This window comes from Tursiops truncatus, chromosome 2 (assembly GCF_011762595.2).
Source record: "Tursiops truncatus isolate mTurTru1 chromosome 2, mTurTru1.mat.Y, whole genome shotgun sequence".
Taxonomy (NCBI): Eukaryota; Metazoa; Chordata; class Mammalia; order Artiodactyla; family Delphinidae; genus Tursiops; species Tursiops truncatus.
In genome coordinates, this window is record NC_047035.1 from 89,970,979 (window position 1) to 90,115,157 (window position 144,179).

The following is a 144,179-nucleotide window of genomic DNA, read 5'->3' on the forward strand; positions in this document are numbered from 1 at the left end:
ATCCAATCTAATTGGTGTTCTTAGAAGAAGAGAAAATTTGGGCATATAGACACCAGGGCATGCAGACACAGAGAAAAGACTACATGAGAACGTGGTAGGAAGGTGGCCATTTGCAAGCCAAGGAGAGAGGCCTCAGAAGAAACCAAACCTGCCAACACCTTGATCTTGGACTCCAGCCTCCAGAGCTGTGGAAAAATAGATTTCTGTCGTTTAAGCCCCCCAGTTTGTGGTATTTTATTATGGTAGCCATAGAAAACTAATACACTCCCCTCCCTAAGAGGAATTAACATCAATTAGCATTGTGTTTTGCTGTATCTAAGAAAAATTCCAAAGTAACAACTTACAGGCAATCAATATGTATCTTGTGTGGCAGTTCCATGGTCATCAGGGGCTCAGCCTCCTTCTATCTTTCTTTGCCTGATCCCAGCACTGGCTTCTATGGTGGTTCCGGGCTCATTTGCTGTTAGAGCCATACCTACCCCTTTCCCTAATCTTCCCTGTGCTGTAGGGAAGCTGGCCCCTGCAGCTTCTATTGCTTGGTTCCTGGAATCATTGGCTTCTGACTGCATTTAACCAATGGAAGGCATTGGCTAGAGTTTGGGGCACGGGAGGAAGGAAGAAACTTTTCTGCCTTTGTCTGCCCCTCTGGAGCAGCTGTGTCTCTCTGGGGCTCCAGCTCCAGCAGGAGAGGTCCACTGTGTTACAGTTTGTGTGGGGTGACTCTGCACTCTGTGCTCCAGCAACACTGCCTCCTTCCTTTGCCTTCTATTGTGGCACTGGTAGTGACTACCTGCTCTTGCTAATCTCTAGGTCTTCTCACCATTCAGTTTAGCTTCTGAGCTTTTGCAATACCTGTTCAAGCGATTCCGTGCTTTGAATTCAATCAGTGTTAAATGCAGAGTGTGGTTTTGTTTTCCTGGTTAGACCCTGCCTAAAGCAACTTTTGTCCTTCATATCACCTCATTGTCCAAGCTAGTTGCTGGAGCTCCACCCATCCTGTCTAGTTCTAGGACAGAAGAAGAGGGAAATTGAGGAAGAATGAAAACATCTTACCTCTCGTCCAAGGCAGCTCTTTTAAGCAACCTTTCTGAAAATTACAGAAATGCCCTTCTACCCACGTAGGAAAACTGGCAGGCATAGCATATAAAGGTCTCTGTGGGAGAAGTAATGCAGTACTTCCATTACACCTAAATTTTGGCCAAAATTTAGTCACATGACTACTTCTAGCAGCCGAAGAAGCTGAGAAATGTACTATTAGCTGATTTTACTTACACTCTGAGTAAATTAGGGTTCTGTCACCAAAGAAAATGGGGAAAGTGGATATTGGGGGGCAAATAGCTGTTTCTGCCACTGCATCTTTAAAAAGTACTTCTGCATCTCCGTACTTGATTCCTTTCTTATTAAATTCTATGAGGTCTGATACTTTTAGGGACAGATAGCCCAATATTGGCAAGTTTTCCATACAAGCAAAAGGTGGGAAGTTACAATTTGTGCAACTTCAGAAATTCTGACATTAGGTTGTTCCTCCAGTCAAACTCAGATTGGCTCTCACTTTCAATTCTGTGCAACAGTGGAGGGCTAATTCTATTACCCTGCTAATCCCAAATAGCTGTTCTCAAACAAGCTATTAGTGTGGAATCTGAGAACCAATGAAGGGTAGAGTACTATTCAGATTACTGAATCACATTTTGCAGCATTACACTTTCAATTGCTCTATTACAAACCACCCCCAAACTTTTATCTTGAAACAAATATTCATTTGCAGGTAGGCTGGACCCAGACGGGGAGTTTCTCTCTTAGGGTGTGACTCACTGAGTCACAGATGGTGGCTGGGGCTTCAGACGTGTGAAGTTTTGCTCAGCTGGACATCCAACTCACACTCTCGGCTAGGAGTAGGTGCTGGTTATAGGCTGGGAGCTGAGCTGGAGCTGTTGACTATATTGTCTAGGCATAGCCTCTCCGTGTGGCTTGGGCTTCTCACAACACTAAAGCTGGGCCCTAGAGGCCCACTAAAGCATCCCTAGAGGCCCAGGCAGAAGGTGCTAAGGTCCCTCATAACCTAGCCTTGCCATTTTCCCACGTCACTGCTACATTCAGTTGGTCAAGCAGATTCAAGGGGAGAAGAATTAACCTCCATATCTTAATGGGAAAGTGACAAAAATCACACTAGAGACAGACACGTGGGAATGGGTAATAATGTTATGACCACCTTTAGAAAATGCAATTTGTCGTAGTTACTAAGAACCAGGAGTTTGGGGTCCATTACTCCGTGACTTTGGTTTAGATGCCTTCCCTCTCTGAGCCCCAGGAGCTTCAATTCTTAAACGAGAGAACTGAACAAGATACTTTTTACAGTTTATTCACACTAAAGACATCCAGCGTTTGGCTCCTTGTGAAAAACGACATCTGTATCTCTCTGAAAACCAAGAAATAGTATAAAAGGAGAAGCTTAAATTGCCAGCAATTCTCATAATGTAGCTTTTAGACAGAGAATGTAAGAAATTAGATGATTAAAGACTTTTCACAAAAGCACACCATGTTTGAAAGCTGTAGAGCAGCAAAGAAGCATTACAATTCTAAATTAAAAGCTTCAGTAGAAAAAAGGAGTGTGAAAATGGGGAGGATCCTTTCTCAGCGAGGACCGCCCTGTGAACATTAATTTTCTCCTGCAAATCTCAAAGCATTTGACACATTCACCAGCCTAAGGTTTTACTATTTTCTTTTTATTGGAGAGGCACCACTGGCACAAAGAATGTAGTTTTATCATAGAAAATTAGAGCTGAAGGGGACCTCAAGGTCATCTTATCCAGTGCAGTGATAAAGGGCAGAAGAGTACAAATTATATACACCCACTGAGATCGTAATCTAGAGATTAAATGATTTTCTCAGCATCAAACAGAGTCAGTGGCTGAGCTGCGGCAAGAAGGTAAAGTTCCCAGCTTTCCAGCCACAGATGAGCACAGTTCCCTTTCTCAACCCCTGACATTCAAAAAGTGCTTTATGGTTTTCAGATGTTTTCATTCTGTCCCTCCCTCCCTTCTTTCTTCCTTCCTTCCTTCCTCCTTCCCATCCTTCCTGTCTTTCTCAATCCTTTCTTAGGGATATGTTATATATCAGAAAGTGCTATCTAAATTATTTCATTTGATCCTTACACGAGCTATAATACTGCTAAATACTATTGTCCTCATTTTACATCCGAGGAAAATGGAGCCTTTGTTACGTGAAGAGACTTGCCAAAACCACATAGCTAGTAACCTAGAAGCGTTGAGGATGGGAGTGGTGAAGTACTGATTTCTATCCCAGCCCACTTTCTCTTTCCCTTTAGTCATAATTATTGTTTTAATGGCTAAGGTTTACTAAGTCTTTTCTATGTATTGGGCACTGTATTAGATACTTTATTTTTAATATTTTATTTAATCCTACACCTAATTGTATATCTTGTATAGGACTTTCTGTCCTTACCCTCAAAGAAATGAGGTCAATGGCATAAATATAGTTACCTGGACACATCAAAAGTTACGTGGTGGGCTTCCCTGGTGGCGCAGTGGTTGAGAGTCCGCCTGCCGATGCAGGGGACACGGGTTCGTGCCCCAGTCCAGGAGGATCCCACATGCCACGGAGCGGCTGGGCCCGTGAGCCACGGCCGCTGAGCCTGCGCGTCCGGAGCCTGTGCTCCGCAACGGGAGAGGCCACAACAGTGAGAGGCCCGCGTACCGCAAAAAAAAAAAAAAAAAAGTTACATGGTTATTGGCAAGGTGGAGCCTTGCCCACTGCTCAAACGAATCAGTATAGACAGTTGCTAGATGGTATAATAGAAAGAGAAAATATATGCAAAACCTACATCTGACAAAGGTTTACTATCTAAAGTATATAAGGAACTCCTAGGACTCAGTAGCAAAAAGCAAATAACCTGATTTTAAAATGGGCAAAGAACTTGAATAGACATTTCTCCAAAGAAGATATACAAATGGCCAACAGATACATGAAAAAAAATTTCTCAGCATCACTGATCATCAGGGAAATGCAAATCAAAACCACAAGGAGATATTACCTCACATCTGTTAGGATGGCCATTATCAAAACAAAAAGAAAACAAAGCAAAAACAGAAAACAAGTGGGGGCAAGAATATGGAAAACTAGAGCCCTTGTATACTGTTGGTGGGAATGTTAAATGGTATGTTATCTATGGAAAATAGTATGGAAGTTGCCGAAAAAATTTAAAATAGAGCAATCATACGATCCAGCAATCCCACTTCTGGGTATTTATCTAAAAGAATTGAAGTCAGGTAATAGAGATTTTTGCATTCCCATCTCTATTGCAGCATTATTTACCTAGCTAAGAGGTGAAAACAACCTAAGTGCCCATTGAGAGATGAATGGCTAAAAAAATGTGGTATATACATACAATGAAATATTATTCAACCTTATATTACTCAGCCATAAAAAGAAAGGAAATTGAGTTATTTGTAGTGAGGTGGATGGACCTAGAGTCTGTCATACAGAGTGAAGTAAGTCAGAAAGAGAAAAACAAATACCGTATGCTAATGCATATATATGGAATCTAAAAAAAAAAATGGTACTGATGAACCTAGTGGAGGGGCAGGAATAAAGACGTAGACATAGAGAATGGACTTGAGGACACGGGGTGGGGAGGGGGAAGCTGGGGCAAAGTGAGAGTAGCATGGACATATATACACTACCAAATGTAAAATAGCTAGTGGGAAGCAGCCGCATAGCACAGGGAGATCAGCTCGGTGCTTTGTGACCACCTAGAGGGGTGGGATAGGGAGGGTGGGAGGGACACACAAGAGGGAGGGGATATGGGGATATATGTATTCACTTTGTTTTACAACAGAAACAAACACAGTATTGTGAAGCAATTATACTCCAATAAATATCTATTTTTTAAAAAAGGAAGGACAATCTGACACATGCTACAACATTGATGAACCTTGAGGACATTAAACTAAGTGACATAAGCCAGTCACAGAAGGATAAATACTGCATGATTCCACTTATATGAAGTATCTAAAGCAACCAAACTCATAGAAACAGAAAGTAGAATGGTGGTTGTCAGGGGCTGGGGGGAGATGAAAACAGGCAGCTGTTGATCAATGGGTAGAGTTTCAGTCATGCAAGATGAAAAAGTTCTAAAGATCTACCATACAACGTTGTGCTTATAGTTAACAGTACTGTACTTAAAGATTTGTTGAGAGGGTAGATCTCATGCTATGTTATTTATCACGATAAAGAAGAAAAACATTTCAATGAATGAATGAATGGATAAATGAATGCCTGCTTCAGACCAGCCTTTGTCACTCAATCACTGTCTGTCATTGGACATGATATTTCACCCCTCCAATCCTTAGATAGTAATATCTTTTAAAAAGTGGTGATAGATAGAGATCAGACTTGTGGTTGCCAAGGGGGAGTGGGGAGGGAGAGGGATGGACTGGGAATTTGGGGTTGGTAGATGCAAGCTATTACATTTAGAATGGATAAACAACAGGGTCCTACTGTATAGCACAGGGAACTGCATCCAGTCTCCTGGGATAAACCGTAATGGAAAAGAGTATTAAAAAACGAATGTCTATATGTGTAAAACTGAGTCACTTTGCTGTACAGCAGAAATTAGCACAAATTGTAAATCAACTATACTTCAATTAAAAAATAAAAATAAATTTTAAAAAGTGATGTGAGATTCAAATGAAATGATTATTAATTGTAAAGGATTATAAAATGAAAGGTCGGTTATCATAAATTATATTAGTATTTCTCCACCTGAAGAAGAGATTGTCATGGGGGTGTGGTTGATGTTAGCAAAGGTTTTCAAACGTAATTGGGTCATAAAAGTATTTATCATAAAAAATACTCTCTAAGAAAAAGCTTTTAGGTCTAATGGCCTACTTGTTTCAAATAATATTCCATTTTTATAGAAGCCAAATTTCAGCTCCATAACAGTAGTCTTACTAAATGTCACTAAGTAAGGTGTGATTTAGGGGGCATATATAAACCCTGAAAAGGTAAAGTTAGCTCTTAGGTTTCTTCTCAACCAGTTAATATGTCAGGAGGCAAAGGTGCCACAGCCCATCCCCAAAGGTGCCATTTTTGTGTCAGTTATGTCTGTAGCACTCACATCACTTTCAATCATATCTTTGAACCAGAAAAGAAAATATGTGAAGAACTGGTGACCTCAGTGACTTGATTCCCTCTTCATTCCCCCATTTCCGGGACTTGGTTTACTTATCCCGCATGGCTTAGCCGTATCATCCTGTGCAAACAAAAGACCAATAAAACTATTGCAGATCAATTGGTATTGTACTCTAAGAATAATGCAGTGCTACCAGTAATAATATCCTAGTTAAACTGAAAATTAAATCATTTTTGATATGAGTTCACATGGCCTGAGCGGTACATAAAACTCTCCTCATGAATGTCCACTGAGAGAAATGAAGATGAAAACCCCAGACATGACACAAATACCATTTGAGAGGAGGAGGGGAGATTTCCCCAGCAAAAGATCATGCTCAACACTAATGCTAAGCATATAAATGCTGTTGATTGTTTTCCTGAGCACCGTGAACACACTCAGGTTTAATTCCCACGGCTGCATTGAGACTCCAAACAGCAGACCACAAAGAGAAATGATTAGTCTGTGCACATACTTTTATGAGAAGATCTCCACCTAAAAGCGGTGATGTCTAACTTCTGAAAGTAGAAAGCTAGTAGTTTACAAAAATTTCAAAATTCTCAAATTTGCATTGTATTATAAACTCTACATTTGGAAAGCACAGCGCTTTGGTGTTTAGGACCTACCGGAAGGCGATATTAGTTGTACATCTTCTCTTCATTCTTTTCAGAAAAAACCAACTTTGAACATTTTATTTGGTTTGTATTGATATTTGCTTTGTTTTTATAAACAGACATCGTACATCTGAAGTATACTAGTGTTAGCATCACACACCAGTATTAGTATAGCTGCAGTAGCACATGAACGACTCATTCTTCTCTGTGAGTAGAGGCACTGGGGCCATGGCTGAGTGAAATATTGACGGCACAGAAGAAAGGCATTGTGTCTTCACTGAGTTCAGTTCTGATCATGTGTAACTAATCTCGCTTTTTTCTAGCAACATGCCTTTAGTGACCCTCCTATTAATACCTAATGATAGCAAAACCCAAGAGATGCTGAGGACAGATGACAAAGAGGCAGAATTCCTTAAAGGAATGGATATGTTTTGTATTAATTCATACGGAGTCAACTTCAGGAAGAGAGACTCCATGTTCTTCACACCAAAGCAGTTTTAGCAGAAAGAAATGCATTATAGGCCCCATTCCCCTCTCCCTAAAAGATGCTGATACCTTCCTACTGCCACATCAAATACTGCCTGCACTAAGGGGATAGTCATGCTTGCATTAGCTTCATGTGGGCTATGCAATTTTATGGAGTATTCCCAGACTAATAATAAAAACAACAGCAATAATAACAGCTACTAGCATTTATTCAGTGTTGACTATATGTTTGTAACTTTCTTAAAAATTATGGGTATGTGTGTGTGTGTATGTGTATATATATATATATATAGAGAGAGAGAGAGAGAGAGAGAGAGAGAGAGACCATATATATATATATTTATGACCATATATTCCCATTTTTTTCATTTAAAAAATGTGAGCTAAGGACTATACCCATTTAACAACCAGTATTGAAGCACATAGACATGAAATAGAATGTAAGCTCCATGAATGCAGGTGTTTTTGACTAGTTTGCTGTTTCCTAGAGTCTGATGTCTGCCACATACCAAGGTTTCAGTAATTTTTTTTAACATCTTTATTGCAGTATAATTGCTTTACAATGGTGTGTTAGTTTCTGCTTTATAACAAAGTGAATCAGCTGTACATATACATATATCCCCATATCTCTTCCCTCTTGCGTCTCCCTCCCTCCCACCCTCCCTATCCCACCCCTCTAGGTGGACACAAAACACTGAGCTGATCTCCCTGTGCTACGTGGATGCTTCCCACTAGCTATCTATTTTACATATGGTAGTATATATAAGTCCATGCCACTCTCTCACTTCGTCCCAGCTTACCCTTCCCCCTACCCATGTCCTTAAGTCCATTCTCTATGTCTGTATCTTTATTCCTCTTCTGCCCCTAGGTTCTTCAGAACCACTTTTTTTTTTTTTAAGATTCCAAATATTTGTGTTAGCATATGTTATTTGTTTGTCTCTTTCTGACTTGCTTCACTCTGTATGACAGACTCTAGATCCATCCACCTCACTACAAAAATAACTCAATTTCGTTTCTTTTTATGGCTGAGTAATATTCCATTGTATATACGTGCCACATCTTCTTTATCCATTCACCTGACAATGGACACTTAGGTTGCTTCCATGTCCTGGCTATTGCAAATAAAGCTGCAGTGAACATTGTGGCACATGAGTCTTTTTGAATTATGGTTTTCTCAGGGTATATGCCCAGTAGTGGCATTGCTGGGTCGTATGGTAGTTCTATTTTCAGTTTTCTAAGGAACCTCCATACTGTTCTCCACAGTGGCTGTATCAATTTACATTCTCATAAACAGAGCAGGAGGGTTCCCTTTTCTCCACACCCTCTCCAGAATTTACTGTTTGTAGATTATTTGATGATGGCCATTCTGACTGGTGTGAGGTGATACCTCATTGTAGTTTTGATTTGCATTTCTCTAATGATTAGTGATGTTGAGCATCCTCTCGTGTGTTTGTTGACAATCTGTATATCTTCTTTGGAGAAATGTCTATTTAGGTCTTCTGCCCATTTTTGGATTGGGTTGTTTGTTTTTTTTTTTGATACTGAGCTGCACGAGCTGCTTGTAAATTTTGGAGATTTTGGAGATTAATCCTTTGTCAGTTTCTTCATCTGCAAATATTTTCTCCCACTGTGCGGGTTGTCTCCTCCTCTTGTTTATGGTTTCCTTTGCTGTGCAAAAGCATTTAAGTTTCATTAGGTCCCATTTGTTAATTTTTTATTTCCATTTCTCTAGGAGGTGGGTCAAAAAGGATCTTGCTGTGATTTATCTCAGAGTGTTCTGCCTATGTTTTCCTCTAAGAGTTTTATAGTGTCTGGACTTCCATTTAGGTCTTTAATCCATTTTGAATTTATTTTTGTGTATGGTGTTAGGGAGTGTTCTAATTTCATTCTTTTACATGAAGCTGTCCGGTTTTCCTGGCACCACTTATTGAAGAGGCTGTCTATTCTCCATTGTATATTCTCACCTCCTTTATCAAACATAAGGTGACCATATGTGTGTGGGTTTATCTGTGGGCTTTCTATCCTGTTCCATTGATCTGTTTCTGTTTTTGTGCCAGTACCATACTGTCTTGATTACTATAGCTTTGTAGCTTTGTAGTATAGTCTGAAGTCCGGGAGCCTGATACCTCCGTTTTTCTTTCTCAAGATTGCTTTGGCTATTCGGGGTCTTTTGTGTTTCCATACAAATTGTGAAATTTTTTGTTCTAGTTCTGTGAAAAATGCCATTGGTAGTTTGATAGGGATTGCATTGAATCTGTAGATTGCTTTGGGTAGTATAGTCATTTTCACAATGTTGATTCTTCCAATCCAAGAACATGGTATATCTCTCCATCTGATTGTATCATCTTTAATTTCGTTCATCAGTGTCTTATACTTTTCTGCATACAGGTCTTTTGTCTCCTTAGGTAGGTTTATTCCTGGGTATTTTATTTTTTTTGTTGCAGTGGTAAATGGGAGTGTTTCCTTCATTTCTCTTTCAGATTTTTCATCATTAGTGTATAGGAATGGCAGAGATTTCTGTGCATTAATTTTGTATAATGCTACTTTACCAAATTCATTGATTAGCTCTAGTAGTTTTCTGGTAGCATCTTTAGGATACTCTATGTATAGTATCATGTCATTTGCAAACAGCTTTACTTCTTCTTTTCTGATTTGGATTCCTTTTATTTCTTTTTATTTTCTGGTTGCTGTGGCTAAAACTTCCAAAATGTATGTTGAATAATAGTGGTGAGAGTTGACAACCTTGTCTTGTTCCTGATCTTGGAGGAAATGGTTTCAGTTTTTCATCATTGAGAACGACGTTGACTCTGGTTTGTCATATATAGCCTTTTTTATGTTGAGGTAATATCCCTCTATGCCTACTTTCTGTTGGGTTTTTATCATAAATAGGTGCTGAATTTTGTCAAAAGCTATCCCTGCATCTATTGAGATGATCATATGGTTCTTCTCCTTCAATTAGTTAATATGGTTTATCCCATTGATTGATTTGCATATATTGAAGAGTCCTTTCATTCCTGGGATAAACCCCACTTGATCATGGTGTATGATCCTTTTGATGTGCTGTTGGATTCTATTTGCTAGTATTTTGTTGAGGATTTTTGCATCTGTGTTCATCAGTGATATTGGCCTGTAGTTTTCTTTCTTTGTGACATATTTGTCTGGTTTTGGTATGAGGGTGATGGTGGCCTCATAGAATGCGTTTGGGAGTGTTCCTCCCTCTGCTATATTTTGGAAGAGTTTGAGAAGGATACGTGTTAGCTCTTCTCAAAATGTTTGATAGAATTCGCCTGTGAAGCCATCTGGTCCTGGGCTTTTGTTTATTGGAACATATTTAGTCACAGTCTCAATTTCAGTGCTTGTGCTTGGTCTATTTATATTTTCTATTTCTTCCTGGTTCAGTCTCGGAAGGTTGTGCTTTTCTAAGAATTTGTCCATTTCTTCCAGGTTCTCCATTTTATTGGCATACATTTTCTTGTGGTAATCTCTCATGATCCTTTGTATTTCTGCAGGGTCAGTTGTTACTTCTTTTTCATTTCTAATTCTTTTGATTTGAGTCTTCTCCCTTTTTTTCTTGCTGAGTCTGGCTAATGATTTATCAATTTTGTTTATCTTCTCAAAGAACCAGCTTTTTTTGTTTTGTTTTGTTTGTTTTTTAAAGAACCAGCTTTTTGATTTATTGATCTTTGTTATTATTTCCTTCTTTCTTTTTCATTTCTTTCTGATCTTATCTTTATGATTTCTTTCCTTCTGGTGACTTTAGGGGTTTTTTTGTTCTTCTTTCTCTAATTGCTTTAGGTGTAAGGTTAGGTTGTTTACTTGGGGTATTGTTTCTTGAGGTAGGATTGTATTGCTGTAAACTTCCCTCTTAGAATTGCTTTTGCTGCATCCCATAGGTTTGGGGTTGTTGTGTTTTCATTGTCAGTTGTTACTAGGTATTTTTTTATTTCCTCTTTGATTTCTTCAGTGCTCTTGGTTATTAAGTAGTGTATTGTTTAGCCTCCATGTGTTTGTATTTTTTACAAATTTTCTCCTGTAATTGATATCTAGTCTCATAGCATTGTGGTTAGAAAAGATACTTGATATGATTTCAATATTCTTAATCTTACCAAGTCTTGATTGGTGACCCAAGATATGATCTATCCTGGAGAATGTTCCATGAGCACTGAGAAGAAAGTGTATTTTGTTGTTTTTGGAGGGAATGTCCTATAAATATCAATTAAGTCCATTTTGTTTAATGTATCATTTAAAGCTTGTGTCCTTTTTTATTTTCATTTTGGATGATCTGTCCATTGGTGGAAGTGGGCTGTTAAAGTCCCCTACCATGATTGTGTTACTGTCGATTTCCCCTTTTATGGCTGTTAGCATTTGCCTTATATATTAAGGTGCTCCTATTTTGGGTGCATAAATATTTACAATTGTTGTATCTTCTTCTTGGATTGATCCCTTGATCATTATGTAGTGTCTTGCTTTGTCTCTTGTAATAGTCTTTATTTTAAAGTCTGTTTTGTGTGATATGAGAATTGCTACTCCAGCTTTGTTTTGATTTCCATTTGAATGGAATATCATTTTCCATCCCCTCACTTTCAGTCTGTATGTGTCCCTAGGTCTGAAGTGGGTCTCTTGTAGACAGCATAATACGGGTCTTGTTTTTGTATCCATTCAGCCAGTCTATGTCTTTTGGATGGAGCATTTAATCCATTTATATTTAAGGTAATTATTGATATGTATGTTCCTATTACCATTTTCTTAATTGTTTGAGGTTTGCTTTTGTAGGTCTTTTCCTTCTCTCTTGTGTTTCTGGCCTAGAGAAGTTCCTTTAGCATTTGTTGTAAAGCTGGTTTGGTGGTGCTGAATTCTCTTAACTTTTGCTTGTCTGTAAATGTTTTAGTTTCTCTGTTGAATCTGAATGAGATCCTTGCTGGAGAGAGTAATCTTGGTTGTAGGTTTTTCCCTTTCATCACTTTAAATATGTCCTGTCACTCCCTTCTGGCTTGCAGAGTTTCTGCTGAAAGATCAGCTGTTAACCTTATGGGTATTCCTTGTATGTTATTTGTTGTTTTTCCCTGCTACTTTTAATATTTTCTCTTTGTATTTAATTTTTGATAGTTTGATTAATATGTGTCTTGGCATGCTTCTCCTTGGATTTGTCCTGTATAGGACTCTCTGTGCTTCCTGGACTTCATTAACTATTTCCTTTCCCATATTAGGGAAATTTTCAACTATAATCTCTTCAAATATTTTCTCAGTCCCTTTTTTTTTCTCTTCTTCTTCTGGGACCTCTGTAATTCGAATGTTGGTGTGTTTAATGTTGTCTCAGAGGTCTCTGAGACTGTCCTCAATCCTTTTCATTCTTTTTTCTTTATTCTGCTCTGTGGTAATTATTTCCACTATTTTATCTTCCAGGTCACTTATCTGTTCTTCCTCCTCAGTTATTCTGCTATTGATTCCTTCTAGAGAAGTTTAATTTCTTTTATTGTGTTGTTCATCATTGTTTGTTTGCTCTTTAGTTCTTCTAGGTCCTTGTTAAACGTTTCTTGTATTTTCTCCATTCTACTTCCCAGATTTTGGATCATGTTTACTATCATTACTCTGAATTCTTTTTCAGGTAGACTGCCTATTTCCTCTTCATTTGTTTGGTCTGGTGGGTTTTTACCCTCCTCTTTCATCTGCTGTGTGTTTCTCTGTCTTCTTATTTTGCTTAACTTACTGTGTTTGGGTCTCCTTTTTGCAGGCTGCTTGTTGATACTTTCTGTTGATTTTGGTGTCTGCCCCCAGTGGCTAAGGTTGGTTCAGTGGCTTGTGTAGGCTTCCTGGTGGAGGGGACTGGTGCCTGTGTTCTGGTGGATGAGCCTGGATCTTGTATTTCTGGTGGGCAGGAGTGCATCCAGTGGTGTGTTTTGGGGTGTCTGTGACCTTATTATGATTTTAGGCAGCCTCTCTGCTAATGGGTGGGGTTGTGCTCCTGTCTTGCTAGTTGTTTGGCATAGGGTGTCCAGCACTGTAGCTTGCTGGTTGTTGAGTCTAGCTGGGTCTTAGCATTGAGATAGAGATCTCTGGGAGAACTTTCACCGTTTGCTATCACAGGGAGCCCGGAGGTCTCTGGTGGACCACTGTCCTGAACTCGGCTCTCCCACCTCAGAGGCACGGACCTGACACCCGGACAGAGCACCAAGACCCTGTCAGCCACACGGCTCAGAAGAAAAGGGAGAAAAAATAAAGAAAGAAAGAAAAAAATAAAATAAAATATAGTTACTAAAATAAAAATTATTAAAAATTTTAAAAAATTAAAAAGAAAAACAAAAGAAAGAAGGAAAGAAGAAGCAACCAAACCAAAAAACATATCCACCAATGGTAACAAGCACTAAAACTATACTAAAAAAAACCCAAAGAAAATGGCTAGACAGGACCCTAGGACAAATGTTTAGCTATGCAAACAACATCACACAAAGAAGCATACACGTACACACTCACAAAAAGAAAAAAAGGAAAAAATATCTATATCTAAAATGACAAAAAAGGAAGAGAGCAACCAAATCAATAAACAAATCTACCAATGATAATAAACTTTAAATACTAAACTAAGATAAACATAAACCAGACACAAATTAGATTCAGAAAGCCAACCCCAAGTCTACAGTTGCTCCCAAATTCCACCACCTCAATTTTGGGATGATTCATTGTCTATTCAGGTATTCCACAGATGCAGGGTACGTCAGGTTGATTGTGGAGATTTAATCCGCTGCTCCTGAGGCTGCTGGGAGAGATTTCCCTTTCTCTTCTTTGTTCGCACAGCTCCTGGGGTTCAGCTTTGAATTTGGCCCTGCCTCTGCGTGTAGGTCACCCTCTGTCATCTGTTCTTCACTCAGACAGGACGGGGTTAAAGTAGCAGCTGATTCGGGGGCCCTGGCTCACTCAGGCCGGGCGAGGGAGGGGTACAGAATGTGGGGCGAGCCTGCGGCGGCAGAGGCCAGCATGATGTTGCAACAGCCTGAGGCATACCGTGTGTTCTCCCCGGGGAAGTTGTCCCTGGATCACGGGACCCTGGCAGTGGCGGGCTGCACAGGCTCCCAGGAGGGGAGGTGTGGACAGTGACCTGTGCTCGCACACAGGCTTCTTGGTGGCTGCCGCAGCAGCCTTAGCGTCTCATGCACATCTCTGGTGTCCCTGCTGATAGCCGCGGCTCGCGCCCGTCTCTGGAGCTCGTTTAGGCGGTGCTGTGAATCCCCTCTCCTCGCGCAACCTGAAACAATGGTCTCTTGCTTCTTAGGCAGTTCCAGACTTTTCCCCAGACTCCCTCCTGGCTCGCTGTAGCGCACAGCCCCCTTCAGGCTGTGTTCACACAGCCAACCCCAGTCCTCTCCCTGGGATCTGACCTCCGAAACCCGAGACTCAGCTCCCAGCCCACATCCGTCCCGGCAGTGAGCAGACAAGCCTCTCGGGCTGGTGAGTGCTGGTCGACGCTGATCCTCTGTGCAGGAATCTCTCCGCTTTGCCCTCTGCACCCCTGTTGCTGCGCTCTCCTCCATGGCTCTGAAGCTTCCACCCCACCACCCCCCATCTCCGCCAGTGAAGGGACTTCCTGGTGTGTGGAAACTTTTCCTCCTTCACAGCTCCCTCCCAGAGATGCAGGTCCTGTCCCTATTCTTTTGTCTTTTTTTTTCTTTTTTCTTTTGCCCTACCCAGGTATGTGGGGAGTTTCTTGCCTTTCGGGAAGTCTAAGGTCTTCTGCCAGTGATCAGTAGGTGTTCTGTAGTTGTTCCACATGTAGATGTATTTCTGGTGTATTTGTGGGGAGGAAGGTGATCTCCATGTCTTACTCCTCCGCCATCCTGAAGGTCTGTCTTCAGTAGTTATTTGTTGAATAAATGAATGGATTAATATAGCTTGTCTAAAGGTTAGTATGCCAATAATTTACCAGTTATAATTAAAAGTTGAATGTTTAGCAACTTGTAAGACTAATATGAGAATTCTATTTTTAAAAATTTATATTGGCAGATTTATCACAATTATAATCAGTTTCAATTATCAATTCCTATAATTATTAATTCCCATGATATTAATTAAGATCAAATAATGTTTTGAAAGACTCACAACCTTATTCCAGTCTGTCTCAAATGTTTCTACTGAAGAATCCCTAGGAGCAGAGAGAAGGAAACTGTCTCTCCAAGGGGTCTAGTTGTACATCATGAAGGGCCCATTGAAAGCATTAACTATTTTTGGCGACTCACGTTTAATCATAAAATGTATGACATTTTTGTGAAATATCATCCAGTGAGTTTTCTCAGAATTCCTAGAAAACAGAGCCTGAGGCAGATTCTCTCATGCTAACACTTCATTGGTGAGTGCAATCCCAGGGAGGCAGGAGGGAAGGAGAAAGGGGATGAAGCGGAGAAGAAGAGAGAGTAAAGATGAGGGGACATCACCAAGTTAGCCATCACTTGTAGCAAACAGAACTGATTTCCTGGTCTGACCAGAAGTCTTGATAAAGGCAATATGGGGACAATTGTGCTGGAGAAAGTTCACTGGAGGCGGTGGGGGAGGGGACAGGGAGGAATTTATCTAGTGGTTCCTTTCCATATTATGAAAATTTGTCCCACAGGAGTTAACTCCCCTGCATTCAGGATTGGACCACATAGCCCCTTCAAGAAGCCATGGACCAACCCATATCTCCCATAGGTGAGGTAGTTCTTTATCTGAGTCCAGAAGTAGGGGGAGAGACCTGAGATCCCTAGTGGGAGCCCCAAACCAAAACAGCTAAGGTAGGGCATGTGACTTAGGATCCTGGAGACAGGTGAAGCCCAGAGGATCTGAGGCTGTCATATGAGGAATCTAATACAACTCGTGAGTAATGACCTCAGGGAGATGTGCCACATTCCTCTATGGCTTTGCATATCCTTTAAACTCCATTCAACACCTTTGGGAGAACTAGTAACCAGAGAGAAAACACAACCTGATTAAGAGAAGCGTATCTGAGAATGGGCCAGTGGAGAAGTATATAATTACTGCCACAGAGCCCAGTGGAGAGCAGGAGGGTCTGGATTTGCAGAGAGGAATAGAAATGAAAATATTGGATATTGTATATTTAAATGAAAATGTGGATATTCACTCTCAGCTATTGTCCAGATGTAACAAGTGGATGATGCATTCCTGTACAGGTATATTATTAAGAAGACTTCAGTCATTTATAATCTACCTTGTTCCCAGGAGAAGTCATATTATAAAATCCTTTGCAATGGTTCACAGTAAAAATTAAGTAATGAATTGGGGGAAAATAGAAAAATACTTTCAGTGTTTACAGGTTTTAGAAGAGTCTTTTAACTAAGTTCCAACCTTCTGAAACTTTCTAAAAAGTGCTTCAATGACAGTTTCATACCTAGACATGAAGGGTTAGGTATCTAAGCATAGTTAGACCAAGTGCAAAAAATGTTTAGAGGAAAGATACACATGATTACATGGTATGAGATTCTGCAAGAAAAGCTATCTCAAAGAGGTTTAGGACATTCTCAATAATAATGCATTTACCTAGGTTGCTAACATTATGGACGTATAAAACAGTGAAAAAGCGTCACACAAATTCACTGTTGCCAAATGTGGTGAGGCCTCAGGGTAGCTCCACGGTTATTCTTTTCATCCTCTTGGTCAGCCACCCTCCCAGGCCCTCCAGCTCTCCAACAACAGCTGTTTTTCAGCATATGATCTCATCATTACTTCAATATGTGTGTCAAATTTCTTGAATGAACACACAGAAGATAGTCTTAACCGTAGATGACTTAAAACTAAAGTAATGTTAATTATGACAGACAAAATACCCAAAAATAATTTGAAAGACTTAAGCAATGGAACAGATCTAGAAATATGAAGTTTTTACAGAGATAGAATGGAAACTCCTACAAATAATTTTGACTATCTGCTACATGTCTGCCACTGTCTGGGCCTGTAGATACAGTGACGGGCAGCACTGAATGCTATCCTGCCTCAAAGCTCTTACGGTCCAGCAGGGATTCTAAGCAGGGAAGGAAGATTCATTTAGCTAGCAGAATTAAAATATGTGGCTAAGTGCTAAAATAGTAGAAACAGTGTTGGGATACCTAACTTATCTGGTGGATATCTTCCAAACCCCCAGAAGGGACATTTAAGCTGGAATCTAAAGAAAGATTGGGAATTAGTAGGTAAGGCAGAGCTGTAGAGTGTTTCAGAATAGCTTGTGGCATGGTTATTCAAATAATTGGAAAGTGTAGCAAAAGTCAGACCATGAAAGTCCTCTTAAGCCACATTAAGTGATTCGGTTTTACTATAAAAGCAATGGGAGCACACTGAACAGTTTTAAGCAAGAAAGTAATATGGTCAGATATGAGTCTTAAAAGTATCAACCTGGAAGCTTGTGGAAAGTAGGCATGTGTAGGAGAAATCCAGGCTGAAGAGTCTGATAACCAGTAAGAATGGAGAGAAGACATGCATGAGGTTGAAGCAATTGGATGTGCTTGCTGAGTTACTGAATATGAGATGTAAGGAGATGGGGAAACTCATTGATGATTCCGACATTTCCAGCTTGAGTATATATGATTATGTCATTCAGTGAGATGAAAATATTGGGGGACAACAGTTTAAGGAGAGAAAATAATGACTGAAATTTGAGTCATATGGAATTTGATGTTCTTATGGGCCATCGAAGTACAGATGACGAAAGTACAGTTGGACATAAGAATCAGGAACTCATGAGGGAGATCTAAGCTCATTGACTGAGCTATGTATTTGAGAGTCAACATGTACATGATGACTAAAGCCATGGGATTAAAGGAGGCCAGAGTATTAGAGATAGAATATATAGGAAATAGAGCTTGAATATACACACACTAAGTTCACAGAGTCAACAACACAATGTGGCTACCAAACATGAAGTAATGATAGGATGCATGAATACAGTATTTGCTTCCAAATTAAGACAGTGGAGAGTTCTGTTCTTCTTGAGGCTGATCAGACCATGCTGAGCATCATGCTAACTGTTGGGTACCACACTAGAAGCAGATTCAGAAGAGAGGGTGGTGATGAAGAGACTGAAAACCAAGATAAAACCTAAGAGTTACTGAAGCAAGCATGAATGTCCAGTGTAAATAAAAGATGACTCTTCTTCAAATATTAAAAATATAATCAGATAGAAGCTGGATTAAAATTATTTTAATGATTATGATGAAAAATAATAAAAGTATTCATTTATTTCACAATTATTCATTAAAGTCATGGAGGTAGTACATTCCTTGTCACTGGGGGCATTTAAGCATCGGCTCAGTGAAGACCTGGTAAGAATTTTGTGGTAGGTTAGATGGATCAGATGGATGGGTAGGTTAACAAACCTTTAATGTATTTCCAACCTTGAGATGATTTACACTGACTGGGGATGACAGAGAGACATATATGAGGCAACATAACTTTAGTGGGCAATCAGAAGAAGACTTATTTTATAAATCACCATTTAATAGTGTAACCTCACCAGACTGTGCTTCAGTTTCCTCACTGAAATATGAGAGATTGACAAAATGTTTGCTAAGGTCCTTAAATTCTGTGAAGGTTTTGCTAATATTCCTGGCTACACTTTCTATTCATATGTAATGAATACACTTCAATTATGCAGATTTATCACACACATGTTTTGGTTGGATGAAAGGACTTTAAAAAACAAAGAGGACTTCTGGGGAGGCAAAGGAAATGAGTCTTGACTAATTGTGCACGATGGCAAAAAAGGTGTACACCAGTTGAGTCATAGATAAGCCATTTTGAATCATGACAATGATTCAAATATTTTAATGGATTTAATATTGCTCGAAGACCCACCCAGGAAGAGGAGGGGCTCCAAATTGGTGGGTGATATCAGCTTAGACTTTACATTGCAAAGTGTATCGGTGATATTTGTTCACATTCATCATGCTCAACAGTTACACTTATATTCAGATTTTTTAAATGTATGCTTCTAATTTTAGTCACCCCTTTGAATTTCATTTTTATGTGGATAGTTGGAACATCTCTAGGCCCTGCTGATGTGTTCAAAAAAGGCTGAAATCCTGAACGTTGCTCTAGGAAGACAGTCTCAGACAGCATGTAACTGAATTCCATAGTAAAAATTGGTTTGGTTCCTTCCCAAATGAGCACATATAAAATTATACCAATCAGATGGCAACTCCCAGAGAATTTTGTCAGGCTTAGCCAATTGGTTATATCTTAGAGTAGGGGTCCTGGCCTTGTAAGGTCAGCTTCCAGTTCATTGAGGTGATTGGGAAGAACATTAGAAGATAAGCAGACGCCTGGATTGCTTTCCGCAGTATCTTTTTCCTAATATCACAGTGTAAGGGCTTGCCCTGGGCATTGGATAAAATGAAGAGCCTTCAATGAAGAACCCCCATCAACCTAAAAGCTCTAGCAAAAGGGGAGATTTGGCCTCTAAGATGCCTAATTTTCTCTGGCCCCGCCACCAACCTGCCGCCGCACTGCCAACTTATTCGGGAAATGAGCTGACTGCATATTTCAGAGCAAGGTCCTGACTCCATTCCTGCCCCTTCTCGTTGGCATGCCTCTACTCAAAGTCTCAGCCTCCACAATAGTCTGATGAAATGAGCTTCCTGGAGCACACAGCTTTTCTATATGCATAAATCCTGTTCATCATCATCTCTTTTCTATTCACAGCTCCTCAGGGGTTTCCTGGGCAGCAGGAGATTTGCTAGGGGGCAGGGAAAGCAGGGCTTTAGAGCAAAGTGTTTCCCTGAAACATACTGCCTGGGGGGGCTGGTTCTGCTGTTAAAAGCTCCTCCATGGCCATATGCCTCCATTCCTTATTAAGTGGAGTGTTACTGTCATACAGAGGTGCTGGCTCCCTCCATCAGTTACACTCTGTGCTACCCATCTGCATGCATGGCGCTTTGCCCATTTATGAGGTATAGGCTGGCTACAATAGGGAACAACTTGTGTCTATGGTAAAGCTCAGAAGCCTCAGAACCTAGGTGATTCTCCCTCGTGGCTTTGAGAAGTCACTGTTTCCAGAGTCTGGCTCATAGTTAAATGATTGTGAACCTTTTCCTGGGGTATTTCAAGTGTGCTGTGTATGGTAAAGATAGGGAAGGGGTAGCATTTGAATTAGTCTTTCAGGATAGATGGAGAAAAGAGGAACCACAAATCTTAGAGATGTTATAGTTGTCACATAGACAATTAGTATCCACTTCCTAGCTTGATTCCAGACTTTATCCACATTCTCCACAAGGAATTCATTTTCCCAAGAATAGCAGGGGTGAGGGTGAGGGATCGAAGACTCTCCATTTCCATTCATATGTGTAGAGATATCCTGTAGACTCCACAAGTTATTTTTCTTCATTCCTCATCTAAGAAACACAATAATAACAAAGCACTACCAAACTGTACCTTCAGAATCCACTAAACAGACTTTGGGTCCCAGTGGCACCAAACTTAGAGTTCCCAAATTACAAGCAAATTTCATTCTAAATTCCCTCTGTAGGTTTTTCTTTCAGTGTTAGTTTTTAGAAATTGGAAGATCTTTTTTTGTTTCTGTTTTTTGTAGAAACTATGCTGTTTCTTAACATTACATCTGTAATAATTTTGAACTTTAAAAAGTTACAAAAATACTCAGACTTCTATTATACCTTTCACCCAACTTCCCTCCTCATGTTACATAACCATAGAACAATGATCCAAACCCCGAAATCAACATTGATACAATAGTACTAGTAACTGCTCTGTTATTGGAATTCCACCAGCTGTCCCACTAACCTTCTTCTGGTTCAGGAGGCAATCCAGGGTCTGCCTTGATCCTCCTTAGACTCCTGTAATCTCAGACGGTTCCTACTGACCACATGACACTTTTGAAGAGTACTGGCTAATTATTTGTTAGAATGCACCTGTTTGGAGTTATCTATGTTGTCTCATGATTAAAATGAGGTTATGCATTTTTTTCAAAAATACCAAAGAAGCAATATTGAGTCCATCTCAGAGCATCGTATCAGAAGATACAGTACTTGATGTCAATATGTCTTATTCCTGGGCTTCCCTGGTGGTGCAGTGGTTGAGAGTCTGCCTGACGATGCAGGGGACACGGGTTCGTACCCCGGTCTGGGAAGATCCCACATGCCGCGGAGCGGCTGGGCCCGTGAGCCATGGCCGCTGAGCCTGTGCGTCCGGAGCCTGTGCTCCGCAACGGGAGAGGCCACAACGGTGAGAGACCGGCGTACCGCAAAAAAAAAAAAAAAAAAAAAAAAAAAGTCTTATTACTGATGATGTTAACCTTGATTCCTTGGTTAAAGTGGTGTCTCCCAGGTTTCTCCACTGTAAAAGTTACTGTTTCTCCCTTTGAACCATTATTTTTTAAAAGCTAGAGTTCCAGGATGATACTCAAAAGCCTATGTAACCCATCATAGTAACCACTGTGCACCTCAGGGTGTTTGAAAAAAAGGGAAGGCAGAGAAGCTGAACCATGCTCTTTCTCATTTGTATCTATATTTACTGAAGGTGATAGGCAGTGTAAACACTTCTTGCACCTTTGTCATTGTCACTTGGTGCTTTAGTCTGCAGTCGCAGGGGAATACGTTGAATTAAGGAACAATAGTTACTCTCATGATAAAATGAGAATGATGTGTCAGATCATCCTTGGTTTGAATCATAGGTCTGTGGTCTTGGAGAAGTTATTAACCTTCTCTTCTACAACATAGTGATAATAGTATATATCTTGCAGATTGAGTTGAATATTAGACATTATAAATATAGGGTTCCCATGTAGGGCTGGGCCCATAATAGGTACTTAATAAAAAGTATTAACCATGTCTGATGGGAGACTGAGTAGATGTCTCTGTTCCAGTCCAACATTGGTCAGCTGTCCATATTCATGAAACCTTTATTAGACTGGTTGGTTCATTCATTCACTCATTTATTCATTCAAAAAGTCTATATTGAGTGCCAACCAGAGGCCAGGTGCTGGGCATATAGTCCTTGCCTTCGTGGAACTTACTCTCTAGTGAAAGAAAAACCAGTAAACAAATGGAAACATATAAAATGTGAAACTCCTATAAAAGAAAAGTGGGAGAGGGAGCATATGTTGATGGAATGGTAAAAGAAAACTTCATTCAAGAGTTGACATTTACCATGAAACACAAAGGATGACAAGGATTGTTTTGTGCAAAGAGCCAGAGGAAAAGCATTTCTAGCAGAAGGAACAGAAATGGCAAAAACCTTAAGATGCTTGAGATGTTTGAGAAAAAAAAAAGATGGCCAGAGTGACTGGAACACAGTGAAGAATTTAAGAGCTACCTGTACTGAATAGCCAAAACTCTTCAGAAAGCTTATTCACAGATTTTTTTCCCTCTTAATTAATGACCATCTAGATTTCTGCTCAGCTTTAGCCATTCATCTAAGTCACGGGTGGTGTTAGAAATGCACCCCACCCCAGCCCTTAACTTAATTCTGCTCATAGTTGAAAGTGTTATTTCCACGGAGTTTTCCCTCCTCCACCGTGAACATATCAGAATATTGGATGTACACTCACTTACCACCTTTGCTTTCCCACATCTTCCATGCCAGCCACCACTCTGCTGCCCTGGTAATGATCTTGCTAAGGTCCACTTGTGATTACACAAATTTCTCTGCTTAGAAAAATCCCTAGGCATGCTGCAAACACAGCATTCCTTGAGCACAGAGAGTTAAGCTGTGAAAACAAGGTTGTCTAGCGCCTTAAATATTGTCACGTTACATTAAAAACACATTATACCTGACTCTCCAATGCTCAGAGGAAAGTAGAGTCATGTAAACCTGTCAGAAAGATTCTTGGCTGGCTGAACTGGAAAGGGTGTTCAGGTTTTCTTGGGGTCCGGTTTCAGATGTGACCATCACAATGCATAAAAATGACCATCTATTTTCTAGTCATGTAGCAGTGACCCTGGGACCTCATTCTGTATCTCACTGCTCTGCCTCAAAAGCATCTTATGAAAAGTGGAATCTGCAATCATAGGCAAAGAAGACAATATTTACAAAAGATTGGTTTTCTACAATTATAAAAGGCTTTGGTTTGAATGGAAAATCTACTGAAAGAGTCTTCCTCCCAAGGATATTTGCTGCCTTATAAAGAACAGTATTAGTGTTATGGATTGAATTGTGTTCAAACCCCAACTCCTGCCAAATTAATATGTTGAAGTCCTAACCCCCAGTACCTCAGAATGTGACCTATAAAGAGGTAGAACCTTTACAGAGGTAATCAAGTTAAAATGAGGGCCCATTTCGGGTGGGCCCTAATCCAATATGACTGGCATCCTTATAAAAAGGGGAATTTGAACACAGAGGTGTGCACAGAGGGAAGACAATGTGATTAGACATAAGGAGAATACCACCACCTACAAGCCAAGGAGAGAGATCCGGAACAGATCCTTCTCTCACAGCCCTTGGAAGGAACCAACCCGGCTGACACCTTGATTTTGGACTTCTGGCCTCCAGAACTGTGAGACAACAAATTGCTGTTGTTTAAGCCCCCCACTCTGTAGTACTTTGTTATAGCAGACCTAGCAAACTAATGCAGTTGTTCATCACCTGGGATAGAAGAAAAAATGAGATGGATAAATCATTGAAAGTGAAAGGGGTCTTCTATCTCAATACATTCCCTACCCCCACTATCACCGTGACCCTCCTGTTGCTCCACCACAGTTACTCAGCTATGCCTGCACATTACTACAATCACCTGGAGAGTTTTGTAAGAAAATCTGACTGCCTGGGCACTCCAGACCAATTGCAATAGAATGTCTGGGAGCAGAGCCTGAGCTCTGCCTCCTGTCAGCATTATGGTGAGTTGTATAATTCTTTCGTTGTATATTACAATGTAATAATAATAGAAATAAAGTGCACAGGAAATGTAACACACTGGAATCATCCTGAAACCATTCCCCCACCCTCCACTGTCCGTGGAAAAATCGTCTTCCACGAAACCGGTCCCTGGTGCCAAAAAGGTTAGTGACCACTGTTTTACAAGATGGCAGCTCATGAGAATCTGAAAAATTACGGACCTTTTCCACCAACAAAAATGTATATGTGCAAAAAATTTTGTGTTTAATATCAGAGAGTGCATGGTCTACCTTTCTGTTCCATGGACATCTCCAGGTCAAAAGATCCCAGTTTAAGAACTTGAGACTTCTCCTCTCTACCTCCAACTCACCAAACCATACATTTAGAAGAGAGTTTTTAGCCCCTTTCTTAATTGCAAAATAAGCAAACTTCCAAGAAAAAGTCTTCTCCCCTGCCCCCCCTCACATGCCCGTCTCCAGCTAACTCAAGGGCTGCTTAGAAGAAACCCAAGCCTCCTTCTTCTGGCCATCCATCTCCATACTGAGGTTTCCAGGCCTGTGGTTGAGCTGTGCATTCACTCACCTGATACCAATGGCAATATTTTTCCTAGGCTCACATGAATACAAATAACCCAGCTGTGAAAAGATCAACGCATGTGTCTGTTGTGGCCAGTCAGCTGCAAGTTATTGTCTGCAGCAGGGCATAGGAAGAATATGACGGCTTTTCTCCAATCAGAATCATTTTTATAAGAAAGTGACAAAGATGAAAGGTCATGGCAGAGAAGGTTGGAAATTAAAATACATCTGTGTCCAATTAGAGTCTGTGTTGCAGTTATTGAGATAGTGATGTATGCCAGTTACAGGAAGAGGATCCAAAGCCCCCAACATGATAGGCTTTTGAGTCGGGCATTGCCTTAGGCAAAAATTGTTAATGTTGATGGAGATGATTTATTCATTAAATGGCAACACTGTGCCTGACACATGCCCTCAGGGCTTAAAACCTAAGTTACGCAGACGAGCAAATTGCCTAGCCACTGGTGGTCCATACATGTTCGGTGCCTATTCTCAGTGAAGTCCCTCATCTGAGTCCAAATGTAAATCAAACTTCTGTGGACTCAAGCTGATTTGTAATACCAATGCCAAACCCAAATCTACTTTTTCAAATCAAGAAAAGGAAAAAAAGGGATGTATTCCTCTTCCTGTTTGCCTTTAAGAATCTTGCTAGCATAGCCATGTAAATTATATTCCCTTCAGTGAAGTTCTCTTTCAGGCCCTAACAGGTTATGTGGTTTAACAATGTAGGGACAGTTTGGGAACCTTCATTCGCTTGCAAGGTGCCATGAATGGTCTCAGCTAAAATCAGCTGGAAGAGATTTGCTAATATGAATTATGAAGCCCTGATAACTTCTAACTAGGAAGAGAGGAGTTGTGTGCACACATATGCACGCGCACACACACACACACACACACACACAAATTTATAGGTCTTGTTAAATGAAGTTCTTAATTCTTATCGTCATCTGATGCCTTCCCTTCAACTGTCAAAATTTCCACATGAAATCTAGACATAACATTTATTATTTTTCTATCTAACAAAAGATAAAATGTATTTTAATCCCCAAAGCTAGTACAGGAAGAAAAAATGAAGTCACATGAGTGAAGGTCCATATCAGTGTGGGATTTGAATGCCTGGATGTGACAGTAAGATGATTCATATTGGATTTTTGTATATTCTGGAACATGTAATGAGTTATTGATCTGTGATAAACTAAGCTGACATTTTTGCAACCAGTATGCGATCAGTACATCCAGTAAGCATACGTTTCAGAAATATATTGTTAGGATCACGTCATTGGTAGTTTTAGTAAACATTTGCAAACATTTGTTGCAAAAGAGAACATAAATAGATTTACAAGTGCGCGTGCATATCTACAATGTTTAATTCTGTCCTTTACCCACTAGGAAATATAGTTTTCCTTAGCACAAGAGAAGTCTTCTCTTCACTCACCTCCAGTGTGCTTCCTTGACGTCAGCTGATGCTGGGTTAAGAGGGTGATCTGAACTCCACTTTTCCCAGGCTTTTACTAGGGACTTAAAAACGTGCTTTCAAGCCAAACTCTCTTCAGATGACTCGGCCTTCAAATCCACCAGGTTATATTATCTCCTCCAGGTGTTGGTTGGACGTTCTGCAGTCTCCACCCATCCCCAGAGTCAAAGTTACATGACCTGACACTGAAATTCTGAACGTCTCCTGAGCGGCGAGACCGCTTGCTAAGTTCAGGATGGAGGCGGGACTTTCAGGGGTTTCTCTCAGCCTCAACAACACACTGTAGACCCTGCTCTCAGGGACTGCAACTCTCAGCAGCTATTTTTAGAAGTAGGGGAGGGAGGGGGAAGCAAGAGGGGTTCTCTGTGGTGAGAAAACTTGGCAGAAGCTCCTAGTGACTTCTCTTGCTGCCAAGATGAAGAGAAAGGATGGAGCCATGGTAAAGATCTGACATCTGCTCTGCAGCTTATTGGAGGCCAAGTGCTGTGAAAGGCACTTCACCCACAACCTTACCACGTGGGAATTGATACTCCCATTTTGCACATAAGGATCTGAGACTCCAAGGGTTCAGTTATTTTCTCTAAGTCACACAGGTAGTGACAGACATGGCATCAGAACCACTGCTCTAGGGACAGCCTACACATCTCATGGATGTATATACAATGCTGGTGATAATAATGCCTCTCTCATGGATTTGTTATAAAGACTAACATTTGTGAAGTATCTGTTTAAGTACTTGACACAATAGGGACTCAATACATGGAAACTGCTATTATTATCATTATCATAATAATCAATCATTATCACCTTGTTAGTCCTACCCAGGCCCCTATTACTATGTAACAATGTGCTTGTCACTTCATAAGTGTCTAATAAATTTTATAAAATTATCCAGTTACCAAATAGGAAGAGGATGTATTTACTGCTTCTCTTCACTCTCACACCAGGCCCAGGTTTTAAATAACATGCTATGGTGTGTCAGCAGCACTTCCCTTGTGCAGGAAAGGCAAGGGCAATGCAAGTCTGTGAATTTGCTGGAGACGAGAGAACAGGATGTAGGGACCTGAGTATCTCTCCTCGCTGCCATAGCAGAGAAGCACAGGAAGGCCATGACTGTTCGCAGAGGTATCCTGATATGTATTCTGAGGGTTAGCAGTTACCCTACTCTCCTAAAAAGAGCAAATCCTGCCTTGCCTTCCTCTGTGAACTCCCCATAAGAACTTCTCAGGACACCCAGAGTGCCCACAGTGACGGGTTGCTGCCCTAGTTAACCTCTTGCCTCTTCTCGTCTCCCACTAGCAAAGGTTGTGGCATTTGCTAGTGGGAGAGGTTTTCCCATTGGCTGATTATTGGCTAACACTCATTGGATTCCAAGGTTGATCCTAGTTTTACTTATTTTCAGATAATAATCCAATAAACTACATTTGTTAGAATTCAGACTCCAAAATCCCTTTAGCCCATTGTTTTTCAAATGTCCCTCAGTCTCTTTCAAAATCTTTCTTCCTATATTGAGAAGCTCTGCTGGCTTGAGATTAATTCTAATTAATCTAATTTTATGTGTAACAGTGATTAAACCTTCTTCATTTTTCCACCTTAACCTACCTACCCCTTTCCCTTAGATAAGCCTCCTAGCATCTTACTGCATATACTTACCATCTTATTTCTGACACAGCTCTTTTCAGGGGCAGTAACATTTGGTAGCAAATGTTATGACTTAGTGCCAAGAAACTTGGATTCCATTTCAATATGATGCTTACCTCACTCACTAAGGCCAAAGGATCATTAACTTCCCTGAGCCTCAGTTTTCCCATTAGTAAATTAGAAGACTTGGTCATAGATGATGTTTAGAATCCATTCAGGTTTCAATCTGTTCTATCAAAAATCACTTGACCTTTAACATATGCATGTAGAAACTATGTGCACTTTTTCATTTCCCCTCAAAATAACTACTTTTTATTATTAAACTATGGGTTTGGTGAGATCCCTTTGGGATTACATATTTTTTGCATAATCCATGAAATTTAATATTTGGACAGTTCTCATGATGAAGTCGGGGGGATGATCAATAAACATTTAAATGCAAACTATTTAAGATGTTCTGCCTCTATCTTTATGTAACCAATGGAAGAGATGAGAAAAAGAGGGCCAGTGTAAACTAAGGTATTTTTTAACAGACAAAATGATCAAACTCTCCAATGGCAAGAACAAAATTTTATAAATGCTTTTTGCTTCTACTATAAAACCTCTAGCAATAAAAAATAAAACTTTCTTAAGACTTCTTTAAGGCATGGCTATTAAAATCTTCCTACCAAGGAAAACTTCTCAAGAGGGAAATGAATTTTTTTTTGATGTGGATGGGACCTAAAAATGTGAATCTACTAAATGAGAAACATTTATAAACTTGATTATTCCCTTCCTGTCTGTAAATCACCTGTTACTTTTTCCCTTCCTCCATTTTTCCCTCTGGTTTAGCTGTTTCACACATGTGAAATAGAAATACATGGAACACAGGCATCTAGTCCTTCTTGCTGCACCCATGGCAGGCATAACTAATCAATCATAGTACTCTTTCCCCATGCTTCTTTCTGTAGCCATAGCATCTTTGCCAGTGCAGCATCCCACGTAGTCACTATCAGAGTTGGCATAATACATAATACTTACTTGCCTCCCATGAACTAGAGACTAACTGGCTCCCTAATATATGGTTTTCCAGGCCTACCACTACCCCCAGAGTAGTAGCTGTGACATCGTCCACTGTATCATTCAATGAAGTTTAAAAATGGCTGTGAGAGCAAAGGCAGGCACAAGGGAAGTGACTATGATTATGAAAGAGGGAGAATCTGAAAAAAGAGTAATTACTAAATTGCTTTTTTTGCTAATTATCTATATAATTTATTGAACATCTACTCTGTACCCAGACCAGAGATGATGAGTAGGGTAAGCCTATGCCAGCCTTTGAAAGGCCTTTATTTCACTTCTCCTTTTATTCACTACTATTCAATGAGCACTTATAGTTCATCTCTGAAACTAATCCCTATGTAATCATAATGATCTCAGAGAGACAGAAGTGAGTGGTCCTGAAGAAAGATCTTAGTTCCCTGTCCAGGAATTGTACCTAGCGGCTAGTCCACCAGGGGCTAGAGGCTAGAAGCAAAGTTCCCCGGTTCTTACCTTGTTTGAAAGCAAACATGTTTCAAGGAGGCAAAAACTGTAAACACAGGTACAAAGTTTATTATTTATTAGAGACCCAGCACAACATATGGGAGAGCACACAGAGAAACAGTTATTTAAGACTGAAGCAAGGCAGAAATACACACCTAGAGAGAAAGGGTGTGGGCATCCTTCCTAATGAGGGGGAGCCAGTAAAGAGGTGATTTAAATCCCTTATATAGGACAGTCCTTCTGGGTCTTTGTTTACCTTTGACCAATTATCTCGTTTCTTTTCCCACACCTGACCTATTCTAGGACCCTCCCAAACATGTGTGCGCAACTTTTTGCTAAGATGGATCCCACTGCAGAGACCTTTGGGGGTATGTACACACTTATTATGGGGTGGCAACCCCTCCCTTTTTGACCTCCAAGGAACCTTCCTGCGCATGTGCAGACAGGGACGTTTTCCTTGACCTCAGGAGTGGTTATCTTATCTCTTTACTTCAGCAGAGCTCAGCTTCTGCCACTAGCTTTGTCCTTGGAGTGTCTGGGGGAAGCAGAGCTTCAATTTTACTCCACTTGACAGATACTGGCTGTCCAGTCCTGGAGCCTATCTATCTCCTACCTCAATAGGATTTAGGTAAAAGAACATGAGACCTAATAATTATTGCAAGCCTGCTATGTGCCAAGCACTATGGTAGTGCTTGGCCAATGATATATCATTAAGTCTTTAACAACCCTATTAGGATTGGCATTGTTCTTATTTTATACATAAGAACATTAAAACTCATCGAGGTAATGTTTCCAAGAAATTGGGATATAAACCCAGCTTCATTTGTCTCTATACAGTGCTCTTTCCACTATACCAAATTACCTCTAAAAAGACCTTAGCTATTTGGCATTCTTTTTATTAACATATCAGAAAACTGAATCCTGGAAACATAAGTTACCAGAAACAGAGAGCAGTGGCTGTCTGTCCAAGCCATACCTACACATGTAGCTTAAGTTGCCCTCTTACATTTAACATCAGTCCAGTAGGAAAGGAAAGGAAACATCTAGGGGAGAAAAGAAACAGAGGAAAAGCCAGAAAACCTAATGCGAGATATTCCTATTTTCTAATCCCCCACTTACAGCACAGTGTTTGTCAGTGCTTCCCCAAAATGACTGTGATGCAATGTGTGTGTATGTTTAAAGAAAAGGACAGATGGAAAATTTTTGAATATAGCTCCATGAATTTATTATTAAGAGTAAAAAGTTCTTATTTCATATTTCCATGTACAACTTTTTAAAAGAAGACACAGTCTGTTGAAATAATCCTCCAGAAGAACTTCTGAATTCTAAAGCAGGTGTACAATTGTTAATCAAGAGTTTAATGTTTACTGTAGCTAGCCCATTAGCTTTAGCTAACTGTAATTTATGTCCTGATGGCTTGTATTTTTATAAGCTATACATTCATTTTATAGCACTTCAGGGCCTTCTGTGTAATCAATAAAAATATTTGCATGCTATTTTTATAGGACCTGAAATATAATTTTGCTATTTAAAGTAAATATAAAGATGCATATTTACATATTTTAATTTATGACATTGGCTAGAGCTGTTATTTATGTCATAATCAATAACATAACACATTTTTGGTCCTCTATGTAAAGGTTCATATATGTCACTATTTTTATGGAAAAAGAGAAAAGAACCCACCATTAAACAACTCACTTTCTGACAACTTCCAGAAACTTCATGGAGGGAAAAATGATGCCTGTAAGATGGCTCTTACTCTTTGAACTTATATTTTCATAAAGGAAAGTAGAAAATTAATACAATAATCTAGAGAAATCTGGCAAAAAAAAAAACCCTCCCTGAAATATCCAAATCAATTAGTAGAGATAAGAATAACATTTCAGTCCAACGCTAAATAATGGCCCAGTTTGGACTTCCCTGGTGGCGCAGTGGTTGAGAGTCCACCTGCCGATGCAGGGCACACGGGTTCGTGCCCCAGTCCGGGAAGATCCCACATGCCGCGGAGCGGCTGGGCCCGTGAGCCATGGCCGCTGAGCCTGCGCGTCCGGAGCCTGTGCTCCGCAACGGGAGAGGCCACAACAGTGAGAGGCCCGCGTACCGCAAAAAACAAACAAACAAACAAAGAAAAACAATGGCCCAGTTTTCTTTCTCTCTTTTTTGGAGAGGAGGGAAGATGGGGTAGGTTTATGTGTGCATCATTATGTGGGAACATATTAAAAAGTTTTACAAGGTTTTAGATTTTCTTAAGATTAAGTTTTGGCTGCAAATAAAATTAATCCCTACTCAATGAAAGAAGAATACTTCTGATAGTATATGGAAGTGTGTAGAAGAAAGACAATTACCTGTTTTAAAAACTTAGGGGTTTTAACATTTTGATTTATACACAGACACACACCCTCCTCGTTTTGGTTTTGTTTTTCAAAAATGAAAACGTATGAAATAAGAGGTTCTACAGCTTATCTTTTTATATTAGTATATAGTAGATGTATTTCTATGTACAAAATGTTAACATCTCATCACTTTAAATAGTTGTATGGTATTCCAGTGACTGAATATACCATAATTTAAATATTCTCCTGTTAATAGATATTTTAGGCTGTTTGAAATTTATTGCTATCATAAATAGACTTAAGTATACATACATTTATGGGCAGTTGCCTAATTCTTTTCAAAAGAAGTAATTCACAGAGGTGGGCCTTCTGGTTGAAAGGATAAGCACATCTTACATTCAAATACATAGTGTCAGATTGCTCCCACCAATACATACAAGAACGCTCATGTGCCCATATATATTCAACTTTTGATTTTATCATTCTTTATAATTAATGCCAACATTATTGAATATAAATGATAACTCATTGTTTTAATTTGCATTTTGATTACTAATGAAACTGTTACCTTTTTATAGGTCAATTGGCCGAAATTACCTGCTCAATATCATCTGCCTTTTTTTTTTTTTTTGCAGTACACGAGCCTCTCACTGTTGTGGCCTCTCCCGTTGCGGAGCACAGGCTCCGGACGCGCAGGCTCAGTGGCCATGGCTCACAGGCCCAGCCGCTCCGCGGCATGTGGGATCTTCCCGGACCGGGGCACGAACCCTCATCCCCTGCATTGGCAGGCGGACTCTCAACCTCTGCGCCACCAGGAGGCCCATTTGCCTTTTTATTGTTGGCATATTTGCATTTTTTATTATTGAAGTGCACTTAATATATTAAGAATATTAGTCCTTTCATTTGTAAAAGAATGAACGTGGACCCCCTACATCACACCGTATAAAATTAACTCAAAAATGAATCATAGCCCTACATGTAAAAGCTAAAACTATTATAACTCTTAGAAGAAAACATAATGCCTTGTGGCCTTGGATTAGGCAATGGTTTCTTAGATATGACACTAAAGCACAAACGACAAAATACAAAATAGGTAAGTCGGACTTCACTGAAATTTTAAACATTTGTGCTTCAAAGGACACCATCAAGAAAGTGAAAAGACAACCCATGGAATGAGAGAAAACATCTGCAAATCATATACCTTATAAGGGGCTTTCATCCATAATATATAAAGACCTTTTATGACTCATTAATTAAAAAGCCTAATAACCCAATTTATAAATGGGCAAAAGAACTTGAATAATTTCTCCAAAGAAAATATACAAATGGCCAATGAACACATGAAAAGATATTCCACATCTTTAGTCATTAAAAAATGCAAAGCAATACCACAGTGAGATTCTATTTCACACCCACTAAGATGCTATGATCAAAAAGACAGACAATAACACATGTTGGTGAGCACAAAGAGAAATTAGAACCCTCATACATTGCTGGTAGGAATAGAATATTATGAAGCCAATGTGGAAAACAGTTTGGCAGTTCCTCAAAAAATGAAATGTAGGGTTATCTTAGCAATTCGACTCTTAGGTATATACCCAAGAGAAATGAAAGCATATATCCATGCAAAATCTTGTACATAAATGTTCACAGCACTATTATTCATAATAGCCAAAAAGTAGAAATAACCCAAACATCCATCAACTGATGAATGGATAAACAAAATATGGTCTATCCATACAAAAGAATATGATTCAGACATAAAAGTAATAAAGTACTGATATGTGATACAACATGGATAAACCATGAACCTTGAAAATTTTGTGCTAAGTGAAAGGAGCCAGACATAAAAGGCCACATACTGTATGACTCCATTTGTAAGAAATGTCTAGAATAGGCAAATCTAGAGACAGAAAGTAGATTCATGATTACCAGGGACAGGGGAAGGAGGGATGTGGAGTGACTGCTTAGGGGTACAGGGTTTATTTTAGGGGTGATGAGATGGAATTAGATTGTAGTGATGGGTACATGACTCTATCAGTATGCTAAAAACCACTGAATTATATAATTTAAAAGAATAAATTTTTTAGCATGTGAATTATATCTCAATACAGCTTTTTGTTTGGTTCGGTTTGGTTTGGGTTTTTTTTTGCGGTATGCGGGCCTCTCGCTGTTGTGGCCTCTCCCGTTGCGGAGCACAGGCTCCGGACGCGCAGGCTCAGCGGCCATGGTTCACGGGCCCAGCCGCTCCATGGCATGTGGGATCTTCCCGGACCGGGGCACGAACCCGTGTCCCCTGCATCAGCAGGCGGACGCTCAACCACTGCGCCACCAGGGAAGCCCAATACAGCTGTTATTTTAAAAACTAATAATACTTTTGTTCTTGCAAACAATTTCTAGTTAGTATTTTCAAGTTTTATTGTGTTTTTCACTAGGTATAATCTTCCGTATTTTTATAGTAAAAATATCAGTCTTTTTCTCTATGATTTTTGGTTTTGTGTCATATTTAGAAACTCTATCCCTACTTTAGGTTTGTGGAAATAATCACACTTTGTTATAATCTCTTTTTAAAATTTAGATATTTGATCCATTAGAAATTTATTTTTTGGGTAGGCAATCAAATGTGAAAGAGAATTCCAGCTTTTTTTTCCAAAATGGATAGCCAGTTGTTTCAGGTTGGGTATTTAATAACTTATCCTTGCTGTTGCTTGAAATGCTACCGTATTTATGTTTAATTGGCATATTAGAATGAATTTAATTTGTACATTAAAATGTGTGTCTATCCATATCCTCTGCTCTGGTCCACTGACTTGGATGCTTCTTCCTGCATCACTGTAGCACTGTTTTACTTGTAGCTTTTTTTTTTTTTAACATCTTTATTGGAGTATAATTACTTTACAATGGTGTGTTAGTTTCTGCTTTATAACAATGTGAATCAGCTATACATATACATATATCCCCATATCTCCTCCCTCTTGCCTCTCCCTCCCATCTTCCCAATCTTAGCATGGACATATATACACTACCAAATGTAAAATAGTTGTAGCTTTAAAATACATGTTATTACATGAGTAGGCAAGGGTTATTTTCTTTGTCCAGAACCATCCAAACTAGCCATATACTATAATTCTAAGTGTTTTTTAAAGTAGTCTTCAGTAACCCAACACCAAAAAAAAAGCATTGGGAATTTAATTCCAATTACACTGTATTTAGAGATTAATTTAGAGATCATAGACATAGTTATCACATTGAGACTTCTTATGTAGGAATTAAATCTTCTTCACTTACCCATCTCCTTTCATGTTCCTCAGAAAAACATTACAGCTTTCTTCATATACATTCAGCACATTTCTTTCCAAGTTTATCCTCAGGTAACCTATGTGTAACTAGCCTTTGTGAATGAATATTTTCCCAATAAACATTGCAATATCTGTGTGGTATTTGGCTTATAGGAAAGCTCGTGATTTTTTCATTATTTTATGAACTATTAATCTTGCTAAACTCTCTTATTCTTCTAAAATTTCCATGTTCTCCTCCTTCTTTCTAATATATTGATGATTATATTTCACTTTCTTGATTTATTGCTTTGGGCAGCACATTCAAAATCATAGTAGATAATAGTAGCAATTGATGACTGATGTCCATGGCTTTTTTTTTTCTTTAAGAGGAATTCTTGGATTTTACCACTAAGAACTGAGTTGGATTTCCATTTGAGCAGTTTACATTTGATCATGTTAAAGCATTATCCTATTGTAGTTTTGTTTCAGAGCTGTACTCAAGATGTATTTCGAGTTTTTAACAGATGTACTGTAGTGGTAGAAGTAATTCACCTTTCTGGTAATAATTTCTGTGTTATCACTCAAATCGTCCTTTCAATAAATATGTATTTAGCCAAACACCGACCTAAGCACTAGGGATACAAATATGGCCCCTGCTTTCTAGCTCTCACTGCTGGAGACAATTGCTTTTACCCTCTTTATTACTCTGAGAAACTTATGAGACACAGTATAACAGTGGGTCACTAAAGCAGTGGTGCTCATGAGAGAGGAGAGAAGGACACTAGAGGGACAGATCAGCACTGGAGAAGGAAGAGAGGCAGGTGTGGTGCGTAACATTTAACAAAGCACCCCATGGTGCTGTATGGCCACCATGTTGGTCTCTGAACTTTAGTAGTATCTAACCTTAATGTAGTCTTTTACAGTTTTACTCTATAAAACTTACATATGTTCTCACAAAATTAATTACTTTACTCCTAATGATAACCTCATGTTACACATATTATCAACATTACAGAAGAGGAAACTGAAACTTGGCATTGTTGGGATACCAAAGGTAAGCAAAACACCAAAACCTGTGCTCTTTGCACTCACCCTAAGAAAATAATTGAATAAAACAATATATGGTTTAATAATTTCCATCATCTTTGGCAGAGGGTTTTAGAATTCATTCTTCCCTGATTTTTTACCCCCAAGATTTTTTTACCCCATTTCCCACTTTAACCAGACAGTCACTTGTTAATCACACCAGGCCTTCCCAATCATTGCTTTTCCCAATCCCTCTGAATTGTAGGAATCCCTAAGGCCAGACCTCTGTGAAAGTCCTGTGTTCTTGTCCCACAAGTACTGTCTTGACTTGGGCTGATCAAGAGGCAAGGGAGGGGATGTTCCAATCAGGGCCAAATTCTCTGCTGCAGTATGAAAAAATGCTGGCTTTCCATCAAGCCCTCAAGGCTTACGGCCATTACCAGGGAGTCGGAAACCTTTGCTGGGTAGCCATACTCCTCAAACCAAGGGGAACCTGCTCCTTCCCCAGAGTGGGGATTGCCTCAGTACCCAAGTCCTTTTCTTAATTGTCTCCATTTACTGAGCACACATAAGAGACTGTTTGGGCAACAGGATGTTGTATTTCTTTACCTCTCTGCAACTTAAGGAATATCAGAGGGAGAAAAGTGGTAGAGGGAGCTCAGGAGGCCAGATCAGCAATTCAGTCCCTGCTGAAAACTGCTCCAGATCTCACTGCTAAAGTGGAATCTTGAGAGCTCTCTGGCATATTAAATATTCATCAAAAGCCAAACACTACTTTGTCAACATTTGACTGACTAATACAAGTGTAGCTTTGTCCCATCTCTACTCTTGGATTGCTCAGATATACATCGCACTAAATTACAGTTTTAATGAAGTCGGGTTAAAAGATAAGGAAAGAATCCTTTGTAGTTTATCCCTGCCTTTCATTTCCTCTTAATTTAACCATAAACTAAATGGATTCATAAAATGTTCATACAGGGCAATAAAGTGATGTTTTTAATACAAAGGTTGCTTAGGTAATTAAGCATACATTCTATAACATTCTGTGTAATTTGAAATGGTTTGCATGAAATTAACAAATACTTATATCTGTTTTATTTCTTCTTCTATTAATGGCAAATAATAAAAAGAAAAAAAAGTAAGTACCTACGTATGTAAGCACCTGCAGTTTAGAAATTGAAACTGCAGATGTTGCTAAAGGCTATATCTTTTTCTTGGAAATGTGTCATTAAATTTAATTAGATTTCTTATTTGTCTTCCTTTTCTTTCACTTTTTTGCTCTACTTTTTCTTTTCTGCCCCCCTCCCCATTTGCCCTCCTCTCTCTCCCCGCTAAACACTATGAAAACACTATACATTTCAAATGACACACATAATATAAATGAAAACTAATCACTATAAGAGAAAATAAAGTGGCCATTTTTCTAATCCTCTATGACATTATAAATTTTCTTGAAAATACTGTTACTTCAAAGCTCACCCTGACCATTACATAATATCATAATGATCATGGCCCCCCACACTCACTTCTCATAACCTTTCTTTTTCTAAACAAAAAGGAAAACTGTCCTTGAAGTATTAAAGTCATATTCAATTTTTTCTAGAACTTTTCATAAAGAGAATTGGAAGTGATCTAATCTTTATTGTTATAGAATTTCATCAGCTGGCTGTCAAGATGTGATTTCTTACTCTGAAATGATCCACTCTCTATTATATTTCATGTTAACATTTCAAATCAAGTAAAATGGTGATGTTCATGTTGTCCAAGATAACTGAGAGAAGAAGCCACTGAACTGTATTTCTTTTTTATTTTTTTTTAACATCTTTACTGGGGTATAATTACTTTACAATGTTGTGTTAGTTTCTGCTGTATAATGAAGTGAATCAGCCATTTGTATACATATATCCCCGTATCCCCTCCCCACTTGCTTCTTGCTCCCACGCTCCCTATCCCACCCCTCTAGGTGATCACAAAGCACAGAGCTGATCTCCCTGTGCTATGCGGCTGCTTTCCACTAGCTATATATTTTACATTTGCTACTGTGTATATGTCAATGCTACTCTCTCACTTTGCCCCAGCTTAAGCTACCCCCTCCCCATGTCCTGAAGTCCATTCCTAAGTCTGCGTCTTTATCAGGTCCTGCCCCTATGTTCATCAGAACCTTTTTTTTTTTTAGATTTCAAATATATGTGTTAACATATGGTATGTGTTTTTCTCTTTCTGACTTACTTCACTCTGTATGACAGACTCTAGGTCCATCCACATCACTACAAATAACTCAATTTTGTTTCTTTTTATGGCTGAGTAATATTCCATTGTATATATGTGCCACATCTTCTTTATCCATTCATTTGTCGATGGACACTTAGGTTGCTTCCACGTCCTGGCTATTGTAAATAGTGCGACAATGAACATTGTGGTACATGTCTCTCTTTGAATTATCCTTTTCTCAAGGTATATGCCCAGTAGTGGGATTGCTGGGTCATATGGTAGTTCTATTTTTAGTTTTTTAAGGAACATCCATACTGTTCTCCATAGTGGCTATCTCAATTTACATTCCCACAAACAGTGCAAGAGGGTTCCCTTTTCTCCACACCCTCTCCAGCATTTATTGTTTGTAGAGTTTTTCATGATGGTCATTCTGACCAGTGTGAGGTGATACTCATTGTAGTTTTGATTTGCATTTCTCTCATGATTAGTGATGTTGAGCATCCTTTCATGTGTTTGTTGGCAATCTGTATATCTTCTTTGGAGAAATGTCTATTTAGGTCTTCTGCCCATTTTTGGATTGGGTTGTTTGATTTTTTGATATTGAGCTACATGAGCTGCTTGTATATTTTGGAGATTAATCCTTTGTCAGTTGCTTCATTTGCAAATATCTTCTCCCATTCTGAGGGTTGTCTTTTCGCCTTGTTTATGGTTTTCTTTGCTGTGCAAAAGCTTTTAAGTTTCATTATGTACCATTTGTTTTTATTTCCCTTTGTCTAGGAGGTGGGTCAAAAAGGATCTTGCTGTGATTTATGTCATACTGTTCTATGTCTTCCTCTAAGAGTTTTATAGTGTCTGGCCTTACATTTTGGCCTTTAATCCATTTTGAGTTTATTTTTGTGTGTGGTGTAAGAGAGCATTCTAATTTCATTATTTTACATGTACCTGTGCAGTTTTCCCAGCACCACTTATTGAAGAGGCTGTCTTTTCTCCATTGTATATTCTTGCCTCCATTATCAAAGATAAGTTGACCATATGTGCATGGGTTTATCTCTGGGCTTTCTATCCTGTTCCATTGATCTATCTTTCTGTTTTTGTGCCAGTACCATACTGTCTTGATTACTATAGCTTTGTAGTATAGTCTGATGTCAGGGAGCCTGATTCCTCCAGCTCCATTTTTCTTTCTCAAGATTGTTTTGGCTATTCGAGATATTTTGTTTTTCCATACAAATTGTGAAATGTTTTGTTCTAGTTCTGTGAAAAATGCCATTGGTAGTTTTATAGGGATTTCATTGAATCTGTAGATTGCTTTGGGTAGTATAGTCATTTCACAATGTTGATTCTTCCAATCCAAGAACATGGTATATCTCTCCATCTGTTTGTATCGTCTTTAATACCTTTCATTAGTGTCTTATAGTTTTCTGCATACAGGTCTTTTATCTCCTTAGGTAGGTTTATTCCTAGGCATTTTATTCTTTTTGTTGCAGTGGTAAATGGGAGTGTTTCCTTCATTTCTCTTTCAGATTTTTCATCATTAGTGTTTAGGAATGCAAAAGATTTCTGTGCATTAATTTTGTATCCGGCTGCTTTACCAAATTCATTGATTAGCTCTAGTAGTTTTCTGGTAGCATCTTTAGGATTCTCTATGTATAGTATCATGTCATCTGCAAACAGTGACAGTTTTACTTCTTTTCCAATTTGGATTCCTTTTATTTCTTTTTCTTCTCTGATTGCTGTGGCTAGAACTTCCAGAACTATGTTGAATAATAGCAGTAAGAGTGGGCAACTTTGTCTTGTTGCTGATCTTAGAAGAAATGGTTTCAGTTTTTCACCATTGAGAACAATGTTGGCTGTGGGTTTGTCATATATGGCCTTTATTATGTTGAGGTAGTTTCCCTCTATTCCTACCTTCTGGAGAGTTTTTATCAGAAATGGGTGTTGAATTTTGTTGAAAGATTTTTCTGTATCTACTGAGATGATCATATGGTTTTTCTCCTTCAATTGGTTAATACGGTGTATCACATAGATTGATTCTGTATCTTGAAGAATCCTTGCGTTCCTGGGATAAACCCCACTTGATCATGGTGTATGATCCTTTTAATATGCTGTTGGATTCTGTTTGCTAGCATTTTGTTGAGGATTTTTGCATCTATGTTCATCAGTGATATTGGTCTGTAGTTTTCTTTCTCTGTGACATCTTTGTCTGATTTTGGTATCAGGGTAATGGTGGCCTCGTAGAATGAGTTTGGGAGTTTTCCTCCCTCTGCTATATTTTGGAAGAGTTTGAGAAGGATAGGTGTTAGCTCTTCTCTAAATGTTTGATAGAATTGTCCTGTGAAGCCATCTGGTGTTGGGCTTTTGTTTGTTGGAAGATTTCTAATCACAGTTTCAATGTCAGTACTTGTGATTGGTCTGTTTATATTTTCTTTTTCTTCCTGGTTCAGTCTCAGAAGGTTGTACTTTTCTCCGAATTTTGCCATTTCTTCCAGGTTGTCCATTTGATTGACATACAGTCGCTTGTAGTAATCTCTGATGATCCTTTGTATTTCTGCAGTGTCAGTTGTTACATCTCCTTTTTCATTTCTAATTCTGTTGATTTGAGTCTTCTCCTTTTTTTCTTGCTGAGTCTGGCTAATGGTTTATCAACTTTGTTTACCTGCTCAAAGAACCAGCTTTTAGGTTTACTGATTTTGCTATTGTTTCCTTCATTTCTTTTTCATTTATTTCTGATCTGATCTTTATGATTTCTTTCCTTCTGCTAACTTTGTGGGTTTTTTGTTCTTTCTCTAGTTGCTTTAGGTGTAAGGTTAGGTTATTTGAGATGTTGCTTGTTTCTTAAAGTAGGATTGTATTGCTATAAACTTCCCTGTTAGAACTGCTTTTGCTGTATCCCATCGGTTTGGGTCATCATGTTTTCATTGTCATTTGTTTCTAGGTATTTTTTGATTTCCTCTTTGATTTCTTCAGTGATCTCTTGGTTTTTTAGTAGCATATTGTTTAGCCTCCATGTGTTTGTATTTTTTACAGATTTTTGCCTGTAATTGATATCTGGTCTTATACCATTGTGGTTGGAAAATATACTTGGTACAATTTCAATTTTCTTAAATTTACCACGGCTTGATTTGTGACCCAAGATATGATCTATCCTGGAGAATGTTCCAAGTGCAGTAGAGAAGAAAGCGTTTTCTGTTGTTTTTGGATGGAATGTCCTATAAATATCAATTAAGTCCATCTTGTCTAATTTGTCATTTAAATCTTGTGTTTCCTTATTTATTTTCATTTTGGATAATCTGTCCATTGGTGAAAGTGGAGTATTAAAGTCCCCTACTATGATTGTGTTACTGTCGATTTCCCCTTTATGGCTGTTAGCATTTGCCTTATGTATTGAGGTGATCCTATGTTGGGTGGATAAATATCTGCAATTGTATCTTCCTCTTGGTTCGATCCCTTGATCATTATGTAGTGTCCTCCTTTGTCTCTTGTAATAGTCTTTGTTTTGAAGTCTACTTTGTCTGATATGAGAATTGCTACTCCAGCTTTCTTTTGATTTCCATATGCATGAAATATCTTTTTCCATCCCCTCACTTTCAGTCTGTATGTGTCCCTAGGTCTGAAGTGGGTCTCTTGTAGACAGCGTACATATAGGTCTTGTTTTTGTATCCATTCAGCCCATCTGTGTCTTTTGCTTGGAGCATTTAATCCATTTAAATTTAAGGTAATTGTCAATATGTGTGTTCCTATTACCATTTTATTAACTGTTTGGAGTCATTTTGTAGGTTTTTTCCTTCTCTTGTATTTCCTGCCTAGAGAAGTTCCTTTAGCATTTGTTGTAAAGCTGGTTTGGTGGTGCTGAATTCTTTCGGCTTTTGCTTGTCTGTGAAGGTTTTAATTTGTCCGTCAAATCTGAATGAGATCCTTGCTGGGTAGAGTAATCTTGGTTGTAGGTTTTTCCCTTTCATCACTTTAAATACGTCCTGCCACTCCCTTCCGGCTTGCAGAGTTTCTGCTGAAAGATCAACTGTTAACCTTATGGGGATTCCTTTGTATGTTATTTGTTGCTTTTCCCTTGCTGCTTTTAATATTTTTTCTTTGTATTTAATTTTTGACAGTTTGATTAATATGTGTTTTGACGTGTTTCTCCTTGGATTTATCCTGTATGGGATTCTGTGCTTCCAGGACTTGACTGACTATTTCCTTTCCTATATTAGGGAAGTTTTCAACTATAATCTCTTCAAATATTTTCTCAGTCCCTTTCTTTTTCTCTTTTTATTCTGGGACCCCTATAATTCAAATGCTGGTGCGTTTAATGTTGTCCCAGAGGTCTCTGAGACTGTCCTCCTTTCTTTTCGTTCTTTTTTCTTTATTCTGCTCTGCAGTGGTTATTTCCCCTATTTTATCTTCCAGGTCACTTATCCGTTCTTCTGCCTCAGTTATTCTGCTATTGATTCCTTCTAGAGAATTTTTAATTTCATTTATTGTGTTGTTCATCATTGTTTGTTTGCTCTTCAGTTTTTCTAGTTCCTTGCTAAACATTTCTTGTATTTTCTCCATTCTATTTCCAAGATTTTGGATCATGTTTACTATCATTACTCTGAATTCTTTTTCAGGTAGACTGCCTATTTCCTCTTCAGGTGTTTGGTCTGGTTGGTTTTTACCTTGCTGCTTCATCTGCTGCATATTTCTCTGTCTTCTCATTTTGCTTAACTTACTGTGTTTGGGGTCTCCTTTTTGCAGGCTGCAGGTTCGTAGTTCCCAATGTTTTTGGTTTCTGCCCCCAGTGGGTGAGGTTGGGTCATTCAGTTGTGTAGGCTTCCTGGTGGAAGGAACTGACGCCTGTGTTCTGGTGGGTGGGACTGGATGTTGTCTTTCTGGTGGGCAGGGCTGCATCTTGTGGTGTGTTTTGGGATGTCTGTGAACTAGTATGATTTTAGGCAGCCTCTCTGCTAATGGGTGGTGTTCCCGTCTTGCTAGTTGTTTGGCATGGGGCATCCAGCACTGGAGCTTGCTAGCTGTTGGGTGGAGCTGGGTCTTAGTGTTGAGATGAGGATCTCTGGGAGAGCTCTCACCATTTGATATTACATGGGGCTGGGAGGTCTCTGGTGGTCCAATGTCCTGAACTCGGCTCCCCCACCTTAGAGGCTCAGGCCTGACACCCGGCCAGAGCACCAAGACCCTGTCAGCCATACGGCTCCAAAGCAAGTTTTCCGTGATGCTCCCCAGGCTATAGTCATAGAGATTTGTCTGCATTGTATTTCTCTAAGTTCATTTAGACTTAAGCAGCAAGTATTGATAATCAGAGCCTAAGGGTGCTTAATTTTACCTGGAGTGATAATGGTTTAAGTAACCTAATTTTTGGACATTTTTCTCATCTACACCACACTAAGAAAGACAAAAGTTCCCTTAGCAAATCTAACATGATGATTTTGGATAATTTCACTAAAAATTTTACAAGTATCTACCAGCCTTTTCAGTAAAAGTGTCAGGCTGAAAATATAGCACTGAACAGTCAGCTCAGAAAAGTATTAGATAAAATATGATGAATTGCTGGGTCTACTTTTTCTGTGTTTGTAAGACATGATTGAGGAATGGGAATAACTCCATCATTGTACACCGTATGGTTTCCATGTTGGAGGAAACAGTCCAGAAAATGGGAAGGGTAAAAGTTTCTCACCTCAATGTTTCCGAGCACGTGCAACTTCAGAGGATATGTGGGCTAAACTAGTCGTTCGATGATTTCCTCTTACTTTCTTGTAAGCATTTGGCTTATTTAGATTTTGGTGTTTCTCTGGAAGATAGAAAGTTCTTCTGTCCACTAGCTGTAATTTTAATAAGAATTTCCAATTTGTTGCTGGGTATCCCCACAGGGACACCATACCAGCACTTTAAGCTCCACTTAGCCAAAACCAAACTCAGTTATCCCCCCTGCAAACCTGCTCCACTTCCTGTGTCTCCATCTCTTACAATAATTCAACTTTTCTTAAATTCAGCCAGACAGAGAAACTTGGAAAAATCTCCCACATCTCCACCTCTGACATTCAAAGATCAGCCCACTCTGGTGCGTCACTGGTATATAACCCTACTTTTCCATTGATTCCACCACTAAAGTCATCTTCTGTCATGACCCCTATATTAGCATCCTTACTTCAGAAGCCTCCTGTTTCTCTAAGCTGTGCTTCTCTCTGGTTAAGTGCTGTCTCTCAAAAGAACAACCTAGATTAGCATGATATTTTCCTCAAAAATCTATGGCTTCTAACGGTTCTGAAGAACCTAGGGGCAGGACAGGAATAAAGACGCAGACGTAGAGAATGGACTTGAGGACACAGGGAGGGGGAAGGGTAAGCTGGGATGAAGTGAGAGAGTGGCATGGACATATATACACTACCAAATGTAAAATAGATAGCTAGTGGGAAGCAGCCGCATAGCACAGGGAGATCAGCTCGGTGCTTTGTGACCACCTAGAGGGGTGGGATAGGGAGGGTGGGAGGGAGATGCAAGAGGGAAGGGATATGGGGATATAGGTATACGTATAGCTGATTCATTTTGTTATAAAGCAGAAACTAACACACCACTGTAAAGCAATTATACTTCAATAAAGATGTTAAAAAAGAAAAAAAACTATGGCTTCTAAACACCCTGAGAAAAACTTTCGAACTCCAGGAAATGCCAATTCAGAAATCCCATACAGAACCCTAGCCCGTCCTTCCGGTCACATCTCCTACTCTTTGCCTCCAGGAACGGCAGGCACGCCCCAAGTCCACCACACCCCTGCCACCCCCTCCCGCCTTCGCTGTTCCACAGTCCACATTGGCTATAGTCCTCTACCTTTGACACTCGTCTTTCAGAGTGCTTGGCTCAGCTTATATGAGCCCGCATCATGAAGTCTTTGACAACCTCACTATTATTCCCACCCCCTTTTCCCATCTGTCTACAGCACTCTTTCTCTACTTCTGGATTCAGCATCTACTGCCACATATGATGTTAGCTTCTGCACGTTTTCTCTCTCCAGTTAGGATGCGCACCCTCTCACTCATTATTGCATCCATCAAATGTCTGCAGGATTCCCGTCCCAGCCACTATTCTAGACAATAATAATACAAAGTCCTACTTCTCTCTCTCAATAAGGTCAGTCTAGTATGTGATAAAACATGTAAATAATGTGATATGGTGAGATAAGTATAATAAGGAAGTCCCAAGGGCAGGAAATAGGGAGACAGTGTGATAAGCGCCAGCCTGAGATTCAGAAGACTCAGGTTCAGGGTCTGGCTCTGCTAATGTAACTAAGTTACGATGAACAAATCTCCTTGTTTCAGTTTTCTCATTCGCAAAATTAAGATCCCTACCACTTAGTGTTCTTTAAGACTCAAAATAAAATTAAATAGTGAATTTCCACTTGCTCCACCAGATTCACTCTCTGTCCTTTTCCTCTACTCTCTGCCTCTAGAAGTTGACCTCTAAGCAAGGAGGTCCTCTCCACATCGCCACTATGTCTCCAGGTTCTGCTAATTGCTCCCTCCTCTGGCTGCTTAGGTCCTAGGGGAAGTTAGGCCCCAGGGTAACTCTCCCTTGTGGGTTCCCTGCACTCTACCCACACCTTTACAAATAATCTCTTTATTAAAGGCTCCTCAAATTACCCAAGTCGAATGTGCCGTCTGTTTCCTGCCAGGACTCTGATAAAACTGCTTTTCAAACTTGAAGTTGCTGTCTAAATGCGAGATATTTCTCATTTATCTCTGCACATTGCTTTACACAAAGCAGATTGCAGCTATTCATAATGGTAAAATGAATGCATGCAAGGATAAATGAGTGAATGATCCTGCCCTTTTCCACTTCACTTATGTTCTCTGGGTGATATCTTCTCGTCACCTTGACTGGATTTTGTAATGCCCTGGTTTGATTTCTGTTCCCTTTAAACTCACTGTCTCTTAGGGGAAACCTTTCTGCACATAGTCTATCTCAGGCTTTGTATGTTTCTAGCAGTTTAACTTGGAAGGGTTAACTTTGTTTGAAATTTCTAGAAATATCTCCCTTCGGTAGGCTGCACACTTGCCTGATATCAAAATGGATTATTTATTTGTTCATGTATGTATACTTTTTGTTCATCGACATAAAAGCTGGCAAATAAGTCAAAAGCAAACAAATTGAGTGTTCTCCTATCACATGGGAACCAAGAGCATATTTAAGGAATCAGTAACCCAGATTGGGGTAGTTTTTTCTAAAGCACAATAAATAAATGTGTGGCAAATAATTGCCTCGACTGACCCCTTTTCTAGGCAAAAGCCCAGCCAGTGAATGGACAAATGGGTATCTTCACGAAGGGATCTAAACAAAGGTAAATCACAGAATTCAGTATCTTGACATATATGAAGAGCTGAGATCATGACTAATTAGACTTTAACATTAAATTATTTCCAGCAATTACAGACTATCTTTTTCTCCTGAATCCACACGTAGCTCGATAAAATAAGAGATAACTTTTCCTCTTATTTTAACATTAGGTTGATGACATAAAAATGAGAAACTGACCTATGGAAACTATCTTTAGAAAACATAATTTTGAGTAAACATACTTAATGGTATGCTTTGGTACTGAGCAGCTATTTTTCATTAGCAAATAATTGCGTAACTGGAATTCTTAATTAAAATTTGTGATGAGAAGTGAATCTGTTTATTCTGTAATTATGACCCAGAAATTCAGAACATATTGGGATATGAGCACAATTCTCCAAATTTTAAAATAGTAAAAGAACTCACAAAGCCTTTCAATAGGGACTCTTGGAGGAAAATTACACAGTCTGTGTGTGTGTGTGTGTGTGTGTGTGTGTGTGTGTGTGTCCAGATGCAGTAATATTTGAAAAGTCAACTGTTGAATATACTATAACCTGGAAATATTCTAACTTAATGGCTGTGTGATACTGTTAAAAATTCCTAAACAGTCCTTCTGGACGTTTCTGGATTTTCCAGAAAGGCTCTTAGCCAACAGTTTCTTCTTTTAGCTTAGTAATTGAAATACAAATTCAGACAATGGCAAACTCTGTGAGCCTCCTTTTTAAAGCTTTCCTTGATAATATAAGTTTGAAGTGATTTTTCAGCAACCATCACAATTCAAGCTTGTAGAAGACAGCCATGGAGGAGCCCATCCTGGCCCATAGTCAAGTGGATCAGATAATGTTTAAATCTAGCTGGGTTACTAGGGCCACCCTGGTAAGAAAGTCTGTTATAAAAATGTAATAGGCCTTATTGTTTTTCTTTGCAGACTGTCAACAAGTGATATGTTCTAGGTTCAAAGGCCAGAGAGATCTGGGGACGAGGAGAACATGGGTGCAGACCACTCTGTGGAATCAGCCAAAGGTTAGATAAGTTGTAGGTTTCTCCCAAGCCTCCTTCTAGGACACAAATAAAACCCCTGTAACTGGGGCTGGTGGAGCAAGCCTTACCTCCTGTCACCTAGTTTGTGCCATTGCTGACTCAGTGACACCATATCCCAGACCCAGATTTAAACACTTGTTAGCCAGATGTATCTCCCATGTGCTACTGGGCCTTGTCACTTATCACAGTTTAATAGGGCATTGGGGATTTTAGACAACTCCTATAATTACAGTGGAACACTAACAGTGTTTGCTATTGATTTTTATCCCAGAATGTCAGCTTCTTCCTGTCACCTGTACACATAATTTCCTGACTCCCTTTCAGACTAGCAGTGTAATTTTTTAAACGACTCTAATATATTCAGTATTAATAAAATGTCCATAATAGTAAGCATCCTATCTGAGAAAGCAAAAGGAAAGAAAAAATGTATCCTTTGTGTGCCTTTATTTGGAAAGACAGGAATTACCCAGAATCCTAGTCTTTTTTTTTTTTTTTTTAACCAATAGATGGCCCTAGTGGTTTCTGGCAAAGAATTGGCTCTAACGTATAGAAGTTCCCGTACTTAGAGCATTCAACAATAATAATATTTGGCCCTTATTATTATTATTTTGCCAAAGGTATGATCATATAGCCCTAACCATAAATTGAAATACTTGGGGCTTAACCAGTGAGGTTGATTTTAACATAAATTCACATGCTGCTAAACAGGTCTTTTATCTCTTTATTTACAAGCGATCCAAGGGAGTTACATGGGTAATAGTATGCATATAATGTATAGAGGTTTAAACCATGCTATAAACCCCATTGAAGAGTTCCTGACACTCATTTATATGTGACAAGGTTTTTTAATGTTTTTGTTTCCTTTATTATTCAAGACATATTTTTTTAAACTTATGCTCTTTCCATTTTTCAGAGTATTGTGTCCTAGAAAGAAAATTAGGCTTAAGAGCCAAACAGACCTGTATTAGACTCTAGACTCTATCATCTACAAGGGCTAAAAATCCTGACAAGATGGTTAACTTAAGCAAGGATGGGTTTCTTTGTTCCTAAATGATGCCTGTCTCCAAGAGCTGTGGTAAGAATTAAGTGATACTATTGTGGCTAGCCAAATATTGGCTAGCCACAGTTTCTTCTCCCTTTGTTGATTTGAATTTTAACATTGGCTCAAGCAAAAAAAATAATGTTAGGCAAGGAGATCTGTTTTTAAAAACAAAGTAAAAAGTTATATATTTTTTAAAACAGATAAAATGTTCTAATTCTCTGCCCCTTTTGATTATTTTCATTTTCATTATCTTTCTCCTTGGACATTCTAACATTTAAAAGATATTATTCGGTCCCAATTCTTCAAGGTCAGAGGCTTGGTTACTGTAAATTTGTGGAGAGAAGGCTGTCAGGAACTTACACAGAGTCCCAGATTCCTTACATCTGCCAGGATATAAGCTGACCTCGCTGTGTCCTAAGTATTCCTTCCCAAAGTATATATAAGTAAAATTAAGCAACTCACCCTTCATCCAAAAAGTTTATTGTGCTTCTGTTTGTTCAAAAGATCTTTGATAAAATGTTGATAGCATTCCTGCCTCTCGTCTGTTTTCAAAAGAGCTAGTATTATTAAAGGTTGTTTGCTGTTCATCTTTTGGATGGGGAAAAAAAAAAAAGCCTGATTCTTTTTATTTGGCTTGAGCACTCAGTGTCCTTCCACACAGTGACACCTGAGGAGTCATTAGCAAAACTAGATAAGTAACTGATGTATTATTTCCATACATGCACGGTGCATTCCCCTTACTCAGAGTGCACAGCAAAATTATTCATGTTAAGATAGAGCAATCACAATGACTACAAAAGCACATTTTACCATTCCAAACATAAGCATAGCTGTGGCGGTGTACTATCATGGTACATGATAATAGAAATGAATTATGTCAGTAAAATCTGAGGTTTAAGCTTTACCATGATAAATATGTTTCATTGAAGTGAAGTGTCTTGACAGAGTCACTTTCCTATGCAGACTGCTGAAATAAGGAGACCAGCCGTGCCCATGCAGATGCCGAGATTTGGGTCTACATTATTAATGATTTATCATGTCGTGGAGAGTTTTGAAAGCACTTTCTATAATGTGCGAACACAAGGAATACTATATGTGCATTCCAAATTAATCACAGAAGCTGTAGCTACCTTTGAAATTTCAATACCGATATCTTTTTTTTTTTGAAACATGAAATTCTACATTCGAAACTGTATGATTCATTAAAATTCATACAAAATGTTATTTCATATCAACTGGATGCTAAGTGTATGTAGCTGAATTAATAGACATATATACATAGATGAAGGAAAGAAGGAGATGGAATGGAACAAAAATGTTTTGTAAACCTATTGTGTACCATGTGCTTTCCCCTGAAGTCTCACATTTAGTGTGAGGTTGGATTAAATTTCTAATCCAGTTCTGCAGGATTCCAAGATTGCTCTGCCTACAGGGCACATATAATAACATTGGCTAATATTTATTCAGTGCTTGCCATGTTCCAAGGAAGATGCTCAACACTTTACATGCATTATCACATTCAGTCTTCATAAAATCCATTTGAAGTATTGTTATGACTCCTGTTTCACAGATGAGAACACTGATGTGCAGTGTAGTTAAATAAATTATCCCAAGAGAGGGGGGGAGTCTGGATTTGAATCCAGGTTGTCAAAGGTTTCCAAAGCCTTCACTATTTACTACTGCTACTAACTGTGACCTCACTACTAACCATTACTACAACTAAGAGGTTAGGGTTCACCTCCTATGCAGTTACTACCTGTGTGGCCTTAGGCAAATACCTTAAACCCTCTAAGCTTCAGTTTCCTCTTCTACAAAATGAAGATAATAATAGTACTTAAATGAAAGAATTGTTGTAAGCAAGTAATACTTATAAAATGTTTCAAAGAGGTTGGCAGATAGTAAGCATTATTGCTTTGTTTAATAACTGTAATAGTTAAGGAGTGGTACCCTCCAATGATTGATAACATTTTATTGACTATTACACACAGATTTTCTATAATTTTCAGATACATTTTATTCTTAAAACTAGATTGGAAATGAAACATAGAAATAAAATTTTGAGCTTTTCCTAAAGGAAACAGAGAAACAAAAAATAGACTGTAAATAAAGTTACTACTTATCACTCCTGGGAGATATGCGGTAACGGCAAAAGCATAACCACTAATTATCTAAAGCACTGACCACTTCTAAGTATTCTTTCTAGGTGTGAAAAGAGCCAAAATCTTCTTTGTTTCCTTCCGTCCTTCTTCCTTTCTTCATTTATTCATTCTTCACTCATTCAGTGAACATCCTTACATGGATACGATGCTTGCCCTAGGGACACAAATGAATATATCCCTTCTCTGGAGGAGCATACAATCTAGAGATGACTATACTCCCTGATTCAGCACATAAAAGAGTGTGAGAAAGTTGTGGGTTTCCTTGCCAGATCTGTTTAACAAATATTTATTGAGTATCTATTAAATGCCAGGCACTGTGCTAGGCACTGGGGCTGTCCAGGTAAGTAAGACAAGATCCTAGCAGTTAAGAAGCACCCAGTAAGGAAGTCATCCTAAACAGTTATTTTCCCTTCCCTGTGATAAGTTACATATCTAATCCTTGGCTCGAAATAACCTATCAGCATATTCTTCTGCAACCTAAAGGTTTTTTTATTCCTGAATTTAAGAGCTCAATCTCAGGTAAACTGTACTCTCTGGGGTGGCGCTCTGTAAAGCTGGCCATCGCAGAATTTCAGCAAAGAATTCAAGAATCTGGAGAACTGAACTTTTTTCTTCTCTGCTACTGCAGACAGAAGACAGTTCATAAGCTTTCTGCCTCCAGGTGGGTGGCGATAGGATTCCTCAAACCACTGGTCACCCTCTTGCATCTTCATTCAGTGCACAGAGCCCTTTGCCTGCAGCGGGGCTTGCTCCCTTGATGGAGAAAATACGGAATGACTGGACACCAGTAAAACAGGCACAGCTTTCTGGGTCAGAAGTTGGCTGGGAAAGGGCCCGGACTGCCAAGTAACTTGCAATGATGTCAGAGCCCAGCACAACCTGAAAACACCAGCCAGCCAGCCAACAAAAGCCTTAACAACAACAGAAAAATCACAAAGCTGTGTTGCCAAAGCTGTTCTTTCCGCCCCCTACCCCTTACTTCGAATGGGAGGAACAGCAGGAAGAGAGTTATATTTTAAAAGACTCCCCTTCTTCCTCCCTCCTTCTTCCTTTTGGTAACAAAGTGTTGACTAGCGAGGAAACAGTTCTCTGGGTGAGTCCTGCAGCAGTTCCTTGGGGTGTCTTTTTTGAGTTCCTTTTCAAGGCTGTCGGTGGAAGTTTTAGAAATAACTCAGTACAGGGTATTTTTCCTAAATGTAAACATGTAACTGTGCTGAGGAGAAAGCAGGAACCATTGAGGAAAGGAAAATCCTTTCTCTGCCCCCTTCTCCTCTCATTCACGGTAATTAACCATACTCAAATGAAAATTAAAAGTTTGGCGGAAATGCTCCCTTCTTTCTTTTTCTTTAAATGAGGGCATCACGGTTCATTCCAGCCATTTAGACCCCTCAGTGATTCATAATTCAACTGGAAATTTTAATAAAACACAGCCTGTTCTTGGATATGAAGTTTGGATTAAAATCCTCTTGTTTTTAAGTATGTGACTTTTTTCCTTTCCTTTGTGACAGTCAATTTGAAATGATGTCACTTCAAGGACATTTTCATTTCTCCCAGAACATATTACACGACACACTTGCCTGTAAAACCGGCTCATTAGCCTGCAAAATTATACTGGACTGAATGGCTTTCATTCAAAGTAGAAATGGGATTTTTAGTAGGCAATTTCTGTATTTTATAAAGATAAAACAATGTTTGATTGCTTCTTCCTAGCTGTTTTGCTTAGTGGTTGTAAAGAGAAATTGGGGCGAGGGGACGACAAATGTAATATGGGGGCGGGCTTGTAAGGATGTGCTTAAAAAATAAATCTTAGATGAGGAAACTAAGGCATAACTTTACGGAGCAACTGCGCCTGCAGCTCCTCTGGGCTGCAACGCCTTGTCCTCTAAATGTCTGGAGGAAAGCTCAAAAAAAGTGAGGGAGCGAAAAAAAGAGGGAAAGAGGTAGGAAAGCGAAAAGGCTGCTTCTCAGGCTGCAGCAGCCACCGCGAGCTGGATGACTGAGGCGCTGCGAGTTGCTGGAAGGAGCAGCTCTTCAGAGGTGGCGAGAGGGAGGGCGCGCAGCAGAGCTCCGGGGAGGAGGGACGCGGAGGCCACCGAGGGGTCAGCCGGGCCGCGGCGCCGGGCTGGGGGCCTCCAGGCGGCGCTGGCCGCGGCGCTCGGGAGAGGGCGAGCGCGCCGGGCCGCCCGCGCCTCTTGCCCTCCGCGCCCGGGGGTGGGCCCCACGCCGCGAGCTGCCGAGTGCGGGGAGGGAACGAGGCTCCGGCTCGCCTGATGGATTGACTTGAAGATGGATCGAATTACACCATTTGCCGTGCCTCGATTTGTTTGGCTCCCGCTCCGTCCCGCTGCTGCCGTCGTTGTCGCTGCCGCTGCTGCAAGGACTGGTGGTGGCGAGTTTCAGGATTATATCGAAGAAGCCAAAACCTAGAGACACAGGGATATATCTCTTTTTTTTCTAATTTTTTCTTTATTTTTTATTTTCTCTTCTCTCTGAGCGTGACAAGCTTTTTTTTTTTTTTTAAACCAGCCTCCCCCCCCCCTCCCCCCATGAGGTAAGACAGCCCTATAAAAATTTGCTAATGCTCTAGCCGCCTGGTGGGGATCGGACCCTGATCCTTAGAGCCTGAATTGCTTCTGGTGTATGTGTACGTGTGCGTATGCGTGTGTGTGTTGGCACTGGAGAGTTGATTTCTTTTCCAAGCTGTTCTCTCCGCCTGCCGTACCAGGGACGCGCAAAGGGCTGGAGAGGTTTGGCGGTCGCGTCAAAACTCGCATTGCTGGAGGCTTGAGGGGAGTGGGCCCCCCAACACTGTGCACCCCCCTCGGAGAAAATAAAAAGCGGAAGGAGGGAGCCAGCAAAAGTTTCTCGCCAGGCAGCGCCAGCTCCGCGCTCCCCCGCACCTTATCAGGGGGAACGCAGCTGCTTCGGTGCCGGGCACCACGTCCCCAGCCCGCGCGACCGCCGAGCCAAGGCTGAAGGAGCCGGCTGCTGGCTCCGCCGCCCCCTTCCGCCCGCCCGCACGGGAGCCGACTCTGGGACCGCCGGGCCAGGCTAGCCGTGGATGGGCGAGCACCCGCCCGCGCCAGGAGAAGGGGCGCAGCTCAGCAGCCGACGGACGAGCGGCTCACGGCGGACGCCGGCTACCTGTCAGTGCGCCCCCGGGTCGGACGGCCCACCGGTAGCGCCTGTTGGCTAGGGGCGGGGGCTCGGGGGACTCGGCCCTCCCCCAGCCCTCCAGGCTCCGGCACCGGCTTCTGCCCGGAGGGCGGCCACTTCCCAACCCTCCCTCTCCCCCTGCTGGCCGAGCGCGCCGCGGGCGGACTCCGGGGCCCAGAGCTGCCCGCCTCCCACCCGGCGCCCCGTTTCTCCTCCCGGCCGCTCTCCCCCGCAACTTTCCGTGCTTTGTTCTCCGGCTGGAAATGATTTACGGAAGCGTCTTGGACAGGGTCTCCGCCAGGCGGCAAGAGCCCAGCGCTGAGATGTGTTACGTTCTCATCTACCCATTAATTATGGATGGAAACAAATAAGGAAGAGTCAATTTTGCATGAGCCCCTTCTCCGGCGGCGAGAGGCATTCTGCAGCCGGGAGGGAGCCGCCGCTCGCGTCGGCAGCCGCTGGCAGGGGGATGGTGAGGCGAAAGGTAGGGAAACTTTTATCTCCCGTCTTGACAGCAATGATGTTTGTTCCTGGTCTGCAGAAACTGATACAGCGGCCGCCTTGGGTAATTTGGAAGGGCTTAAAGCTTCCTCTGTCGTGTATAACTCTTGGATTGAAACTAAAGGTTATAAGGGACTTCAAGGTGCGGATGAGAACTGGGTTTGAAAATTTTTTGTTAAATCAGCTCTCGGGACCACTGCTGTCAGGTGATTCTCTAAATCCCGATCTTGTAAAGAGCTAATTGTCATGGAGCTAGAGAGGAGTGAAGTAGCGGAGTTACAGGAACCCAGAGTAGTATTCCTCATTCAGAGGTGACCAGTCAGTAACCCAGGTTCCGGCGTCCCCACTCCTCACTATGTTCAGCTGGGATATTCACACAGAAGGAACAGTAGATCATTATTATAGATATACAGACTTTGCAAACAATAATCGGACCTTATGTCCATCACTATGGGCCACGGCTTTCCCTTAAAAATAACGGTAGTGTTTCCAGTTACTTGGGAGAAGAAATGTGTAGGGCAATTTTCCCAAGAACTTCTGGCTGCTAAGAATTTAAGTCTGCAGTAAAATGTTTAGTTGCTTTTTAAGGATTGTCTTTCCCTCTACTTGATATTTGGGGCAGTAAAGTGGGTGCTTTTATTTCAAGGCTGAAGTCCTGGGGAAAGGTTTAACATTTTTAAATCTGGTTTGGTCTCCGTTCCTCAGAATTGGAGAAATAATTGTTTGGAGAAATGTTTCAAGGTTTCTTCCTTGTAGAATTGAGAAAGCTTATCCCAGACAGCTCAAGGTGAGGATTTTACTATTCTTTTGGTGGTTTAACAGTAGCTTTTGATGCTGGTTTATCCATGTTGTTAAAAAAAAAAATCCCCTCGCTCTCTTTGATATCTAACTCAGGAAATTAAGTTGTGTGTCGTCACATTTAATGTAGTGAGCGACAGGCATGTTCTGTCAGGCTGGCCAATATGACACAAACATTTACGCTGGCTTAGATGAATAGAAATTGCCTAGTAAGCTCTGAGATTTGGGCCTATATTACCATGAAGTTGAACATCTTGAGGTAAATAAACATAGCTGAGTTTTGTTTTTAAAGTTAGTGTCCATGCTTTGACTTAGGTCCCTAGACTGTGCTCTCAGAAAGACAAATAAATAACCCTGAGATTTCCAAATGGTGTTGTTTAGCAAACCATTTTCTTCCAGTGGTACATTTGCTGAAATTAACAGCCAGTTACTGTTTCTTACTGGATTCTAGTTGTTACCTGTCCTTGTTTCTGTTAGGGATGCTACATAGGTAACCTTTTTTGAGGAACGTTTCTGTGATGCAGGACAGTGTGCCTGGAATATCGTGGCTTCTCCTTCACCAAACAGCTAGTTGACCTGAATTTGATTTAGATTTGTGGGCAGTCCACCCTCTTTCTCTTTATTTATTTATTTACGTATTTATTTATTTAGGTGCCCTCTAATGGCACCATCTGGTCTTGTCTCCCCTCGTTTGGATGGATTTGAAAGATGGTTGTGATGCAAACCTATTAGTCCTTAGAGTGAGGGTAACTTCCTTAGAGATCCAGTGGACTTGAGTTCACTGGCTGCTTGCTAAGCAGGAAGGATCTGTCCAGTAACTTGTGCTCTGCGTAAGTAGGCCCCTGAATCCTGCGTGGTGGTTTCTATTGCATGAAAGGCACACAGACAAAGTAAGCAGGAATTGGAGCTTTGTTTCACAAAAATGCCCATAATTGTTAAGGACTTATTGAAACTGGAGAAGTTCTTCACTTCTTGCTGCTCCATCAAAATAAGCCTTGGTAATTAGCTTAGTCATTGTTCTTGCATTTGAGTTCCACTAAGAGACAAAGAGTGAAAAATGCATCTGAAATAGGGTCATTTTTCACCCTTCTGATGCATTTTATGCAGAGTTAAGAGCCTGGCTGAATGTCTAACCATTTTTGGTGTAACCGTAGGAGGTGGACTCCTTTCTTAGCATATTACAAGATAAAACATTACCTTTTATTTCAGTTAATAGACTTTAAGCCTGCCCATTCTAGATTCATTTCTAGAGGAAGCAAGAAGTGCTTGAGGTATGCCAGCCAGTCAGTATTTATTGAGTCCCTGTCGTTTGCAAGGAGCTATGCTAGCCAATGTTCCAACATCAGGTGAGGCAGACACGTTTCTCTATGTTCAACTTAAGTAAGAAAGAAGAATCCAAAGAAACAGAGAGTGGCAAAACTGGATCATTTGGCAAGAAATGTAAATCTGCACCTTTTTTTGAAGGATGTTATTTCATCCTAAAGATTTTAAGGGAAGATTGTCCATACCACATGTTTATAGGGGGCCAATCTCCCTGCCTTTAACACTAATAATGCAATGTACTATTAGTGTAATTCACATGTTGAAACTCATTGGAGCAGGGGATCTCGCTTTCAGTGGCTCATGTGAATGGAGACTTAGAGTTAAAATCTACCAAAGCCAGTGTCTTAGGTTGCAGCTTATTTTGTGAACAGCTGCCAGCTTCCAGTTGTGGGGGAAAAATGTGTTTTGATCTATTCCCATGACATGTAGAGAGAATGAAAATCATGTAACTATTTTAAGCATATCATAACCCTTTTCAGTGAAGGTGGCTATTGTTGGGCTAACTTTTCCTCCTCAGACCCTGACAAGTGTCAGTGCAGCTGATAAGTGAAGCTGCTTCCACTCTTCCCAGTAGGATAACTAGGGAAACATGCTTCCTTTGAAAAGCAACCATTTACGTAACCAAGAGTGATCAAATCAGTGGTCCACTAGATACCTCACAAGGTATACTTTTCTCAAACTTTTCTCTTCTATCAAGCTTTTGTTAACTCACCCAGATTAGCATTTTAACAACCCTGAAGTGAACTTCTGCCATTCTCTCTACTTGGACACAGTATGTAGATCATCCATCATTCTGTCCTTGGCTACAACAGGCTGCTGGCTCCGTCACCATTTAGAGCTACACAGAATCCATCCGACTGTGAACAACACAGCTGGCTACAGCAATTTTTTTCTTCCACACCACTGGCAACATTGTCTGGCTGTGGTAGCTAAAGTTAACACCCAGAACAGGACGTTTCCATTGTCTGCCAACCTGTGCTGGGCCCCTCACCCGCTTCTGGGGGCACACCTGCAGAAAGGCCCTGCTGGCTTGCAGTGGCATGTTCCACTTCAGAGCGGACTTGCCTCCACCTTACGTGACCCACAGGAAAGCCTCTTTAGACTTGATACGATTAAACCACCAGAATTACAGAATTAGAAGGAGTCATTCACACCACTCATCCTAGACCTTCAGAACTCAGTCTATTGAAAGGGGGAAGAAAAGAATGAAGTAGCTTTTAGCCTGTGATCCCAAATGACTGAAAACAGAAAAAGACCCTGTCTAGTTCTTTGGAGAGCTGAAGGTATCATTGCTTCATCTCTTTTCACAAAGAACCTGTGATGGACCTAAATCTGGGACCCGTGAGTAACGGAACCCAATGCTTTCTATCACATTTTTTGGTCTGTTTTCTTCTTTTTGCTCACTAAGATATCTGTTACAGTAGTCATTGCTTGTTAAAGCAAGAATGGCATAAATTAGGTGGACATGTTTATTAGGTTATGTTGCCAAGCTTTAAAAAAAAAAAAAGACTTTTATAATTAGAAGTATTGCTTTTGGAGTTTGATGTGGGAAGGGGAGACCGCCTCATATTTTGGTGGGAGATCGTCTTCTCACCTCTTTTCCTAATGTTTACTCATGAAATCAGCCACAAAACAGCTGAGATGATGGGATGCTCCTACTGCTGATGATAATGGGAGAGGAAGAAGAGAAAACGGCACCCACAACAGCTATACTTATTGTTAGTCTGCTTACTAATTTCTAGGCACACACTAAGACCTTTATCTTAATTATGTCATGTAACAGACAACTGGGGTGGGTGAGGCAGATTCTGTCATTATCACTGCTTTCTCAAGAAAAGAACTCAAGCACCTGAGAAGTCAAGTCACTTTCCTGAGGTCTTAGAGCAGGGAAGTGGTGGAGTCAGGATTTGAACTCAGATCTCCCTGACATCTCAGCCCACCACGTCATCACTGCACTGAATCGTTTCCAGGAACACAGATCACCCTGCAATCTTCTGACTCCCTGATATTTCTGATGTTGTTTTTTTGAAAAAAAGAGTCATACTTTGAGGGAAATCTTTGTATTGAATGAAATGCTATGTACAGAATCGCTATGCTCTTAAGTTTTAACGTTTCTCTAAACTAAGTCATATTGGCGTACTCTTCTTTCATCTTTATTCCTGTTGGCCGAATAATTAATGACACTGTCTTCTTTTCAAGTGTCCTAGAACAGCATCTTCGCCCACCATTTTTCTCCATGTTAGACTCTCCTGTCCAAGGTTGCGTGGCATAGGACAAATGGCAGTATTCATCACTCGCCACCAGAAAAGGGCTTCTGCATCAGGGCGCGATTGACACTCACTTCCCTGATCTTGGCATGTGAAGACCCGTTATGTATCTCTGTCCCATTTCCCAGGAGTATTCATGGGCCCCATCAGCAGAGACAGTGAGAGCTGCAGCTGTTCACGCATTAGTGGCACGAGGACGGAAATTGTCTTACTGAAGTCTGACTATGTATTATACCGTAATATACATTTTTCTTACTTATGGTTGAGAGAGAATCCTTCTACCTCTGTGAGTCATCAGATACGTTGTTGAGAAATCGTCACCCACGCATCCGCATTTTTTGTTGTTCTTTTTTACTCAGGATTCCTATGGGAGGGAAAAAAACAAATACACATTACCACTACATAGAATGCTGAAATGTAAGGTTTTCAACATACATTTTTGGAAAAGAAGGATGGGTTTTAAAAAGTCCAATATGTTGGTACATGTATAATAAGGCCTCAGGAAGATCTGCAATTACTTAGCCTATTATTGGAGTCTGTATTTAAAAATAAAGTCAGGAGTTTCTACTCAGCTGAGGAACTGGCACATATGAACGAGAGCAGATGAAGCTCTTTGAGAAAATAGCACTTCCATTCCCAGGAGCCGGCTGTCAGCAGACCAGGGACTCAGACTCCCCCAGCGCCTACATTGGCCTAGGCCTCTCTTGTCATTAGAAGGGTCTCTGGAAACTTTTTGGTCTGCAGAGTTGTCTCCATTTATCAGTAAGTCCCCAAACCTCCCGTGGGTAATTGGTGGATCAAGTAAATACATTTTTAAAAGCTATAGAAGAAGGAGGAGAACAGGTAGCCCAAGGGGGGATACAGCATGTTGCAGTTGCTTCTGTTTTTGTCCTTGCTAGGGTAACCATTTGTTCCTTCAGCCAACTTTTACCAAGTGTTGGCTCTGTACAAGGAGGTGCCAGGGTGGGGAAACGGTTCAAAGAGGAACTGACATGGGTCCAGAGCTCAAGGCTCTTACTAAGTGGTGTAGAAAAAACGAGGTAACCACAGAGCCAAAGTAAAATGGTGAGTGTCTTAAGTGCCAGAAAACACACACGGACCTATGGTGATTGAGAGGACGGAGAAGTTATTTCTGGCCAGGGTGGGCAGGGGAGGCTTTGTGGAGCCACTGATATTCGAGCTGGCCCTTGACCTAGGTAGGATTTGGACAGGTGGACAGCAAGGGCCAGGAGGGGAGGTGGTGAGAGGGAGGGCATTCCAAGCATAGAGAACAGCTTAGGCAAAGGCCCTGGGGTGCGGGTAGGGGTCTAGGTCACTTGTCCACGTTTGGGTCCTGACCTAGACTCGCGTTTCAGGTGTGAAGAAGCAGTTTGCCGTGCAACCTACAAATAGTTTTTGAGTGTCTCTGGTCTACTGTACTTGGCCGATCGGCAGATGGCCCTGAGGCTTAAGCCGTCAGAATGAAAGGGATCAATCTTGCGATGATTCCGGAGTTTGCTCCGTGATCAGAGCTGAAACCCCACATCAACTGCCAACAGGTTCAGTGTTCCACAGGAATATCGCAAGGGATCGCGTGATTTGCCTCGAATTACCCAGCAAGCTGGCTCCCCCCGCAGAGGGGTTCAGCAGAATCACACTAGAAGGTTGATGCTTCATGGCCTTTATTTTTTGCTTTAACTTCAAGAGGCTCTGGACAGAGACCCTGTAACAAAGAATAAGCTGCATACATAGATGTGGGTTTGGGGAGGACGTGGAGATAGGAAGCCGAAGAGAGAGGAGAAACTTGTTGAAACCGTGAGAGAGGCATGAGTTGGACTCTAGGTGCTTGGGAGAGGAGCCCGCAGGCCCCATGAGGCTAGACTGCCTGTTCACGGCTGTAACTTAGCAGAGAGTGTGACACATAGTAGACGTGGTGCAGATATTTTAGTAAACATGTTAATTGAGTTGAACTTTTCATTCGATTGTGGTTATAACCTATCATGCCTGGGAAAGTTCGCAAGCAATGGGGTTAGAGCTATGGCAGCCTTTTCCTAATAGAAGGAGCGAAAAAGTGGCAGGAAACAACTTGGAGTTACTAATACTTCCTTTTAGAAAACCCCATCCTTGAGAGGCCCTGGGGATCCAGCATCCCTTTTTGGGTCTGAGCTTTCAGGATAAACTCACCCCCATCAATGCCTCTCCACGACCCTACCTTCCCAACTCCCACACCTTCACTCACCTTTCTCCCCTACCCCAGTGCCCAGCCATACTCCAAGCGAGGATGTTTGGGTATGAGGGTTTCCAAGCCATCATTAACCCCTTGAGTTAACGTAAATTGTAATCAATCCACGATTAAATTTAAGAGTGGAGGTGATAAGCTTTCTGGGAGGAAAGACCGGAAGTTCTCTGTAGTATGAGCACGTGAATACATAACAAAGGAAAACTAAAATGAAAACAATTACATTACAATTGCTTTGCCAAGAATTGCTCCAGTGGTTCAATTTTCCCTGGTATGTTTAAGTCTTTTACAAGTTAATGGTTACGTGACAGTCTGAGAGAAGACTCTTAAGTCTGAGGAAACACTGCCAATGAAAGATCAATCAGAAATTATGAAATAGGTCAATGGGGAAAAAGGGTTAAGCATATACAAATTCAATATTAGGGACTTTTCAGGAATATTCCAGTGACGTAAAGCAGAGAACCTGCTGGATCTAGGAATTAGTCTGGCTCCTACCCAGTTACTTTCTGAAGTGAAGGGCGTGCTGCCTCCCTGCATAGAGCACAGTTGCTTTCCAGACAAAACCTAAAATAAACTGGCGTGGCTCAGCTCGACTAATAATAACAGCTAGCCCTCACCGTGTGCTTACCAGGTGCCGTGGCACTGCGCCTAGTACTTTAAATATGTTACCTAATTTAATCCTCATGCTACCCCTGAGAGTGTGGGACTGATAGCTCCCTCAGAGTTAGCATTTGTTAAGTGCTGACCATGTGCCTTATACTCTTTTAAGTGGATATATGAAATCATCTGATCAGAATTCTTTGAGGTGGGTACTATTATTAATAATATCCTCATTTTACACAGGGGAAAAACTAAGGGACGGGAGATTGAGTAATTTTCCCAGGGTCAAACAGCTAATGAGTAGTGGAACCAGGGGACTCGGGTCCATGGGAAGCAACTTAGTAGGGTGGTTAAGAACATGAACTCGAGCCAGCCTGTTGGGGCGTGCGTCCTGGCTGTGTGATCGATTGGCTGTGTGATCTTGAGCAAATTACTTAACCTCTCTGATCCTCAGTTTCATGACCTAAAAGGTGGATGATGATGGTAGTACCCACCTGGTAGGCACTGTGAGACATAAATGAATTAAGATTTGAACAGCACTTAGAATGGTGCTTGGCTAGCAGTGAGTGCTGTATTTATCTCAATGTCTGTTAAGTAAAAGTAAATGCAGTCTGGCTCCAAGGCCCATGCTTTTAGCCCTTATACTATGCAGTCTCTTCACATGTGATTTTATCGTATCTCTTTGACTGATATATAGACCTTGAAGCCAGTTTTACAACCAGCTCTTCTCTACCACCACCCACTACACGTGCCACAGATTCAGCCAGACTGCAAAGGGGAATTTGGCAGGAGAGCTCCAGGGGCCTAGAGAGTCACCTCAGACCTTGACGCCTAGCTGCCTAGCCCTGACCCACATATCAGCCGTTTCAGATTCATGATGTGAGAAATCTGGCTTCCTCTGTTGGTTGGGCCGAAGGACAAAAATATAGGTGACTGGTACGTGTTCTATGCTGGTTGCTCCCTAGTCTGATTAAAACCTGAATAACACCATGGAAATTCGGGCCCTCTCCTAACAATTCCTGTCATCACCCACATCTTTGATCTCTACCGGTGGTCCTCAAACTTTAAAATTTATCAGAATCACATAGGGCTAAAATGCAGATTCCCAGGGCCCCAGCACCAATGGATCTGTGTTGCTGGGTCTGGGATGGGGCCCTGGAGTCAGCATTTTCAACAAACTCCTAAAGTGATTCATAGGCTATGGTCCCTTGGCCACAATTTGAGAAACAATGCTCTGGTGTAGCCAGAGTTTCTCAAACATCAGTGCCCCTGCAAATTGCCTGGCATTTTGCTAAAATTCAGATTCCCATCAGAGTGGTAGACTTCAAGGCTAGTGTTGGCAGGCCACTAGGTAGTAGATCTCAAACCTCTTGCCTACAGCACAGGGTGAATGGTTATGAGCCAAAGGCATCCTGGCCAGCTCATGAAAGAGTAAGAAAGTAATAAAATCTGCTCAAAGCTGCCGTTTTTTTTTTTTTTTTTTCTTTCTTTTTCTAGTTTGCAAAAGATCTTCACAGTGAGCAGAAATTAAGAAAGAAAAAGGACACTCACTTACTTCTGCTGACTGGTCTATATCATTTCCTAAATGGAGTCCTGGGCCAGTATTCATAGCAACACTTTTTGATTTAATGATAAACTGAGATAAGGGTAATCAAGCTTCATGCTTCAGGGCATCAGGTGATTGCCTGCTGCGGTCAGGATGGAATCTTTTCCCTTGTCCTTTGCACAACTGACTAGATGCATTACAGAGAGGCCTCCGGCTACACTTGCAGGAGCTGGGGCAGGAGGCCCTGGCAAAAAACGCCGCTGGATGAGATCACATGGGAAATGGTCTTGTGTGGGATGAACAACCCCATCATTTGGCCTTAATCATTTTTGTCTTTTGTTAAGATTCTACATACCCTGTGTGTATATTTCTATAAACCACATGATGAAATTGGCAGCCTACTGTATCTGGAATCAGATGACCTAGACTCCAACTTTGGCCAATAGTGGGCTCTCTGAGTGACCTAAGGAAAGCACTGTCTCCTCGAAGGCTCTGTCTCCTCATCTGTGGACTCACAATTATACCGAGCATCAAGTAAGACGATGTTGATAAAAGGGCTTCGTAAAAACCAGATAAGTGCGGCTCAAATGTAAGGGATTATTATGATACAATGAATTATACTTTATGGAATCACCATTTATTACAATCACAATATATAAATCTCCTCTCTAGATAATGATATCATGCATAATGACAGTGAACGTTTATTGAGTTCTTCATCTCTGCTAAGCACTAAAGAGTTTTATTTGCATTCTCTTATTTAATCCTCATGTCAGCCCTTTGGGGCACATCCTTTTTTTATTCCCATTTTATAGATGAGGGCACAGATACTCAAGGAGCATAAGTGAGTTTCCTTTTGCTGTTGTAACAAATTACTACAAACTTAGATGTCTAAACAACACAGATTTATTACCTGACAATTCCGGAGGGCACAGGCAGTCAAGGAGCATAAGTGAGTTTCCTTTTGCTATTGTAATAAATTACTACAAACTTAGATGTCTAAACAGCACACATTTATTACCTGACAATTCCAGAGGTTGCAAGTCCCAAATGTGTTTCGCTGGGCCAAAGTCAATGTGTCAGCAGGGTTGTATTCCTTCTGGAGGCTTGATGGGAGAATTCGTTTCCTTCCCTCTTCCAGATTCTAGAGGCCACCTGCATTTCTTTGCTTGTGGCCTCTTTCTCCAAATTCCAAGCCAGCCATCATAGAACTCCGTCTTCTGCTTGCATAGACACATCTCCTTCTTGGATTCTTCTGCCTTCCTCTTCCATCTTTTAAGGACCCTTGTGATTACATGGAGTCCACCCAGGTAATGCAGGAAAAACCCCCTATTTTAAGATCTCTTATTTAATCACATACGTAGAGTCCCTCTTTCTGTGTATAATAGCATATTCACAGGTCCTAGGGATAGGGTGTGGACATCTTTGGGGATGGAGGGGGACATTCTTCTGTCTACCACAGTTAAGTACCTGCTAGGAGCACACAATGGCAGTGTCAGAATCCAAGGCCAAGCCTGTCTGACTTCAAAGCCCATGATCTCAACCACTCACTATAAAATCTCCTCAATTCAGTCAGTGAAAGAAACAATAAAATCGCAGAACATAAGTAGTGAGGAGGGCCATGTTACTTTTAGAATAATCAATCGGGGGTTTTTAAATATCATTTTAGCAGTAACAACACAGAAATTAACCTTACTGATCTCCATGTCCAACTTTGTACTAAGCATTCTATATATATAGTCATTCACTTTTTTCTTGTGAGGCTGAATATTATTTACCTGGTAACTGAATTGGCAGGGTCCCTGAATCCGGTTGTCTTTCATGGGGTTGACTAAATAAAGAGCATTTGGGGGACCAGGGGACCATTCTGGAGGACTATACAAAGGTATTTTAATGGAGCTCCTGGTCCAGCAAAGGATGATTGACAAAAGGTGATGGCTATAACCAGACCATCCTTTGCTGTCTCTGGCAGTGTCTCTTGGCCCATTGGACGTGGTTCCTCAGGCAGCACTTACCCCAGCCCATCCACTGATAGACAGCCAAGACCATCTCCAACTTATGAGGCTTGATGTCCTCAGAGGTCAATCAGAAAATCGGGAGCCTGTGTTTTGCTAAGAATTGTAGAAAGTTATCAGAGATCTCTTTCCCACTCTCTTACTTTTCTTCTCTCTCTCTTTCTTCTCTTTGCCGCACACTTCGCTGATTTCTGAGGCTTAATGTCGTTTTAAAATTCAAAACGTGCACCCGTCACTGAAAAGGCTGTGAGAGGACAGAGCTGGAGTCTGGAAATCTGGCCTGGCTCCTCTGTTAGCCCACCAGATAGCTCTGGACAAGGCCCTGCCCTCGCTGGCTCTAGTGCTCTCGTTAGAACAAAGTGAGGTCGGGATGGGCATCAGAGACAGTCTAAATGATTTCCAAGTTTCTTTCTAGTAGTAGGATTCCATAATGTTATATTTATCGCCATATTTTAATTGCCTCATAGTAGCACATCTAACAGTGATTTAAAAAAAATACGAATCCACTCCATGAATGTGCATAGAGCTATCTGTACAAAGAGACAGACACACAAGTAGTCCAACTTCTCAAATTTATTATTGCCATTTACATTTTACAACACTTTGCCCTTTTCTTTCAAGATCACTTAAACTTCACTGCTGCTAATATTGAGTTTTTAGACTCAATTTTCAGAAATACATAGATAATATTTTCAGTTAGCAGTAATTGCACCTCATTCAGCTCTCAGGGGTTGATACGCTACCATTGCACAATTTCCCTGTAATTTTCAGTTACTTCCCTGGAGAGCCACTCCCCATGGAATGTGTAGGACAGACAGGGCAAATGAGTTTCAAAGTAGAGAGCCAAACCTGATTGGTAGTAGCTGTTGCACCTTGTGTTGTAGAAACTTATGGGGCTACGTCTAAGGTCAGGGAGAAAAAGGATGGCTTGACTGATTTGCAAAGTCTTCTGTGAAAAAGGGAGAGGGCATGGTAGCTTCCGTACAACAAATTCGCCATCTTTGATTCAGTATTTTCTTTGGAGACACATATCCCTCTTAAAGCACTCACACTCATTAATGATCTCTATACAGGTTGCTGAGTAATTTAATGCAGATGTCATCTGGCACGATGTCTCAGAACCGAGCTTGAAAATAAGTAACTCCTAATGGAGAAGGAAACTTGATAATGATTACTTTTGCCAGTTCTTACCATTTGCTTCATTTTGTTGCTGTTCCCTCAATTATGAGGGAATATTTTTAACATTTTTAACTATTTTATCAGAGACTCAAAAATGCGATGAATGGTTGTGCTACTACAGATAACACCTTCACCGTAGATGTATAAATGTGGACATATATAAAAATAGAACACCACCACACATATACACAAACACATACAGAGGTTTTAAATAACTTTTCAAAGTCAGACACACATAGGTTGGAATCCTGCCCCCTATCTGCTGACTAGATGTGAGAAATTGGGCATATCACTAGCTTCTCCAAGTCTTAGTTTACTTTTCTGTTAAATGGAGAAAACGTCCCTTAAGAGATGGGAAATAAATTTAAAGCTAATGCGTGGAAATTGGCCAGCTAGGTCCTAGAACACAATAGGTGCTCGGTCATGTTGGTTTTGGCTACAAATAACAGAAAACCCAACTCAAAATTGCTGAACAGTGAGGCAATATAACATTAAGTCAATAATAATAAGTCCTGAGATGAGGTGGCTCCAGTGTTGATTAATTCTTTGGCTTAATATCATCAAAGACTCGGGCGCTGTCTATATTCTCTGCCATTCTCATCCTGTCAACCTCCCCTTGGCTAGCTCTTTTCATGTTCCCAGTAAAACTGGCACATTCCAGGTGAGAATCCAGCAGATCAAGAGACCAAGAGTCCCTAAGAAACCTTTACTGGTACAGACTCTCCCATTGATAGAATCATGGCACCTGCTCACACCTGTAACCTAAAGCAGCCTTGGGCAGGAGAACGGGACCACCACAATCGACTTACATGGAGGAGACAGGCTTACCCGTGGATGCATGAACAAAATCAGACTGGCTTACCAGTGGATAGATGAACAAAATATAAACTATTTGTATCTATACATTGTTATATATGCATATTATGTACACACAGTGTACATGACATCAACATATTCATGAGTGCTTTCAAGCTATAAAACTTCAGTGTTTGGCCGGAAATATTTTTCTGCCATTATTTGAAAATTTTATGTCCCTAGAACAGCATTTTCATTTAATTAGGCAGTTAAAAAATATAAAAGATACGACATTGGAGGACAGTGCTACAAACAAGTGGACAGAATATATCAAATGAATTTGCTCCCATATTTTTTTCTTTTTCCCCACCTGTGACTTGTTTTAAATGAGAAGTAAGATACTTAACAGATTAACACTTTGAAACATCATAATAAATACAAGCCATAATTATGAAGCCACGTTTATCTCTTGAGAGGTAGAGACAGAAACACTAACTCTCTTCTCTTCAACTCTGAGATAAATGTGAATTTATAATCCTGAAAGTTACCCACATTTTTTGTCTTTCTTGTCCCTTAATGAAATACACTGCAGACTACCTGAGTGGAAATCTTAGCCTGGCTAAGTCTTCCTTCCCTCTGTCCTGTTCAACCTCTTTTCCTGATACAGTAATGCAGTAAATCAGACCCTGAGGCCCCCTAAAATCTGGACGAGGAGGTTCCTCCTTTACCTGCCTTTGTACGACTTTGCAATAAGCTATAAAACTAACCACCTAGATTTTCAGTATCAGAAGGTTCTGCTTTCAGTGTTTTATGGCTGCAATTTTGTTCCCCAAAGTGAAACTTCACTCAGTCCTTATCAGATAAAAGTCTCATTCCTTAAAGGAAGCAGTAGCCCTTGCTCTGCTGTTCTGTGTATACCTAACCTTGCGAAGAACTGTTAGTCGCCAGGAGTCCAAATGGTCCTAAGGTCAAATTCTGATTCTGATTCTGCCATTCAACCTCTTGGAGCCTTGCTTTCCTCACTGGAAAATCAGGATAATATATCTACTTCATGGAGATGTTGTGGTGAGGTCTTTCTTCAGGAGGAAATATATGCAAAGCACTGGGCATGGTATCTGACATAATAAAAAACTCTATAAATTATAGTTTTGTTATTACTACTGTTTTCAAATCAAGGATGCTTGGCAATAGGAAATACTCATATCCGAAGTATTTTGTAGATTTTGCACATGGAGAGGTTCCATAAAATATATCTGGATGGCTACTTCTAAACACACAAAGAGACAGAAGAAAAAAAAAGCAAGACCAATTCTGCTAAGAAGTGGCCTTTCTTGAGCACATAAAAGCATGGTAATGCTACCACGTGTACACCTTGCTGCTCACATTTTGGACGTGGTTCTGGCAACTTATTTATGTTGGGGCTGGGAAATTTTATTATGTTGTGAAGTATTTTCAGATTATGAATTGCATCACTTAAATAAGGGACCAAGTTACCCTGGGTCTGAGTTGTAATTTTCTAGGCGCATTCCCTCACTCATTCATATACACATTCGTTCACTTATCCGCACAATAGATCATTTTTGAACACATTCAGTGTTCAAAGAGCTTTTCTTCCCCTTGGCCTTCAAAGAGTCAAAGTTCAGTAAATAATGAAATAACTGCATCCAGGATCTGTTTCGTGGGTGTGTTACCTGTGCAGTCCCACTGGGCCCCATGCCTAGAATGTGCTGCTGTGGCCTTCTTGAAATTCTTAATAATTTTTGAATAAGGAGCCCCCTATTTTCATTTTGCACTGGCCCCTGTGAATCAGGTAGCCTGGCCTGATTGCGCCTTTTCACCAATGCTGTTTATTCTGTAGGATCTGAGTTGACAGGGCCTGAGTTCCCATTGCCTCGCACTCTCAGGCAAGCTGCCTGATCTCCCTGGGCCTTGGTTCTCTCCGTTGTAAACTGAGGCAGAAAAGACATGGTCTCCAGGGTCACTGCCGGTAATCTGCACACTTCAGGAGAGTAAGACACGAGTGTCAAATGATGTCCGCCCTGGGTTTGGATTGTAACGGGGGTGACCACACTCTCAAAATTCAAAATTAGGATATGGGGATGATGGGACCAAAAGAAAAAGAAGTTGCAGTCAGGACTCTTTTGGAGAAGTTGAGCTGTGTAGCTGAAACTTGTGACCTCTGGACTAGGCCTACATGCTGTTTAGTGATTTTACAACATAAAATCGAATTGACTGAACACTGGCATTGTTCTGCTCATTTCATTTGTATTGTCCTTTCCTCTCTATAGATTTTATGCTAATATCCCAGAGGAGACGTAACTCACTCCTGTACTTTTGCCACACTTAAAAAAAATCTATATCCAAGACTTTAAAACTCTCATATACAAATATTGGCATCCTTAAGAGTTCTCTAATTTACAGTCCTCATTTTGTATATTACAAGGTGATAATCAAACTATTTAGGCAGCCCACTGGCATGGGCAACCGGCCAATTAAAACAGACCCCACAGTGTGGTGCAGGGGGAATGCTGGCTCTGGGCCTATACCGTGTGGGCTTAAACTTCAGTTTTAACTTGTAGAGAAGACACCACTGTACTCATGGTGGTCCAAATATCTAGTTCTCTGGAGACCCAGTCTCTCCAAGGTGCAAGAAAGAGGTACCACCAATGAATCTGCAGTCACCCTGTGTGAGCACTGTTGCAAATTCTGTATTAAAACTCGTAGGTGTTTAATGGCAAGCACAGACTTCAGGTATACTTATGCTTTTTATCAAGTTGAGGTCGCCAGCAAACTGAAATAAAGACGTATCAAAGAAAAACAACTTTAAGTTAATTGAGATGTAGCAGTCATCAGTTTTAGACAGACTTTCAGTTCTGCCTGGAGCTGCCTTCCACTTGAGCAAATTTTAGATCACAAGACGACTTGATGCTCAAAGTGTCTCTAATCACCCACCTAAACCTGCATCATTAAGTGGACGTTTTTCCACTTCGCACGCATGTTGTTGGCCTGTTTGAGCAGAGATGGGAAGCCGTTCTGTAATGTTAAAAGCCCACAGACAACTCCAGTGTAAGTCACAGTACCAGGAGCCAATTAAAATCAAAGCCTTGGTGCTACAGATTTCATCCCTTAAATATTAAGCAGTTTTTACTTTGACATTGATCAAGAGGTGTTAATGTAGATTCTTTTAAACAACTCAGTTTAGGGGGTGTGTGTGAGAGAGAGAGCACGGTAATTTTTTCTACTTTCAAGAGCTGGAAGTATCATGTCTTTGGGCCTCCTAAAAGTTACTCAGTTTAGGGGTTGTTTATTTATTCACTTATTTTCATTTAATTTAACTTCATTTAATTCTAGTTTATCTTGGTAGAGAACATCTTGATTTCTGCCTGTTTTATTGTGTGCAATAAGATGATTAGCTTAGGAGCCTGGGAACCAAACGGGAGTTTATATTTTAGCTCACGAGATATTTCTTCAGCCCCTAATGGTTGGCTGACTGATGTGTTTACATTCGTATTAGCATTGAGTGGGCTGATTCAAAAAGGGCCACAGAAAGAGCTGAAGTCTGACTTCTTGTCACTCTTAACACCTAGAGGCAGAATTACAGCATTATCTTTATCTGCTCTGGTATTTATTTTATGACTAATAAAAATGGCTCAAAGTGACCAAATTCCGAAATGGATTCAGTGTTCCAGCAGCCATTTATCTTTAAGGTAAACTGTAAACAGTTCTGCTTAGAAATTAGTTTAGGAAAACATGTATTTAATGTTGTGCTACACATACAAATAAAAGTATACTTAATGCTTAGAATGTCACTTACACGGCGGGTAGTGAAGTAGGGTGATGACTCCAGCAGGAAGGCTGGCAATGAAAGCGTCCTTACTTCTTGCCACTCCGCTCACCGGGCTTTAAGAGGAAGTCTGGAATTTGAGTGAGCCAGGTCTTTCTTCTCCATTTTCCTGTGCATGTTTTTAGACTAGAGAAAGGAGACCTTGATGCCAATATTTAAACAACTGGGGTAAAAATGGTTTTGGCTTTAAATATCCAAGGACACAATTGCAATCAGTTCTCCTTTTGCTTTTGCACTTGACCACTGAGAAGTCTAAGCCAGGTTTTCTTTCTCCTGTGTGACTAGAATGCTTAATTCTTAATGCAAAAGGCAATCACCATATTACCAGCACCAAGAGTACAGCAGCGATTTTGAATTGGCGTGGATCTTTGTGAAAATCAGATTAAAGTTCACTTTAAAAATAGAAACTGGTGTTGCTGGTTTTATTTTAGCACTTTATATTTTGGAGCCCTAGGAAGGAAAAAGTAGGAGGTTAGAAGGGGAGAAGAGCAAAGCCAGAATGATGACATGCCAATTTAACTGCAATCTCTGAATTACTTCCATGTTCATTTACTGAACACCCAGAGTATAAATATGATATTTAGAATTACAGAGGACTTATTCCCTAGGAAGTTACCATCTAAAATAATATTCCAAGAGACATATTCCATAGGATCCAACTATTAGTTCTTGGCTTTGGTCAACAGAAGGGCATTAAGTGCCTTCATCACGAAAATGCTCAGCTTACTTGGGTTGGAGGGTGGCTTTATACATATATATATATATATATATATATATATATATTTTTTAAGTGTTGTGCTTTTTTTAAGTAATTAATTTATTTCATCTTTGGCTGCGTTGGGTCTTCGTTGCTGCACTCAGGCTTTCTCTAGTTGAGGGGAGCGGGGGGCTACTCTTCGTTGCAGTGTGCGGGCTTCTCATTGCAGTGGCTTCTCTTGTTGCAGGCTCTAGGCACGTGGGCTTCAGTAGTTGTGGCTCGTGGGCTCAGTAGTTGTGGCCTGCGGGCTCCAGAGAGCAGGCTCAATAGTTGTGACACACAGCGTCAGTAGTTGTGGCGCATGGGCTTAGCTGCTCCGCAGCATGTGGGACCTTCCCAGACCGGGGCTCAAACCCATGTCGCCTGCATTGGCAGGCGGATTCTTAACCACTGCACCACAAGGGAAGTCCCGACTTTATATTTTTAATTGATCATCTCTCCATCTCTCCTCTTATAATGTTAAAAAAAAAATACAATGTATTGTTTTAAAGGGGAAAAGTCCTAAAATCACTTATTTTGTCTTTAGTCTCTTTTGATATTTGTCTATATGTATCTCTGTTTGTATAGAGTTGTAATCAGTGGATATACAATTTTATATTCTGATTTTTCCCACTTGGTATTACATCATAAACTGAGGATTACTGGTCTTCATTATTATCATCTGAATGGTTGCATAATATTCCATGACACTGGTGTAATATACTTTTATTTTAACTACTCCATGTTTAGAAAATTCACCTGTTTCCAGTTTTTTCACCATCATAAATAAGCATCTTCCTCTAACAGGTTCTTTTTTTGTTCTTCTTACTTTAGATCATTTGCTTAGGATAAAGTATTAGAAGTAAAAATTACTGAGTTAGGGTTAGTATTGTTAGCATGCATGGATGGGAGCGTGTGTGTACACATTGCCAAATTGTTTTCTAAATGGTTGTACTGATTTACCCTGCCATGTGCAATATATTGATTTCATCCCAATTTACTAGTATTAAATTTTATCCTTAAGAAAAAAACAAAAGTTATTTGCATTTTGTAAAATTGTACCTTGTTGATGTAATTTGCATTTCTGATTAATAACAAGAAGCCTGATTTTTTAAGAAACTGAGACAAGACATTTTAGGGACAACTTTAGTCCTGCTTGACACACAGAGAGACAATCTGAAGACTGGGAGTTGTCATAGCATCTGCATTCTGACCAACAGCTTCCTGTGTCTCTGCAATATATCCAGCTCTGACAGCTAATTTCAGTCTTCAGCTCGACTAAGAGGAGAAAGCAAAAGACAGCAGTATTTCAGGCCACAGAGAGTATCTTAAAGGATCCAGGAAAGGATTCTCCCCAAAACATGCAGTATCCATCCCAAAACCGAGTGTTTAAAATAAGAGCAATCATTCATTTGACTCATGAATCTACAATCTGGGCAGAGCTCAGCAGAGAGACTCCTTTCTGCTCCACATGGTATCAACTTGGGTGGCTCAGCTGTGGGGCTGGAGGATCCATTTCCAAGTTGGCCCACTCATGTGGGAAGCCCATGGGTGTTGCCTATCATCTGGGAGATCAACTATAGGGCTGAGAGCCACAGCCTTAGTCCCTCTCTACACGGGCCTCTTCATGAATGCTTCGTAGGCAGCTTGGGCTTCCTCATACTATGGTGGCTGGATTCAAAAAGTGTCTGAAGAACCAGAAAGTGGAAGCTGCCCATTCATTATGTTCTCAGCCCAGAAGGTGATATAACATCACTTCTACCATATTCTGTTATTCAGGCAGTCATATCCCAGATTCAAAAGAAGGATCTATACACCCACTTCTAAATGGGAACAGTATAAAAATATTTGGGGACCATGTTTTTCAATTGCCATACAGTATTCTAGCTCTTTGAAAGGCTAAGAATCTAGATACTTGAAACCCCATGGACTGGGAGGTATAATATTATAGCACTGGCCTCTACCCTTGCTTTCTAGAATACTCCAGGAGTGAGTTCTCCATTTACGTAACTCACCTTTCCCACAACAAGGAATTCAGTCATTCAGTTTGGTGTCTCTTGACTGACTTTTCCACTGTGGAAATCTAGCAGCATTCCTTCCACTCCCCAGCCTTCCCCAGGAAGCCAGGTCTCAGGGCTTTCAACATCTGTGTCATGGCTCTTTTCCTTTAAGATAGATTTTAGAGGTGGGCCTGGGTATGTGATGCATCTCAAAAAAAATAATGGCATTAAGTATATTTGCTGCATTTATAGTGGCAAAATGTTTATCATCTAATGTGCTGACAGTTGCACTTATGAGGATCTCACCTGATTGCTGAGTGGTTTATGTAGGTGTTTCTATTCCTAGTGCCAGGCAAAGGGAAAGGCAGTTTCTTTGTCTAGTCTTCCAGAGAACATTCCAAGAGAGAATTTGGAACATAGAAGAAGACACTGAAATCACCAGAGGTGGTCTTCAGAAAAGATTAAATTATCACAGGGCAGGGGACACAGAAACAGAGTTATGCTAATAATGATACTAGCAGCAATAACTATAATAATAGCTAATACTTACTGCACTTATTTGACTGGTACAGTTTTAAAGGTTTTCTGAATATTAAGCCTGTAACCTTTAAAACAATCCTTTAAGATAGTCCAATTATTTTCTATTTTTTACAGATGCAAGGTGAAGTAGCTTTTCCAAGGTCACACCGCTAATGGGTGGTGGAACCAGAGTATTCTTAAAGTCCATTTCCTCACTGGATTGTATGAGGGTGTTTATTCTCAGGCGTGGTGAGAAAATGGGCCATCCTCTCATGGCTCCTTCTGCGGGTTTCCACAGTGACCCTCTTTTTCAGCCATTTCTCAGGGTTGAGGTGGGCTGCGGATAAGAGTTTCCGCTTGTCTACTAAAAGAAGTAGACAAGCCTTCAGAGGTGGAGACTTGCCTTCTTACGTGCCCACCCCCACCCCCATCCACTCTGCGTGGCCTGCAGGACATTTAAAGGAAGAGATTCCCATGGGAGCCTTTCTTTAACTCTGAGGGACCGAGGAGCAGAGAGGGGCCTGGTGGGCTTTCCACCCTCAATTTGTGTCCACCCAGGAACACGTGAACGAGGAGGTTCCCTGACTTTGGGAGTGGGTCCCCATTGCATCCCTGCCCTGTCACCCCCAGAAACAACTTGAAGGCTCTGATGTTGGGTCAGGGATGGTAAGGAAAAGGCCCATGACCACTTCAAAGGTGGAGGTAGGAAGAAGAGGTGGAAACCAACTCCCAAGACTTAGGGAGACAGGGTCTTCGCTTGCTTCCGGCATGAAACTCCTCTCTTATTAGTTTTTTGTTTCATGGAATCTTTCTTTCTTTGTCTGCTGCAGTTACCTGCTAGGTCATTAGACTAGAAGAAGAGATGAGTGCTGTTCATATCTTAAAATAACAGTAATAAATCAAGCTAAAAACATGACAGTGTTCTTTTCTTAATAAATTACAAAGGCCTCTTTCTCCTCTCCTTTTTGTCTCTTTTGCATTAGCTTTTTCTGCTGTGGTGATTAAGACGACAGACATTGGAGTCAAATTGACTTAAGCCCCGATGTTTAGTTTTGTGACTGGAGACAGATTCTCTCTTTATTTCCTTATCTGAAAATCTGGGAAAATGGCACCAGCCTCCTAGGGAGTGCTTAGCACAATGCCTAGTGCTTCCTTAGCGTTCAGCCACGGCTTCTTGTGATCAGTATCATCTCTACTTTTCCAGTCTCTGGCATGTGCATATTACACATAACTCCAGGTGTGTCCCATGAACACAAGAGGAGTATGCTACCCAGCAAACCCTGCTCTCTTAGTGGAGCAGCATGGTAAATATTTCATGTAGTGGCCTGTGAACTTATTTCCACTAAGAAGTCATAGATCCCGCCTTCCAGGAACTCAGTCTAATCAGAAAGAAGCATGTAGACGGCCAGTGCTCCCCACCACGGTCAAACCAGAGTCAAAATGGATGGAGTGTTGTGAAAGGAAAGGAATGGAAAAGGGCTCAAACTGGTGAAGGGTCCTAAGGGACGAATAGGAACTTGCCAGTCAGAGGAGAAGCCGTGGAAGGTGTTCTTGGTCCAGAGAACAGCAGGAGCCCACAGCAGGAGGCCCAGCAAGGCCCTCGCCTTGCAGAGTAGCTGCATCCAGGGAAACAGGCGTGTTAATATTTATCTGAGCAGAGGCAGAAGCGATGTCAGTGTACCGTGCTGTGGCAACCTGCGACTAAATAAAGCACTGATAATACTACTACTTCTTCACACTTGGATAACACCTTTGCAATTTACAGAGTATTTTTACTCACATTTTCTCACTTGTCTCTTTGAAAAACCATGGTGAGGCGATGCCCCCTTATCTCACCTCCGAAGAGGCAACAGGGCTGGCCTGGGAGCGTGGGAGGCCGCTGCATCCCACACGTGCGGGTGGTACCCTTGCCGCGGGATCCCTCTGCTCCTTCACAGTGGCTTCCATTTCTTCTCCCTTTGGCAGGATGGACGCTGCCAAAGACACAGGAAGCAGAGAAGGTATAAATGATCACTCGAGACAGAGCGTAGGGCCTGGGAACTTTTGATTAGGGCACCTCAAAAGGAGTAGCCCCACCCCCATTGGGTTGAAGATCGTGCCTGTTAGTGGCTGCCGCTACTCGAGTTCCCACCACCCTGAGGGCTCTCTGGGACCTCAGCATGTATAATCCAATGTGAAAGAGGCAGCTCTCCCTCTCTCCCCAGCTTGGTACAGACACAACCACTTTGGAGGAAACCCAGAGGTCCCTCCTATCTTTCTTCTCCAAGTACTGGTTAGGGTTCTCTACTGAATCTGGTTGTAACCCCACTTTTGTCCATGTATCCTTTATACAAAAGACCTCAACCCCTCCATCTCCCCTGGCTTTATAATCTTTCCTTTTTATCAAGGAGCTGTGAGTCTGTAGTAAGGGTAGGAGGTGAAAAAGAAAGGCAGCCACACTTTTCCCTCCAAAGGTAACCAGGCTAATTTCAACCATGTTCAGCCTGTTTGCATGTGTCAAGCAACACTCTTTTCTGCACCTCCCCAGGATGCTGCCTGTGACAGGGTTAGAATTTGGGGCCCCAGGTCCAAGGCACTGGTCATTGTAGGAAATGGGACAGAGAATATCATATCATTGGTGCATTAAGTCCTATATATTCATCCCAACGATAGCAAAATCAGTGGAGGCCCAAGTCTTACTGTGGTCAGATCAGCAGCTGTAAGAGAGAACACCTTCCCTGCATACTGCAGCATCATTCCATGCTGGTGTGTGTCTGTTTGTTACTGGTGACCTGGGGGATGACCTGTTGCTAGCAGACCACAATGAGTGGGAGAAGTGCTCTTTGGAGACTTTTTAAGTTTTCTTTTTTCTTCAAAAGATAACGGAGGGCTTCCCTGGTGGCGCGGTGGTTGAGAGTCCGCCTGCCGATGCAGGGGGCGCAGGTTCGTGCCCCAGTCCGGGAGGATCCCACATGCCGCGGAGCGGCTGGGCCCGTGAGCCGTGGCCGCTGGGCCTGCGCTTCCGGAACCTGTGCTCTGCGGTGGGAGGGGCCGCGGCAGTGAGAGGCCCGCGTACCGCAAAAAATATATATATATTTATATGAAAAAAAAGAAAAAAAAGATAACGGAGTTGCATGTATCAGTTCATTGAATCAACAACTATTAAAAACCTATATGCCAACCACTTTCTAAGGAATGTATTTACGGACGTAAAGGACACAGTCCTTACACTGAAGGAACTCACAGTGTGGGGCTGGGGGAGGGGAGAAGATGTTGAGAAACTAAGGAAATATAATATTGTGTGCTATGCGCTTCGGTAAAGGCGAGCCCAGATTTTGGCGACAGGAGGAGGAAAAGAGGGAAAAGCCTAGTGGGAAATGATTGCCGATTAGGAATTGGCCACATAAAGGTAGAGGAAGGGACAAGAGAGGCACTCGAGGGGGTGGGCACAGCACATGCAAAGGCCAAGAGATAGGAGAAGCAGGTTTGTTATTAGAACTCAGTGAATTCATATACCCACAGTTTGGGGTGCCAAAAGAGGTGTCATCTAGGAGAACTGACATCCACATGCTGACCTCTGGGCCCTCCTGGGCCTCATCTTTGTAAGCTCACCGCTGAATGTCACTGTGGAGCCTGGTTTTTCTTTTTCTATCCAAATCCACTTTGAGCCTCTCTTGAGATTAGCCACTAAGGTGATAGAAAGAGCAGTGGACCTAGAGACAGATGACCCAGAAGCCTTCTATTAACAGGCTGGCCTCAAGCAGTTCTTTACCTCCTCATCTGTACAGTGGAGATTCATTTACCAACTCAACCAACACTAAGTAGAGACCGGGTGCCAGACACCACGGTGGGTTATAAAGATAAAGCAGAGAACGAAACAGACCTAATTTCTGTTCTCTTGAGGCTGACATGGAGTTCAATGGAGATAATAATTTCTGTCCTGAACATTTAAGGACCAAAATAGATAAGGTAGGGCTTCCCTGGCGGCGCAGTGGTTGAGAGTCCGCCTGCCGATGCAGGGGACACGGGCTTGTGCCCCGGTCCGCGAAGATCCCACATGCCGCGGAGCTGCTGGGCCCGTGAGCCATGGCCGCTGAGCCTGCGCGTCCGGAGCCTGTGCTCCGCAACGGGAGAGGCCACAACAGTGAGAGGCCCGCGTACCGCAAAAAAAAAAAGATAAGGTATATTTGCTTTAAAAAGTGCAAGATGCTATAAAAGTGAAAGCTCGTTGCCCAACTCTCTGGTCTGGGATGACTATCGCTGAGAGCTGGGAGTTCCTGATCCCACCCTCACACACAGAAGTTAGTGAAATACCTCCATCAGATCAGCTACAAAGTACATTTGGGGACACAGAGAGAGGCTAAGAAACCTAGAGGTTCCTGGTGTATGTGACCTGAGCTTCCCACAAGCATATCACACAATTTTTTTTTTTTTTGCGGTACGTGGACCTCTCATTGTTGTGGCCTCTCCCGTTGCGGAGCACAGGCCCTGGACGCGCAGGCCCAGCGGCCATGGCTCATGGGCCCAGCCACTCCGCAGCATGTGGGATCTTACCGGACCGGGGCACGAACCCGTGTCCCCTGCATCGGCAGGCGGACTCTCAACCACTGCACCACCAGGGAAGTCCATATCACACAATTTAAAGAAGAAATTGGAAGTGATCTGTTGACCAGTGGGAGGGGCTGCACCACCTCACCCCTGGGTCCAGGGAAGCTAGAGGGCAGCACCTAAAGGCAGTATTTCCAAGACCACGTGATTGGGAGGAGGGGAAAAAAATGCACCTTCTGCCATTCTATCTGGCACAGAGTCAGAATGCCACAATACTTTCATAAGCGCCAGTGGAGACACATTCCATGTTCAGCACATCAGTCGGTTTGTACTACAGAGCCCATTTGTGGTTTGGTGTTATAGATCAGAGGCAGCGATCACAGCTCTCCTGTCTCGGGGTTCAGAGGGGGCACATGCATTTTGTATCCTAGGCAACGCCAGAGCTATAGGAAAAATTTAGAAGTGTGAATTGGGAATTCTGTTACTTTCGGTAAAGAGCCTTTTTCGACCCAGGCACCAACTCAGAATCAATAAAAGCTAATGACTTAGACGGGCCTTAGAAATGGTCGATGTTGTAGCCCATCCCTTCATTTATAGATGAGGAAGCTGAAGCCAGAGCAGGTGCGGCCTCTTGGCTGCTAGAGTAGAATCTAGATTGCTCAGTCCCCTGTTATCGCTAGGTGTGTTTGATATGTTTGACGTCTGGGGTGAAATTAGCATCCCCATAAGGAGAGGCGAGAATAAACGTAGATAAGGGTAGTATAACCTTTGAGGCATAATTATCTCCAGCAATAGCATGGAGCACGCAGCCCTTCCTCAAGGTGGTGCCGCGGTCAGCCTTGCACTGGCTTCCTGGCACTCACCTGATCACAGAACATGATCACAGGAGCTCAGGGATTGCTCTTTAGGTAACTCACTCAGGCCTCACAGCACCTCTCTGAGAGGAGCTGCTAGTTATCCCCACTTCACGGGGAACTGAAGTACGGAGCGGTTAAGCAGCTTGCCCGAGGCTGCTTAAGGGACCAAGCTTGGTCTCCTCCCTAGGCATTCTGGCTGCAGAGTTCACGTTCGCAATCATGGTACAGCACTGCTCAGCACTCACTCAGGCTCCACCCCAGAGGAGGAAGGGCCCAACTTTTCTCATACCTGCTCGGTGTTGAATAGATTCAGTAAAACTCAGCAGTTGGCATCGATTTACCTAGACTCCCATTTTGCCTCTGTGGACCCAGAGGTTTCAAAAGCTCATAGATATGATAGATAACGGAGCCCAGACAAAGGGCAACAGGTGAGTCACAGGTGAACTGACTCAGGCCCAGGCTGGGCCCTCACAGAGCTTTTTCTGGCCATAAAAATTCACTTGGGCCAATTTATTAGTCCAGGTCTGCTGGCTGAACCCTCACCAGGGGACCTCATTTCCATCAGTAGAACAACATGACCTTTTTAGAAGTTGTTTCGAAATGGTTATAAACTAACAGGAAGTTGCAACAATAGTAGGGTCCCATGTACTCTTCACCCAGGAAGTGGATTTTTAAAAACAAGTCAGAACTGAATTCTCTAATGGAATGCAGATAATGGTAGGGCTTTATCGTAGATCCTTCTGAACAGTTACTAATCATTCTCCACATTTGCCATAGACAAGCAGCTGTTACTGTGTTACTGTGTTTTCAAATGCAGAGGGCAAATACAAAGGCCCTGGAAACCATAGTGCTTGGACCAGGAGTTTTTGGCTTTACACATTTTTTTAAAGCCTACTTTGCTTTCTCTGGGTTGTTAAATTTAACCCTTCTGTAAACCCTTCAGCAGCTATTTGAAATCATGACATCACCTGGGAACCTCTGGTGAGGTGATTTGCAGAAGATGAAACAGGAAAACATTAGCTTCTTCACGTAGAGCAAATTCCTGTCATTGGCAGGGATGAGAAACATACATCAACAGACTCTCATGACGTCTGGCTTCTGCACCAGCTTTACCACTCTTGGACCTCAAGTCCCTTAATTTATCTCCTCATTCTCTCCTAGGAATAGTAGCAGCAGCCCATCCTCAGTCCTCCCTTGCCTGGGTATTGTTCATGTTCTTTGAAAACCTAAAACGGGCACCATACGGGATATTGAAAGCTATGGCTCCACAGTGGTGGCATCAGACAAGTCAGTAGAAACAGAATAAGCTTGCTCTACTTCTGTCATCCCAGCCCAGAGGGCAGAACCAGGCATGGGCCCAGGCCCTATTAGCCTGAACAGAATGTCTGCGCAGGCCATATGGCAGCTCCAGCAGGTGATCTAGTAGAATAAGCCAATGTTCCAAAGACAGGCTGAGTCCTTTGGCAACTCAATCATCCCTTGGAACCAGGAGCCCTTCCTTTGTCTAGAACGGTTCCTTTCCTGGAGGCCAAAGGAGAGCAGCCAAGCCTGGTGGGGAGCACGCGTGCGGAGGAGATAACACAGGAGAAGCTTTTAATGTCTCTTGTCACTAGTTAGCCTTGAAAGCCCTGCAGTCCTCCCTGGAAAAAGGACACCATTGTATTCATTTCTGCCACAGCAACCTTCTGCTTTCTCTCTCTCTCTCTTTTTTTTTTCAATTGCAAAATATAAAATATATTTTATATTTTCGCAAAGCTAGTCCTCATCTTGATCTCTTAAGAAGTTGATGTGTTTTGTCATCTGCCCGGGTAGCAGATTCTCTCTGCTTAGATATGGGGCTCATCCTCTCATTAGTTTCCTTTGTTATTTTCACTTGAAATGAAGATTGTTTCTAGGTCAGTTTAGCTTTAAAATGTTACCCGACGCGAGTTAGGATGGACAGGCAAAATCTGGTAGGCAAGGTGTCCCTAGAATTATGCTCCCCAGAGCCATGGTTCCGATCAGAGGTGGAATTCTGGGATTCCTGTTCAGATTTGCTTAGAATTTGGCAGAGACAGGTTAGATCCTGTTCTCTGTCCCTTCCTGCTCAGTTTCTTTTCCGTGCAACTCCTTTCTGAATTATTAATATTTGACCAGAAGCATTATTGATGGACATATTGGTATGCTTTGCTTTAAGAACACCTAGACTTAAAATGAAAACCTGACATAAGAGCTGCTTTAATTTTCAGAAAACTTCTTTAAAGAGCCAGCTTTCCTTATGCACGTAAAATATAATTAAAATAAACAAAACTGACCCAACCTTTAGGAAGACATTGATTATAAAAGCAAGGCATTAATAAAGAACACAACAGGCTTCCATACCCTGCAGTGTGCCCTTTTCTGCCTTCCATGGTGTCTACTGCCACCTTTCTTTCTTTTCTCTTCTATCAGAATCTAGCCCCAAGGAAAGATCTTACAAATGTATTCATACTGAGTTCTGGCTTATGTTACGCTCCAGCACTACATACTTTTATAACTGGAAAAAAAGTCCGTCAGCCAAAGAAAAGAATTTCCCATTGCAGAATCTCCAGCCATCAGTCAGCCATTAGGCAGGTTGGTTTTTATTTTATTTTTCCTTGTTGGGTAGTGGGGAGTCAACAGACTTCCTTCTCTGTCAGTTCCATATACCCCACTCTTTAATTTCAGGAACAGCTCAGTTTTCCTTGTTCTGGGAAAGCTGCAGAATGAGGCGGAATTTCAGTGGGGGGGTGACGGAAATCACTTACTCTTTTGGCCTGTGTTGCCCATGCCTCCGATCAAAGAGCAGTTTGTTAATGATGGGAGGGTGTGAAAGGAGGCATCTGTTGCCATTTGCAAGAACCTCTTAGATTTGGAGCCCCTGGAAACGCCTGGGGCTGATGAGGGTTGTGTGCTACTGCTATTGCAGGGAACTGGTAAACCCAAGACTCCAGGTGTTGGGGGCGACGGTGACGAGGTGTTCAAGCCGTGGCACCTGTGCCACCACAGCTGCGTCAGCCACGTGTACAGCCTCCATCTACTTCTTTTTTTCTCTGTCCTTTACATAATGACTGAGGACCTCCTACATTCCAGGCCCCGTGCCTCATGCAAAGGATAAAGAGGACAAATACAACGTACTCTCTATCTGGAGCAGAGCCCAGTTTAGTAGGGAAAATGTGAAAATAAGTAACATTATGATGAGGTGGTGAGTTCTGTAATAGAAGTTTTACACAGTGTCATAGTACGATTAGTCATCCTGAGGGGAACAGAGCGCCCAGGGGAGCAGGATTTGGGGTAGTTGGAAGAATGGGAAAGGTGCAAAGGCCAGGGACATTTTGATCTGATAAATAGACAATTTCCAGGAAGGGCTTTTGAGAGAGAATAGTATGTGTAGAAGACACTGCTTTGGGATGAAGATTGGGACGCATTAGTAGCTGAAACAGAGAAGCTGGCAAGAATCAAATTGTGGAAGACCTTGTAAATCCTGGAAATAAATTTGGACCTTATCATAGAGGCCTTCGGGAACCATAAAATTGTTTTTAGACAAGGAAGTAACATGATGCTATTTGTGCTTTCAAAAGATTATTCTGGTGGCTTTGTGGAGAATAAACTAAAAGTCTAGGACGGCAGAAACCAGTTCAGGGTAGATTCTAGAACAATTAAAAGAGAAATCAACAGGATGTACTGACAGGTTGGAAACAGGATGATGGACGGGGAGAGACCTAGGGTGACTCCCAGGTTTAAGTCTTCAGTGACTGAGTAGGATCTTAAAAATATTACTAACAACAATAATAATTGTAATTGTTGGATCCTTACCAGGTGCAAAGGGTTTGGCTACGCGCTTTACACAGATTATTTCATTAAATCATTGTAATATTAGTGCTTAAATTATCTTCATTTTATGTGTGAAAACTTGAGACTTTGAGAGGTGAAGTGACAGGCCCAGGGTCACATGGCTGGTAAGTGATAGTGCATGAATTTGAACCCAAGCACTTGGAGCTCAGAGCCTGCCCTCTGTAGGGAATTTAGCAGGAGTACAAGTCAAGACAGAGTATCTGAAGTTCAGATTTGCACCTTCCAAATTTAAGTTGCCTGTATTTTATGAGCCGAAATAGCTAGCAAGAGAGTTGCAAGCTGGATCTGGAGCAGAGACGTATGATCTCTGCTGGGCATGTGGAGTGAGGATTCATCAATTACTCAGTGGTAGTGAAGAAAGTGTGTGTAATGTGGGTGAATCTTCAAAGAGCCTGAACAGAACCATGAAGAACCACATCTCAGGGAGGGCATGTTTGGACAAGTTTGGGAAGGTTGCTGACAAGGAGTAGCTGGAGAGGTGAGGAGATAACTATGAAAGCCAAAAGTAGAGCTTCAAGATCTGAAGGAGGGACCACCATGACAATACTTCAGGGAGATGAAAGAAGACTTAAAATGAGGATTGAGGGAATTCCCTGGCCGTCCAGTGGTTAGGACGCCACACTTCCACTGCACGGGAGCATGGGTTCGATCCCTGGTCGGGGAATTAATATCCCGCGTGCTACTGCGAGGCGCGGCCAAAAAAAAAAAAAGAGGATTGAGTTGGATTTGACCGTAAGGTGATTGACGGGCAAGAGTTGAAGTTAGACTGAAGTGAGTTAAAAATTGAATAAAATGTGAGAAAATGGAGACAGTAGACTGAGACTTCTCTTCAAAGCAGTTTGGCTGGGGAAGGGGTGAGAGACAGGGAGATAAAGGAGGCAGCCTCAGAATCAGGGAGATACTGTTTGTGATGAGAGCCACTTGAGATGCTGGTAATGTGGAGGGGAAAGAACGTGGGAGTGGTGGGTATTACACCAGGATGTTTATCTGAGCAGGCAGGGAAGTTGGATTCTGTCCTCCAGCCCTCAGAAGGAGCTCATGGACTCTGAGAAAAAGTGCTCCTACACTTTCAATTTATCTCCCTTTTATTTTATTTTTTTAATAGACTTTATTTCTCTTTTTTTTTTACATCTTTATTGGAGTATAGTTGCTTTACAATGGTGTGTTAGTTTCTGCTTTATAACAAGGTGAATCAGTTATACATATATATATATGTTCCCATATCTCTTCCCTCTTGCGTCTCCCTCCCTCCCACCCTCCCTATCCCACCCCTCTAGGTGGTCACAAAGCACCAAGCTGATCTCCCTGTGCTATGCGGCTGCTTCCCACTAGCTATCTATTTTACGTTTGGTAGTGTATATATGTCCATGCCACTCTCTCACTTTGTCACAGCTTACCCTTCCCCCTCCCCATATCCTCAAGTCCATTCTCTAGTAGGTCTGTGTCTTTATTCCTGTCTTACCCCTAGGTTCTTCATGACATTTTTTTTTCTTAAATTCCATATATATATGTGTTAGCATACGGTATTTGTTTTTCTCTTTCTGACTTACTTCACTCTGTATGACAGACTCTAGGTCCATCCACCTCATTACAAATAGCTCAATTTCGTTTCTTTTTATGGCTGAGTAATATTCCATTGTATATATATACCACATCTTCTTTTTATCTCCCTTTTATTACATGAAGAAATTCAAGCCCAAAATGTGAGGTTTCCTGTCCATGGTCACATAGAAAGTCCATGACCCCAGATCTGCTGGTGCCTGGTCCCTTCCTCTCCTGCTGCCGGTGTCAGTGGGAGAAGCAGCCCTGACATTCCTTATGCTTCCAAGTTCCCAATCCTCCAGACTGATTGTTCCCTGCTCCATCAGAATGTACATCCTTACAGATTCTGGTGTGTCAGCAGGACTTCAGCTGTGTCGGGGGCGGGGGGGCGGGGGGGGGGGGGTGAGTCAGAGAGCTGCTTTGTCATTTCCTCAACATGCCAGAGGGCAATGTTTTAAGTTGTTAAAGTGTCATTAACAGAACAGTGCAGGAAGCCTCTTCCTCTCACCTGGGCACCCAAGTTCCCAGAGGGAGGAAGGGTCTCAAAGTCGAGGGCCTTTCAGAAACCTCTTCCTGGCCCAGGGTCAGGGAGGATATATTCGTTCATACATGGTGCCCTGGTCCCCAAGCCCTTGTGCAGGAGAGGATCGGGCCAAGGGGGGGACGGTGGCAGTGGGGGTGACGGTAGAGCTTCCTTAAATGAGAGAGCTGATGCTCTCCCAAGAGACTCCATCAGTCAAGAATCACTTGGTGAGCCTGGATGTAAGTAGCTACCCACACTGCTGAGAAGGGCCCAGAGTACCCTGCCCCAACTCTGCTAAGAGGTCTTCTGGAACCTGTATCATCATCTCTTCTTCTCACATTCTTATACTCCGGAGGTTATGCTGTCAGCCTTGGTTGTCACACCATTCTCATTAAATACTGACGCTGAGCACAGATTGAAATCCATAGCCCTACACAGGACGCACTGCCTAGTATCTAGAAACGTGAATGCTCTAGAAACATCAACTGCTCTTTTGTAGTTGACCTTCAATGACAACCCTCCGTGTGTTGGTAAGGTTCCCAGGAATAGCAATTAACTTCCTTCTCTTTGTTCTTTTTCAATCTACTTAAACCCATTGCTCCATTTCCGTTTTGTCATGTGGGGCTGTCAGGCCGTAGACCTATAACTCCTGTAACTCCACGGGCCGTCCTTCTCATGCACTGCAGTGTAAACAGTGCCCCCTGGAATTTCATAGACTGTGGAGTGAATGGTGCCCTTTGCTGCAGCTCCAGGCCCACCCCGCTTCTCTCCTGTAGTTCATAGCACACTCAAATAAAAGAATGAATGCTATTTGGGAGCAGAACCTAGGGTGCTCATCCTCCCTGGGTCTGCTGCTCTCTGTTGTTATTGTTGTTGTTTTGTTTAACAGTAGTAAGTAAAGCTGAATCAGACAGGAATCCAAAATGCTAATCTTGCCCTGAGAGATTTAGCCGAGCTGGTAGTTTTCAGGACACATGACTAGTGCTTTTGTTTCTTCCTTCATTTACAGTTTATTCACAGTTGTATCAAGTATTGACAGCTGTGAGACCTGCTTGTCCCAAGGGACTGACTCTTCTTGGGGCTCTGAAGAACTACAGGAGGACTTAACTAGGCCAAGGATGGGAGGCAAGAAGGGTCATCCAGAGGGAAAGGAGGAGCAAAGGCTTGGTGGAAGTAGATAGCATATGACACATTCCAAGGCCAGAACCATAGCCAGGGTGGTAGAAGCATGAATAAAGAGGGAGAGAGACTCAAGATAAGGCTGGAGAGGGAGCCAGGACTCAGAACAGGAACTGCCTTAAAGCCTCATTGCAAAGATCTGGACTTTCTCCTAAGAGTAATAGGAAGTTCCTGGGGGATCATGAGATTCTATGATGGGGCTTATATTCTGAAAAGCTCATTCTTGTTGCATCTACAGAATGAACGGGAGACAAACAAGGGGCAGACAGAAAAGTAGGGAAAAGGTCAGAAGAATGTGGTAAAAGGCAAGCAAGGCTTTAAAAAGCTGTGGACAGTCAACTGCGTCTAAAGCTACTGAGGGATTACATGAGATGGGACTGGAAAGTATCCATTGCATTGAGCTACCTGGAGGTCATCAGTGTTTTTACTAAAAGATGTTATTGAGAGAGGAGCTACAACAGAGGCAGTAGAAGACTGAGTGGGAGGTGAGGAGATGACAACAGTGAGAATGAAAAACTTTTTGTCAGTGTCTGCGAATGGAAAGAAAGAGATAGGCGGTGACTAGAGGACGATCTGGGGTGACAGGAGCTTTTTCACCTTTTTTGTTTTTGAGATGAGAGGGATGTGGGCAAATTTAAGTGCTGATGGATAATATTTAAGCAATAAAAATTTATAGAACGTGCCGGAAGAGAAGAATATAATCCATGTTTTTTTCTGTTCCAGGAAAAACAGAAGGGGTTGGGTTTAAAGCACATGGAGGGGAGTTGGGGAGTGAAATCCTCTTAGAACAGGAGAGAGGGAGGAAAAACTTCATGACGAAGCATATAGGTTGATGTTCTTGGTAATGGGAAGGGGGAAGGATTGAGGCAGTTCCTAACTTACGGCTTTATTTTCTATGTGAAGTAGCTGTGAGGAGGGAGAAGAGATGAGGGCCTTGAGGTGAATGGGGAAAGTTTAAACTTACTGATTTGGGGTGTGGGCAAATCTAGTCGAGAAACATAGGATCCCCACAGTTTTATAGTGTGAGTTGTAGTTGGTGGTCAAGAATTCTGTGACATTAGTACATACCAAATTGCCGCAGACTGTGGTTGTCTTCCCTACAGCAGCTCAGCTGCTCTGGGGAAGGAAGGTGCAGAAGGCTGTGTTCATCCTAGCTAGAAACTTTGCAAGAAAGTCTGACACATGGACCAGGACTGCTAAAGTCTTTGAAATGTTTTTCTTAGAGAAAGTGACTGGGAAGTTATCGGCTAAAAGAAAGGAGGAGGGGCAGAACCTCAAGTAAGCACAGCATTTTATTGTAAAAGGATGGAGGCCCAAAGTCTAGAAGAAATACTGGGAAACTGGGCAGAAGCAACTCCACTGTCAGATCCTGAGGTGTAGGGAGAGTATGAGAGTCTAAACAGCTCCTCTTTGAGAAGTAGCATTTCCAGAAGAGAGCCAGGGATTTAAAATCAGCATGGTTCTTTCTGGGTTCTTTGGACTGGGGAGAAAATTAAGTAGGCATACTGCATTTCTGAATTCTCATTTCCTTTGAACTAATATAGCTTTAAGAGAGACAGACTATAGATCAATTTCTCTATCTGGGATTCATTAATTTCAAATTTGGCCACTATTCTGTAACCATAAAAAGAACTTGTATTAACCAACCCTATAAATTCTCTTGCTTAAAGAACTTCCTTTCAGTATTTCTTTTAGTTTGGGCCTGCTAACAATAAATCTCTCGGTTTTTTCTTATCTTAAACATCTTATCTTGCTTCATTTTTGAAGAATATTTTCACTGATTATAGAATTCTAGGCTTGAAATGTAATTTCTTTCAGCACTTGAAAAATGTCATTCTGTGGTCTACTGAATTCCATCATTTCTATTGATAAGTCGTCCATCAGTATTCTTGCTTCTTTGAAGGTAAACTATCTTAGCTTTTAACGTTTAAAAAATTTTTATTTTTAGCATCTTTACTATGATATATTTAAGTGTGTTTTCTCTTTGTATTTAGAAGTTCTTAGAGATCCTTTAATGAGTGCCTTATGGTCCTTCATCAGTTTTGCAGCCATTATCTTGTCAGTTATTGTTTCTGTCCATTTTTCTCTCTCCTCACTCTCAGGAACTCCCATATGTGACATCTTTTCACAAGATCCTGTGTGTCTCTTACTCTCTGGTCTGTTTTTTCCAACCTTTTTGCTGTCCATGTTTCTGTGTGGTATTTTCTATTAACCTATCTTTCAGTTCACTAATCTTTTCTTCAGCTGTAAGAAATACGTTGCTAAACACATCTGTTAAGAAGCTTTAGTTCTGTGCTTTTTAGATGTAGAATTTATATTTAATTCTTTTTTAATAGATTCTAGGTATCTGGTGAAACTCTCCATCTTGTCATCTTTTTTTCTTGGACAAAATAAACATAGTTACTTTTTTAAACTATATCTGAGAATTCTAATACCTGGGTTACCTGTGGTCCTATTTTCTATTGTCTTTTTTCTCTCTTAATCTTAGTTCTTGGAATGTCTAGTAATTGCTGCTTGAATGTTGAGCATTTTGTGTAAAAAATTATAGTCTCTGTCACTCAAGCCCTGGCTGTGTCGGCAGCTCTGAACTCCTTTTAAGAGCTATCCTCATTATATTTGGGTTTAAAATCAAGAATGTAAGGGGGAAGCCCATACAAAAAAAAAAAAATCCAAAATATACTTACTCAGATTCCCTGCTCTCTCACTGAAAGGAATAACCTCATATAGGTATGTTCTTTACTATAAGCTTACACTTAAGGAAGGTGGTTCCCTCCTCCTTCTTGGAGGCATCAATGTCTATGAAGCTGTACCTTATCCTCTAAGAATACCTCTATTATTGTTATGATGATGTACATAAACAGTTGTAAATAAATAGCTGTACAAAATAAAAGAGTAAACATATTTCTTTTTTTTTTGGCCCTTTTGCACAATAAGATCTAACAATAATAGTCATGATAATATTCAATAAGATTTACTAAAGATTTATTATAGGCCAGGTTCTGTGTTAGACGTTTTGTATAGATTATCTCATTTAATCCCCAGAAGAACCTATGAGGGAGTAAAGGTAATTATTCCTATTTTACACTTGAGAAAACTGAGGTTTAAAGGGTTAATTCACTTTAAACAAGGTTCCAGAGCCAGGAAGGAAATGGCACAAGCAAGTCTGTACTCAGATCTTTCTAACCTCAAGGTCTAGGTTCTTTTCCAACATTTTGTCCTGCCTCATGTCTTGCCTTCATTCCACATAATTGGTTTGATGTTTTCACCGAGCCCTGGAATCCCGGGATACTTCCTTAAATAAGGTGAGAACAAAGTAGTCTGAGGGGTTTACATGCAAATAAATCTCCTTCCTGGTACATTTTTCTTGGGTATTTCCAGATTCTTACCTCCCCTACTCAGCTTCGCTTTGATATATGTTTTTACATTAAATGCTTCCATTTATAAGTTCTGTGGCAAATCCGAAAGTAATTTTTTAAATAAAGCTTTATGCAGGGACAGGAAGTAATTAGTGGTGGGGTTTTATTTTTGGAGGATGAGATTGGTGAGGGGTGGGGTATAGGGAGAAATTGCTTTCTGCAGTGTCAGATGAATGAGTTACAGGAAATGATGGCTCAGCCAGCAGCTTGGTGCTTGCCAGTGAGTCAGCAGTGATTCCACCCTCAGTCTCAATGCTGGAATCACAGCTGTGAAAGGCACTCTTCCTGGTGAGGGCCCCTCCCTGCCTTGCTGTCGGGGGCATGGAAGCTTTGCCCACATAATGTGAACCATTCAGTTACCTGTCCTAGTGGAGAAAGATTCACAGAACTACCTTCTTGGGTTCATGCAGATATTTCTGTGTTTCTTTAGGATTCATTGGTGTTTCTGGTTTTTTCCTCTGATACCCAGCAGAAACATCCAGTTTGGGATTGATGTAATAGCAGAATTTAATTCCTAGGGCAACATTTCATATTTTTACACTGCTTCAATGTCTAGGGTCTTTTTTATTATTATTATTGAAGTATAGTTGATTTACAAATATTGTGTTAGTTTCGGGTGAACAGCAAAGTGATTCACTTATACATATATATATATTCCTTTTCAGGTTCTTTTCCTTTATAGATTATTACAAAATATTGAGTATACTTCCCTCTGCTATTTATATATAGTAGCGTGTATATGTTAATCCCAAACTCCTAATTTACCCCCCCCTTCCCGTTTGGTAACCATAAATTTGTTTTCTATGTCTGTGGGTCTATTTCTGTTTTGTAAATAAGTTCATTTGTATCTTTTTTTATAGCTTTCGCATATAAGCAATATCATATGATATTTGTTTTTCTCTGTCTGACTTAATGATAATCTCTAGGTCCATCCATGTTGCTGCAAATGGCATTATTTCATTCTTTTTTATGGCTGAGTAATATTCCATTGTATACATATATATGTGGTATATGTATATATACCACATCTTCTTTAGGGTCTTTATAAATGGGAAAACACTGTGGAAAAGCAAGACAGGAAGGTGCTGCTTCAGGAAAAATGGTAGATTGAAAGAGGTCATTTTGTCATGATTGAAAATATGTGTGTGTGGCAAGAAGATTAGAACGAAATCATTACGGTTGTTGGGTTGAGATGGCAGGATTGTTGGTGATTGCTTTTTACTTTTTTTCTAGGTTCGATAAATAGGCTCAAGTTGTAAAATTTATTCTAAGAACAGTCGTTTCGTATTTTAAACTAACTATCCACTTGTGGGAAAAAAAACTGGCCAAATAGCTTTAATATTTTAGGATATCTTTTTCCAGACTTTGCTCCTATTGTTAAGGTCAACTTGGTCATATCCATGGTGTCCTGTAGGAAGTGGGCAAGGAAGATTAACTTTGCTCAGAAGCTGTAGGTGCCAAGCTTTTAGTTCTTTTAGAAATTAATGCTAAGAGAGGTCGAAGAAGCTTTCCCAGGTCGGTTAGCTGGTAAGTGGTGGAGTTCCATTCGAGCCCCAGTCCCATTGCCACCAAAGTCCACACTCTTTCAACTAGAGTATAGAATGATGCTGCCGCAGGGCCCAGTCCTCCAGGCTTTTTTGCAGGGCATTTTTATTTTTATTTTTTAATTAATTTTTATTGGAGTATAGTTGATTTACAATGTTGTGTTAGTTTCTGCTGTACAGCAAGGTGAATCAGTTATACATATACATAAACATATAGCCACTCTTTTTTAGATTCTATTCCCATGTAAGTCATTAGAGTACTGAGTAGAGTTCCCTGTCCTATACAGTAGGTTCTTATTAGTTACCTATTTTATATATAGTAGTGTGTATATGTCCCAATCTCCCAGTTTAGTCCCCCTTCCCCCTTGGTAACCATAAGTTTGTTTTCTATATCTGTGACTCTATTTCTGTTTTGTAAATAGGTTCATTTGTACCATTTTTTTAGATTCCACATATAAGCGATATAGTATTTTAAGTGTGTTAACTTACTGCTGGATTAGTTGTCCATTGAGAAAAATCGTATTGCAATATTTTTCTCTCTTCTTGAAAAACCAAGATTCTAAATTCCACATATACATACTTGGCTTCTACTCTAGTTAGAAAGACCAATACTGAGAGTGTTGTATAGAATGCATGTGTGTGCATCTGTGTTTTTGACATTAAGATGAAAGAGGCATGGGAAGTACTTAGTTGAGTGGTTGTACTCCCCCAGAATTTGAAGTGATTCTCATGATCACACCTAAAGTTCTTAGATACATGAGATTAAGGCTAAAGCTAAATGTTTTACTGTTCAGTATAGTAGCTCTAAGTGACAGTTTCTGTTGAAGAAGGAGTGATGTTGTTGCGAAGCAGAAATTTTACAGTTTCACAAAAATACCCATTGGCCCAGTAGGGCCTTAATTTATTTTTCTAATAAATTAATAACACTTAAAGATTTTTGCAGCTAATATTGTACGATTAACACTATAAGCTTTGTTGAGATACTGACATACAATATATCTGCACATATGTAATTGTACAACTTGTTAAAATTTAACATATGCCTACACCTATGAAACATCCCTTCAGTAAAGATAATGAGTGTATTCATTACCCCCCCCAATGATTTTTTTGGAGTGCTATATTTTCTAAGGAAAAAAAAAAAACAGCCATTTAATTTCATTATCTAATTTGATGAAAAAGGCCTGGATGGGGACTCAGGTGATGTGAGTCTGGACTCTGATCTTGCCCTAAATAGCTCCATGAAATTCAGCCAGTCCCTTAATTTTTCCAGGTCTTAGTTTTCTTATCTGAAAAATGAGGGGGTTGAACTAGATGGTCCCTAAGGCCCTGTATGGCTCTAAAGCTTAATAAAGCTAAGAGGACAGGCATACTTAGGGTATTGGTTTGTGTCCAAATGGTTTTATGTAAAAATATAGGCTTCCCCAGTAATCTGGTGTCAGCTGTGCTGCTGCGTCCCGGCCCCTCTCTGATTGATTGATCATGAACTCATTTCTTTTCTTTTAATTCTCTTTCACCCTGATTCAAGGTCATTCATGTCAGTACTTTCATGTTGTTCTTTCTAAGCTTAGGGAACTGTTCTACTTAAGAATTTAGGGGTAGGGCTTAAATAATGCTGGGAATTTGGCAGGCCTCAAGGGGCTGTGAGGGGCAACAGGACTGATAGCTCCTTGGATACTCTCGAGGCAGCTTGGGCATCTTAGCGGGGAGGGGGCAGAGATGAGCTGTACTGGATTTATTTCAGGGATGGGGGAAGGGAAGCAGATTGGAGTTTAATTAAAATTCTAATCCCAACTCTGCCCATCTTCTTATCAGCCACCAACATTTCTGTTTGTGGTTCTGGTGATTTTGCTGTGATAACATATGTAGTTACCTCAAAAACTCTTGCAAATCGGCCTCAAATTTCAATATGCTCACCAGATGCTTTCATCAGACTTGGCATGGTTCCATCTTTGGCCTGTGTTTTCAGAGATACCTCCTCCACCACTGCCATCTTTCTGATGGGAGGGAGGGCATTGGAGAGCTGGTGGTGAAAATTGAGCTGATTGCAAATGACAAAACAGTTTCATCACAGCATAGAGATCTTTCCAAACTATTTCTGTTTTCCCGTAGCTAAGTGGGATTTCTGAGGAGGGGCTGCTCTGATTTCGTCTTGGCCCACCATGAGGTTCTTCCTGCTTTGTGCCTACATGCTGCTTCTGATGATTTCCCAGCTGAGAGCAGTCAGCTTTCCTGAAGACGATGAACCCCTTAATACTGTTGACTATCACTGTAAGTAATCTAAAGAACATTCTCCTTTTCTAAGAAGGAAGCTTTTTTGGTTTTGATTTTCTAAGCATATTCATCTTTAGAAAGAGAGAGAGCGTTTTATGTCTTTATAATGTTTTACATACTAATTTATCCATAATCATTTCCTAGCGTCTGGAGAAAATGGGACAGTTTAGTTAGGTGCTTTTCTAAAGCAGCCCATATATAGGTTATATGTTTTCAGTTAAAAGAAAAAGACCATTTGCTGACATTCACTGTCCTTTATTCATTCATATTCAAGACCTTAAGAGGGGAATTTAGTTAAAACCCTTTTACAACTAGTATATACAGCTAATCAATGCTGTATATCGATTCTTCAGCTCCGTAATCCTGACTGACGGTTTAGCCCATTTTTACTTGCAGATTCAAGGCAATATCCGGTTTTTAGAGGACGCCCTTCAGGCAATGAATCACAGCATAGGCTGGACTTTCAGCTGATGTTGAAAATTCGAGACACACTTTATATTGCTGGCAGGTAATTTTCCTCTCGTTGGTTTATTAGATTAAAATTCTTTTCTCTTGTGGTGCTTGCATTAATGTGTCTAGTTCATGAAAAACTAATATGTATTGTGATCAAAAATTGCAGGTAGCCAAAAATATTCACCCGGAAGAGTCAGTGTTGTGTACCAGGAACAAAATAGAGCAAAAACCTTTCGCAGTCTTATTTTATTACTGCCATCAAGAAATCATGCACCATTCTTTATTCCTAAAGCAGCAGGAGAAAAAAATCATTCTTTATTCTTTTTTTAACTTGGAATTATTCAAGCAAATATTAGAAGTATGTCTGTGCTAATACCAAGTAGCAGTTTGACCCATGCCTGAAGAGCTTTCTTTGCTCCCTAACCACAGTGATATATAAAAGCGACTCACTAATGAAAAAGCACTCTTTGTTGACTTTGTTGGAGACAGAGGAAATCCAAATGATCTCCAAAACACCATAAAAGCAGATCTGTAAAAATAAAATAAGAATCAGCTTAACGTTTTTATGTATTCACATGATATGACTTACTGCCTTGTTTCCAACAGGGATCAAGTTTATACGGTAAACTTAAATGAAATCCCCAAAACAGAAGTCATACCAAACAAGGTGAGCAAGTGGAGTTGGCAAATTTATCTGCACTCTCTCAGAACTTGGTTAATGTCCCTCTCCCCTCGATATTTAAAATATTGAACTTTGGTTTGCTTGATTGATACAGAAACTGACATGGCGGTCAAGACAACAGGATCGAGAAAACTGTGCCATGAAAGGCAAGCATAAAGTAAGTGAAACAAACAAGTGCCTACTAGACTGAGTCTCTGTGGGGGCTTGAGCCCACAGTGTAAGCATATGGAATGTCTAAAATGGAATTGTTACTTTCTTTAGGAGGAATGCCACAACTTTATTAAAGTGTTTGTTCCAAGAAACGACGAGATGGTTTTTGTTTGTGGCACCAATGCTTTTAATCCCATGTGTAGATACTATAGGGTAAGTATATTTTATACAATGTGCTTTTTTTAAATCAACTTTTCTTCCTTTACGGGAATGTCGTTAGCGTCAAATCCTTTCTCCTATAGACCCAGTAATTTGTTTTATCTCTAATGCTATGGAGGAATAAAGACAGAATTCTTCCCGTAGAATTTCAGTGCAAATAAAGCAGTATTGCCTTCAAACATGTACATTGAACAGATGTGACACTAGCTATTTATTTTTCTTTTGTAGTTGAATACCTTAGAGTATGATGGGGAAGAAATTAGTGGCTTGGCAAGGTGCCCATTTGATGCCAGACAAACCAACGTTGCCCTTTTTGCCGGTAAGATTCTTTAGTGTAATGAATATAAATGATTAATGACATTGAAGGGGCAAAAGGAATTTAAAGGAAGAAAAAAGCTCATAACTAGGATAGCTACCTCGACACAGGTGTTTCAAAGACTAAAAGCTGGGCTTCCCTGGTGGCGCAGTGGTTGGGAGTCCGCCTGCCGATGCAGGGGACACGGGTTCGTGCCCCGGTCCACATGCCGTGGAGCGGCTGGGCCCGTGAGCCATGGCCGCTGAACCTGCACGTCCGGAGCCTGTGCTCCGCAATGGGAGAGGCCACAACAGTGAGAGGCCCGCGTACCGCAAAAAAAAAAAAAAAAAAAAAAGACTAAAAGCTATGAACAAGTTTTCAAAAAAGAGGAATTAAAAGCATATAAGTATTCTGACACTTGGCTCTGTTGTTGACTAGGCCAGTGACCCTGAGTAAGTTGCTTAACTTTCTGGTGCTTCAATCCCTCATCCGTAAACTTAGATAATACCGTGGGTCAACCTGTCACAGGCTGATTCTGAGCATCGGGTTTAGATTTATTTGTATATGTAGCAATGATGTAGGTGAAATCACTCCAGAGGATATAATACACTATATAAGATAACACACTTAGGATACTTATGGCTGTTTTATCTAATTTATAACTTTGGTTTCAGATGGGAAGCTGTATTCTGCCACAGTGGCTGACTTCCTGGCCAGCGATGCCGTTATTTACCGAAGCATGGGCGATGGATCTGCCCTTCGTACTATAAAATATGACTCCAAGTGGATCAAAGGTATCTTTGAAGAACGGCTTTGGGAGATCACCAAGGGAAGTACCACGGCTGAGTGGGAACAGGAGACCTGGGCATCAGGAAATTCAGTGCATGACTTTATATTGTTTAGTTAGAGCCAAGTACAAGCTGCCTTGGTTGTGAACGGAGCATTAATGGGGGATGAGGAGACCAGTAGCCACGTGAGGAAAGTAGATTTTTATCCTAAGTGACCTCAAAAAAAAGATCTCAATTCTGTGTGCCATTTGCCTAACTCTAAATGCATGTAATAATCCTTGCCCGCTTCCATCTACCTACCCTGGAAAGTTAACCCTGGGAATCAGTAGTTCGTATCTGCAGAGTTATTTTGATCTTTGGAGTCTAGAAATCAAGATTTTTTATTTTCAGCGTAAGAAGTTTCCTTCCCTAGTTAACTACAAGTTAATGAATAAATCTGTTGAAACAAAGACCTCTGTTGTAGTTCATTTCCCTGTAGGCTTTTTCTAGTCCATTAGCTAACATTAAAGACTCCGGGTTCCCTGAAGCTTCAGCACACCCATACTGGGATCCACAGACTCGCTGGCATATCAGAGTTCTCCTTGGCTTGAATGTAGCAATGTGACATCTGTCAGTCATGCCTGGCAGTCAGGGTCTGATACTAATTGAATTATCCTTTAGGAACCAGTTGGTTTTCAATTTCTCTTTCAGAGCCACACTTTCTTCATGCCATAGAATATGGAAACTATGTCTATTTCTTCTTCCGAGAAATTGCTGTCGAACATAATAATTTAGGCAAGGCAAGTATATGATTGTGCACTCATACTGCATGGAATTGAGCCCGCTTTGGTAAAGTCTTTGCATATTTTCCAGCACTCAAAGCATTTAGGGCCAAGTGCAGAGAGGTGAGTTGCTTATCCTGAGAATAATTGCTGTGGAATGCCTGCACAATGGCCAGAGTGGGAACAGCAGCCTTGGGCCTTGAGATTTCTTTTTTTTTCTTTTTCTGTTACTACAGAGAATGTTCTGCAGGCTCCCTTGAGCTACAGATGCTTCTTTAACTCTTTAGAATCTATTGATAGCTATTCTTTCTCAGCGTCAGAAGGCAGGATGGAAAGTAAGGGCCCCTGTTCACTGTTGAATACTTCAGTGCAAGCCCATATGATTCTAGAATATTGCGGCCCCTTCTATGCCAGGTTTAAGAATGGTGCATTTTGTTAACAATATGAGAACAGAGCATGGGAATGGTTTCCATTCAGCCGGGCCGTTCGATAGCTCACTTCTTATGGAGCTTGTTTGGCAGAGCAGGAAAATGGCCCTTTTTTCTCACAGATAAATCTAGTTGACATTCTTACTATACAGATCCCTAGGGAGAAGGCTGCAGGAGTCTTTTGAACCACATGTATCTTTAGCATGTTTCATCCCTCCCTCATCTGGCAGCTTTTTCTTCCCGTTCTTCCAACGCGCTCATAACCCCGTTGCTTTGCTTTTGTCCCGTGGGCAGGCTGTATATTCCCGTGTGGCCCGCATATGTAAAAACGACATGGGTGGCTCCCAGCGGGTCCTGGAGAAACACTGGACTTCATTTCTGAAGGCTCGTCTTAACTGTTCTGTCCCCGGAGATTCCTTTTTCTACTTTGATGTTCTGCAGTCTGTCACAGACATAATACAAATCAATGGCGTCCCCACTGTGGTCGGGGTGTTTACCACACAGCTCAACAGGTGAGAACAGATCCCCGGCGCTTCAAAAGGCCAAGAACAGGCCCATTGTCTCCTGACACCCTTCCTCTTTTTCAGCATTCCTGGTTCTGCTGTCTGTGCATTTAGCATGGATGACATTGAAAAAGTATTCAGAGGACGGTTTAAAGAACAGAAAACTCCAGATTCTGTTTGGACAGCAGTCCCTGAAGACAAAGTACCGAAGCCAAGGTAAGAAAAAAAAAAAAAACAGAGAGGATTTTTGTCTTTGACAAAACCCTCCGGTCGTGGGAAGCATCCGTCCTCAGAGAGCAGCTGGGCCAACCTCCCACTCCAGGAAGGGTCCCTGTGCAGCGCTACAGACAGAAAGTCAGTGAATATGACTCTGAGAGCCTGAATATGGAGAGCCCCCAGAGTTCAGGGAAATAGCATCGCTCCTCTGGTTTGGTTCACTCTCCTTTCTCTCGACCTCGTCTTCCACGATGGACACTTAATCCCTAGATACAAATTGTGAGGGGGGACCAAACACACTATGTTCCTTTCAGGCCTGGCTGTTGTGCAAAGCATGGGCTTGCCGAAGCTTATAAAACCTCCATCGATTTCCCGGATGAAACCCTGTCGTTCATTAAATCCCACCCCCTGATGGACTCTGCCGTCCCACCCATTGCCGACGAGCCCTGGTTCACAAAGACTCGGATCAGGTAAGACTGTGCAGAAACACGGGCCCTCTCCCATCCAGTGGCTTCCCTTCCTGTTGGCCGCCCCCCTGACCTGGCTCCCCTCCTCCGGCAGGTACAGACTGACGGCCATCGCCGTTGACCATTCTGCGGGACCCCACCAGAACTACACAGTCATCTTCGTTGGCTCGGAAGCTGGCGTGGTACTTAAAGTTTTGGCAAAAACCAGTCCTTTCTCTTTGAATGACAGCGTGTTACTGGAAGAGATTGAAGCGTACAACCATGCAAAGTAGGTATATTATACGAGAACACTTTCTAGTACTTCCAGTGTGTGTTTCATCTAGTCATTTCCTTCCAGCCCTCTAAATTAGCAGTGGTTTGGCATATCAGTGTTTTGTTTTGTTTTTTTCCTCACTGAAATAAAACCCGGGTTTGTTGTTTTCCTGAGTCCGCTAGGGCTTGGAGGGTAGACAGTGATGAGTTTAAAAATAATTCAGCCCTTGTTTGTCACCTATGGAAAATGAGAATATTTTATCACCACCCTCTTACCTTGAAGATATATTTCAGGATGCTACATGGAGCAGACAGCTGATTGCAAACACACACACACAGTACACCGTAATTCTTCTAACCACTGATATAAAAAATTATGTGGACCATTAAAACAAACAAGAAATAGATGAGAGAAATGGAGCAAAGAAGACTAAGGAGAGATCCAGAAATATCTAGCACAGGAAGATTTAAATGCATTAAAACATTATCCTTTTTCTTCCCTATAGTCTAACATGCTGTTCACAAATGCAATTCCCTTCGATCATCAGAACGGGAAGCCAATCTTTAAAAAACCCTTTGTCCAGCCTGAAATTAAACCAGCCATGCAGAGCAGTAGAAGATGAATCACATCATTATTACTTCCTAAATTACGTGCTTGCCTGGTTTGCTACTGAGAGTATTCCTTAACGCCTCCCCGGCTCTCAATAATTGCAAAAACCAAACCTCACTTGCCTCATGTAGTTCCTGTAGCTTTTGCCTTACTAAACGTCTATCTTCCAAATGTCTCCCACAATATAGGTGCAATGCTGAGAATGAGGAGGACAGAAGGGTCATCTCACTCCAGTTGGATAAAGTTCATCATGCTTTATACGTGGCGTTCTCTAGCTGTGTTATCCGCATCCCCCTCAGTCGCTGTGAGCGTTACGCATCATGTAAAAAGTAGGCTGATGTTTCTTTCCTTATCCCGGGTCTTACAGCATCATTACCTTTGATGATGAGAAAATTCAAGTTACGTTCTGTTTGGTTTTATACAGGTCTTGTATTGCATCTCGAGACCCGTACTGTGGCTGGTTAAGCCCAGGGGCCTGTGGTCAAGTGACCCCAGGGATGCTGTAAGTATACTTTGTCACATTAGCTGAGATCTTCTCCAGATGTGCTTCTATCTTCTCCAGGGACTCTAAAGCTAGAAATTTTAGAAAACTTCCAATAGCACTACTTTTCTTTTTTGCTTTACTTTTCTTTCTTTCTTTCCTTTTTTCTGTTTTTTGTTTGTTTGTTTTGTATGGGAGAAGGAAAAAAAGAAAATCTGGAGCTGTGAGAGGGAAAGGAGATTGTAGACGGTGAAATACCTACGGGAAATGGATGGAGAGAAAGAAGCAATTCTCTTCTGCTCTCTTAAACATTCTAGTTACCAAATGTTTACTAGAAATACTCATTTTAGCAAGCTATGTTGAAATGTCCTTTGTTTTTTTCTGTCTGCTCATTCTTACTAATCCATCTGTGTTCTTGGTTCTGCTCTGGTTGTCACTTGTGTTCCTATGAAGGCTGTTAACTGAAGACTTCTTTGCTTTCCATAACCACAGCGCTGGAGGATTTGAACAGGACACGGAATATGGCAACACAGCCCATCTAGGGGACTGCCATGGTAAGACCGAATCTTCCTTTCCCTCCTGGTGCGTCTTTTTGACCACATTTGCACGTGAACATTATTTTACAATCAGCCTTTTATAATGACTCAGGACACATGCCACCTAGCATTTAACTTAAACGTCACAAAAGCTGAGCTGTTTGGTCATGGGGATACATTAGAGAAGAATCTTACTTTTGTTTTTTCCTTCACCATTTACAATCTTGTAGGAAATCTAGAGAAAGGTAGTCTAAGCAGTAGGTTACTCTTTTAATTTATAGTCCTTTCTTTTGACTTTTTGAGTTAATTGGAATTCGTAAATTTTTGCTTTCTTTTGGTTACTTTTTACTGATTACTTGTTCCTTTAATTCTTTTAGAAATTTTGCCTACTTCAACTACACCAGATTACAAAATATTTGGCGGTCCAACATCTGGTTAGTTTTTTTTCATTTTTTTGAATTAACAACCTTTTCTTTCCTTCAGTTCAGCATTTTCAGCCCCTTCTCCCTTCCTTTTGCACAGTTTGGCAGCCCTTCATTTTTCTGCTTTGACTCATAACCCCCCTGATGGTCCGAAAGACTTTTTCTTATTCAGCACTTCACCCTGTGTAGCATGTTAACAGCCCATCATTGACCAAGGCACATCCTTTAAGAAAAATCCAATGGATTAACATAGGCTGCATTCCAGCTGCACGCCCGTCCACCCAAGCTTCCTTCTCTCTCACCCCTGTGCATTGTGAATGTTCCCTCTGGTCATCTATATTCAATGGATGGCAGAATTTCATTATTTACCCCTTCTCTCCTCACCTTTCCTAAGACCTAGTAAACAAATACACATTTCCCCAAAATGTGTATTTATAAATTTGAGAGATCTTTTCTGAATGGTTTGTGGTGATCCTAGAAACCTTTGAATGTTGTGGTCTCAGTGGTGTGAAAAAGGTTCCCATCGAATGAAGCTGGTTTCTGACGTGTTAAGATGGTCGCTGGGCTCCCTGTGCCCCTCTCGTCTGCATCCGTTTTGGAGTCTTCATCTGTGACCGTTGCACCAGTCTGAATTGGGGTCTCCAGGGGTTTAACCTAAGATCACATGCTTACATTTTGAGGGAAAATCTGCTTGGCAGAAATCAGTAATAGACACACAAAGAGGTTAAGTTACTCCCGATCCTGTTGCTGGTTCTGAAACTTACCAGCAGTTTCATTCCTCAGAGGGGAGAAAAGGATGGAAGATCTTGTGTATCAGAACATCCTTATTCAGCTTGTGAATGCCATTTCTTTTGCATGAGTTGCTGCTAACTCTTTGGAAGAAACTCCCCGGGCATTTTGGAAGGCACGGACAAGGTTCATCCCTGCTTCAGTGCTTTACCGTGGATGGCGAGCCCTCAGTGCAGTCAGTAATCTACAGATAGACAAGATGTCTGTGGTAAAGCAGGACAGCCTCTTTGTCAGGTCTAAAATCAAGTGTTTATGCAGACCTAATCAGGTGTTTTCTGATGACGTTACACTGTAGGTTCCCCAGTGAAGGCAATACAGTTTCCAACCATCTATGAAAATGCTTTAAACAAATATACACAAAAGAAGTGATGTTGTCTCACAAAAGGATGAGAAACTAGCAATTAGTCTTTGGGATTCATCATACCTTTTCCATGAGTGTCATTAATCACCGCAGAGGCTTCGTAGAGGAGTATTTTCAGTGTCTTCAAGTTCGAAATCTGCTTAATATGTCTTTATTGTTCATTTTTAGCTTATATTTTTCCCTTGCAAGAAAAGGATTTGGTATAATCTCCTTGGATGTGTTTTTATGAAATCCTAGAACAGGCTTTCTCATAAAATTTGCTTAAACTTTACTTGAAAATACAACAGACCAGTCAGAAGCCATCCGCTGTCACTACCCATGTTAATAAAAATCTGTTTGCCACCACAGACATGGAGGTATCTTCATCTTCTGTTACCACAATGGCAAGTATCCCAGAAATTACACCTAAAGTGATTGATACCTGGAGACCTAAACTGACCAGCTCCCGGAAATTTGTAGTTCAAGATGACCCAAACACTTCTGATTTTACTGATCCTTTATCAGGTATCCCAAAGGGTAAGGCCTCACCAGGGAACTCATCTCTCACTGAGTGGAAACCTGATTCCTAATATCTCTGAGGAACGTGTGGAGGTGAAGCCGGACGGAGCTGCCTCTGTTGTTACCATCGCTGCCGCTGGCCACACTCACACAGGTTTTCTGTGGTTATGTGGAGTGTGCATTCCTTAGCCGATGAAAGAGGTGGAAAGCTGTTGAAGAAGGAGTTGGTAAAGCAGCCACTCAGACAATCTAATCCGTGTCGGCTTCTGTCTGAAAAAGCTACACTCTGCTGGGTATCAGAGAATTCCGAGGGTCACCCCAGCGATATCCAAAAGCAAAACTCATTAATTGCAAATATCCTGATATCGGATGTTTTGTGGAGGAGCCTTTCCCAGACTTTTGTTTAGCTGCAATTTACAATGCAATCTGAAAAGTACGGGAGGCGCGAAGTTGTTTGAATGCCACAAGCGCTGAAACCTAACAGAGTGCTCGTCCGTAACTATCATTTTCAGCCCATAATAGAAGCATTTATCAGAGAGCTGTCTGCTGAGTTACCTTGTTAGACAGATCACTCTGGGAAAAAATCTATTCTTTAGTGCTTCCCAAACTGTGGTATCAGGTTTCCAATCAGTTTTTATAGCAGTGCATTGTCATTTATGATTTACATCTATTGATTTTGGTTTTATTTGTTTTCATTGTAAACAATTTTATAATTATTCTTCCTCTTTTATTTTCTTTAGTAATTCCATTTCTCTCTACGTTTCTTTCTTTGTCTTTCACAATGCCACTGAATTCCATAGCCCTCGACATTGGTGAAAAACAACTAATGTTCAAAGGCCTTAGTACTAACCTAAAGCAACAGCATCTTCAAATCACTCTGACTTACCTTACTCTGGGATAGCTGTGCTTGTAGCATGTAACAGACTTGGATACCTCTTAAACTAACATGTCTAGATGTCTGTGGTTGCATTAAAAATCCCAATAATTATAAACTAATTCACTCTTCTATTTCTAGTCTAATTTAGATATTTCTTAAATATCTTAAGACAATTGGATAATATTACTTAACATAGTATATTTCCTTAGACTGTCTGGATTTCTTTCATAGCAGGCAATTCAAGAGTGCTTCACTCCAAGATGGAATGAAAAAAAAAAAAAATCAAAGTAAACATGAGAGGCTATATTTGTAGCTAACAGTGACCAAGCAGATGCTTTTAGTTGGTGAACGAACTATATACTTTCATTCTAATTAAGATGGCATAATTGCATTAGCATAATTATTTTAGCAAAATATATATTTATACCAATTCATACATTTCCCTAATCCCAGTAGCTGCCCTTTAATCCTGATTTATGAATTAAGAGAAAATCATGAGAAAAAAACATTTTATGAGTTTAAAATGGGCCACTTAGAAAATATATACCTTCTAGCTCTAATTTTTAGGTAGAAACCCTTAAAATTTTGAATGTTATGTAACAACTATTTAAGAGGGATTGGAGGGGAAAAGACAAATACAGATCAGTGGAAGATTAGCGTTGTCCTGGTATTTGTAGCGATCATAAATGTCTCTGGGGATCCTATTGGGATTAAAGGAAAAAATATGGAATTTTGGAGTCCACCTCACCCTCCAAGCTAAGCATACGGACCATGTGAAGGTAGTGTTGGTTCAGTGGGAGCCACTTGCTGGCTCATATTGTTTTAAAGAAGCTCCTCACTCAGACTCTTCTCCTGTGTGTCTGTTGCAGGTGTACGATGGGAAGTCCAATCTGGAGAGTCCAACCAGATGGTCCACATGAATGTCCTCATCACCTGTGTCTTTGCGGCTTTTGTCTTGGGTGCATTCATTGCAGGTGTGGCAGTATACTGCTATCGTGACATGTTTGTTCGGAGAAACAGAAAGATCCATAAAGATGCAGAATCTGCCCAGTCGTGCACGGACTCCAGTGGAAGTTTTGCCAAGCTGAATGGTCTCTTTGACAGCCCAGTCAAGGAATATCAACAGAATATAGATTCTCCCAAATTGTATAGTAACCTGCTGACCAGTCGGAAAGAGCTGCCACCCAGTGGAGATACGAAATCCATGGTCATGGACCAGCGAGGCCAACCTCCCGAGCTGGCTGCTCTCCCGACACCTGAGTCTACACCTGTGCTTCACCAGAAGACCCTGCAGGCCATGAAGAGCCACTCAGACAAGGCCCACGGCCATGGGGCTTCAAGGAAGGAAACCCCCCAGTTTTTTCCTTCTAGTCCCCCACCGCATTCCCCACTAAGTCATGGACATATCCCCAGTGCCATTGTCCTTCCTAATGCTACCCATGACTACAACACATCTTTCTCAAACTCCAACGCTCACAAAGCTGAAAAGAAACTTCAAAACATTGACCACCCTCTTGCAAAGTCATCCAGTAAAAGGGATCACCGGCGGTCTGTGGATTCCAGAAACACCCTCAACGATCTCCTGAAGCATCTAAATGACCCAAATAGTAACCCCAAAGCCATCATGGGAGACATCCAAATGGCCCACCAGACCCTAATGCTGGATCCCGTGGGACCTATGTCTGAGGTCCCGCCCAAGGTCCCTAACCGCGAGGCCTCACTCTACTCTCCTCCCTCGACTCTCCCCAGAAATAGCCCAACCAAGCGAGTGGACGTCCCCACCACTCCTGGCGTCCCAATGACTTCTCTGGAAAGACAAAGGGGTTATCATAAAAATTCCTCCCAGAGGCACTCTATATCTGCTATGCCTAAAAACTTAAGTTCACCAAATGGTGTTTTGTTATCTAGACAGCCTAGTATGAACCGTGGAGGCTACATGCCCACCCCCGCAGGGGCGAAGGTGGACTATATTCAGGGAACACCGGTGAGTGTTCATCTGCAGCCTTCCCTCTCCAGACAGAGCAGCTACACCAGTAATGGCACCCTTCCCAGGACGGGACTAAAGAGGACACCGTCATTAAAACCTGATGTACCACCAAAGCCTTCATTTGTTCCCCAAACCACATCTGTCAGACCACTGAACAAATATACTTACTAGGCCTCAAGTGTGCTCTTCCCCATGTGGCTTTATCCTGTCCATGTTGTTGAGAGGATGATGTTGTAAGGGTACATTAAGACAAGAGACTCGCTTGTATTTTAAGAGAACCAAGTGGCCAAAGAAACGCTTCCTAACTTTGGCAACATCAGAACTTGCCGTACGTAGCTACTGCAGCAAGGCTTCTGTGTACTTGCCTGAAAACAAAGGAAGGTGCTGGTCATTCCATTTCTTTTGTTTGAAACTAAAGAGAGATGTGGCTCCGAGGGGCTACCTGTAACCAGTATAAGGAGCTGATACAGTGCTCAGAAGAATCTGTCTGTGAGCAAATACTTGAAAATGGGTTCAACTTAGACTGCCATTCTGTGTGGTCTTCCCATTAAATGTGAACATTTTAATATGTATGCATTCACCTTGCCTCTTGCACAAATGTCAAAAAACAATGGTAATGTCTCAAAGAAAAGAAGTTGTAGATTACCAAACAATTTGCTAAAAATTCAGTCTTTGACCCAAACTGTAGCATTTTTTTACGTGTGGCATTTTTTTTCATGCCACCAAGGAACTGTGTTGCGTGTGCATGTGTGTGTGTGCGTGTGTGTGTGTGTGTGTGTGTGTGTGTGTGTGTGTGTGTGTGTTCTGTCCCCACTAGGATTTGTTTAGGTGCCCATTGCATCTTTTAGTGCTATGGAGTTATTTACATCGCACATTACTGAACAAGAGACAGTAACTTCTTCCCACAGCAGTCCATTGGGTTCAGCTTTGAGAAAGAAAGAAAACCGAGGCTGATTTTGACGGTCAAAATGATTAACTTGACTGACGTGTTACCCAGTGCCAGAATGTAAGAGTTCTAAGTAATTTTGTGCTGCTATTCACTAAAACTTCGATAACAGTCTTGCCAGCTTAAGGAGATGGAGATGATAAGAGGTATCCTTGATTCATCCACCAGTATTCAGTAGTAAAATTCACCTGTCCACTGAGAATCCGAGCCGGAATCACTCTCCTCAACCTTGGACACACTAACGAGGTTTTATTTTGATGGTGTTTGGTTTCTCCCATGTAGTAAAATTCCTCTTCTTTTAATTCCCCCTAACCCCAAGGTAAAACAAACACACACACACACACAAAACAGAAGACAAAAGAAGGGGATGTGAGAGGGTTGTAATTGGCTTAGCAGAAACAGTCTGTGAAAACCTAACAGTGGTGCAATCATGTTGTCTATGTTGTGTGATGTGAGAATTTTCTCCTAAGTCATGCAGGTAATGACAGTATACTGTACATATTACATGTGAGTTTACCTAAATCTGTGCATTTTGTGCCTTATTCATGAGAATGATAGAAGTACTCAAATATGTCAAGTGTTTTCAGTATAGCACATCATTTACTGAGTGCCAGTTGTAAATGTTTTTCAACCAGCACCTGAAAAGACTTTTAAAAAATCCTAACAATCTAGAACAGTTAATTGTAAAACAATCTATCCAAATAGCTGCATTACATCCTTTGCCACGATAAACATTCCACTCCTACTTTCTTAAGGATGAAACAGTGATAATGTGAAGTCAAATGAGGTTTCCTGGGTAATGTGACACCTGCGGAAACCGTACAGTCATTTATTTGTAGTTTTGCAGAAGCCACTTAGAGTTGATTATGTGCAACCCTGATGACGATTTCGGTTAATATGCTGCACACCACGGTTTATTGAACCTCATCTAGAAAGTATCAAGGCAGAGGAATGCTCCTGACTTAGTCAGACAAATAAGTTCAACTGTTTTCCTGTGATGCTATCTATTACTTGGGGGAGATGGGTTGCAGAAGACCAGAGCATTTTGATGCAGAATGTAGAATACGGATGCAGTCATTCTTTCCCTTTGAGAATATTGTTTAATAAAGAACACAATTCCCTGAGGTCTCTGGAAGCTCAAAAGCTAAAACTTCTGTTCTTGAAACACTTCAGCTTTGAAACTAAAGTATTACAGATTGATAATAAATTAAACCAACCAACGATAAACACTACTCAGTCCATCGCTGACAAACCTGTTTGAATTCACCTTACCAATATTAATCCCAGCGTGCGGAAAGTGGAACAGTAACTCTATGTGAACCCGGATAACATTTTGTAACATTGTGCTGCCTTGTAGTTTGTAATGTGAGTTCTATCAGTATTTATGTTGAAATTCCTAACATAAAATCTAGTCTGTATCCTGTTAATTTAATTTTAAAATGCTTTATCCATTTGTGCAAAGGTAAACACAGATTGTATCTTTTTTAATGGTACGGCATAAAAAGTAACCCTAAAGTGAAGTGGCTCTATACTGTTTTATAGAGTACTTTAACATGTATAGATATCTTGTAAACTTGTATTGTGGATGTGTAAATAATATGTACTTTGGGTTTTTAACACCGCATGTAAAGTCAAAATAAAATATACAAATCATTATATCCTGCCTCTTGATGTTGAAGAGGTCTGGAAGTTATCGTGTTTTTAAACTATTTTTAAGTCAGTCAACATCCTTGAGAGCTTCTTTTAAAATATACCAAAATATTCTTACCTGGAATACTTGCCGTCAGGTCGTGGTTACACCACCATTCTCATCTTGGAAGGCTGGGCAGAGCCCCTGAAAAACGTATAATTCAGAAAACCAGATGAACTGTACTACAGCAACAGTCAAATGCTTCAGGCCAACATCCCAGTGGCTCACCTTGTCCACGTATCGCTAGTTCAACAGGCATTTTTAAAATTCATGATATGTGTTCTCGTGTGAAATTTTTAATAGTTTAAAAGTATAGCTGGTAAATCAGGTTCCTGTGAACATCTCTTGCTATTTGGTATAGGGCATTTCTCAATTCCATTGTTTCAATTGAATCAGAATGTAGTAAGAGATAACGTTCCTCAAATATGGAAATGGGAGGTAAAGTAATGATTCCACTTAGTTCTTTCCTTAGCATGGCATGAGTTAGTGGCTGCTGTCATTGGGCTTAGACAGATGAATGAAGGAAGAGACAATTCAGGGAAATGTATCTTCAGCCTTGCTTCTCCCTGGGTTTCTTGAGCATTGTATTCTCTTTCATTTCTATGGTCTCTTTCTATTAAGTTGCTGTTTATTATACCTTCTGGCCATTTTACAAATTTTCCTGGGTTCAGTGATTTTCTTTTTCTTCTAAAAAGCGCATCTTTCTCTTCTTCCTTTATAGCAAATTTTAGCCTTTTTCAATCATGGACATCTTTGATAATTTAATGAATGGTACGGACTGAGAGCTGAATTTCATTTTCCATTTTCAGGGGATTTACAGACCCCTAAAACCACATCTACAAATCCTCGAGATAAATGCTTAGATGCCATTTGAGAGAAATGGAGTTAGAGAACTTGGAGCTTTTCATAAGGAAAGCATTGTAAAGAAAATGAATTAACCAAGACACACCACCCATACTCTGGTTCCAGAGATCCCATTGGTTGGCATTTAGGTTACTCTGGGAAATGGCAACACAAGAGATGCTGGTTCAGGCTAAGAAGAAAGGGTGTCTCACATGCAAAGTAGTGGGCCTTGTGTGGCCTAGGTGCTGGCCAGGTACCAGGAGGACTCGCCTTTCTGCCATCTGAGAGAAGCCAACTTTCTCCCTTCTCCTCCCCTCCCAGCTCATCTCCTTCATCCTCCTTATCAGAGGAGGGCAAAGAACAAGGGGTCCAAAATAGCCCTGCGTCCAGGTCTGGGACCTGGGTTCACATCCCGACTCCACTACCCATCAAGTAACTGCAGCACTATACCTCTCTTTTTTTTTTAACTTTTATTTCATATTGGAGTATAGTTGATTAACAATGTTGCATTAGTTTCAGATGTACAGCAAAGGGATTCAGTTACACATATACATGTATTCTTTTTCAAATTCTTGTCCCATTTAAGTTGTTACATAATACTGAGCAGAGTTCCCTGTACTATACAGTAGGTCCTTGTTGTTTATCCATTTAAAATATAGCAATGTGTACATCAATTGGGTACATCAATCCCAAACTGCTTAACTATCCCTCCCCCCCAACCCTTCTCTCCCCACTGTAACCAAAAGTTCATTCTCTAAGTCTGTGAATCTGTTTCTGTTTTGTAAATAAGTTCATTTGTATCATTTCTTTTTAGAATATCATGTGATATTTCTCTTTCTCTTTCTGACTTACTTCATTCAGTATGATGATCTCTAGGTCCATCCATGTTGCCACAAATGGCATTATTTCATTCTTTTTAACGGCTGAGTAATATTCCATTGTATATATGTACCACACCTTCTTTACTAATTCCTCTGTTGATGAACATTTAGGTTGCTTCCATGTCTTGGCTTTTATGAACATTGGGGTGCATGTATCCTTTTGGACCATGTTTTTCTCTAGATATATGTCCAGTAGTGGGATTGCAGGATCATATGGTACCTTTATTTTTAGTTTTTTAAGGAACCTCCATACTGTTCTCCACAGTGGCTGTATCAATTTACATTCCCACCAACAGTGTAAGAGGGTTCCCTCTCTTGATTTCAGTTTTCTCATTTTTGAAAGGAGATGGTTCAACATCCATTTCTCTGACACTTCTATGGTATCTGTCAACTCTATAGCACCATTAGCTATTTTATGAATGCTATGCTTAAATGTTACTCTTTCAATAGCTTGGTCTGTAAGCTTTTTATGGATGTGTGAGCCCTGTTCCCTGTTAGATGTGAGGTATATATGAGATTGGCAATAAGATAAGGCATGAAAACAATGCATTTTAAGCCATTTAGCTTGTGTCTATATTTGATGTTTACCTTTTTTGCATATATAGCATGCAAAACACTTAAATCTCTGCTAACGTTGCCTTCTTTATCAAATAGATGTGATACCATAAACAAGGAGGAAATGGACGGATAATAAAATCAATCTTTAATTCACAGAGGAATCGGGGGGTGAGAGGTTGGGGGAGGGCAGTCAAACCCTGGATATTCAGACCATGAATCAACTGGGACTCACATATTAAGGAAAATAGACTATTTCTAGACCCTGTCCCGTGATATAATTCTTTTTAGAATTAGGTATTGATTATTGGTTGATAAATCTCTGTGTAGCATACACTTTGGCTTATCTTAGCCTCTCGTGCTGGGTTCGGGTGAAGGAAAGTATGAAAATATGGCATTTGTTTCATATGCAACTGTTAATTCAGACTGTTGTTCATTTGTGTGAGATGGACTCACCTGAAGCTACTGTAAAGATTGCCTTAGGGCCAGTTGGAGAAGTTGTGAGAGGGAAGATTTGTCAGTGTCAGACAGCCCTGTCCAGTGGAAGTTTCTATGCTGGTGGAGACTCTGTGCCGTCCAATATGGTAGCCACTAGCATATATGGCTTCTGAGCAGTTGGAATGTAGCCAATGTACTTCAGTAGCCAATGCCACTGAAGTACTATATTGGACAGCACTGATCTGGAAAGCCACCACTGCTGCTGCCACAACCGTCAGAGGTCAAACTGCTGCTCTGAATGTAACAACTCCAAGGGACCCTTGATCTGCCTTGTACATTTTGTATATCTACCCTTGTGTCTCATAAACACTGAGCTCACGGTTGATCAACCGATCAATCACAGTTCTAGTCTGAGGGTCTTTGGGTTTTTTTCTTTCTTGTTTAGAAACAATGATGGGCACATCCATTGGGACCTGAGAGAGGGTCAGCACTTGGCTTTGGTGAACGGTTTCCTCTTACATTTTCCTGGTGCTTTTGAGCTCTGTGAGTTAATTCTCAACATGCTTTTTGTTGGAAAGGAATAGCATGTGTCATTCCCATTTTCCAGGTGCAGAAACTGAGATCAGCGGGGCTGTGACAGCTATGGAAATATAGATGACAGCCAATTCACAAATCAGGGCTAATCCACATATTCTCACACTCAGGCCCTGTCACAAACCAACACTCTCCATGAAAGGGCTGAAAGAGAATATCAGTGTTCAATCAGAAAGGATGGCCTCTCTCCAGTGTTTCACGTATAACGAGGAGAGACAAAAAGGGTAGAATAATTACAGTATCCAGGGGTATGTGCCAAATACCAAGTGAAAAATGAAACATTTAGTGAATCTGTCACATGCTTGGCTATCATAAAGAACATGCCAAATCAATTATTCGGAAAAACAAAAAATCCCTGGATGGAGCTGATGCAGTACTGTAGGCTGAAAGCAACCAGAGAGGATGAATTTAGAGATGTTAAAAGAAACTAACCTGATGTGTCCAAATTGTACCCATCTAAGTTTCTGGGCATTCTGCCAGATCTACATCTGTGGCCTGTCAGAGTCTTTGGGGGCGAATTCACTTTATTTCTTATTTTGGAATTTCTTCATGTTGAGCTGGGGTTGTATATGGGGAGTTAAACACGGTTATAATTTTTCCACTTTTCCCTATGGTTGGGAGACCTATAGGAATCACACTTTATCTTCACGGAAGATGTTTTCTGATGATCTGAGCTGCCTAGCCTTCTGTGAGGTTTGGAATAAGAACATAGAAAATGTCTGTTGAAGGAGCAAATGTGATCACTGCCTCAGGGTTTTATTCTAAGTCAAGTGGCAGAGACTGACCAGACAATTGAAAACGTTAATGCTACTAAACATAGCAGAAGCATATACCACTTAGCATTTGCAAATCAGGTTCCCAAATAAGAGGATTAGAGAATTCTTTAACATTCTGAATGGAGCATGCTGTAGGTTTGGGAGAGCTTTAGAAAGTGTAAGAAGGAAATGGAAACGGGGTACTTTTGCAAACTTGAAAGCCTCAGGCGTTAGTGTGCATTTGGAATTTGAGTTAGGCTTCAAAATTCAAGGACATCTCAGGTTGAGAGACAGGACCATTAGCTGATCTAAGCAATCTGGATTGTTTGTTGGTCAGTTACATACCTACAGCAACTCATAAAATTGAAGTCAAACCTTAAGATTCAACCTGACTTGATGACAGCCTCTCAGACTGACCAAGTGAAGGCTGCCCCCTGAATAAGCCCATCTGAATTCTGGGACTTATTAAGCTATTATTTCCAATTACCTATGCAACCCATCTCCAGAGAGGTAGAAACAGTTGAACTCTTGAAGCTGGCATAATTTACATAAATATTTACCATAAATTTATTTAATGAAAATGGTAAAAAATTTAACTGAAGAAAACAATGGAATTCAAATTATTTTAAATGTAAGTATACATGTAGAAGGGAGTCTGGAAAGAAACACACAAAATCCTAAAAACTGGCTGTAACCATTAAAACTAACATTTTGAAATGTGCCCCATTCAAACATATATTTTGGAGAAATGTCTTTAATTTAGATTCTTCTAAATTTGTTTTAAAAAAGGAAAAAAAAAACCTCCTGGAGACAGCCCCTGACTTTGATTAGTTTTCTGGTCTCAAGAAAAGGTGACATCGGTCCACCGCTGGAAACAAACTCCAGGAAGGTTTGATTTAGCTGGGAGAGAGATGTCCCAGTGGTTATTGACCTTGGTGTCCTTTGGTTTCCAAGGTGTTTAAACAGTGTATTTCATTTTCAGCTGGAGATCCTAGGACTGACGTGGTGAAATATGAAAATTGTGAAAATCCCAAAAGGCAGAAAAGAGGCTTCCGAGGAAAGAACGAAGACTCAGGCAGAGCGGCCTGGGCAGCAGCTGAGCAGGGCATGAGTAGATGCTAAGTCCAGAGCAGGACCTCAGAATGGAGAAGCTGCGTCAGCCTTGGTCTTATTCTCAAAGGGCACAGACACAGAAACCTGTAAAGACCCATTTTCTCCTTTGTCTTCTCTTCCCTGGATTCCAGAATAACAGAAAGCTAGGAAGCGCGTGAATAGAGAACAGGTAGCTCTGGGGACAATGAGATTGTTACGGCAATGACAACTCGTGAAAACACAAAATCATTAGTAGAGCAAAATCCTCTCCTCTGTGACAGCATGCCAATTAAGGCTGTCAGAAAAGCCACACCCCTTTCCAAAATTCCCTGTGGTTCCTCCCCTCGCCCCTCCCACTGACCCCCTCCCTTTTTTTAAAGTGAATTTTCTGAATTGAACAAGTTCTCCCTTTGAAGAAGTGACTTTGTCCCCTCCGCTCTATTGTAGCATGGACCACCTTAAAGGGATTAAAGAAGTTTTTTGGGTAATCTTAACCAGTGTAGCCAGACTAAAATGGAATTCAACCTCTAACATGGCATTTAAGGTCTTAGCTGTATGTCATATTTTTTATTGGCATTTCTGCTGTTCTAACTTATATAGAGTATTGATAGCCAAGACAATTCAGTGGGAAGTTCTTTTTCTCTGAAAATAAGCTTACAATGCAAAAGGGAGAATGAAACCACTAAAGAGAAAATTACCCCCATTGTTGAAAAAATGTAAATTAATCATATAACTGGACTTGCGTCTTTTGGTTTTAGATTGGTCACCTAATGCCAGGGGATGAAGAGCTATTTGTAAAGGAAGAGTACTTTCCTCATCTTTACATATGAAATCACCTCAATTGAATCATTTTAATTTCTAAATCTAAAATGGGTGGCCTGGGCACACTGAAAACACATTGGTTACAACGTTTTGAAACCCTGGCTGCTCTAGGCGTTATTCACATCTTATTAGACTCTGATCAGGCCCTGGTCTGACAAAGTTGTTGCCCTGTGCCTGAATTGAAGGTGACCAGGAGTCACAATTCTGTTGTAATCTTTTTTGAATGGTTTTGTGTCTTTTCCGATGATCAGATCTTTTGCTTCTTTTCTTCTCTCCTTTACTCAGACATCAGTATATTTAGGGAGTTGTTTAGACAGAAAGGACTCAGGTTCACTATGTATATAAATTTGTTTAACAACGCTTTGGTTTTGTTCACATCTGATTAAAAGATAACTTTCCCTGGTGGCGCAGTGGTTGAGAATCTGCCTGCTAATGCAGGGGACACGGGTTCGAGCCCTGGTCTGGGAGGATCTCACATGCTGCAGAGCAACTAGGCCCGTGAGCCACAACTACTGAGCCTGCGCGTCTGGAGCCTGTGCTCCACAACAAGAGAGGCCGCAACAGTGAGAGGCCCATGCACCACGATGAAGAGTGACCCCCGCTCGCCGCAACTAGAGAAAGCCCTCGCACAGAAACGAAGAACCAACACAGCAAAAATAAATAAATTAATTAATAATAATTTTAAAAAGATAACAGAAAAGGCCATACCTACTAAAAACAACCAACAACATAACAAAGCAAAACAAAACTCTTTGGCAGAATGGTTGTATTTTAGAGCTTTGTGAAGAAACTCCTTTCCATGTTGCAATAGACATGGGAAAAGGAGAGAGTCTGGAAAGAATGAATTCCTCTCTATCCTGCAATAGGGAACTTCTGCCATTTGGGTAGCAAAAGTCATGGGGAAATATGGCATCTTTGGAAATGCAAAACGTCATCCCAAGGTCTTACATTCCCCTAGGAGAGAATGCATCTTCCAGCAGTTTAGGAGGGACAAAATTAACTACTGGCTTTCATTGGGAAAGTAGAAAGAGAATAAAGGATCTTAAAAGCTACATGGGAATATCGGGAGACCCAGAAAACTTTTCTTTCTTTTTTTAAATATATATACTTTTAATTGAGGTACAGTTGTTTTACAATGTTGTGTTAATTTCTACTGTACAGTGGAGTTCCCTGTGCTATACAGCAGGTTCTTATTAGTTCTTATCCATTTTATACACATCAGTGTATACATGTCAATCCCAATCTCCCAATTCATCCCGCCAACACCCTGCCATTTTCCCCCCTTGGTGTCCATACGTTCGTTCTCTACATCTGTGTCTCTATTTCTGCCTTGCAAACTGGTTCATCTGTACCATTTTTCTAGACTCCACATATATGTATTAATACACATTATTTGTTTTCCTCTTTCTGACTTACTTCACTCTGTATGACAGTCTCTAGGTCCATCCACGTCTCTGCAAGTGACCCAATTTCATTCCTTTTTATGGCTGAGTAATATTCCATTGTATATATGTACCACATATATACACAACTTCTTTATCCATTCATCTGTTGATGGGCATTTAGGTTGCTTCCATGACCTGGCTATTGTAAATAGTGCTGCAATGAACATTGGGGTGCATGTGTCTTTTTGAATTATGGTTTTCTCTGGATATATGGCCAGTGGTGGGATTGCTGGGTCAGTTACCAAATATGATAATTCTATTTTTAGTTTTTTAAGGAACCTCCATACTGTTCTCTATAGTGGCTGTATCAGTTTACATTCCCACCAACAGTGCAAGAGTGTTCCCTTTTCTCCACACCCTCTCCAGCATTTGTTGTTTGTACATTTTCTGATGATGCCCGTTCTAACCAGTGTGAGGTGATACCTCATTGTAATTTTGATTTGCATTTCTCTAATGATTAGTGATGTTGAGCAGCTTTTCATGTGCTTCTTGACCATCTGTATGTCTTCTTTGGAGAAATGCCTATTTAGGTCTTCTGCCCATTTTTTGATTGGGTTTTTTGGTTTTTTTGATATTGAGCTGCATGAACTGTTTATATATTTTGGAGATTAATCCTTTGTCCATTGATTCGTTTGCAAATATCCAGAAAACTTTTCTAAGTGCAAGCGACTAGTTGAAAGATAGAGGAGTAGTTAGAAAATATTTTGCTTCATAACTATGTTGCCCTCACATCCCAAACAACAAAGTATGAGGTAAGTTACTTTGTACTGTTTTAATTGGACTCTGATAAAAGTTGAAGGAGTGGAAAGGAGAGATGAATGAGAGGGAAAACTGAGAAAAGTTGGGCAGTAATAGATAATATTTAGAGATTAGTAAGAAAAATACCTGTGTTTTGCATGTATTTGGCTTGAAAGAACTGCTGTAATATACAATATGATCCTCTTTTGGTAAATAAACCATGACACCCCCTCTCCACCACATAAGTATATGCATTTTCTTAAAATTTACTTTATTTTTTATTTATTTATTTTTGGCTGTGTTGGGTCTTCGTTGCTGTGCGCAGGCCTTCTCTAGTTGCAGTGAGCAGGGGCTACTCTTCGTTGCGGTGCGCGGGCTTCCCATTGCGGTGGCTTCTCTTGTTGTGGAGCACGGGCTCTAGGCTCACAGGCTTCAGTAGTTGTGGCACGCAGGCTTCAGTAGTTGCGGCTCGTGGGCTCTAGAGCACAGGCTCAGTAGTTGTGGTGCATAGGCTCTAGAGTGCACGTTTAGTAGCTGTGGCACGTGGGCTTAGTTGCTCCGCAGCATGTGGAATCTTCCGGGACCAGGGATCGAACCTGTGTCCTCTGCACTGGCAGGTGGACTATTAACCACTGCGCCACCAGGGAAGTCCTAGTATATGCATTTTTGATGATTTATGTATGCATTGAGAACATTACTAAAGGATAAACACCAGGTGTGAACATTTGTTATTGGATTAAAACAGAATAAGTTAAAACTATTATAATAACAATACTAGAATGTGAGAGGGAGAATGACCACAGTAAAGACGATCTATGATGTAATTCTATTCATGTGTGTACATGTATATAGAGATACATAAACATGTATCTTTATATGAGCATAAGGGTGTGCATGAAAGAATCAAGGTGGTTGGTAGTCTACCCAGTAACCTTCCACCCTTCTTCTCCTGCTGCGAACTTGCTAGGAGAGCCCACCTCCCACTACAGAGGCTTAACATGCCAAGTACTTCTTTTCCAGTCTCTTTGACAGTGAGGACATGGAAATGTAACCCATTTCTGGCCAGCAGAAGTCTGGGAAGGCTTTGAGAAAGTTTTCCTTCCCTAATAGAAGGGAATACATGAGGAGAAGCTCCCCTCCTTTGGATGGTGGCAAGTGATATATGGTGCATGAATCAGCAGGTACCTTCTTGGTACCGTGAAGTAAACTGGGAGAAAAGCCCACATGCTGAAGGAGGCAGAGGAAAGATGGTTATATAGAGCTTCTGAACTCACCAACTTTGAAGCCCCTCATACCTGAATTTCCTATGAAGGGAGAGATTAATATTCTTGTTGTCCCATGGCTGATGGGATATTGTTTCTTCCAGTTGAAAGCACCCTAACTGATAGAGTCACCAACAGGCTGAAGGTAGTTATCTCACAGTGGAGGGGTGATGAGGTGGAAATCTCTCTCATCTATCTATTTGCCCATACAGAATTTGTTTTCTATCAGTGGTTTTCAATTTTGGCTGCATATTAGAATCACCTGGGGAGCTTTTCAAACCTACCAATGCTTGGGCCACATTCCAGAACAATTAAATCAATTAAGTCAGCATCTCTGGGGTGGGCCCAGGCATTGGTATGTTCAAAGTGCTCTCCACAAGATTTTGATGTTCAGCCAGAATTAAAATTCACTGCTCTATGTTATGTCTTTCTTATGTGTCATGAAAATGTTAGTATGCGTATTCATCATCTGAAATAAATTACTTGTATTAATTTTCTATTGCTGCAGAACAAATTAGCACAAACTAGATGCTTATTAGCACATGATTCTATAGGTCAGTGTTGTGGGTATGCTGGACTGGGTTCTCTGCTCAGGGTCTCACAAGGCTGTAAGAAGTTCTCGGCTGAGTTGGGCTCTTACCTGGAGGCTCTAAGAGAGAATCTGCTTCCAACTCTTTCAGACCGTTGGCAGAATTCGGTTTTGGTTATACAACTGAGGCCCCAGCTCCCTTGCTGGCTGCAGCCACTCTTCGAAATGCTGTCAGTAATTCCTTGTCAGGAAAGAAAGAAAACCTTTAAGAAAAACTAAAGAAAACTCGCTGCTTTTAAAGTGCTCGCTTCAGCACTTTAAATGATTGCATCAGGACCCTATCACAAGGTCAACTACTTGGGACTTTAATTATATTTGAAAAATCCCTTCACAGCAGTACCTATATTAGTATTTGATTAAATAAGAAGGGAATGAGAATCTTGGCGGGGCAGGGGGCCCTCTTTAAAATTCTGTCTACCACAACATCCCAAATTTAATGGCTGACAACAACGATTATTTTCCACAATTCTATAGGTTGGCAATTTGGGGAGGGCTCAGTTGGGACAGCTCACCTCTGCTCCACATGGTGTTGGCTGGGGTTTCTCACGCACCTGCAATCCATCAGCTGGTAGAGCTGTCCGTGAGGCTGGCTGGTCTTTGATGGCCTCACATACCTTGGGCCTCAGCTGGGATGACTGGGCCTCTACTGTAACAGGATCTCTGTCTGTCTTTCTCCCTGTCTCTCCCTCAAAGAGGCTATCTTAGGCTTGCTTCAAGGTGTAGAGTCCCAAGAATGTGAGAGTGGAAGCTCCAAGCCCGCTTTACGCAGAGGCGTGGACATCACACAGAATCATGTCTGTCACTTCCTTTGGTCAGAGCAAGTCAAAGGGCCAGCCCAGATCCAGCGGGGAGGGGAGAAAAACCTCCACTGCTTGACGGAAGGAGCTGTAAAAATTTCACAGCCATATATTGTCATAGTGAGCAATCAATATTTATGATGCTATGTAACAAAGAGCTGTTTGTATGTTTTAGAGGTGCAAAAAACACAGGTTGATGGACCTGAAGTAGCCTCAGCTATAGGCCAACACATTTCAGCTAACTCTGATGGAGAAAATCCCAAGTGGTTGACTGAAACTGTATGTTAAGTTGTGACCATCAGGGGCCCACAACACAGACGGCAGAAAGAAACAAAACAATCTGCTTCTATAAGTCCAACCCTTCGAATCTTAGAGTGGCTACAAAGTCATGCAATTGGATGTCCAACACTTTAAAGGACCGTAGGAATCAAAGAACTCTCTTTCCCAAAGTGATGTTAAAAACTCAGAAGGGGAGCATTTCTTATTCTTAGTCTCAGGATACTCTTGGTGGCCATTAAGGATCTAGAAGTTCCTTGTTACTTTATATTTACTGAAATGGTAGATAATTGAATACATTAAATGTGTTTACACTAATTTCATAGGGACTTGTCTTCTAAAACTATACAGCACTCTTAGACTGTGTAAGGTCAGTAAAGTATATTTATTTCCGTTAATACAAAACAGAGTTAAGGCAGCCACATCTATGTCTGGACTGAAAAGCCCTTTGGTCATTAAAGTTTTCATTATCACTTTTTGAAAGCAACAAAAGCTTAGGTGCACGTCTGTCTTTTCACCCCCCAACTGATCTACGTGACCATCAGCGTGATTTTCTAAAACAGCTTTTGGTTACTAAATTACTCCCTGATTGCTTAAAAAGCTTCAGTCATTTCCTATAACAAAAAGAATAAGTAATAAATCCCAGCTTCCTTATTTGTATACCAGGCCCTTCCCAACATGGCTTCAGTGATGGGTCCTCATTATCTCCTATCATTTCCCTAAGTCATACCTAGAAGCCAATACTGTTCATTCAGTAATCTAGTTATTCATTCATTCAAATAAGAATTCATTGAGGGCCTATTACGGACCATATACAGTCTTCCAGTTGCTGGAGATTCAAATATGAACAAAGTATTTTTCCCCCTCCCCCACTTCCCACCATTAGATTCAAGGCTTACTTAGGGCCAGGAATAAAAATTTAAATGGCAATTAGAGGACTTCCCTGGTGGCGCAGTGATTAAGAATCCACTTGCCAATGCAGGGGACATGGGTTCAATCCCTGCTCCAGGAAGATCTCACATGCTGCGGAGCAGCTAAGCCCGTGTGCCACAACAACTGAGCCCGCATGCCACAACTACTGAGGCCCACGCGCCTAGAGCCTGTGCTCTGCAACAAGAGAAGCCACCGCAATGAGAAGTCCACACGCCACAACCAGAGAAAGCCCGCATGCAGCAACAAAGAACCAATGCAGGCAAAAATAAATAAATAAATAAACAAATAATGGCAATTAGAGTGCACACATTGTAATAATTATGATAGTTCTCTAACCCAGGTACCCTTTTGCAAACATGCATTCATTCATTCAATGGACATTTAGTGAGTGTCTACTGCTGAGCAGTATGGAAACACCTAGAGAAACTGGTGGGAATGCACTGAGCTTAAATTTCCCAATTTAAGTGGGGTTCCATAGTGTTCCTGTAGTGTTGCTTTCTTTCCACAGAAAAGAAGTTATTGTTCTGTTAGAAGTCTCTGTAATTTTTTTTTTTTTCGGTACGCAGGCCTCTCACTGTTGCAGCCTCTCCTGTTGCGGAGCACAGGCTCCGGACGCGCAGGCTCAGCGGCCATGGCTCACGGGCCCAGCCGCTCCGCGGCATGTGGGATCTTCCCGGACCGGGGCACGAACCCGTGTCCCCTGCATCGGCAGGCAGACTCCCAACCACTGTGCCACCAGGGAAGCCCAAAGTCTCCGTAATTTTGCTGCTATGTTCACTGGGTAGATATGAGGACGCTTTTCTCCTTAAAAACTGTTCCTGAGTGAATGCAAAAGGAGTCTTAAAGCAAGCCCCTAGAATCAGCATGGACAAGCATAGATGACTGGAGGAAAATATCAGAGACTAAAATGAGAAGAATGCTGCACAGATGACAACGTGGGTCAGGAACAGGCCTGAGCACTCCCATTTCTGGCCATTTATAACTGGAGCAATGACACCAATCACCACTGAGATGGACCACGGGAAAAGAAGAAAACCTGCACCTATATATAAGGCGCTGCTTCAGCAAATCTAGCTAATTTATATAAAGTGTTGTTATTCTTGTCAGATAGGTTTTCTTTTGTGTGTGTGTGTGTGTGTGTCTAAAATCCTTGTAAATTCCATAGAGACATTTTCCTAGCAGAAATCCTTGCAATCACTGTGGTGTCTCCTGAACACACTATCATTTTTGGAGAAGAAAATCCATGCAGCGTATGTCCCAGAGCTGAACCCTGATGTGATAACTGCCCATCACCATGACTATGAGGACACAAACTGAGAAGGACCACATCCTGCTGAGGTTAACTTGACTTTCAGTGAGTCTCTGGGCTTAGCACATGTGTGTCAGCAGCTCTGTGGCCAAGCCAGTTCTCCAAGGGTGGTTTTCAATGGCACAGCCTCACATAATCTGCATAGAAATTGTAAACTATCAGTGATCTGCAATTCCCTGAATCAACCTCACATCCCTGTTTGGACTAATACAATTTAAATTTCTTCCTTAAGAAAAATAAACACTGTGGTATGCTTTGGGCTGTCCTTTTATACATTCTTCCAAACAAATTCTATCATCACCTTGAGATAAATGAGTTTTAAAACCCAGTTGCTGATCCAAACAACAATTACAGAAAGGGGGAGGGAGGCAGGAAGGAGTGTTAAATAGAACATCTACCTCAAGGGGTTTTGTTGTTGTTTTGGTTTCGTAACTATTTTGTTGTTTTTAAACAATGCAGCATAGTTTAGGTCAGAGTGCACAAGATTGGAGGTCAGGAACTAGACCCTTCTCTGCTGTGTAAGGCTGAACCCTCAATTTCCTGAGTAACAAGAGGTTGCATCAACTAAGCTCTAACATTCATTTCACGTCTTGCTTTTGTGAGTTTATGCAGTGGAACCAGTTGACCTGGGGTTGCTTCACAATCTCTGCCATTTATTAGCCTATAAGCTGTGCAAATTTGTCCTTCTCGAAAAAATTAATTATCCTCTGTCTCCTCATTTGTCAAATGGGTACAATAACAGTATATATCCCTCTTAGGGAGTTTGTGGAGATTAAATGAGTTTCTATATGTAAAGTGTTTAGGCAGCTCTGGCACTAGGAAGTACTCTATGCATATTAGCTATTGGTATTTACATTTTTATTATTATTCAGTCTTCATTGAGGAAAGCTAAACCAACATTTCTCACGGTAAGGGGAAAATGCAAGCTGAAGACTGGGTGAAGATTCATGTAGGCATGGGCTTGAGTAGCAAGGTTTGGGGGAGGGGCTTAAGTTTTATGATACTTGAATGATGGAGAAATGAATGCCCTTGAAACTCTGCAAAAGCTTTTGCCCCTTGACCCTCTTCCCAGTGAAGTCACTTCTTTCTGGATAAACAAGTCAGGTTCCATCCAGGGGAAGCACTCCAAGTGAAGCCTCCTTCTTTGTGTGTGACAGGAGTCTGAAATAAGCATTTCAATTAGATTCATTAAGACAGTTATTACTTGGTAATTGAACAGCGACAGATTGTAAAGGAATACTTATTGAGGTCTAATAAGTATGTAGGAGAGAAACCTTCCGTAATTCCATCAGCTATTAACCAGTGTAATTAGATTCTTACTAACACATTCAAATTGAAGGGAATGTTGAGGCATATAATTGGCACTTAGGAAGACACCTGCATTATGTTAGGGTGCTTCCATATACATACTTATTAAGTGTTAGTTTAAGTTGTTAAATAATTGAGAATAGTGGACAGTAGTAGGTCAAGTGGTTAAGTAAGAATTAAATTCTTAAATGTATAAATTAGGACCAGATCTATTTTAAAATATAAAATGCAACTTTACTGTGTCCATAAGTTTGCATCAATACACATAATATTTCAATGCTTCTCATTAAAATATTCAGGACTATGAACTGAAGTATGAAAGATTCATTCATTTGCAATCATTTTTTGAGCAACTACTGTTTGTAAAAAAAGTATGTTTTTTTGATAATGGAGAGTTTGATAATGGAGATAAGGTAAGTACTATATATGAAAAATCCATAGTTTGTGACACAAGCAAAGCATGCTGGGAGAACCAAAAAGGAAGAAAAAAAATTCTTTTCATAGTCTCTCCTTTTCGTGGAACACAATCCTCTTTGGGATTTCAATTTTCTACCAATTATATGACTAGATAGTTCTATTTACAAATCAAAGTACACACTTCAGAGGCAAGTCCTTATTCTTTATTATTTTTGATGTAAAATCATGACCAGATGCTATGTGTATAGCAAGTTAAATTAAGTACTTAAAAAAACCTCAGATAATTTCTTGTAATGAAAATGTATTTAATTTTTTGAGAAATTACATTTAATGTAATTATATTAATAACCAAAATTCAGATAACCTAGTTTATCTTTCACTGAAACCATTCATAAGAAAGACTCATATCCCAGAAAATCTATAGGGAAACAAAATCTAAAATGACTGCACATGCGTGAACAATTCAGACCATATTTATAAGGTAGGAGGCTCGCTTGACTGTTGACTGGTGCAAAAATGTATCACTTTTTTTACCAAAGTCACTGAGAAGCAAAGAAAAGCCACCAACCCCAGAGGACCTTCAATATGGCGGAGGAGTAAGACGTGGAGATCACCTTCCTCCCCACAAATACGTCAAAAATACATCTGCATGTGGAACAACTCCTACAGAACACATACTGAACGCTGGCAGAAGACCTCAGATCTCCCAAAACGCAAGAAACTCCCCACGTACCTGGGTAGAGCAAAAGAAAAGAGACAAACGAATAGGAATGGGACCTGCACCTCTGGGAGGGAGCCGTGAAGGAGGAAAAGTTTCCACACACAGGAAGCCCCTTCACTAGCAGAGGGAGGAAAACTCCCAAACTCATTCTACGAGGCCACCATCACCCTGATACCAAAACCAGACAAAGATGTCACAGAGAAAGAAAACTACAGACCAATATCACTGATGAACATAGATGCAAAAATCCTCAAGAGAATACTAGCAAACAGAATCCAACAGCACATTAAAAGGATCATACACCATGATCAAGTGGGGTTTATCCCAGGAACGCAAGTATTCTTCAATATATGCAAATCAATCAATGTGATACACCATATTAACCAAATGAACAATAAAAACCATATGATAATCTCAATAGATGCAGAAAAAGCTTTCAACACCCATTTATGATAACTACCCTCCAGAAAGTAGGCATAGAAGGAACTTACCTCAACATAAAAAAGGTCATATATGACAAACCCACAGCCAACATCATTCTCAATGGTGAAAAATTGAAACCATTTCCACTAAGATCAGGAACAAGACAAGGTTGCTTACTCTTGCCACTATTATTTAACATAGTTTTGGAGAGTTTTAGCCACAGCAATCAGAGAAGAAAACGAAATAAAAGGAATCCAGATTGGAAAAGAAGAAGTAAAACTGTCAGTGTTTGCAGATGACATGCTGCATAGAGAATCCTAAAGATGCTTCCAGGAAACTACTAGAGCCAATCAATGATTTGGGTAAAGTAGCAGGATACAAAATTAATGCACAGAAATCTCTTGCATTCCTATACAGTAATGATGAAAAATCTGAAAGAGAAATGAAGGAAACACTCCCATTTACCACTGCAACAAAAAGATAAAATACCTAGGAGTAAACCTATCTAAGGTGACAAAAGACCTGCATGCAGAAAACTGTAAGGCACTGATGAAATAAATTAAAGATGATACAGACAGATGGAGAGAAATACCACGTTCTTGGACTGGAAGAATCAACATTGTCAAAATGACTATATTACCCCAAGCAATCTACAGATTCAATGCAATCCCTATCAAACTACCAATGGCATTTTTCACAGAACTAGAACAAAAAAGTTCACAGTATGTATGGAAATACCAAAGACCCCGAATAGCCAAAGCAAGCTTGAGAGAGAAAAATGGAACTGGAGGAATCAGGCTCCTGGACTTCAGACTATACTACAAAGCTACAGTAGTCAAGACAGTATGGTACTGGCACAAAAACAGAAATATAGATCAATAGAACAGGATAGAAAGCTCAGAGATAAACCCACACACATATGGTCACCTTATCTTTGATAAAGGAGGCAAGAATATACAATGGGGAAAAGACAACCTCTTCAATAAGTAGTGCTGGGAAAACAGGACAGCTACATGGAAAACTACATGGAAAACTCCTTAACACCATACACAAAAATAAACTCAAAATGGATTAAAGACCTAAATGTAAGGCCAGAAACTGTAAAACTCTTAGAGGAAAACATAGGCAGAACACTGTATGACATAAATCACAGCAAGGTCCTTTCTGACCCACCTCCTAGAGAAAGGGACATAAAAACAAAAACAAATGGGACCTAATGAAACTTAAAAGCTTTTGCACAACAAAGGAAACCATAAACAAGACGAAAAGACAACCCTCAGAATGAGAGAAAATATTTGCAAACGAAGTAACTGACAAAGGATTTATCTCCAAAGTATACAAGCAGCTCATGCAGCTCAACATCAAAAAAACAAACAACCCAATCCAAAAATGGGCAGAAGACCTAAATAGACATTTCTCCAAAGAAGATATACAGATTGCCAACAAACACATGAAAGGATGCTCAATATTACAAATCATGAGAGAAATGCAAATCAAAACTACAATGAAATATCACCACATACTGGTCAGAATGGCCATCATCAAAAAGTCTACAAACAATAAATGCTGGAGAGGGTGTGGAGAAAATGGAATGCTCTTGCACTGTTGCTGGGAATGTAAATTGATAGAGCCACTATTGAGAACAGTATGGAGGTTCCTTAAAAAACTACAATATCGCCCAGCAATGCCACTACTAGGCATATACCCAAAGAAAACCATAATTCAAAAAGAGTCATGTGCCACAATGTTCACTGCAGCACTATTTACAATAGCCAGGACATGGAAGCAACCTATGTGTCCATCGACAGAAGAATGTATAAAGAAGATGTGGCATATATACACAATGGAATATTAGCCATAAAAAGAAATGAAATTGAGTTATTTGTAGTGAGGTGGATGGACCTAGAGTCTGTCATACAGAGTGAAGAAAGTCAGAAAGAGAAAAATAATACCATATATTAACACATATATATGGAATTTTTTTAAAAAAATGGTTCTGAAGTACCTAGGGGCAGGACAGTAATAAATACACAGATGTAGAGAATGGACTTGAGGACACGGGGAGGGGGAAGGGTAAGCTGGGATGAAATGAGAGAGTGGCATGGACATATATACACTACCAAATGTAAAATAGATAGCTAAGGGGAAGCAGCCACATAGCACAGGGAGATCAGCTCAGTGCTTTGTGACCCCCTAGGTGGGTGGGATAGGGAGGGTGGGAGGGAGACACAAGAAGGAGGAGATATGTGGTATATGTATACTTATAGCTGATTCACTTTGTTATATAGCAGAAACTAACACACCATTTTAAAGCAATTTTACTCCAATAAAGATGTTAAAAATATATATACTGTGATAAACCATAATGGAAAAGAATATGAAAAAGTATATATATATGTATAACTGAGTCATTTTGCTGTCCAGCAGAAATTAACATACCATTTTAAATCAACTGTACTTCAATAAAATTTTTAAAAAATAAATTAAAAAAAGGAAAAGCCACCAATCCCCCCTCCACTCCCCCTATGCCAAAAAGTAGGATTTGACAATATCCATTTTTGATGATTCCTAATTTATAAACCTTGCCAGGATGTGTACAGATTGCTAAAAGTTCTCACTGTTGACAACATTTTCCCTTCTCCTCTCTGTTTTAACTACCTATTTATCTAGCAAGGGACAGAAAGGAAAAAAATGTCTTCTTTACTATTCTGGCACCATTTTGTTTTTACTATCAAAGCCTTGGTAATACCACAATCTTTTATTTATAAATCCAACTCCTTATCTAGCAGACCAACCTCTCCCTGTTCCCTCTTTGTCACAGATACCATTGTCTCCCTCATCTTTCATGCTCACCATTACAGGCCTGCTTCTGACACTATCCTTTTCTCCCTGTCACTAAAAAATGGATGTCACTAAGCCTTGTCACTTTTCTCTACAACATCTCTTAACTTCATCTTAGCTCTCCATGTCTGTTAAATCTTTACCCAAGTTTTATCCTGTGTAAAGACGTAAAACGGGCTTATGTGACAACCGGAAGGATTTATCTTGAATATAAGGGAGAATTTCTTGACCATGAATCATTGTAAAAGGCTTTTATAAGAGTCTATTGTAATGTTTAAGGATGACAGACTCACCTTGGATGGGAACCAGTTAAAATTTTCTGAAACCCGACTTTATTCCTCTGCTTATTTGTGGTCCTGCTTCCCTCTCCCATATGCAGCCCTCACTCTGCTACTTCCTCTGGCTCCTATTGCTGCCTTTATTATTTCTTCCTCGGCCAACTGAACGGATTTCTCTATTGCTGATGCCTTAGGATTTCTTTACAAATTCCCATGAACATTCCTCTGAAGTCACTTAAATGACCTTTACAATAGACGCTAACCTTTATTAAGCACTTACTGTGTGCCAGACAAGGTCGTAAGCACTTTGGTTATATTATCTTATTTAACCCCATAACAACCATAGAAGTCAGATACTATTATTAGCTTATTTTCCAAGTTGGGAAAATGAGATTTAAGTAAAACAACTTGTCCAAGATCACACAGGTAGTAAGTGGTAAAACCTGGGTTTACACCTGGGAAATCTCCCTCTTAACTACTCACAGCCTAAAATTATTAAATTTTAGGTTTGTTTCCAATAGGGCTGACATTTACTGCTATATTCCAGTAGGCCTCCCCTCTTCTTTCTTAATACCACCCAGATTTTAATGAAAAACAAAAAAGCCACTCATCCCCAAAGGGCCCCAGTATTTGTGAGAAACTTACCCACTCACAGTTCCAAATGGTGGACCCTTGTTGACGAAAAACAATCAAGGCATTCCATTTCCTGAGCCATGTCATTTGTAAGCAGTGGGCACGTGACCTAAGTGTCTGAACCTCAAAATCCTTGCTTGTAAGGCCGGGATAGAAGTGCTCTCCCCGTTGCCAGATGTGAAAGCAGCAGCGTGGAGCTCCATTTCCTCCTGGCGCCCGCCCTATGACCACAGAAGAACCAGCCTTAGGATAAAGCTATCATCTAGAAGGCAGAGTGGACACATTAGAAGAAACTGGTTGGACAGCTTCAAAGCCCACCTGATCTCTGGAGTTCTTGTTTTGCGGGCCAGATTGCTCAAGACAACTTCGATTGGGGTATTTTAAGGGTGGGAAGGTGATCCGTTTGCCCAGGACAGTCCAGGTTTATACCTGTTGCCCTGGACTAATTATTGGCAGTGCCTCCTTTCGCTCTCAAAGTGTCCTCGTTTGGATAATAAATCATATGGCCACCCTAGTTTTTCTATAACTTGAAACAACAAGTCCTAACTAGCCCATTCGGTTCTCCCTCAGACTGGATTTCTTTCTACACATTTCACAAATACTCCAAAACTTGATGTGAGAGGATCAGAAAATAAAGATCCCCTGATAAATGGGACATGGTAATTTTGACACGTTAAATTCCTGAACCCTCCTTGCTTCTAGCCAGCTAAGAAAAGGCCTCTTCAGGCCCAAATCTAATGAAAAGGCCATTTGGGGATCCAGTAAGTTACTGCTGCTGTAAGCTGCACCCAAACTCAGCTGATCACTGATCCTGAGGTCAGTGACATGAATCTAGAAGCACCTCCCCCCCATTCATTTGTCAGCAGGTAAAGATGAGGCTGTGTCTTGCTGCTCTATAAACAGTCAAATGTAGCCTCTTAGAATAGAAAGAACTATGCATCTCTGAGCATCACACTGATGCCCTGGCATAGCACATCAATGCCGACACCCTGGGAACCAGATTGCAAAGGTGTTCTTGGCATGTGACTCAGAGCTAGAGCAACATACTGAGTGAGCTACGGATTCCAGCTACGAATGCTAATTTTAGCGTTTTCTCTTTAGTGAAAGAGAAAATGAGGAGAAAATCGCTCTAACGGAGAATAATAATTGGGAACATTTGGATTTATATCATGAAATGCAGTGCAGGCCTCAGGACCTGAGGTTTGGTGAAGAGAAAACATAATGATTACAAAGTAAAAATAAGGAAGGATTCAAGCACCCTAATTATTCATGCACTTGACACCCTTGAACATTTTCTTTCCTCTCAAATACTAAGAAGAAAAATTTTGAAAATATTTACTTTTTTTCTCGTTTCATGTCCACCTCGGACAGAGGATGGGTCTCCAATTCTTTGAGGATCTCTCTTTGCATATAGTAGTTGTAACTAGTAGAAGAAAAGGCGAAACTCTTCTAATGACCCTGGTTGGTCCCATTATGTCTATGTATCTGAGGGTCCCAGAGGGTCTGCAGCCAGTGGAAAGGAGTCTAGTGAGGAGGGACAGACAAGGGACAGGGCCAAGGTCTTGAAAGGTAATGGAGTTCTGAACACAGCTCAGATGCTCCTATAGAATTTGTCCTTATCCAGGGATCCAGGAATCTATTGCTGCATAACAGAACCTTCCCCATCTTAAAAACAATGACCAGGGGCTTCCCTGGTGGCACAGTGGTTAAGAATCTGTCTGCCAATGCAGGGGACACGGGTTTGATCTGGTCCAGGAAGATCCCACATGCCGCGGAGCAGCTAAGCCCATGCGCCACAACTACTGAGCCCGTGTGCCACAACTACTGAAGCCTGCGCTCCTAGAGCCCGAGCTCTGCAACAAGAGAAGCCACCGCAGTGAGAAGCCCGTACATCACAACGAAGAGTAGCCCCCGCTCGCCGCAACTAGAGAAAGCCCACGCGCAGGAACGAAGACCCAAGGCAGCCATAAATAAATAAATTTCTAAAAATAAACAATGACCATTTTTATATAGGTCAGGAACTGGTCAGTTCCTCTGCCATGTGTCGAGTTGACTGGGGTCACTTCATGGCATTCAGCTGGTGACTGGCTTCTCCTGGAGGGGCCAGAGGCTTCGGCTGCATGCCTGGGGCCTTGGCCGGCATGGCTGGAAGGCTGGACTCGGCTGGACCCTTTCCCTTTCCGTGGAGTCTTAGGGCCTCTGCACATAGTTTCTCAAGCAAGGTAGTCAGATTTCTTATACGCTGGGGCCATGTTCCAAGAGGTCAAGGCAGAGGCTGCCAGCCCTCGTAAAAGCCAGGGGCAGATCCAGCGTAGATTCACTTCCATGGTACTCATTCTCCTAGTCACACATGGGCCAGCCAGAGTCACGGGGACGGGTGGGGAGAGAACAGATAGGTCCCACTTCTCCTTGGGAAGCCTGTCAAAGAATTTGCCCCCATCTCAATTTAGTCATATCCAGTTACACTAGCAGTGTGTGTGTGTGTGTGTGTGTGTGTGTGTGTGTGTGTGTTTATACTTTGAAAGAGTATATCCCTAAGTCCTTGAGGGCTGCTCGTGTAATCTCCTCTGGGAACCTTACTCCCTTTCAAACGGAAAATGAAGTCATTTTCTACCTTTGACTTCAAAAGTAAGCACGTCTGGCACCCACTTCAACCTCAGACAGGTGAAGGCAATACTCACTGCTGTAGGGATGCAGGCAGATTTCCACCTTCAGAGCCGTGTCTCTGAGGAATGGCTAGCCTGGGGGGCTCCTGATCTAGGCTCACACCCACCAGGCTGGGAGGAGGAAAGAGCTGGATCACTAATTGCTGTGATATTTTGAGGCTCCAGCTGAAGTTCTGCAGGAAATCCTGTCTTCCACCCTCAACTTTCCCAGCCCCACCCTCAGCTTCTGACTTTGCAGGAGCAGTGATAAGGATCTCTGGCACCCGGTCAGGAGTTCCACCTTCCCTGACATGGAGAACAGTTGATTTTCAATTCCTGCAGGATTCAGGCAATAGCAACAGAGACAGCAACTGTATTCTAGAATCAGAATGGTCCCTCCCCAGAAACAAGGCAGGGTTGCAGAGTGTCCATGCAACAGAGTAGAAGTTTAGAAAGCAGCAGTGATGAGCCATAACAAGACCAATTACCCTGGGGGTAGAGTGGCTTGGGGTGTGCCGTTAAATATGAAAGGGGCTTGGAGCCATTACGATTCGTGTATTAAAACTCAATTCGTGCTTATTGGCTGGTGAAGCCTGAGATGGGCACATTATATAGATAGGATTTTTTTTTTTTAATGAAGAAACAGAGTTAAAATAAAACATCGGTTAGCTACTGACAGCCGACTTAGCAAAAGGAAAGGTGAAAACAATGGAAGAGTGATGCAAAATAATCTTTATTCTGCTCCATCTACCTTACTTCTGTACTTACAGAGTTTGTATTTCAGTCCCAGTGGGAAGAGGTGAGTAGTACGTACTCTCGAGCTCCAGTTACAGGCTTTTGTAGAGGTCCTCAGGGCATCCACAAAATAGTCCTGTTTCAGTCTGGAAGCTGAGACTGAGCATCCCCATCTTTTTTCCCTTTGGGTTATAAGTGCTTAAACTGTAAACTGGAATCTTGAGAGGCATGGACATCCTTAGTGGAAGCATCATTTGTAATCATCTTGTACAAGTTCCTTCCTTCAACTTATTTCTCAGCAATGTGAATACCGCATTTCACCATAAATGGTACTATTAAGAAGGGAAGAAATTATTAAAGCAAAAGAAGCTATTCGATGATCTTACTTAAACTCCAGTTTGAATTGTAGTGTAACTCAGCATCCCTTAATGAGGTGAAAACTTTTAATAACAGTCATAGATTCCAGTGTGTTTAAAGCAATGCTATGTTTAATTTTTTCTTTTCTTTCCTTTCTACTTTTCAAAATGATTTTTTTCATACATGTAAAAATAATCTGTAATATTTAGATCTACTATTTAAGGACAACAACTATAGCACTGAGAAGAGAATAAATTGTTTAAATTAAAAGTGATCTTAAAAACATGATCTTATTGATTAAATGTTCCAAGGTAAGAAAGGACACGTTGAGAAACTGCAAGTATGTGTAGCTGTGTGTATCTGTATACAATGTGTGTGTAAATATATGTATCTATATTTTATATGTGAAAGAAAAATATTAATAATCAATTTAACCACCTCTTTTATGAGACTAAATCTCTCAGATAACATGATGAAAAGTTAAACCATCTTTTGGAAAGAAAGTAAAAACTAAGGAAAATAAAAGACCATGAGTCATTGTGTAGATAGAAGTTGAACATACAGACCATCCCTAAATCAGTAAATAAATTTACCACCTTTACCAGATATAATTGACATACAACATTGTGTAAGTTTAAGGTTTACAATGTGATGATTTGATACACGTATATATTGTGAAATGATTACCACATTAAGGTTAGTTAACACATCCATCACCTCACATAATTACCATTTGTGTGTGTGTGTGGTGAGAACATTCTACAAAACCTTCCATAAAATATGCCATATCCACCTGATGTGGTTTTAGAACCATCCATCCTCCTGAATGACATGAGATCCACCGGAGCTGGAGCTTATCCCAGCCACGGGTACAGCGAGACACCGAGACCAGCTTCATAGGTAAGTTCTTCCACCGCCACGTGCAGGTGGGCTGAGGGACTCCCACTGTGAAACAGTGCACCCCTTTTGCAGCTGTAAACCCCAGGTAACTCTCTGCAGGGCTGCTGCCTGGAGGGACTTAATGAACCTCCCCTGCGCTCCCCCTGGGCTTAAGTGCAGGGCGTTGGCAGGAGAAGTGGGGAGTGGGTGTAAGGTCATAGGGTAGAAATCAGTGTCATCTACCCGGCCACAGCACTGAGACTGGAGGCTGGGAGAGTGCTGGAATGAGAAGTGGGAAAGACACGTGTGTTAGGACCCAGCCACGGAAGCAGAGTCCACAGACCAGAGGGTTTGGCATCACCTGGGAGTTGGTTCAGAGCTGCAGACTGAGGACAAATCACCTGGGGGTCTGGTTCAAAATGAGCTCTGATTGGGTAGGTGTGGGGTGAGCCCTGAGATACTGCACTTCTCCCGGGGACACTACTAATACTGCTGCTCCTTCAACAAGAGTGGTTCTGGGGCACCTGGTAATTTCAGTGCAGTTCCTCTCTGTTTTCAAGCAAGTGCTTTTAAAATTGGAAAATATATGGGCTTCCCTGGTGACACAGTGGTTGAGAGTCCGCCTGCTGATGCAGGGGACACGGGTTCGTGCCCCGGTCCGGGAAGATCCCACGTGCCGCGGAGTAGCTGGGCCCGTGAGCCATGGACGCGGAACCTGCGCGTCCGGAGCCTGTGCTCCGCAACGGGAGAGGCCACAACAGTGAGAGGCCTGCTTACCGCAAAAATAAATAAATAAATAAATTTTAAAAATTGGAAAATATGATTAGGTATTCCCATGAAATCGATCTTGTTATTCTAGGGACTAAAAATATTGGAATCAATGAGGGGAGGGGGCTGATAGTCGAGCGAGCGGTAGGTGGAGAGGAGAGACTTAGAAACAGTTACTCTAGATCCAGCAGTTTGTACATAAATATTTGGGCACCTGTTTCTAGTCGCCAAGTCTATGCATCTCTCAGGTGCTCTTTGTGTTTATATTGTTCTTATTATTTATTATCATTATTATAGCAGCACAGTAATTAAGAGAATGTGGAGGGTAGTTTAGAAAGATGACTCCCCTGTTTGCTATTTGCATGACCTTGGACAAGTCTCTTACCCTCTCTGAGCTTCAGTTTTTTCATCTGTAAAATGGCAATAATAATTATGCCTCTCTCACTGACATTGTGAGAATGAACTGGAGTTAAAGACATTATGAGTTAAAGAATAATGACCTATTCAGATGTTAATTGTCGATACTGCTCTTATCAGCGATTACACTGCATGGACCCAGTTGTCCTGGAGTGTGCTTAGGTGCCTTTTCCTTGGGCAACAATGGGAAATTAAATCCCTTCTGTTAAAATATGAATGCTACAAACCAGTCAGAACAGGGGAATTATTGGAATAAACTAAGCAATTTGCCTGAGTCAAAGAGGGAACTACTTCTAAGGACTCAGAGTGCTTCTGAGAATAAATATCTATGCCCTTGGGGCTCTGTGGAAGGGTCTGCCTGGGTTTGAGTGATGGCCATGCTTTTTGTCCCTCATCAACCAATGAGGCCACAGGCAGACTCTCCTTCATTGGCCTAATAGCTGGAGCCCAGTTCATGAAACTTGCCTGATGGTGAAGTCCCATGCTGTGTTGCTGGTTCAGGTGAAAATAAATGATGCAGTCAGAAGAGGATAGGAAAGAATATTTAGGAACTGGTGAGAAAGTGAAGACTCTCAGCTCAGAGAGATTTCATCACTTTTTCCTATTGCTCATTAAACTTTGGAATGGAAGGGAGGAAGGGCAGGGAACTCAGATCTGAATAAAAGTATTCTATGAGTCAGTTCTAGATGTTGTTAGCCTGTTTAATTTTCACAACATTATGGGTTAGATAAAATTTCCACTGTTTCAGAGTTGAGTAGACTAAAGCTCAGAGAGGTTAAACTGCATGTTTGTCTAAGCTCACACAGCTCACAAAGGATGGAGTTGAGACACAAACCCAGGTCTGGCCAGACTCCAAAGCCCATAGTTTTTCCATCCGATCTCGCTACTTCTTGAAAAAGACAATTTGGGAGATGTTAATGTTACTGCACAAATGGTGTCAACACAGTTTGTCTAAAGGATTTCTTTACTTAAGACAATTGTTCTCAAACTTTAGCAGGCATCAGAATCTCCTACAGATCTTATTAAAACACAAGTTGCTGGGCTCACCCCCAGTTTCTGCTTCAGTCTGACGGAGGTGAGGCCAGAGAGTTTGCCTTTCTAACAAGCTCCCAAGGGATCCCGATGCTGCTGGTCTGAGGACCACGCTTTGAGAACTGCTGACTTACGGCAGTGGTTCTCAAACTTAGCTGCACATCAAAATCACCTAGGGGGTTTAAGAATCCCAGTGCCCAACCTGCACCCCATACCAACTACATCAGAATTTCGGGCATGGGGGGTTGGGACCAAGGCATCAGTGTTTTTAAAAAAACCCTCCAGGTGATTCAAATGCCCAGGCAAGTTTGAGAGCTTGTATCTAAAGGTACTGATATGATGAGCCAGTCAGGGATGTGGCTGTGGCATGGGCAGCCCTGAGCATTTGTGGAATGCCAGTGGGTTGCTGTTCTTACAGTTACAGGATAGGGAGGGGAAGAGGAACTGGATTGTTGGTTTTTTGTTCTGTTTTGTTTTTTCCCAGCGTTGGTGGGGAACTCCTTGGTAGAGAAACCCACTGAACATCCACAAATGGGAAGGTCAATAAGGAAAGTTTCCACTCTTGTCATGTTTTCTGTTTTCTATTCCATGTCAGAGAAGACCAGTAGCCTGCTTATTCTCTCCAGCCTCTGTGAGTTCCTTCTTTGCTCTCCTGCTTTCAGGACTAGAGCCTGTGATTTAGAAGAAACAGAATGCAAATCAAACCTAACTACGGGCTACAACTCTTAAAATAAAAGTAAGCTAATCTGATTATGCTGATGCCACGCAGTGCAGTGTGACAACACCCTGAACCTTGTGGTATATTTAGAATCATAAATGTATGGGTTTTTTTTTCCTAGTCCCCCAAGCATTCATGGCTACACTGTTTCCCTGCTTTTTTTTTTTTTTTTTTGCTGTACGCAGGCCTCTCACTGTTGTGGCCTCTCCCATTGCGGAGCACAGGCTCCAGACGTGCAGGCTTAGCGGCCATAGCTCACAGGCCTAGCCGCTTCGTGGCATGTGGGATCTTCCCGGACCGGGGCATGAACCTGTGTCCCCTGCATTGGCAGGCGGACTCTCAACCACTGCGCCACCAGGGAAGCCCCTATCTCCCCCGCTTTTTGACCCTTGTATTAGAAGCTTATGGGTTCTTACTTTTGAATAAATGAGATATTGATTTGTTTTGCAAAATACTCTAGCAGGTAAACCTTAATTGACTGTTCCTAAAGACGCAGGTTATAAAAAAAGCCATCAGACTCCACAATTACACTCTGATTTTTTTTCCTTCTAACTTCAGGAGACATTAAAAAGCATTCCTGCCAACATGGCCTCCTTCAGAATTGTTCAGAATCCTGAAGAACAGAAGCAGGTGCAAACTTTTGTATATAAGATGGATAAACAACAAGGTCCTACTGTATAGCACAGGGAACTATATTCAATATCCCATGATAAACCATACTGGAAAAGAATATGACAAAGAATATATATATATATATATATATATATATATATATATATATAAAACTGTACAGCAGAAATTTACACAATACTGTAAACCAACTATACTTCAATAAAATAAATTAAAAAGAAAAAAAGAACAGAAGTTTCCCCTACTCTCAGAGGAGCTGTCCCATGGAACTCTGACCTCTGGAATCCTGTCATCTCCAGAGTGAATTTTCATCTCAGGCATTCAGCTTGGCTTGGGGGTCTCAGGTCTGTTCAGGAGCACACATCGGGGAAGGGAGAAAAGCAGCAATTTTCTAGGGAATGTAGGAGTCAAGTGCTTCCTGCTGATCAAGGAAAAGGTGAGGTCTCTGAATGTAAAGGGATTACTAGTGTCTTGGGGCCAGCCCACTTGAGCAGGATGTCTATGAGATAACTAATCACATCCTTGCTCTGCAGCTGACTGAACTGGCTTGCTGGTTGACAGCACAGAAGGGAGATGGAGGAGGGGGCAGGGTCGGAAGGTAGGAAGAATCATCTGAACATTATATTCCAGAGTGTGCAACTGTATCTTTCTGCCAGATAATTAAACATTAACCTGTGTCACTAAAATTTAAACATGTGACTAATAAACTAATGCATGAGGCCAACAGGCTAAACAGAAAAGCCAATTTGTAGTTGCATCCTTCATCCTGGGGCTATACTTTCGGGTTTTGAGGCATGGACCGAAATGTTCATTTTTCAAAATACGGCAAAACTCAGGACTTAATGCCACCAATAAGGACTAAACAGATTATGAGTAAGAACCTTCAGGAGGTCTCACATTCACACTGCAGTAATGTTCTAAGTGGCCCTCAAGCCATTCCCAACCAAGTGCTCTCTAGATATCCTGAACAGATAAGTGCCGGCGTTTGGTGGTGGGGTAAACCTAATTGTATAATTACTGCTTCCTTAATTTGATTACAGTTTTCCCCCAGTTTGGCCTACCTGCTGTAATAGTGGTTTTCCTGTCAAAAGGAATTATTTCATACCGTGCAAAGATTCAGTCTGAGCAGCATATGGTGCTATGCAAATCAGCAAGGATGTTGCACATCACCTCAAGCAGAATCTAAATGAGATGACATAGGCTGATCTCATCAAGCCAGCGGACCCCAATTCAACAAATCACCAAGTAATTACCGTGCCATGGTAGGCAAAGCTAATCTGATTGTCTTTGTTTTCTCTAAACACGTATATACACATGCCGTTTTATTTATTTATTTTGGGGGAAAATGATAGCTGCTGGTGGGGAAAAGAAAAAGCAAGCATACAGTGTACAAAGAGCTAAGTAAGAAATAGCCTCTAACAGAGGCAGCAGGGAATTTTAGGGACCATAACTCCAGAGATTCACATACAGATAGAAGGAGGTTGGGAGACAAGTTTCACAAAAATGAAATTACTATACTATAATATATATGTATTAAATGTTTTAAGTTTAATTTTTATAAATGTTAGCAGAATAGAACCAAATATAATACAACAAAACATTGATCTTTAGATAAAATTTTTTAACATTTAAAAAATGTTAAATTTTTTTAACATTTAACATAAGATAAAATTTTAACATTTAAAATTTTTTTTAATTTTTTAACATTTTTGTTAACATTTAACAAAAAAATTTGTTAACATTTTAACATCTAAAAGATGCCTAAAATTTGAAAGTGAAGATTATGGATAACATGAAGAGACAAAATCATTTAAAAGGGAAAAAAAACTCCCTTAACTTTAAACAGTGTTTATTGATGTTTTATTATAAATTATAAGGAAATTAGCATCCTACTCTTTCTCTCCATCTCATGATTATTATTATTATGTTATTCAGTCTGGTGAGGTCTGTGGCGACAGTAAAACAAAAACTCACTTACCCTGTGCCTAAATATTTGTAATAAATGCTAACTGTTAAATGAAATTCTCTTTATCTTCCTACCCTGATAAATATACCTTCATAATACCAAACTGAAAAATATGTAAAACTATAGTTTTTTTATATGGCTAAAAGTTGGGAACTATCATAGACAAGTGAATATAATTAGTTTTGCTCCTACTGATGTGTTTTGATGTATAAATGAGTAATAAGAGACATACGTAACTTACAAAGTATTATGTATTTATTTTTTGTACTTAAGCCAAATCACATTATATTTATATAGTTGAGATTTTCATATAAGTTGTATTATATTGACAGTAGTGAGACAAAGAATTAAACATAAAATGTAGTTTCATATAATGTGTGAATATGTTTGGACCAAAAGTGTAAATTAAGGTAAACATAAAACAATCAAAATTATTTTTCATGTGGATTTTTCACATGAGTGCTCAACTGTAGTTTATCATTAAATGTTGTTATGGAGAAGTTTAAGGTCACTTAGATTTTTTTTTCTTGTGATTATGATTTGCTTGGATGCCACAAGATTCTTTTTTTAAACTTTGTCACTAGTTACTTTTTTTTTTTTTTTTTTTGCGTTATGTGGGCCTCTCACTGTTGTGGCCTCTCTCGTTGCGGAGCACAGGCTCCGGACGTGCCGGCCCAGCGGCCATGGCTCACGGGCCCAGCCGCTCCGCGGCATGTGGGATCTTCCCGGACCGGGGCACGAACTCGTGTCCCCTGCATCGGCAGGCGGACCCTCAACCACTGCGCCACCAGGGAAGCCCTGTCACTAGTTACTTTGATGTAGATCACTTTCTCTCAGTTTTTCTGCTGACACAGTGTGCTATTTTGTACAGCCTGACACACAGTAAATGCCATATTTTACTATTACTGCTAACATTTCAATAAAATTTTTTAAATTATATCTCTGAATATTTTAAGACTCCATTTGTTTTGTATCACATATGAGAGGCTGTATAGCATAGCAGTTGAGAGCATTTGAGACTTCAGGTGTCAAATCTCAGCTCTGCTGCCTACCTTCTAAGTGACCTTGGATAAGTTACTTAACCTCTTTGGGCCTTGTCGTCCTCACCTATTGTGTTAGTCTGTTTGGGCTGCCATAACAAAATACCATAGACTAGGCGGCTTGGACAACAGAAATTCACAGTTCTGGAGACTGCAAGTCTGAGATCAGAGTGCCAGCGAGGTTGGGTTCTCATCAGCATCTTCTTTCTGGCTTTCAGATGGCTGTCTTCTCACTGTGTGCTCACATGGTGGAGAGAGAGAGAGAGCTCTCTGGGGTCTCTCCTTAATGGATAGTAATCCATTAAGGGCCTCAGCCTCATGACCTCATTTAACCTGAATTAATCCCTTACAGGCTTCATCTCCAAATACAGCCACACTAGGTGCAGGTGGGGGTAGGGTTTCAACATGTAAATTTGGTGAGGGGGGCACAGGTGTTCAGTCCATAACACGCATGAACTGGAGACCTACTTTATACAGCTTTTATAAAGATTAAATGAGGTAATAAAAGCCTTAGAAAATGCCTGACATTTAGTAAGTGCTATATAAATATTAGCTATTATTATTATTCAGGAACACCAGCCATATATATTAATATACATAATAAACAGCTATCTTATACATATGCATGTATATTTATATACATATATATATGATTACCTTTTGTTTGCATTTCGTATTTTTCATTTTATTGATAACACTTTGTCTTTTTAAACTATATTGTGATTCTAAAGTGATAATTCCCTCAGGCTTGTTATCCATGCCTCTAACAATGTTTGCATTCAATTTCCTTTCGCTGTTTGTATTTTCTTTATGTGACTTTCTTCTTTGCAATAGTTTGACTTTCTCTTCCGTTTCTTTTCTGCGCTCGGCCAGGTCACTTTTCAGCTGTCTTACCATCTTTTCTTTGATCTTCCTTTTTTTTTGCAGGTTTTCTTTTTCTTCCAGAAGAACTATGCTATCTCATATTTCTCTAAGACTCTAAGAGACTATCTTGTGAACTCCTCTGTTTCCTGTAGTAATGAATTGATTTGTACTTACTGGTTGCAAATGATAGACACTCAACTCAAACTAGCTTAGTGTAAAAATGGATTTATTTGTTCATATCACTGAAAAGTCCAAAGGCAATGCAGTTTTAGGATCATCTAGGATCTCACCTGGTGTCTTCAAGTCTCCATCTATTGGTTAAGCTCTCTACAAGTGATTGCCCTGACAGCTGCTGTCAACTCAAGACATATTCTACTGTTTAGCAACACAGCTAAGAAAAGAGCTTTTTTTTTTTTCCGAGCACTGGCAAAGAAGTTCCAGGAAAGACTGATTGGCCCAGATTCAACCACATGCCCATCCTTGAAGCTATCAGTCCTGTCTCATAAATATTTATTCTGACTGGCCAGGTTTGGATCACATATCTCTGGCAGGAAAAGTGAGAGAGAATGATTGGTAATCACACCAGAGCACATGAAAAGGGTATTCTGATTAAATTTAGAAGGAATGTTGACCATCTGCCTTTGTTTGTGTTCCTCCCTCCCTTTCGCACCATGAGAATCAACGCATGAGATCTATGCTCTTTCTCTTCTAAGGATACTCTAAATGGAGCTGTCTCTATTGTGGTCAGCTGGAATATTACCTAGAGGGGCAGGAGGAGTGAATTAGCCAAATTCATGGTTTTAGTTAGGGTGAGGGTGTGCTATCTTTTTTTTTTTTTTTTTTCCCCTCGGTACGCAGGCCTCTCACTGTCGTGGCCCCTCCTGCCGCGGAGCACAGGCTCCGGACGCGCAGGCTCAGCGGCCAAGGCTCACGGGCCCAGCCGCTCCGCGGCATGTGGGATCCTCCCGGACTGGGGCACGAACTTGTATCCCCCCCATCGGCAGGCGGACCCTCAACCACTGCGCCACCAGGGAAGCCCCAAGGGTGTGCTATCTTAATCATGCTCTCACTAAATCTGCTACATCTCCCTAGGAGTAATTCACCCCCCAGTTTTCATTTCATTTCCCATTTTCTGGGAAAGCAAGAAGTCAGTCAGGTTCACAGCAATACCACTTAAGTCTCTAGACTCTCCACGGGACTCTTGCTTCCCTTCATTTTTCATCTGAGTGTAACTCCCATCGTTTTCCTTGCATATCAGACCTACAGTGCCTGTCTGAACAGGTTTGCCTTTATATCTACCTGTCATTTTGATGAGGAATAAATCTACAGGACATTCCCCTGTTATTTTGCTGGCCCATCCAGGCCACTAGATCATTGGATAGACCTTTTAGGAATGTGACAAACTTAAAGAAATCCATATCCTTCCTATAGTCTAAAGTAATATGTATTGGTTCTCAGGGTCCTCCTACGTTTTATCCCAACTTTCATTGTATTAGGCAATATATTAGATGTCTGCTGCTGTGTAACAAATTACCCCCAAACTTTGAGGCTTAAAACAATAAACATTTATCATCCATAGTATTTTGGGGTCAGGAATTTGAGAGTGGCTGAGGGTGTCTCATGAGGTGGCAGTCGAGATATCTGCTGGGAGTGCAGTCATTTGAAGGCCTGATGGAGCCAGAGGATACACTACCAAGATGATTTACTCACATGGGCGTTGGCAGGAGATGTTAGGTCTTAACCACACTGGTCTAGCCTAGGCTGCCTGAATCCCTGTGATACAACAGCTGGCTTCCCACAGTGCCAGGGATCCAAGAACACACGCTGGAAACCACACTGTCTTTTATGACCCAGCCTCAGAAATCACACTCCATCCTTTCTGCAGTATCCTAATGGTGACATAGGTCAGCCCTATTCTTTGTGGGAGGGGTCTCTAACACAGACATGAATACTGGCGCCATCTTGGGGTTGACTACTACTGGCAGATATTACTCATGGTTTAATAACAGAAATGGCTTCAGGGCTTTGCTCTGCCACTTAATAGTCATGTGACATTCTTGTTACTATCGAATGGGCAGACGATATCATCCAAATTTGGAGATTAGTGCAATGCATATCATGGAGATGACTGAAGCAAGTTTAATGTCAATGCTGTACCAGTTTGCAGATTCCCAACAGAGTCTAAGAATATCCAAATTTGGAGTTACATTCATCACGTTTCCCTGTAAGCAGAAGGGAAACTAGAGTCTTACGTGAGCCAGCACTCCCTCTTTCCTCCTGCAAACCAAATCAGGTGGGCGTATTGAGAAGCTGCGCTCTCATTCCCTAAGCCACTGGCTGAAGGGACACATTCCTGTCTACACAGGTTACTTCCCCTTCAGAACTGGGGTTCTGGGCACCACCCATCAGTCTCAAGTTCAGATAAAGTTCACTTTGTCCCTGTATCTGGCCTGCACATACCATTCTCAGGAAGGGTCAGCCACAGGCACAATTTTGAATCCTCCTTTCTCAGCACCTTCTCCTCTCTCAGCACCCAACTCCCTCCCAGCATGTGCCTCTTCTGTTTTCTTTCCTCCAGGTCTTGTTTTCAGCTAGCTGTCATCTAGTTGTCAACAAATTTCTGGAGGTATTACCTGACGGATTATTCTTATCTCGTTCGGGGGCATGACATTTTAATAGGGCTTACTTAAGGCAAAGACATCTTCAATACCCAAAGGAATACATCCTAACAGTGACTTTTAAGCACGGTGACTAAAAAGGGTGCTGGATAGGATCAGAGAGAGATTTTGTGGTTAAGAGGTCCTAATATTGGCTCTTCAAATCACTGCTCATAGGGCAAGTGTGCTTTGGGAGTTTAGTCTTCATTCCCTTCTCTCCTACCTCACCTTCTGGGCTTAATTTCTACACCTGGGGCCCCCACACCATTTCTCGCCTGGAGTCCCTTCCAGCGCTCCCGTGCAGCTACTCAGATTCACTTGTGCCTTCAGCTGAAATGTGCCATTCCTTCCCCTCTCTCTGCCTTCATTCAGGCTGTGCCTATGGTGGGGGTGTCTTCTTTACCCTTCTTTGTTCTCCCTTTCATGAATTTCAAAATCTGACTCAGCCTCTAAGTTCCAACATAAATATCCCCTCCTCTGAAAAGACTTCCCCTAAATTCCCCAGGTCGATCTTATGGTATCTGATTCCCAGGATCCCCCCGGAACCTCTGTGTACTTCAAATGAAGCACATGCTGTAAAGTGCTTAGTGCATTGCCCAGCACAAGCTTTGGCGTTTTGGTGCCCAACAGAAGCCTCACTGGTTTGTCGTTGTTGTTGTCTGTTTGTTTTTTTTAAATGCTGCTTACAGTTTCTGCCATGAACTAACTCTGTGCTCTTGGTTAAATCATTTCCATTTCTCTGGGCCTCAGTTTCCTCCACTTTAAAATGAAGAAGCTGGGCCAGAATTACCCTAAAGCTTTTCCCATCAATAAAACGTTATACCACAGCATCATGGCTCAAGCTCTCCGAAACAAAGAATTAATATTTTCTGCACAGTTTGATAAGAATGTGTTTGTTTTTTAGAGACCTTCTGACAAATAAATTTTAGAGACCTTTGTGCAAAGAAATGAACACTGCCATCTCATTTGTCCTGGAACCACAAGTTCACATACCAAAGAGAACGGAGATGGGGCACGAGAAAAACACTTCCAATTTATCAAAGTAGGAGTGTACCACTCCCCATTTTTATTCCATGAGTACTAGCCATTGTTGTCCTGTCACTCTGCAGAATGGGAAAGTTCTGGATGGCTTCTCTGAGGAGCATGAGGGTCAAGGATGACTGCCAAG

General features: G+C 41.1%; 1 protein-coding gene across 9 annotated transcripts; it reads left to right on the top strand.

The window, feature by feature from the left end:
* The first annotated feature begins 53,317 nt into the window (after positions 1-53,317).
* Positions 53,318-108,410, top strand: SEMA6D (semaphorin 6D). 9 transcript variants are annotated; one of them, XM_073800921.1, is made up of 19 exons: positions 53,318-54,371; positions 93,781-93,939; positions 94,339-94,450; positions 95,002-95,062; positions 95,172-95,234; positions 95,339-95,440; positions 95,675-95,765; positions 96,416-96,535; positions 97,220-97,308; positions 98,013-98,230; positions 98,306-98,437; positions 98,752-98,907; positions 98,999-99,172; positions 99,955-100,095; positions 100,191-100,268; positions 100,701-100,801; positions 101,161-101,217; positions 102,704-102,871; positions 104,600-108,410. In XM_073800921.1, exons 2-19 carry the CDS (start codon positions 93,831-93,833, stop codon positions 105,886-105,888), a joined length of 3,261 nt encoding a protein of 1,086 aa, XP_073657022.1. In that variant the 5' UTR covers positions 53,318-54,371; positions 93,781-93,830; the 3' UTR covers positions 105,889-108,410. The 9 variants fall into 9 exon arrangements, with proteins under 9 accessions (XP_073657022.1, XP_073657023.1, XP_073657025.1 ...); XM_073800922.1 differs by having other exon boundaries at positions 102,704-102,859; XM_019929103.3 differs by having other exon boundaries at positions 53,319-54,371; positions 100,740-100,801; positions 104,600-108,406.
* Positions 108,411-144,179: the final 35,769 nt, after the last annotated feature.

Bases quoted from the DNA above. Each gene is read 5' to 3' on its own strand.
- SEMA6D (XM_073800921.1), top strand. From the start codon at position 93,831: ATGAGGTTCTTCCTGCTTTGTGCCTACATGCTGCTTCTGATGATTTCC. The intron at 94,451-95,001 runs GTAATTTTCCTC...TGTTTCCAACAG, and splicing joins ACACTTTATATTGCTGGCAG to GGATCAAGTTTATACGGTAA. The intron at 95,766-96,415 runs GTAAGATTCTTT...CTTTGGTTTCAG, and splicing joins CAACGTTGCCCTTTTTGCCG to ATGGGAAGCTGTATTCTGCC.